This window comes from Marmota flaviventris, chromosome 2, assembly GCF_047511675.1.
Source record: "Marmota flaviventris isolate mMarFla1 chromosome 2, mMarFla1.hap1, whole genome shotgun sequence".
NCBI classification, from domain to species: domain Eukaryota; kingdom Metazoa; phylum Chordata; class Mammalia; order Rodentia; family Sciuridae; genus Marmota; species Marmota flaviventris.
Window position 1 is genome coordinate 11,362,091 of NC_092499.1, and position 143,362 is coordinate 11,505,452.

Genomic DNA, 143,362 nt, shown 5'->3' on the forward strand with positions numbered 1-143,362 from the left:
CTCAATGTGCTCTGTCTTCTTATCACTTAGCCAACCACGAAACTGCCATCAAGACAGAGGCGTCCCTGAGAAAGGGTCTGGCCCTGGCCTGCTCCCTGTCTCTGGTTACTCGGGAGCAAACCAGCTCAGAACTAACCCCCTGAGCTGCACACATTCCTGAGTGACCTGATGAGCTGGTGTCTGAGGAGCCTGGTCACCAGGGATGGGGAGAAATGACTTGGTCTTTATTCTGGAAGTGGGCATAGAGAGGCCATTACACCTGGAGGGCAGGTTCACCTCCTTGAGGGTTACAACTCTCCATAGGGAGCCCACACAGTTGGGGGTACTCAGGTGGCAGGTGACCAGAGACCTGTGCACAGACCTGGGCCAACAGGCAGATTCAGCATCAAACGTGGTCTCAGGAGCGGCCTGGGCTGTGGGCGCACAGACACTTTCAGGCCCTCTTGTGGACACTGGCCATGGTTCCTAGGTCTGTTCTGAGCGGAGAGAGGCCTGGGGTCCCAGAGCAGGAAGCGCTGACTGAGAGCCACCTGGTCTAAGGTGGCTTCTCCCTGCCCCTGGCCCCAGCTTCCTGGGCTTCTCCTCTGTGGGCTCCTCTCTGGACCCACAAAAGGGGCTGGAACCTGCTCATGCCCAAGTACAGGAGGCTGATGTGACATCATGGGGCCCCCCCAAGGCAGGCAGAGGGCCGTCCTAATGACCCTGCACAGAGGCTGATGTGCTCATAACTCTTCCCCACTCACCAGGTCCCTCTCGGCAGGGGAGGCCGGGCAGGCAGTAGCCTTCCTTCATGTGTGGGAACCTGGGGCTCAGAGAGAGACACAGAGGTCAGGGAGCTCAGGGACTGCTGGGGAGGCAGACTGGGGTCAGTTCTGAGGGAGGGCCTGGCCTGGGCCTGAAAGTAGTCATGATGCTGTGGCCTTGCAGGAAAGAGGACAAGTCACTCTCATGATCCTTGCTGCCCTCTCTAGCAACATGAGGAGAGAATCTCCATCTTCACCCTGTGCAGAGCACCCCGTCACCAGGTCATGGCTGGCTTCTCCTGTCCAGCCCCAGTCTCGGAAGACCATTAGGTGTGGCCTCTCGTGGTGCTTGTGCGGCCTGGTGAGACAGGACAGAGTGTGCTGTCGTGTGTCTACGTGTTCCTGTGTGTGTGTCTCCACATGTGTGTGTCTGAGTGTGGTTTACAAGTGTGAACCAAAATCAAGGAAGGCCCTAAGGCTCTCAAGTCTTATTTGACTGATAACTAGAAATATCACAAGATATTTTCCAAAGCACATCTCACTTCATGGGTCAACAGGGACAGGGTCCTGGGCACTGGGGCTCTTCCCTGGCTCTGCGACCACGGCTGCTGACTCTGCCATGACCTTAGACAATCTTCACTGGGTCAGACAGCCCCTGGGTCCTCCTGAAGCTCCCTGGGCCTCAAGGCTCTTGTGGCCCCCAGGGAAGTTGGTTCGCCTTTCCACGGCCCCATGCACTGCAGGACACTCATTGTTTCCTAAGAGTGTCCGTTCGGCCTTTTGGTGGACACTGGGAACAGATGTAAGATTAACGACGAGGCTCAGGATCCCCTAAGAATTCGTGGGACTCTTAAGTTGATCCTTCCCCAGTTGAACCCACGGGCACCTGTGCCACCTGGCCTGGGCTGTCACCTCCCTTCTGTGCTTCAGGAGCCTGAGAGACATGTTTCATGGCGCTATGGCCAAGAGGTGGTCACACTGCAGAGGCTATGCACCCACTAGGCAGCACCGATGGCAGCGTGGGTGGCAGCTGGGGATCTGGCCGATGGACTTAGTCCCTGACTGTTTGCTTCTCCGATAACCAGGGTGACCTTGGCTCATGTCCACTGCAGCCTCCCCCATCGCCCCTCTGTGTCCATTGCTTAAATACAGACAAGGACAGGGCTCTGCCTCCTCAGCCCCCGTCACCACACTGGTCCTGGGACGGTGAGTGGTGATTATGCCTTTCCTTGGGAACAGCCTGTGGGAGCCTCTGGGTCCTGGGAAGGGAGAGGCAGGACCCAGGCAGGGTGGACGGTGCAGGCTATAGCTGGGCCTCCTCTTGTCTTAGCCACAGCGGCCCCAAAGGTCCCCTCCTTCTCTCCCAGCCACCCCAGAGCCAGGCAGTACCTCTGGTGGGTCAGGGTCACCAGCCCTCCTGAGCAGTGGCAGAGGGCATCTAGCTCACAGCCCTGGGGAGCCAAGATGCAGACAGCAGCCGCGGAACAGTGGCTCTGGTGACCTGGCCTTTCCCGCCACTATCTCTCAGCAGCACCTACAGCCCCTTTGCCTGGGTGAGGACCTTCCTCCCCTTTTGCAGAAGGCCAGACAGGGCAGCCAGGAGCCGGCTGGCACCTTCCATCCCCTCCAGATGCGCCCAGGGACAGAACCAGAACAAGCCCCCCCCCGGGCCGTGGTTCTGAGCCCACCTTGTGCACCCAGGGGAATGGGAGCCCTGGGAAGGTCACCTTCATGGGGTTAGAGCTAACCTTCCCCAGTGACCACTCTGAGCCAGCCGCCGCTGAGCTCAGGGCACATAAGAACACATTTCAGCCTCACAGCCCCTCTGAGGTGGTTCTGTGGTCATTCCCATTTACAGATGAGGAAACTGGGAACTCAGAGGTGGAAAACTTGCTCCAGATCACTCAGTGCCCAGTACTCAAACTCAGGCACTGGGCTCCAGAGCCCATGCTGCTGACCTGGGCCTAGTGTTGAATGCTTTTCTCGTGGCTCAGGCCCTAGTTGGAGAATAGGAAGCCTGGTCTGGCCTGGAGGCCTCTCAGCTGCTCTGTGACCTTGGACTGTAGCTCAGCCTCTGGAGCCATGGAGCAAAGCCTAGAAAACTGTTTTCTTCCTCTTACCTCATTGTCACCAGCCTGAGTGTTTGGTTAGGCTTTTCTGCCACTGGATTTTGGAGATGGGGGCTGGGAAGATGACCAGTATCAAGGAGGCCACATTGCCATACAATGCCTGGGAAAGAGCCACACCAAATTAATCAGATTCTGCATTTCTTTAGTTAAGAGGATTGACCCCAAGGCACTCGACCACTGAGCCATATTCCCAGCCTTTTTTCTAAAACAAAATTATTTTGAAACAGGGTCTCACTAGGATGCCTAGGGCCTCACTCTGTAGCTGAAGCTGACTTTGAACTTGTGATCCTCCTGTCCCAGCCTCCTGAGCCACTGGGATTATAGGCATGTGTTACTATACCCAGCCCAATGGGACATCTTAAGTGTAACAGTATTTCTGAACACTCTATGCATGTTTAATTTGTACAAAAGCTCTATGAAGAAGTGCTTCCTTATCATCTGCAGGAGACTGAGTTTCAGAGAAGTGAAGTAACATATCCAAGGTCACGTAGTGAATATACGGTGGAATTCTAGCATCTGGCCTCAGGGCTCTCATTTTAGCCACAGGACCTTCCTGTCTTCATGACCATGCCATCCTGAAGTTTTCTGTTTCTCCTTCTGGTTTCAATTTTATACATAGAGAAAGGGTTAAAATATCTGGTCTGGAGTCAATACATCTAGGAACAAATCCCAGTTCTGTGAGCAACTGATTCTGTGGATTTTGGTATGCTGCCTGACAAGTTTAGGCCTCAAATCTTCCACCTATGAAATGGGAATTCCCCTAACTTCCTCCTGCCAGGGTCAGCTCTGAGGGAGGAGTAGATGGCTCAGAACCTGGGAACACATGCTGCTGGGTGGGACCTGCTCCATGGTAGAGCATGTACCTAGCAAGCAAGGGTCCTGGGTTCTGTCCCCAGCACCAACCCCCCCCCCCCCCACACACACACCAAAAACAAAGCAACAAAAACTATGACATTTAGTAAATGTGACAATGATAGTGATCCTGTCTGATGTCTGCTCTGCCATAGAGTGATGAGCAGGCAGGCGATGTGCAGACAGGTGGGGACAGGTGCAAATGCCCCCTCAGAAGCAGCTCACTGCTGAGCAGAGCCCCTGCCTGCCCTGGGGCAAGTGACCACCAGCAGGCACCCTGCAGGAGTGGGCGCTTCCCCAGGGCCAGTGCCACCTCTGGTCACCTTGTTTGTGCCTCACTTCTTCCTTCAGAGGTTCTCCTCCCCACTGTAAGGACAAAGAGTGGAAGTCATTTACCAAGGCCACTGTCACCAGGGGGCAGGGCTGGCTCATGCTGGGCTTTGGTGCTTTCCATGGGTTGTGACCTGAGGTCAGGGCTCCTTCCTAGACCCAGCCTCCTTGCTCTGGGTCAACAACAAAATGGTGTGAGATGAGCTGGGATGGGGGTCCTCCCTCTCCCTGCCTCACACTGACTGCTCCCACCCACACCCCCTTCGAGAACCATCAGGGTGCCGCCTCCAGTCCTTTCCTGAAGGCTTGGCCTCCGTGTCTGTACCTGAGGGCTCCAGTCCACCCTCTGCAGCTGGCCTGCCCAGCTCAAGGCTTTGGGGGTGCAGGGTGCTGCTTGCAGTAGCAGCCCAGGGGGAGCAGGTCTTGGGCCCTGAGGCTTTCAGGAACAGGCCAGGAAATAGAGGGAACCCAGCAGGAAGCTTGGGGTCACTGTCAGGGCCTGGGTCTGACATCCATGAAGCCTGGAACCCAAGGGCAGGACTGTCTCAGCCCCTGTTCCCAGAGGAGAAAACCAAGGCTTGTTCCACCTTTCCTCAGCTTCTCTGTGCAGCCTTGGCCAGGCCCTGACCCTCTCTGGGCCTCAGACCCTCACTCTAAAAGGAAGAAATCAGAGGAGGTTAGGTGACATGGGAGGTGGACGGAGGTGCTCACCAGGGCTGGAAACCTTCCCCCACGTCCCCCCTGCACCCTCTCACCTCCTGACAGACACCCCTGTAATTTAGAGCCCAAGGTTTGTGCACAGAGGACATCATTCATTTGGGTCTCTCCCAACTCCCCTTCATCCAACTTGAGAGTGAGGTTATGGGCCGGTGCTTGCTCAGACCCTTGCTCAAGGCCAATGGTACAGCACTGGCCCTGCCCAGGCCTGACACCACAGCCTCTGGCCCTGAGGCCATTCATCACATGTCCCTACCCTGCTGAGACCCACCCACCTCCTGACCTCAGGCTCTGAAAGATGTGACTTCCACCACCATGAAGGCTCAGCCAAGCCCAGCCGGGCAGCACAGGGACACGTACAACCCCTTTTAGCACCATCTTTAGTGCTGACATCCAGCTAGTTAACGAAAAAGACAAAGGTGTGTTCCACAGCGTGTGGCTGGCTCTCTCTGGATTATTTAGACATGAAGGCCAGGAAAAGAGGTGGTGGAAAAACAGCTTTCACTTCCCTTTGATGTCTGGGTAGAAAGAAGCATTTTCAAAGGTCACGGCAACGAGTGAAGCTCAGGGTTTCTCATTCCCAACTCCTTCTCCGTAGGTTTTCCTGGCTCAAAGTCAGGGGTGCAGGTCTCTCCACCCTATTAGCTAAAGGGCTGCTCATGGCTTCTCTGCAGCTCAGCCCTCGGGTTCCCCGACTGTATGGAGAGCAGGTTGAACTGAGGGGCTGCAGGAGGGCAGTTCTCCCCACAGAGCTGGAGGGTCATGGCTTGGGCAGAGCTGGAGCCTTGGGAGCTCTGGGGTCAGGGCTCCATGGCTGTCCACGTGTGGCTGAGGGTGACACTGCCCTCCACCACCTCTAGGCAGAGCCTCCTCCTCCTGGTCCAGCCACAGGCCCTGCCCCTTGCTACTGCCTCATCCTCAGCCATGAATCACAGACCCTCACAGCCTGTCACCCAAAGGCTTTGAGGTGGAAACACCTGCCAGCCCCTCCCTCAAGGGGACACTCCCTCGGAGCCCTTCAGTGCACTTTTGGGGTTGAGACTTCTTGAATTGTCCCAAGAACCCCCACTTTATATGTGGGGCAACACAAGGAGCAGAGAGTTCAAATAACCTGTCCTGGCCCACACAGCTGCGGAGGGACAGGGCCCTCTAGCTCCCCCAGTGTCAGCAGGTGAACCACACAGGATGCCCGCCCACCTTGGGGCTGAGGTCACAGAGCAGCCTAGGCGTGCCCCTCTTCACTCAGGGCTGAGGCTTGTCAGGGTCAGGTGGGGACAGCCCCTGGGGGCTCTAATACAGCTCCACATGTCCTCAAGGGGTCCAAGTGCAAGGTGCTTCCTCTGCAGGCAGCATGTTCCCCACAAGACGTGGCCTCAAGTTCATTGCAGCTGCCAAGTGGACGGGACAAGGGGGTGGGCTCAGGACCCTACCGGCCAGTGCCTGAGCTGGTCCCCCAGTCCACTTGCTGGCCAACCCTGGACATGTACCTGAACCCCTCTAGGCTTTGGAGGAGAGCAGTTGTCCCCACAGGACTGTGAAGGAAGCAGAGAATTCACACCCTTTAGGGCTCAGGGCAGCTCTGCGTCTCCCTGGGGGTTTGCAGTGATGCAGGTGGAGGAAGGGCTTGGCACAGGCTGGGCCGTCTTGGAGCTCACTACACCCTGGTGGCTCTGCATGGTGTCCGTCCAAGCCAGAGAGAGTCACTGTGGCCTAACTCAGGCCTCTGATCTCCTCTGCCTTGCAGGACGATGCCGTCCTCTATCTCGTGGGGCCTCCTGCTGCTGGCCGGCCTCAGCTGCCTGGCTGCTGGCTCCCTGGCTGAAGATGCTCAGGAGACAGATGCATCCAAGCCCGACCAGGAGCACCCAGCCTCCCACAGGATTGCCCCAAACCTGGCCGAGTTTGCCTTCAGCCTCTACCGGGTGCTGGCCCATGAGTCCAACACCACCAACATCTTCTTCTCCCCTGTGAGCATCGCCACGGCCTTGGCCTCACTCTCGCTGGGCACCAAGGCTGACACTCACACCCAGATCCTGGAGGGTCTGGGCTTCAACCTCACGGAGACCTCAGAGGCTGACATCCACCAGGGCTTCCAGAATCTTCTCCAAACCCTCAATAGGCCCAACAGCCAGCTCCAGCTGACCACTGGCAGCGGCCTCTTCATTGACCACAATCTGAAGCTGCTGGACAAGTTCTTGGAGGATGTCAAGAACCTGTACCACTCAGAGGCCTTCTCCACCAACTTCACAAACACCGAAGAGGCCAAGAGGCAGATCAACACTTATGTGGAGAAAGGGACCCAAGGGAAAATTGTGGATTTGGTGAAAGATCTGGACAGAGGCTCAGTTCTCGCCCTGGTGAACTACATTTTCTTTAAAGGTAAGATGAGTCAATCAGCCTGAGTGGGTTCCCATGGAAACCCCAAAGCTGTTTTACATCCACCAGTTCTGGAACTTTCCTTGGCAGCACTGTCTGTGCTGTGGCAGGGCCTCTCACAGTGGCTCCTCAATCTTCCATGCCAAAGCCCTGAAATGTCTTCCACCTTCAGTTAAGTTAGGGAAGAGTTGATAAAACCATCAAAATCATTGACTTTTCTACAAGACGCATCAGAGTCCTGACTGTCCTCCTGCTCACTGGGGACCCCAGAAGGGAGGGGCACGTGTAATGTTTCCTAACTAGAGAGCCACTGATGCACATTGTGGCAGGTGGTGGGAGGGAGTGGCCTTTCATGGAAAGTCCTTGGAACAACTCTTGATGTGGAGTGTGGCAGCTGGGGGTGTGCAGGACCTGGGTCCACATCCTGCCTACCCCACTCAATGGCCTTGTCATTGAATGAGCCATCTCACCTCTTTGGGATGTGACTGTCCTATCTTGTCGTGGACAATGTTGTGAGGTCTGAAAGGAGTACCCAAGTCACACATCGGATTGTTTAGGACCGTCTGAGCTGAGCAGCTGCCATGGACCCTCAGCCTGCCCACCTGCTAGGACTCCACAGGACCCAGGTCCTAAGGCAGCTTCCACTGCCCCAGGACAATGGCCTCAGGGATTCCTGAGAAGTCAAGGTGTTTTATTGGGCTTTTCATCACTGTGAATTAAAAACCCAACCAGGATAGTTTTAGAAGAGCAAAAGTTTATATGGGACTCACAGTTGCAGAGGTCTCAGTCCATAGAAGACCGGCTCCATTCCTTCAGGCTCCGGGTGAGGCAGGACATCATGACAGAGGAGTGTGGCAGAGCAAAGAAGCTCACATGGTGATCAGAAAGCAGAGAGAGACTCCATTCTTCAGAGACAACATATACACCCCATAGCCACACCCCCAAGGACCCCCGAACCACCCACCACCTCCTGCCAGAGCCCACCTGCCTCTAGTTACCACTGGGTTAATCTCATCAGGGATTCATTTACTGATTAGGTTAAGGCTGTGGCCCAATCATGGGGGACACCACACCTAAACAATAGCACAAGACCAGGTGACTTCCTACCCACTCTGGCTCCTTTGTTCCTGGGCAGAGTTCTACAATGCAGAGCCCCAGGCCACCATCAGCACAACTGAAGGGCCAGCTCTGCTGGACTTAGGGCAGGTCTCAGTCCTCCCAGCACCATTGAGACATGTGGGCTCAGGGTCCCCTACCCACAGTCTGCTGGCCCAGAGGGTGAGGAGCTGTTACCCAGCAGTGGTGGGTTGTGGCGCTGTCTGGGCTACTCACATGGTCCAGGACACAGATTTAGGGTGCACTGAATGTTTGCCCTGAGTGACAACTGAACTGCCAATCAACAAGGATCCTGAGGTCCAGGAGAAGAGGACCCACTGTAGGACTAGGACCAGAGCTTTCACTTAATCCCAAGCCGCCCTTCAATAAAAATATAACTTTAATCAAATGCTCACTGGGCACAGTCAGGAGGCGTCTCCATGGCAGCCTGCAGGATCTAGAAATCCCGGCTGATCCTCTAGTCCTGAACACCCCTCTCTCTATCCCCATCCTTGAGGGGTTGGAGGCCCTCCTGCCCAGGATGGAGCAGAGGTGGGTGAGGAGCTTCCCCCCGGGCAGGCTGAGGGTGCCTCTGCTCTCCTCTCACACCTAAGCCTCCATCCCACCCGCTGCCGTCCACCTTGCCTCTGTCCAGGCACATGGGAGAAACCCTTCGAGGTAGATCACACCAAGGAAGAAGACTTCCATGTGGACGAGACCACCACCGTGAGGGTGCCCATGATGAACCGCGAGGGCATGTTCGATCTGCATTACTGCCCCACACTGGCCAGCTGGGTGCTGCAGATGGACTACCTGGGCAACGCCACCGCCATCTTCCTCCTGCCCGACGAGGGGAAACTGCAGCACCTGGAGGACACCATCACCAAGGAAATCCTCGCCAAGTTCCTGAAGAACAGGCACAGCAGGTGAGTCCAGGCAGGGACCCGCTGGACAGCACAGGCACAGGCTCAAGGTCCCTCAGGACCAATGCATCAGAAGACAGCATGGGCAGCAGGGGGGACCATCCCTGGGGCCACAGCTACAGTGAATGACCCTGTGCTACAGGAAATGCCAGGGCTCAGCTCAGGTAGCAGCTGAGAAGGGACAGTGGTCAAAGAGCAGGACACAGATCCAGCTGGAGGGGAGACTTTCTTCCCAAGAATGTACATGGTCCCCTCCCAATATCCAGGGCCTCACTGGGGCACTGACACTAGTGTTATGCTTGAATTTGGGATCCCCAAAAGACCACCAGAGACCAAGATCGATGACAGCAACAAGATGTAAGAGGCATTTATTGCGAGCTATCTCAGTGCTCCGCGTGCACACATCAACTGGTGATGCTGAGAGGTCCCAAGCCTAGGGTTTGCAGCAGTTTTATACATTCTTTGGTGAAGGCAGGGACCCCCCCACATACATCACAGCATCTCTTAGCAAATCATCACACACCGCGGGAAAATCAAACAACAACTCTAAAATATGATTAGCACATTCACTGACAGCAACAAGTTGGGTAGGGGTGACTGGCTAGTACAAAAGGAGGATTCGTTTGAAATGATTGGTTTAAGCCAAGAGGGGTGTACGTGCTGAACTACATGGTTTTCCAACACGTTATCAAACACCATAAACTACTAGGAGGGTCATCTGGCATCCCAGGTATTTCCCTGACTCATGCTGATTGGTGGCTGCTAGGGGGTTGCTATGGATCCCCACCTAGCCTGACTGACTTAGGGACACCTGGCTCAGCAGATCTCTCCTGCTATTTGTAGATAAACAACTCAGCAGGGTGGGTATGTGCCTAGGAGAGCTCTGTGGGTCTTTCCAAGGACAAGGGTCACACCCCCTTTCTTGGACAGGCTTTGCTCTGAGGTAGAGGCTGGTTTTTCACTAGCACATGTTGTGGCAGAATCAAGGACAAAGGCCTGGGCCTGCAGGTTAGGGCAGCAAGAGGGAGGACTTCCTGAAGGATCGGCCGAGGTGCACAGGGGAAGCACCTGCATGGAAAGGCCCAGAACAGGAGCAGGCAGCGCTGGGAGCTCAGGGCACGTTCCCACAGGCTCTGTTTCTCTGTTGCATCTCAGGCTCCTCCACTTGTCCCAGGAGCCACACAGCTGGGTATGTGACACAGAGCAGGTGCACTGTCCTGAGCCCAGCCACTGGCGGAGGCGGCACACTGCAGACAGATGTGACACACATGTGCAGGTTAAGCTGCACTTGAATGGTCACCATTGCTGGCCCACCCAGCCTCCTGAGGTCCCTGTACCTGGGATGGGAACAGAGTGCAGTGCATCCTGGGACTGGTCCCTGAATCTCGGTGCCAGTGTGCAGCCTCAGCACAGGCCCCTGGGCTTTGCACAGGTCCCTGGGGACAAGCAGATGAGCCTGCATCCTTGGGTTTTGGAGGTGACAATCCTCTCCCTCATGGAGCCTGTGTCCCTCAGTCCTGCAGCACTGACCCATGATGCCCTGGGCCACAGTCCCCAGGGAGGCTCTGGCTGGGCAGGCTGGTGTGACCATGGGCTACAGGATGACACCTGCTTCTGGGAGGACACTCTGAAACTGTCTGCCTGGAAGGCTCCTTGGTGGAGGGGGTGAGCAGGGGCTACAGGACAAGATGTTCCCACTGACGGGAACATTCTCCATGCCAAGTGTCCAGGAAGCTAAAGGTAAAAGGACTTCTTACTTTAAAGGTAAAAGTCAAAGGACTTCGATGGCTGTGGGTGGGGACAGGGCATTAAGCAAGATAACCAATCAGAATAGAAACACTTTCAGAGCACCATGGGTCCAGCAGAACCCCAGAGACTCTGTGAACCCCTCATTTCCTATCTGCATACTAGCTCCATCAATTTACACTTCCCCAAACTGAGCATCTCTGGAACCATCGATCTGAAGCTTGTCCTGACAAGTCTGGGCATCACCAATGTCTTCAGCTATAAGGCTGACCTGTCTGGGATCACGGAGGACGCTGCCCTGAGGGTCTCCCAGGTGAGGATGGCCATAGTCCAGGGGTCTGCAGGCCAGAGTGGTGGGGGCCTGCTCAGGCCTGAGGCTGAGGGAGGGGCCAAGGGACACAGCAAGGGCCAGGTGGGTCCTCCTGAGGATGCAGAGCTTCACTAGCTCTGACAGGGGAGGAGGACAGAGCCGTGGATGTGGCCTCCTGTGCTTTTAAGGACTTCCTCTGAGGGGCCCAGTCACCCTTGGCCTCTTCCTTTCCCAGGGCCATGGAGTCCTTGTGCTTCTGTTTACCCACATTAACACAGAGGCTTAGGCTCAGTGTCTTCATAGAATGTTCTGGAATCTTCCATCTGTGACATTAGAGCTACTTGTGAACCAGTAATCTGAACCATTCCTGAGTCCAGTGGGCCACTTGCTGGGGAAAACAGGAGGGGACCAAGGGCAACTGCAGGTTCATGTGGGTGGCTTCCTATAGGGGTCTGGGCACTGGGAATATCACCACCAAAGTCCTTGTGCTGTGGAGCTCCTAGCCCTACAGGGGGAGGGGATACATGTGGAGGTGACATGGAGGCTGATGGCCTTCCTCTTGTGCCCTGAGGTCACATTGAATGCCCAGAGAGATGGAGGTCAGGAAAGGAGGGGGAGGGCAGCAGGCTGAGTCAGGCAGAGGCTGAGATGGGGTTGTGGGGACCTGAGTGACCCACAGGGAGGCCTAGGACAGGACAGGCTGGTCCAGCAGGAAGGCCCTGGTGAGGTCCTGTTGGTAGGAGGCTCCCACGTGGGGCCTTGCTGCAGCCTGGGGTGGGGCAGCAGGACCTCAAAGCCCCTCTGCTTCTCTCCCCTCCAGGCCCTGCATAAGGCTGAGCTGACCATTGATGAGAGAGGCACAGAGGCTGCGGGGGCCACCATTATGGAAATAACACCACACTCTATTCCCCCTGAGGTGAAATTCGACAGGCCCTTCCTCATGGTCATCATTGAGCACTCCACCAAGAGCCCCCTCTTTGTGGGGAAGGTGGTGAACCCCACACAACATTAGCCACCTTGGGTGCCAGACCCTGGTCCCTGCCTTGCTGGGCCCCTCCCAGATGACATTAAACAATGGTTGGCCTGGTCAACCCTGACGCTGTTGTCTCTGTGTCTCCCTGTGTGTCCTGAGGTCATGAGAGGACTCCAGGTCACAGCACCTCTCAGTGACACTGTGTCAGGTGTGTGCTGTTCAATGGTGACTGGCTGAAACCATGTCCTTTGGGCCCTGGGCATGTCCATCCTGAGAACTTAAGTCCTGTCTGGGAATTCTGAGGGGGTCTGTGGCCCAACAGCTGCCCGAAGCCTGGGGTCCACTCAGCACCTCATGCCCCCTCCCACCCATCGCTGGCCACACCCACCCAAGAAGCCCCACCTGTTAGTCAGCCTTTGTGCTCCTCTGACTAAGACCTACCAGGACAATTTCAGAGGAGGAAACGTTTACTTGGGGCTCACAGAGGCAGAGGTCATAGTGCACACACAGCCAGGTCCATTCCTCAGGGCCCAAGGTGAGGCTGACCCCCATGGAGGAAGAGTGGGGGGGAGGGAAGAGGCTCAGGTGGTGATCAGGAAGCACAGAGAGACTCCACTGACCAGACACAAACATAACCCCAGAGCCACGTCCCCAGTGCCCTCCCCCTCCAGCCACACCCCATGTCCCCAGTGCCCTCCCCCTCCAGCCACACCCCATGTCCCCAGTGCCCTTCCCCTCCAGCCACACCCACCTGCCTCAGTGACCCCCAGGTAACCCCCTCAGGGAGGACTCACTGATCGGCTTTAGGTCCTCACAACCCTCATTTCTCCTCTGAACCTTCTGCAGTGTCTCCCTCATGAACTTTGGGGACACCTCACATCCAACCATGACCCTCTGTGCCCCCAGACCTGGCCACTCACACCCTGGCTTTGAGTAGCTGTGACTACAGCCACAGCAGGGAGGTGACCATGACCCCTCTCTCCACACTGTCCCTCACCAGACCTGGCCGCTGGCCTCACAGGGCATGTCCTAGGGGGGTTGGAGGAGGTGGTGAGGAGCCTTCCTCAATGGGCTGGGCCAGGACCTGACCTCTGTCCTTGTCTTTCCATAGCTGCCCAGGAGGCTCACATGTCCCCTCTTGGAAGAGCCCCTGTCCCCAGTGAGCAGGAGGGGCTCTGTGTCACTGTCTCTCCCTCAAGCCCACCAGGCCCCCAGGCCCCCAGGCCCCCAGGCCACTTACCCTATGTCCCCTCTCCCTAGTCCTGTGCCATGGCCCCAGGGATGGCTCCTAAAGGTCACGGCAGGCTGCGTTGGCTGTGGCAGGGCAAGCACAGCCCTCCTGGAACCCCAGCCCTCCTGCCCTGCCTGGGCTCTCACTGGGGCACGTGCACCTGGCCCTTCCTCCAGGGTCCCCCCGGGTCCTCAGGACAGCAGGAGGTCTGGTGGGTGGCCCAGGCTGTCCTGGAGCAGCCCTGCCATGGGGCGCCGTGGCCCCTTCCACCCTCAAGGCTGCTGGGCTGAAGTAGCTGGGAGCCCAGGGCTCGGGGTCCCCTTCTCCTGTGGCCACACTGACACCTCAGGGCCATCTCAGCATCACCCCTCACCTCTCATGGGAGGAGGGTGGACATGACGCCCTAGGTGGGGTCCTGACACAGGGTCCTCTTTACAGTCTGAACAGTCACATCTCTGCCATCACATGGCACCACCTGTCAGTGGGTCTGAACTCTCCCTGAAGAAGAAACAGGATCTCTAGGTTTCTACATAGGGACCTCCAACCTGCACATACACTTCCAATGATATGAATGTCATCATTCACCCAGAATGAAGTGACACGTGAGTGTCCTAAGACCTGGATCTTAACACATAGCAACTGTGTGACCTGAGTGAGGTTGTAAGACCTCTCTGAGCCCCTGAACTCATTGCTGCCAGTACAGCCCACATTGGAGCTGGCCTGGGAGTCATCTCACACAAGGCCTTAGGCCTCCCTGAATAGAGCAGGTGGGGACAAGGGCACTCCTTGGGCAGTGCTGTCCCAGTGTCTCTCCCCTGAATCCTAGTGGCAGCACCGTGATGCCCTCAGCAGATATCTGTGCTTTTCCAAGCCCCAAGGAGAAGATCGAGGTTCACGGCTGCTACCCATCTCCTATGTTGTCACTGTCCCATGGCTAGTGGGTGGCAACCTGACCTCATGGCTCACCCTGTTCCTCCAACCCCTCACCCACTCTTCTGTCCCTCTCTGGACTCATGAGCAGTAATTCCTCCTAAACCACGAGAATCGCTGGCACCTGTGGTTGGTGGCACCTGGTGCTTCCCTAGGAAGAGCCTGTGCCCTCATGGAGTGGCCTCCTCCTGCCTCTGCAGCCCACAGCCCTGGGAAGCCACCCACAGATCTCAATGTGGCCTCGCCCTGGCATTGTGTGGGAGGGGACAGGAGAGGACCTAGTCAGCTGCCACCTGAGGGTTCAGGGGAGGGAAGGGGAGGAAGAAGCCAGAGCCTCTGACCTCTGACCCCATCTTTTAAATTCTAAAAACTGTCATTAAAGGGCTTATGACTCTATTTGGGAGAATTAGCCCCAGAGGGGACTTCACCAGCTTGGTGGGAACCAGGAGGGACCTGCTGGGTGTGGGCAGAGCTTCTGGGCGGTCCTGCAGAGGAGCATGATGGCCTCAGTCCTGGGCTCTGGCTCTGCCTGTCACAGACAACAGGGGCCTAAAGCCAGTGCTTGAAGGACTCAGGCTGGGACACTTTCCCAAATTACAGAAGGAACTGGGTCCCGGCTTAACGTGCCAGCCCAGCTGGGCCTAGAGGGCAGGGCTCCTCCCTGGTGGCCTGGCCACTCTGAGGCTGGCACCACCCAGTCCATGCCCTGCAGACTCACATGCCACCCAGGAAGCAGGACCCCTGGGGACCCGGGTTGGGTGGGATCAGGTTACTCAGTCCCCTTTCTTTTTCAGGGTTGAGACAGATGGTCCTTCCTTCTTCAGCTGACTCTGGTGGACTAGGGTCTGTTCTCAGGAAATGCTGCTCTGTGGGTATTTATCTGCTTCTTTAAAGTTCTTCTGATTATGTGGCATCTATTCTGTGGCCTCTTGGGACCTGCTGCAGGAGCTCAGCCCAGAACAACTGTCTCCTTAATTGTTGTCTAATAATCCACCCCTCAAGCTGGGGTTGGTGTGGTTGGGGGGCTGTTGAAACAACGCACACACACACATGCCCCTCTGGGGACAGGGAATGAGGCTGGTCTCACCCTGGATGTGTTGCTCAGTGTTGGTGGACATCGGTAGGTGAGGAGGCTGCCATGGGGACAGTGGGCAACACAGAGCCCTCCAGAGCCCTAGACTCTGTAGTGGCACCCCCTTTCTCCACAGAAAAGTCTTAACTGGGCCTCTCCAGGAATCTCCACCATGGCTGATTTTGGGACTGTCAGCCAAAGAGTCTCTGCAAAAGAGTCCAATGTAGATAAACTTCCTATTTTCGTGTCGCCCTGTTAACTTGGCCACTGGCGGAGAAGATACCAGCACTCCAGGTGCTGGACACCCCTTACTAGTTTTTCACAAATGATCCAGTATAGCAGTTTGTAAATGTGCAAACAAGGCCTCTGGCCTGGAGCTGGGATCACAGAGATGTCCACATTCCTAAGATAAGAGAAGTTTCTAACTGGGCTCCATGGTAACAGCTGGCAGGGGAGGAAAGAAAGGGGAGAAGAAGCTCCCCACTTCTCAGGTGTGGTCCTTGAAGGGTTAATTGCCCAAACCAGTGAAAGAAAAAGCTGCTTTTATGTGAACTTCTGCAGACTGTGAACTCTGAGCCCCTCCCCTTACATGCTGGGGGCATAACACTCTGAAACTACCTGAAAGCTGTGCCCTCTGAACCTGGCTGCAGCCAAATGAAACAGTTGCCTGCTGTCTTCGGTGCCTTGCTTCGTCTGTCCCTACAACATTTTTGGCCACCCAGATGGGACCGAGGAGGTAGGGATGGCTGTTCTTCTGCTCTTGTCTCCAGGGACCACCTTCCCTGGGGTGATGGGGGACAGTGTTCCTCTTGGCATGCCCAGGCTACTCTTGGCCTGAAGGAGGATCCACTCAGCCAGCGCCCTGGGGCTGCCAACATGGAGCACAAGGGAACCCACCAGCAGCAGGAACCAAATTAGGGTCTTGGAGCACCGCCCAGCTAAACAGGTAGGACCTGGGTCCATTTGTCTTGGCAGCCCACCTGACTTCTCCTTAGAGACCTAAGCAGGTGAAAGAGAGGTTTGATCAACCTCTGAAGTGGCTGGAGCTGAAACAGACCCAGGGAGTTACCCAAGTAGTCTCCTTTCAGGGTCATTGAGCACAAGGGAAGCTGGGACTCCCTTTTTGTTTGGTTTGGAATTGTTGGAATTTGGGCGGTACAGAAATTTGGTTCTGGCCATGTCTGTGGGAAAGTGTGTGAAAGTGTGTGACTGACATGGACAAAGGGAAGGGTTCCAACCCAACCCGAGGGCCAGAGCGAGTGCAGAGTCCTGATCCTCGGTTCCCTGGCACCTCAGACAGTCTATGGCGGAATTTCACCAACCAACGTCTAGGGGAAAGCTCTAGGTTGGGGGTTGATACCGACTCGCAAGGCTAAGAGGGCCCTAAGTCCCTTTGAGGGGAGTGGCCAGAGATGGATGAAGCCAGTCTTGTCCTAAATGTGCGACACAGATGCAAGGTGGAACATGGGAGGCACACTAAGGAAACTGAGCCGTCTGAAATGTGTGTTAGAAACCTTTAGGAAGGTTTTCCTGGTAACTGTGGGGTGAGTCTCACGCCACAAAGGTTGCATGCTCTGTGAATTAGAGCGGCTCATCAAGATATGGGCTGGCCACCAAAAGGATCTTTAGATGAGAGAGTCATTGCTGAGGTCCTTTTGATTGTTGTTGGAACGCCTGAACCAATTCTCTTATATTGATTGGTAGCAAGAAACAGCCCCCTTGGTTGAGAGCCTGTCTAGATGGACAGTCCAAGCTGATGTTAGTCAGGAGCATAGTGGTCTCTAAGACCCACCGGAAAGCAGCTAAAAAGAGAACCTGACAGACAAAAGACAGGAAGGGAAACAGTTTTCCCCTTGAGCCAGAAGAAGACCCGCCACCTATGTGCCACTCCACCCAACTTGGCCAAGACCACTGGGACAGCAGACTGTCCCCTCAGACCCCCAGTCCTCAGAGGCAACAAATGATGGCCCCCAGTACTGGCTCTTCCTTCCCCCTTGATGGCCTCAGAGCCAAAGGCTTTCTAGGACCAGACTGTTTACCTCCCAAGATTAAGGTGGGAGATTTGTCTCAAGACCAGAGCCACAACCCAGATGAGAGCCTTCCAGATGCCCCTGCAAGGGACTAAAGGACCTGCCCATGTTGACCAGAGGGAAACACCTGAGGGAGACCAGGCAGTTTTGAGTGCCAGCCTCTATCCACCATTGAGCTCATAAGCTGGAATAATCATACTCCCTCCTACACGGAGAAACCCTGGGCCATGACTGATCTGATGTAGCCCACTATCCAGACCTAGGATGGGCCCCAATGAAGAAGATAATCTAAAGGTAAAAGATATCAAGAAGCCCTCCTCGGAAGTCTAAGAGAAAAAAAAAAAAAACTGTGCCCAAGAGTTAGAAGGAATCAGAGCCAGCCCTGAGCCCTAGCCTAACCAGAGCTCATCTGCAGGCAAACAGAGCCCAGTAAGCCTCCCACTGCTCCAGCACCTCCCTCTCACACCCTGCATAGCCCTGAACATTTCTCTCAGCCCCACATCTGCCTAAGGCCCCTCTGCCCTATGAAACTGGCAGCAATGATCAAAAGAGCTGTGCCCAACTGACTCAGAGCTGAGTGTCTGGGCCACTGCTGCTGCCACCCCTCTCCCTGCCCAGAGGCATCCAGGGGAAGAGGGGCACATACCAGCATAGCAGCCACAATGCAAGTTTGTCAGTGAAGAGAAGCAACAGGTGACCAATGCAGCCTTTATGGGACAGGCTCAGAGTGACATGTGCTAAAAATTACAAACCTAGAAGCTTAACTGAGAAGTGTGTCAAAGAGCTGATTAGGGGGCCATCACGGTTTTCATCAATTGAGACCCAGAGGCTCAAAGACAGGCAGACTCAAAAGGATAAAAAGGAGGATGGGTCTCAAAGGGGGGGTCTCACTAGAACAAAGCCAATGGTCCAAATGTTTATAAGGAAAAAAAAGTGTGGCCAGACAAAAGGGGAAGGCTCCAGTCGTCCTGTTGGGCAAGTATCCACTGCCATGCTCAGAAGCTAGGACTTGCGCAGAGAAGGAGCGAAACCTTTCCCCCCAGCCTTTGGCCCCAGCCCTACTTTTCACCCTCTTTTCAGTTTCTTCCCACTTGCTCAGAAGTTGTTGATTAACAGATATTGTAGGGGTCCCATAGACACACAGCTCTATCTGATGCAGGGGACCCAGGGCCTCAGGAGGACTCAGCTGCTGCAACTCCTCCCCCCAAAAAAATAACCAGAAAAATGTTTATGTTAACAGCCACTAGTGGACCATAGGATGCTCACTCCAAAAGGACATGCCACCCTGGCTCCAAGCCACACGCCATGAGCCACCAACAGGAAGGGCCACAGAGTCCCATGCACCCAGGCATAGTGAACAAAAACACAAGAGGGGCAGCTACTATAGACAATTAGAGCAGGCTCCCACCTGGCAGGAGGAGGAAGCCACACAGACAAAGAGCAACACCTAGGTGGGCACAATGGGGCTGCCTCACCAGGACCTGCAGTGACCACACTGCTGCCCTCCAACCTCAGCAGACAGCCCAGGGTGAGATTCACATAGGTGCCTTTTATACAAATGATGTCCCAGGTCATCAGTCTCTGCTAAGACTTACACTAGATTTAAGAGTTGGAGAATCCCAGCAGCCAAGATCCTGCACCAGGAGATAACAACAACAACAAAAAAATTCCTGCATCTTAAAGGGCCAGAGGCTCTATGTGCACTTCGCTTTCCTAAATGACAGTTCCTCCCAGGGGCTTGAGTCCACCATTCTTGGGACAGCACTGGACTCTGACTTAAAAGCCCACATCTATCAAGGAAAAAGTCAAATACCTTGGTTACCATCTGACTCAGCAACAGAACAGACAACACCAAATGGCCTCAAAAGAAACAGGAGATCTGCTCAATTCCAGTCCCTTCAACCTGCCATCAGACAGAGAATTCTTGGGGGCTACTGGATTCAGCCATATACAGATCCCCAACTTTCAATGGCAAAACCCCTCCGTGAAGCCACAAAGGGGAGTGTAAGGAATGGTGGAAAAGCTCCATAAACTCAACAAGCCAAAACAACCGTTTACCTATCTGAGATTTTATTAGCAAGACTCTAGCAGCCAGTCACAGAAGAGAAAGCGGGGGTGGGGAGGGGGGAGAGAGAGAGGAGAGAGAGAGGGTGAGAGGGAGAGAGTAAGAGAGAGCACATGAACAGGATGTTGATATTTATGGGCTCAATGCAGGATGAGGAGGAGCAAGGCGAGTGGGTTGTTACTTCATCATTGGCCGAGAGTTCGAGCCACTTCAGGTATTGGAGGTGCACCATTCAAAGTTTGTGCCATTCACAGGTGTTGGAGGTGATGGTTCGCGAGCCATTCAGTGCGCATGGACCTGAGCTCCCAGAAGAGAAGCGCTCCAGGCGCCATCTTTTTGTTTTTGTTGGGTGGTGCCATACACAATCTGGCTACTTCCTGCTGAGTAGGGGCGTCATTTAGAGGGAAGAAGGGAGGTCAGTTGGTTGGAGAAGGAGGGCCAGGAGGCCCCATATCCATGCGCTGAAGGCATGGATTTCCTCTGGGGAGAAATCCATGAATGTGCCCTGCAACTATGAAAAGAAACAGCATTAATTTCTGGCATGTTGTCCAGTCTGTAGGGCTGGTAGAAAAAAGGCCTATGCCCAGGAGAAGGCAGGTTAGAACATATAAAGCTGAAAACCAAGGGCTTATTTCTTTGGCAATGGTGGGGTAGAGCTTACTCTCCCTCTCTCTCACTCTCCCCCTTCCTCTCACTCCCCCCTCCCTCTCACTCTCCCCCTCCCTCTCACTCTCCCCCTCTTCTCTCCCTCTCTCCCTTCTCTCTCTCTCTCTCTCTCTCTCTCCCCCCCCCTTCTCTTCTGCGACTGCCCGCTACAGTCCTGCTAATAAAATCTCAGACAGGTAAACAATTGTTTTGGTTTGTTGAGTTTATGGAGCTTTTTCCACCATTCCTTACAGGGAGGGAGAGAATGGGATCCTCTAATATGGGGCCAACTAAGCAAAAGGCCTTTGAAGACATTAAATAAGCACTCCTAGTGCATCTGGACTAGGGCTCCCTGACCTCACAGAACTTTTATTTCTGTACATCCATGAATAGTCTGAAGTGACTGAAGGAGTCTTGACTCAGGTGCTGGGGACATGGACATCTATGCAAACAGCTGGACTCTGCAGCCCAAGATTGGCCACCTTGTTTACAGGTCCTTGCAGCCATAGATCTTCAGGTGTTGGAAGCTGATAAACTGGCTATGGGACAAAAATTGATTTTCAGGGTTCCTCATTTAATTTTGACATTTTTAGAGTACAAAAGAAATATTGGTTGACTAATGAGAGATTGGGTAATACCAAGGCATGTTATGTGAAAACACATGTATCCATGTTGAAGTCATCCGGACTCTGAACTCAGCAACCTTGCTGCCCATAGGACCTGGACAACCTGATCACAACTGCATTGAAATCATGGATGGAATGTTCTCTAGCAGACCAGACCTGGCAGACCAGCCCCTCAGGTGTGGGAGGCCATCCTTGCACGTGATTGAGTTACCTCCCTGGCTGGGTATGAGGTGCTCAGACACTTTTATTAGGTGTTGGAGCTTTCTCCACCCTTCACGGGTCCAAGGGCTTGTCTGTGTCTCACCACTGCCCCTGAAGATCATCACACCTGACCTTGCCACACTGCCCCTCTTGACCTTCATTAGATGGTATTTCCCCCAGAATTCTTTGTTCCCTAATAAAAGCCCTCTCCCTGGTGTGCTTACTCTCTCTATAGCCTCTTCAGTAAACCTCACTATATCCCTGGGTAGCTTGAGGCTGGGGGCTGGAGGAGCCATCCTGGAGCTGGTTTAAAGGTAATTGAAGTCTATGCCTTTATTTTTTATTTATTTTTTTTTCTTTTCTTTTTTTTATTATTTTTTTTAATTTTTTATTGTTGGCTGTTCAAAACTTTACGTAGTTCTTGATATATCATATTTCACAATTTGATTCAAGTGGGTTATGAGCTCCCATTTTTACCCCATATACAGATTGCAGAATCACATCAGTTACACATCCATTGATTTACATATTGCCATACTCGTGTCTGTTGTGTTCTGCTGCCTTTCCTATCCTCTACTATCCCCCCTCCCCTCCCCTCCCCTCCCCTCTTCCTTCTCTGCCCCCTCTACTGACATTCATTTGTCCCCCTTGTATTATTTTTCCCCTTCCCCTCACTTCCTCTTGTATGTACTTTTGTATAACTCTGAGGGTCTCCTTCCATTTCCATGCAATTTCCCTTCTCTCTCCCTTTCCCTCCCACCTCTCATCCCTGTTTAATGTTAGTCTTCTTCTCATGCTCTTCGACCCTACTCTGTTCTTAGTTACTCTCCTTATATCAAAGAAGACATTTGGCATTTGTTTTTTAGGGATTGGCTAGCTTCACTTAGCATAATCTGCTCTAATGCCATCCATTTCCCTGTAAATTCTATGATTTTGTCATTTTTTAATGCAGAGTAATACTCCATTGTGTATAAATGCCACATTTTTTTTATCCATTCATCTATTGAAGGGCATCTAGGTTGGTTCCACAGTCTTGCTATTGTGAATTGTGCTGCTATGAACATCGATGTAGCAGTGTCCCTGTAGCATGCTCTTTTTAGGTCCTTATGGAATAGACCGAGAAGGGGAATAGCTGGGTCAAATGGTGGCTCCATTCCCAGCTTTCCAAGAAATCTCCATACTGCTTTCCAAATTGGCTGCACCAATTTGCAGTCCCACCAGCAATGTACAAGTGTACCCTTTTCCCCACATCCTTGACAGCACTTGTTGTTGTTTGACTTCAGAATGGCTGCCAATCTAACTGGAGTGAGATGGTAACTTAGGGTGGTTTTGATTTGCATTTCTCTGACTTCTAGAGATGGTGAGCATTTTTTCATGTACTTGTTGATTGATTGTATGTCCTCCTCTGAGAAGTGTCTGTTCAGGTCCTTGGCCCATTTGTTGATTGGGTTGTTTGTTCTATTATTGTCTAATTTTTTGAGTTCTTTGTATACTCTGGATATTAGGGCTCTATCTGAAGTGTGAGGAGTAAAGATTTGTTCCCAGGATGTAGGCTTTCTATTTACCTCTCTTATTGTTTCTTTTGCTGAGAAAAAACTTTTTAGTTTAAGTAAGTCCCATTTGTTGATTCTAGTTATTAACTTTTGTGCTATGGGTGTCCTATTGAGGAATTTGGAGCCCGACCCCACAATATGTAGATCGTAGCCAACTTTTTCTTCTATCAGACGGCGTGTCTCTGATTTGATATCAAGCTCCTTGATCCATTTTGAATTAACTTTTGTGCATGGCGAGAGAAAGGGATTCAGTTTCATTTTGTTGCATATGGATTTCCAGTTTTCCCAGCACCATTTGTTGAAGATGCTATCCTTCCTCCATTGCATGCTTTTAGCCCCTTTATCAAATATAAGGTAGTTGTAGTTTTGTGGATTGGTTTCTGTGTCCTCTATTCTGTACCATTGGTCCACCTGCCTGTTTTGGTACCAGTACCATGCTGTTTTTGTTACTATTGCTCTGTAGTATAGTTTGAAGTCTCGTATCGCTATACCGCCTGATTCACACTTCCTGCTTAGCATTGTTTTTGCTATTCTGGGTCGTTTATTTTTCCATATGAATTTCATGATTGCTTTCTCTATTTCTACAAGAAATGCCGTTGGGATTTTGATTGGCATTGCATTAAACCTATAGAGAACTTTTGGTAATATCGCCATTTTGATGATGTTAGTTCTGCCTATCCATGAACAGGGTATATTTTTCCATCTTCTAAGATCTTCTTCTATTTCTCTCTTTAGGGTTCTGTAGTTTTCATTGTATAAGTCTTTCACCTCTTTTGTTAGGTTGATTCCCAAGTATTTTATTTTTTTTTGAAGATATTGTGAATGGAGTGGTTGTCCTCATTTCCATTTCAGAGGATTTGTCACTGATATACAGGAATGCCCTTGATTTATGCATGTTGATTTTATATCCTGCCACTTTGCTGAATTCATTTATTAGCTCTAATAGTTTCTTTGTATACCCTTTTGGGTCTGCTAGGTATAGAATCATGTCATCTGCAAATAGTGATAATTTAAGTTCTTCTTTTCCTATTTTTATGCCTTTAATTTCTTTCATCTGTCTAATTGCTCTGGCCAGTGTTTCGAGAACTATGTTGAACAGAAGTGGTGAGAGAGGGCATCCCTGTCTTGTTCCAGATTTTAGAGGGAATGCCTTCAATTTTTCTCCATTCAGAATGATGCTAGCCTGAGGCTTAGCATAGATTGCTTTTACAATATTGAGGTATGTTCCTGTTATCCCTAGTTTTTCTAGAGTTTTGAACATAAAGGGATGCTGTACTTTGTCGAATGCTTTTTCCGCATCTATCGAGATGATCATATGGTTCTTATTTTTAAGCCTATTGATGTGGTGAATAACATTTATTGATTTCCGTATATTGAACCAGCCTTGCATCCCAGGGATGAATCCTACTTGATCATGGTGCACAGTTTTTTTTGATATGTTTTTGTATCCGATTCGCCAGAATTTTATTGAGGATTTTTGCATCTAGGTTCATTAGAGATATTGGTCTGTAGTTTTCTTTCTTTGAGGTGTCTTTGTCTGGTTTAGGTATCAGGGTGATGGCCTCGTAGAATGAATTTGGAAGTTCTCCCTCTTTTTCTATTTCCTGAAGTAGCTTGAAAAGTATTGGTATTAGTTCCTCTTTAAAGGTTTTGTAAAACTCTGCTGTATACCCATCCGGTCCTGGGCTTTTCTTAGTTGGTAGTCTTTTGATGGTTTCTTCTATTTCCTCAATTGATATTGGTCTGTTTAGGTTGTCTATATCCTCCTGACTCAATCTGGGCAGATCATATGACTTAAGAAATTTATCTATGCCTTCACTATCTTCTAATTTATTGGAGTATAAGGATTCAAAATAATTTTTGATTATCTTCTGTATTTCTGAAGTGTCTGTTGTGATATTGCCTTTTTCATCCCGTATGCTAGTAATTTGAGTTCTCTCTCTTCTTCTCTTCGCTAGCATGGCTAAGGGTCTGTCGATTTTGTTTATTTTTTCAAAGAACCAACTTTTAGTTTTGTCAATTTTTTCAATTGTTTCTTTTGTTTCGGTTTCATTAATTTCAGCTCTGATTTTAATTATTTCTTGCCTTCTACTTCTTTTGCTGTTGTTTTGCTCTTCTTTTTCTAGGATTTTGAGATGAAGTATGAGATCATTTATTTGTTGGTTTTTTCTTTTTTTAAGGAATGAACTCCAAGCAATGAATTTTCCTCTTAGAACTGCTTTCAATGTGTCCCATAGATTCCGATATGTTGTTCTGTGTTTTCATTAATCTCTAAGAATTTTTTAATTTCCTCCTTGATGTCTTCTATAACCCATTGATCATTCAGTAACCTATTGTTCATTCTCCAAGTGATGTATTCTTTTTCCTTCCTTCTTTTATCATTGATTTTCAGTTCCATTCCATTATGATCAGATAGGATGCATGGCATTATCTCTACTCCTTTATCTTGTCTAAGAGTTTCAGTGTGACATAATATATGATCTATTTTTGAGAAGGATCCATGTGCTGCTGAGAAAAAAGTGTAACTGCTTGATGTTGGGTGGTATATTCTATATATGTCAATTAAGTCTAGGTTATTAATTGTGTTATTGAGTTCTATAGTTTCCTTTTTCAACTTTTGTTTGGAAGATCTGTCCAGTGGCGAGAGAGGTGTGTTGAAGTCTCCCATGATTATTGTATGGTGGTCTATTAGACTCTTGAACTTGAGAAGAGTTTGTTTGATGAACATAGCTGCACCATTGTTAGGGGCATATATATTTATGATTGTTATGTCTTGTTGGTGTATGGTTCCCTTGAGCAGTATGTAGTGTCCCTCTTTATCCCTTTTGATTAACTTGGGCTTGAAATCTATTTTATTTGATATGAGTATGGACACTCCTGCTTGTTTCCGAAGTCCATATGAGTGATATGATTTTTCCCAACCTTTCACCTTCAGCCTATGTATGTCTTTTCCTATCAAATGCGTCTCCTGTAGGCAGCATATTGTTGGGTCTTGTTTTGTGATCCATTCTGCTAGCCTGTGTCTCTTGATTGGTGAGTTTAAGCCATTAACATTTAGGGTTATTATTGAGATATGGGTTGTTCTTCCAGCCATATTTGTTTATTTATGTTACTAAAAATGGTTTGTTTTCCTCTTTGATTATTTTCCCCCCTTTACTGTCCTACCTCCCACTGTTGGTTTTCATTGTTATTTTCCATTTCCTCTTCCTGTAATGTTTTGCCGAGGATGTTTTGAAGAGATGGTTTTCTAGCTGCAAATTCTTTTAACTTTTGTTTATCGTGGAAGGTTTTAATTTCATCTTCCATTCTGAAGCTTAATTTCGCTGGAAACACAATTCTTGGTTGGAACCCATTTTCTTTCAGTGTTTGAAATATGTTATTCCAGGATCTTCTAGCTTTCAGAGTCTGTGTTGAAAGATCAGCTGTTATCCTGATTGGCTTACCCCTAAATGTGATCTGCTTCCTTTCTCTTGTAGCTTTTAAAATTCTCTCCTTATTCTGTATGTTGGGCATCTTCATTATAATGTGTCTAGGTGTGGGTCTCTTATGATTTTGCACATTCGGCGTCCTGTAGGCTTCTAGGATTTGGGATTCTGTCTCATTCTTCAAGTCTGGGAAGTTTTCTCGTATTATTTCATTGAATAGATTGCTCATTCCTTTGGTTTGAAACTCTGTCCCTTCCTGTATCCCAATGACTCTTAAATTTGGTCTCTTGATGTTATCCCATATTTCTTGGATGTTCTGCTCATGGTTTCTTAACAGTCTTGCTGAGCTGTCTATGTTCTTTTCAAGTTGAAATACTTTATCTTCATTGTCTGATGTTCTATCTTCTAAGTGTTCTACTCTGCTGGTAGTATTCTCAATTGAATTTTTAAGTTGGTTTATTGCTTCCTGCATTTCTAGGATTTCTGTTTGTTTGTTTTTTATAACCTCTATCTCCCTGTATAGTTGATCTTTTGCTTCTTGAATTTGTTTATGTAATTCATTGTTGAAGTGATCTTTCATTGTCTGATTTTGCTGTCTGATGTCTTCCTTGAGACTCCAGATCAACTGAAGCATGTGTATCCTGAATTCTTTATCTGACATTCCATCTGCTGCAGCTATTACCTCTTCCAACGTTGAGTTGACCTGCATTGCTTGTGGTCCTTTCTTTCCTTGTCTCTTCATACTGTTCGCATTCCTTTCTACTTGGTGAAACTGTTGTGCTATTGAATTTTCCCCCTATATATTTATATTGGTCTTGTATAGTTGCAAAGTCTCCCTCGCAGGCGCGGGCGGCGGCTCTGCCCCTCCTCCAATTGGGGCAATGTGCGTACCACACCAGCAGGCCGCTGGGCCTGCTCTGCCGGTCGGTAGCAGGTCCGCCTACCTTGCAGGCGCGGGCAGCGGCTCTGTCCCTCTGCGGGCCGCTAGGCTTGTTCTGTCAGTGGTCGCAGTTCTGCCTACTTTGCAGGTGCAGGCAGCGGCACTGCCCCTCTGCAGGCCTCTGGGGCTGTTCTGCCAGTGGGTCGCAGGTCCGCCTACCTTGCAGGCACGGGGGGGGGGGGGCAGCTCTACCCTTCCTCAGGCCACTGGGCCTGTTCTGTCTGTCGGTTGCAGGTCTGGCCTGTTCTGATGGTGGTCACAGTTCCGTCACCTTGCAGGCGCGGGGGGAGGGGGCAGCTCTGCCTCTCAGCAGGCCGATGCTCCTCTTCTGCCGGTGGGTCACAGGCCCGCCTACCTTGCAGGAGTGATTGGAAGCTCTGTCCTGCCGCGGGCCACTGGGCCTTTTCTGTCGGTGGTCACAGTTCCACCTACCTGGCAGGCGCGGGGGGTGGGGGGCGGCTGTGCCCCTCAGCAGGCCGCTGGGCCTGCTCTGTGGGTGGTCACAGTTCCCTCTACCTTGCCGGCGCAGGGGGAGGGGGCGGCTCTGCCTCTCAGCAGGCCGATGCTCCTCTTCTGCCGGTGGGTCTCAGGCCCGCCTACCTTGCAGGAGTGATTGGAAGCTCTGTCCCGCCGCAGGCCACTGGGCCTTTTCTGTCGGTGGTCACAGTTCCGCCTACCTGGCAGGCGCGGAGGGTGGGGGGCGGCTCTGCCTCTCAGCAGGCCGCTGCTCCTCTTCTTCTGGTGGGTCGCAGGCCCGCCTACCTTGCAGGAGTGATTGGAAGCTCTGTCCTGCCGCGGGCCACTGGGCCTTTTCTGTCCTATGCCTTTAATTTAAACTCCTTTGGAATTTTCCCACATTGCCAAACTGTTTATACTGTCTGCACTGGCTGTGGACTAAATGTGGCCCCTTTGAAGGAGGGGCACATGGGTAAAATCCTCTAGGTTGAGGATTTATATAAATTTAGTGGATCATGACATATTTGTATATGCACTATATAAATTTAGTGGATCATGACATATTTGTAGGGTCACGGAGGTAGCAGATGATTTGGAGCCAAGGACGTTAAAGATTCATAATGGGAAATTCAACTTCTACAGATAAGGACATATATTTAAATATTTTAGAGACTGTAATTAATCAAAGGGAAAACAGGTCAAAAGGACCAAGCTAGCACAGTTCTTAAAGATGCTGGGCAAGTTTTGTCCAAGGTTTTGTGATCAAGATTTACCAGATTTAAGGATTTATGTTCTTGGGAGAGATTAGGAAGAAAATTACATAAAGCTTGTCTTTCTATGAGTTGCCTAACAGTACTATTGATAATATTCAGAGGGTTTGGACTGCATTAGAAATTTGCCTTTTTGATAACTTGGGTCAGAGTCCTTGGCCCCCAGAAGATCTATTGAAAGGTATTCAGAGAGCCATCAAATCTATACAAATGGAAAAATTGCCTGAGGCTAAAAGAGTCTCTCTTTCATTGCTGAGGTTGACAGCAGAATCAAATTCCATTCAAATTACCCACCAGGCGGGTAACCTTGGAGCCAGACCCAGAACTGAGAGATTAACTCCACCTGAACCCGACTGGATTAGTCAGGAGGAAAACCATGGAGAAGAAGCCTCTAGAGGGGTAGATAATCCCCCTCATAGAGAGGAGAATCCAGAGGAAATTCATGGAGAGGTAGAGAGTCCTCCTCCTCCTAGAGGCTTTGGGAAACCAAGCCAAGATGGAGGCGAGGAAGGACACCTGGATGAGTCTCAGACCGAGGGAGATGACATTGAAATCCAGGAATTACCAGGAAATTTTAACAGATTACGTCTAGCAGGACCTGCTTCAGCCATTCAAATCTGGCCACTTCCAGTTAGGAGGACAAATTTTAACACGTACTCTGAGCTAGCAATGACTTTTCTCACACCATTACAATGCAGATTTAGGAAGGCTCAGGAAGCCAAGGAGGACTTTAGTGGATTTCAGTTTTTCCCATTTTTTGTACAGGTTAACGACCAAGACCAGCATGTCTGCTTCCATGCTGTAATTCCATTTAACACTATTAAGGAGTTAAAAAATGCTTGTGATATATATGGACCTAATTAGCCATTTGTGCAAAGCTTACTCAAAACAATCTGTCATCAGCCACTTCCTACCAGTGACTGGGTGTCTATCACGAGCTCTTGTTTAAGCAGTGGAGATTTTTTGCTTTGGAGGTCATGTTGGTCCAATTATTGTTCAGAGCAAGCAGAAAGAAATCAAAGGCAGGTTATTCAAACCCCCACTGAAGTGGCACCCCCTTTCTCCACAGAAAAGCCCTCTTCACCATGGCTAATTTTAGGTCTGTCAGCAAAAGAGTCCATTGTAGATAAACTTTCTATTTTCATGTCACCCTGTTTACTTGGCCACTGGCAGAGAAGATACCAGCACTCCAGGTGCTGGACACCCCCTCACTAGTTTTTCACAAACGTATCCAGTATAGTACTTTGAAGAAATGTGCAAACAAGGCCTCTAGCCTTGATCTGGGCTTCACAGAGATGTCTACATTTTTAAGATAAGTTACAAATGGGCTCCATGGTAACAGCTGGCAGGGGGAGGATAGAAAGAATCTCCCCCCGCCCCTTCTCAGGTGTTGTCATTGAAGAATTAACATCCAGAACAGTGAAAGAAAAACCTGCTTTTATGCGAACTTCTGCAGACTGTGAACTTCTGAGCCCCTCCCCTTATATGCTGGGTATAAAACTCTGAAACTCCCTGAACTCGGGGTTCAGGGGATTGATTGATTACAGCAAAGGCTGTACCCTCTGAACCTGGCTGCAGCCAAATAAAACTGTTTCCTTCGGTGCCTTGCCTCGTTTGTCCCTACAACACCATAAACATGTTTTTGGGGACAGGTGAATTTGTGGATTTGTAAAGACAGTTGAATTACGAATTTGCAGTCTACAATCAAATAACTGCATGTGCTAAGCGCACATGCCGTCAAATTAACTCCAGGCACTAGTCTAGTTTAGTTATAACTAAGGTTAAAAAGGGTGCAGACGAGTTAAACTCAGACTTTATAGACAGACTATATCAAATGGCTAACAGATCAATCCGAGACCCAGGTGCTTGTGAATTTATCGTTAAACAGTTAGCATTTGAAAATGCAAATAAACTTTGTCAGGATGTTCTGAGATCCCAGAGGAAAAAGGAACAGTTCAGAATTTATTCGCTTGTGTTCAGATATTGGCCCAGCTCAATTACAAGATTTTTCCCTTGGGGCCGCCTTGAAACAAGCATTTCAACTGCAGTAGCCAGTATGCTAATCCTACGGACAGTGTTTTAATTCTGGGAGAAATGGTCATTTTGCACAAGACTACGAAACCCAGCATTATAAGGCCGGGGTTCTTCCTGCTTCACATCATTGCCATTATAGGGCTAGAGACCACGTGGCAGGGGAGGAAATCGACCAAGATGGTGGCCTCGATCCACCTCCATTTTAGCCTTCAATACATGATCAATGCATGGTGAAAGATCAATTTCCCACCAGGACTAATGGACTCTTTCAACCTCTAAGATACTTCTTACACGCTAATGCATGGCCACCCCTTGCTTCTAATATATACACAGTTGTCTGTTTTGTTTTTGCTACTGGTTTGATAACAGTATCTTGTACTGACTGGACTCTGTGTAACAAAATTTTATTTATACTTATTTTTTTATCTTATATAAGTTTTCTAGGATTTGTTGGATGTTATTAGTTTGGATTTGTTGATTTATGCTGTTTAACCTATGCTAACCAAAATGGTAGTCTATTACTCAGTTTGATTTCCTTTGACAACCTTAAGGGGTTCTGCCCTACTCCTATTCCATCCACGGAGATCATGTGACCATGTGTCAAGACAATCTACTGTAACCAAGAGGTGGTAAGACATATATTTAGGACTGTCCTGCCAGAGGAATGCTATAGATGGATGACTATTTGGAAAGAAAAAAGAGGTCCATTGGGAAGGAACATAATTTAGAAGGTCACCAAACTTGAGATGAAGGTAAATGACCACCCCAGAGGAATATTGCCATTTATGATCCTGCTACCTGGGCACAAAATGGCAGTTGGAGCTATGAAACTTCTATTTACATGCTAAACAGAATTATTCACTTACAAGCTGCACTAGAAATTATTAGTAATCAGAATGCCACAGACTTTGACCTCCTAACCACACAACAGACCCAGATATGAGTGGCTGGCTATCAAAATTGCTTGGCATTAGATTACCTACTGGCTGAGATAGATATATATATATATATATATATATACATATATATATATATATATATATATATATATATATATATATAGAGAGAGAGAGAGAGAGAGAGAGAGAGAGAGAGAGAGAGTTCAACAGCACAGATTGTTGCATCCAAATGATGACAATAGACAACAGTTAAGGATATAGCCAACAACACAAGAAAACTAGCAACTAGCACACGTGCTAGTTCATACCTAGAAGGGCATTAAAGTTTGGGTCCCAACCATGCTTTACCAGAGAAGGTTTTCAACTCTTGGTGGATTTAAAAGCTTAACTGGTGTAGTGGGTATTCTGCTGTTAACCTGTTTATTGCTCCCATGTTTGGCTCCACTGTGCATTAAAACTATTGGGTCCACTATAGAAGCTGCTGTTGAAAGGATGACAACAACTAAGGTTTTGGCATTATATAAGGCTGTAAGCCAAGATAATGGTAATAATGCTCTAAATTTGTTGGATAAAATTATGGGGAGCATCATTAAAGGGGGAAATTATAATGACACCCCCTTTCTCCACAGAAAAGACTAACGTGGATTTCTCCAGAAGTCTTCACCATGGCTTATTTGGGGATTCTTAGCAAAAGAGTCTCTGAAAAAGAGTTCAATGTAGATAAACTTCCTATTTTTGTGTTGCCCTGTTTTTCTTGGCCACTGGCCGGGAAGATAACCAGCACTCCGGGTGTTCGACTTCTGCTTACTAGATTTCACAAACATATCCAGTATAATGGTTTGTAGAAATGTGCAAACAAGTCCTCTGGCCTGGGGCTGGGCTTCACAGATATGTCTACATTTTGAAGATAAGTTACAATTGGGCTCCCTGGTAACAGCTGGCAGGGGAAGAAAGAAAGGGGAGAAGAAGTTCCCCCCTTCTCAGGTGTGGTCCTTGAAGGGTTAACTTGCTCAGAACAGTGAGAGAAAAAGCTGCTTTTATGTGAACTTCTGCAGACTGTGAACTTCTGAGCCCCTCCCCTTAATTGCTGGGTGTAAAACTCTGAGACTCCCTGAACTCGGGGTTCGGGGGATTTATTGATTACAGCCAAAGCTGTGCCCTCTGAACCTGACTGCAGCCAAATAAAAGGGTTTCCTGGTGTCTTCGGTGCCTTGCCTCGTTTGTCCCTACAACAAGTCCATCACCAAGAGACCACACCAACCCCAGCACCCAGCTGAGGACTCTTGCTGTCGACCTGGGTCAGTGTCCACGGGCCCCACAGCCCGTCCAGCGCACAGACACGCAGCCAGGGTGGCCTCTGTGTGGACCTGAGTGGCTTCCTGGAGGTCGCTTGGTGGGTCTTTAGTACAGGAGTCAGAGGAAACTGCTCTCCCCATGGCCAGACCACTGCCCAGCAAGGTCACAAGTTGCCAGAGGGCAGGTGACTATTGCAGTGTCACATAGGACAGAAGGTATAGGAGCCTTTCAGTTTGACTTTGATGCCTCTGCCTAAAAGTCCTCTTCAAAAACTGGAAATATCCATTCTGCTTCCTGGACCCCTGCTGTGCTGCAGGCTCAGCTCCATGTCCCCAGGGATGGGGTGAGGCCCAGGGGCCTGTGCTGAGGCCCCACTTGCACCCAGGCTCAGGGACCAGTCCCAGGCTGCCTTGTGCTCTGTTCCTAGCCCGGGTGCAGGGATCTCATGAGGGCTGGGTGGGCCAGGGTGGTGACACAGGTGCAAGGGTGTGTCACATGTGTCTGCAGTGTGCCTCCTGCACCAGCGCCCAGGGCTGGGCTCATTATAGTGCAAGCGTGTCCTACTCTGTGCCACGTGCCCCAGCTGTGTGGCTCCTGGGTCCCAGTGAACCAGCCTGAGATGTGACAGAGAAATGGAGCCTGCGGGAACGTGCCCTGAGCTTCCAGTGCTGGCCCATTCCTATTCTGGGCCTTTCTACCAGAGCTCCCTCAACTCCTCTGTTCATATTCATGAGACCAAGATGAAATCGTTCTCAGGCCCAGAGAAAATTAGGGCTGGCAAGGGATGGAGAGGGAGGGCTCCTGCCTGCTTCAGAAAGACCACAGGATGTTCCTCCTCTCTCCACGGTGCCTGCGGGCCTCCCGTGGATGCACACACGTCGAAACAAAGGTCTTTAGCATTTCTAAGACTATAACAATCAAGACAAGGTGCTCTCCACAGAACACTGTCCCAGCAAGGATGCATCCACCGCCAACACCTGCCTCAGGCCTCCTCCATTTTCTGTGTCCAAGAAGCTTATGTCAGTCAAGGCTGTGACCCTTGAAAACTTGCCCTTTCCTCAACCTCCTTGAAGAAGCCCATAGATGAACATGTCGAGCATCCTGTGGCTGCAGTGTTGTGCTATTCTCGAAGTTACCACTGTTCTTTGGAGAATCTCGGGTTGTTATTTGAGGTGGCTTCATCCATGGACAATCTGTTCTTGAACTCTCATGAAACTTTTTGCCTGAAAGTCCACACCCTCATTCTTGGCTATGCCATAGGAAGTGCTGGTGTGGCTGTCCCTGCCTGGGCACTTATCTATGGAAGAGAATGTGCTGAAGAGGGAAGTCTCCAAGGATGTGATCTCTGCCTCGCTGGGCTGAGCACTGGACCTCACAGGACCTGGACAATAGCAGAGGGACTGAGCAGTGAGCACTCTGTGGATACGCAAGGTCATGCCCAGTAGCTCTGGCCCAAGGGATAGGATCCATCCTCACTAGACATTGGCCAGTCTTGGTGAGGCCTTGGTCCTAATGTGACTCAGAGATCTGGGCAGCTGCTGGGGGGGTCCTGGTCTGGGAATCTCCTTACATCAATGCTCTTCTAGATGCTGTTGGGGTGTTTGTGGGTCAGTTGTTCCTCCAGCTGCTGCCTCTTCTCTGGGTCAGCAGGATGAAGAAGGCGATGATGTCATTCACACAGTGCTCCCCCAGCATCCAGCTGGCAAGCTGCTGTCCCAGTGCACGTGTCCACCCAGGCGAGAGATCTTGGGGACCTCAAGTGCTCGGCCTGGAATTCCTCATTCCATTGGCCTGCAGAGAGGGAAGGGGGCCCATCAGCCAGGGGCAAAGTGAAGGTTCAGGTAAGTGAGCAAGTAAGGCCTGAGTAAGTGTCCCTCGAGGCTCCTCTCTAAGCCTCATCTTCAACGTCTGCAAAATGGGATGAGGCTGAAAGCATCAGGCTGCTAGGGAGCATGAGTGAGAAGCTCCAGAGATTGCAGGAGATGATATCTATGACCTGGCAGGTGGGCAGGCAGAGTACCCACACCCTCTGCTTGGCTGTGATGTGACTTGCCCCCACAGTCCCAAGCTCTGTGTAAGTTGGCTATGCCTTTGAAACCTAGCTATATGGTATTGTTTTCTCCATAATTAGATAAGGGAGTAGCACTTCAAGGAGGTGAGAAGGCAGGTCCAATAGAAGAGCTAAGAAGTGGAGGCAGGATGAACCCAGGCCTTCGATGCTCCGAAGCATGCAAGAGAAATATTTATGCAAGACGTCTGGGGAAAGACACAGCTTCTTGCCTGGTGAATTCCATCTCCTTCCATAATAAGGTGGTTCCACCAACCTGAGCTGGCTCCAGGGAAACTATCCCAACTGGTGCTCAGAGTTGCTTCTTAAACTTTCCTGGACAATTCAGAATGGAACGCTAAACATCCAAATTACTTTTGCATCTATGTTCATCAGGGATATTGGTCTGTAGTTTCCTTTTGTCATGTTTCTTTGTCTGGCTTTGGTGTCAGAGTGAAACTGGCTTCATAGGATGAATCTGGGAGTGTTCCTTCCCTTTCTGTTTCATGGCATATTTTGAAGAAGATTGCCATTAGTTCTTTAAAGATCAGGTAAAATTCAGCTGAGACTCCATCTGGTCCTGGGCTTTCCTTCATTGGAAGACTTTTAATTGCAGCTTCAGTCTTCTTGCTTGATACAGATCTGTTTAGGCTTCTCAGTTCAATTTGGGTAGGTCACGTGTATCTAGAAAGTCATCAATGACTTCTATATTTTCCAATTTATTGCAATATAAAATTTCAAAATACGGCAAAATGTGAAAGAAATGAAAGGAAACACCAGAATATCTGTGGCAAAAGATCAAAGCAGCAGTCAGAAACCATTTGACCAAAATGCTGAAGCAGCCTTTAATGCCCTTTTTGATGGTTCTACCCAGAAATATAGTGAACGGTTAAGCCAAGATCTGGCAGATGCTCTTTTGAACACTAGAAAAAATGCTTTGAAAGAAGAGAAAATCTTTATTAATGGTACTCTGGTCACTGAAAAACTGCCAAGTAATGTAAGGGTAAAAGAAATTGAAGTTAAAGCGTAAAAGTTAAAGGGTAAAAGATCGGGTGTTGTAAAAGTTTCTAAGCTGCAAGGTCTGAGTTAGCTGTTAAGACAATGCTTAGAACTGCCCAGTAAACATTTCCCCCGATTGTCTGGTTGTTTAATAACTGAAGGGGTCTGTGTGGTTGCACGCAGGCATTGCAGGGCCTGGACCAATCAGTTTAAATGTAACCCCCTCCTTAGGAATGACCTATCACTCCAGCCTGACCTGTTCCCGTCAATGAATGAACCAATCATGTTTAGGAGTTGTTGTTCAATTTTCCCGCGCCTAATGATGATTTGTTCTGATGTATACAAAGCCCTCCGCCCTCCCCAAAAAGTGTACTTAAGCAATCCTCAGCCCCTGCTCGGGGCTCTGGGCTGCTTTCCCTTCTTGAGTGGGCACGGAGCCCCAGCATGCTGGTTCAATAAATCCCCCTTCTGCCAATTGCATGAGTGGTCACTTGGTGGTCTCTTTCTCCGACGTTTCGCGGGACCCTTACAGTAAAACCCAAGATTCACTTTATCTACAGGTGGATCCTCCCATAATGACAAAATCATGCGTGACTCCCTATAGTAAAGAGCCAGAAGCTTCTAGTAAGCCCATTGGTACATTTACCACCAGTGATTTTGAGGACGATTGAGAAAAACTACTAAGTAATGAACCTTTTGTTATGCAAAATGTTGAAGCTGAACTTTGCCCTTCTAAAACTGCCCAGGTTACTGATCATAAAGGAATTTATACCTTTACTAGTGAATATGGTGGAAGTACATCAAGAACAAATAAAAGTCTAGATGCCAAGTTAGGAGATTCAGAAGTATTACCAAAACACATAACAGAGAACTAAAAGATGCTGGAAAATACAGATTTTCATCAAATCCAAATGATAAATCAAGCAAATTATCATCCACTAGAAATAAAATGAAATCTTCAAGTAAAATGGTTTTTCAAGACAAAACTCAAGATTGTGCAGTTACATCTAATCTGACAAAAGGAAAAGAAGATATCTGTATCAATTTTACTTCTAATGTAAATACTTCTGAAAAGAAGTCTGCTTTGAACACAAAACATTCTAGTGAACAAAAAATAAGCCCATTTTTGATCAGTCTTTCAAAGCACCTGTTAATATTGATCCCTTTGGCTCTTCAACTTTGGACTGTGAAGCAGTTGTTAATAAACCAGATCAGACTAATGCATCAAAGTCAGGTTCTTTCTTTGATGACTGAAATGATCCATCACTTGCCAATGAAATTTTGGAAACATGTCATTGATTGGAGACTTCTTGGGAAGCAGATAATGTAGATGATGATTTGTTATATCAAGCATGTGATGATATTGAAAGACTAACTCAACAACCGGACATTTTAAAGGACAACAAAACATCAGAAAGTTTACTTGAGATCAATGATAGTTCCAAACATGGAGTGAAAAATATATCTACTACATCTTAAGAAGGAAGTCGGTTGGCACAATCAAATCATTTAAATCTGGGCAGCATTACGGTGCAGACGTCCTCCTTGACAGTTGGCACACAAATAAATAAATCAGTGAAGATGGAGAAAAGGGAAATGAGTGGAAATTCTTCAGAATTTTCGGGTACTACAACAAACTTGACTATGTACTGTAAGAACTCAATTGTCAGATGAATAATCTGCATGTGTATAGGAACAAAAGTGATGTTCCAATGCAAGTGCCCAGTTCCTAATCAATTTTGCAGGAAGTTCAAGTCAGAATGTGAATTCAAATCACGTGAGCCCAGTAATTGCTGGTAATAAGAAACTGAACACTCAGCAACTTTCCCATAGGCCACAAACAGATGAAGCACAAAGTGAGTTTAACAAAGCTGTTAGATTTTCAAAGTATACTTTTGCAAAGACAAAAAATCCTCAGATTACTTGTCAGCTTAATCAGATTTGTATAGAAACAAGTATGTCTACTACCCAAATTACACAGGGTTTGGAGAAAAAGAAAACTGTGAACTCAATACTTGGGGAAGCTGATCAGCAGAAGTCTTTGGTGAAAATTTCTGAATCTTTGAAACAATCTTCAAAAGAGGAAGAAGAAAAAAATAGGAAATATTCCTCTGAAGAAATTCAGAGAAAAAGAAGAAGCAATGGCTCAAAGAATGGCCAAAGCACAGGCATCTCCTGTAAATTCAGCTCCCACTTAATTTCTTCAAAGAGATACTGCTTTGAAGACTTATAGGTTAATGATAACTGTCTGTGATAGGAAATATTTTTTTCTTGATTTCTCTGTGAGAAATTCTTATTTATATAGCATGGATTTCTACTTTATTATTTAATAAATGATTGTTTGCAATGGTAGATGAACCCTATCCTTGAGAATCTATATGAAAGTTTGGAAAAGTTAGCAATTATGGACTAAGATTATACATAGGAAACTGGTTGTATTTTCATGATTTCAGAAGAGCATCAAAAATATGTAATTACAAAAATGTGTCTTCTAATACAAAGCTTCAAATATTTTTGTTAAATAGTCTATGGCATTTTCAGTAACTATTGCTTAAGGTTTTTATACATTTCTAATTTTTAATTAATACTTCCATATTCCTAGGAATATGCTTGGTTTAGAAATAAAAACACTTTGGTTTAAAAAATTTCAAAATACTTCCTAATGATTTTCTGGATTTCAGAAAGGTCTGTGGTGATATCTCCTTTATCACCTCTCTCTCTCTCTCTCTCTCTCTCTCTCTCTCTCTCTCTCTCTTTAAATTTAGTTCTGCTCTTTTGTTTGTTAGTTTGGTTAATTTTTAAAAAATCAAACACATTTATCTTTTCAAAGTACCAGTTCTTTTTGCATGGATCCTTTATATTGTTTTCTCATTTTCAATTTTACTAATTTCAGCTCTGATTTTATTTCCTGTCTTCTAGTGGTTTAGGAAGTCTTTTGTTCTTGCTTTTCTAGGGACTTGAGGTACAACATTAAAGTATTTATTTGGAATTTTTATATTTTCTTAACATAGGCACTTGGTGCTGTAAACATTTTTCTTAGAACTTCTTTCATACTGTTGGAGAGATTTTGACAGATTGTATCTCAGTTTGCATAGTATTGCTTTTTGTGGGTTCTTTAGCCCTATCTTTCCAATGTACCCCTTGAATAAGTACTTTTACCCAAATTAAACCCTCCCAATATTGCTGATAGCAGGCCCGCCCTGGCCCCTGGGGACTCAACCCCCAGTTCTTTGTTATGCATGTCAATGTGGCCAGCTCACAAGGCCATGACACGGGCTTGCGGTTCCCTGTTTATCTGCCTAGAGCATATGTGTCTCTCGGGAACATCTTGACCTGTTCGAGCCTCCTGATAGGGGATGGTGACGTGACGGTAACCCAAGGACGCAGTTATTACTCTCCCCTCCTCACTTTTGAGTAATTTCCCACAGCTGTTAAAAAGATATATAAGGGGAACAAATTTGGCAATAAAGCGCGCGCACACGCTCCCTCCTGGATGAAGAACCTTGGTGTCCTGTGTATTTTTAACCCCGCCGTCCCTCGCCGGACTCGGCTCCGTTAGCCGGACGCGGCATCTGGAGGCTCCCACCGAGATCCGGAAAGTAGGGGTAAGCATACGGGGCTCACCTTCTAAAGGTAGAAGGGGGAGGATTGGTTTAAAGGTAATTTAAAGAGACAGGGTACATACCATGGGTAACTCAACAGCGAAGGTTCGTCTGGCCAACGAACTAAAAGAGCTGTTAAATACACAAGGAACAGGAATAAAAACTAAGACTGCAACCGAATTCGTTGAAGTTATCGCCCAGGCTTGTCCTTGGTTTCTGACAGGAGGCTTTCTCAATAACAATGATTGGGATTTAGTTAAGCAACAGCTTCGCAGGGCTATGTTGTCCGGAGGGGATTTTTTATTGTGGAAAAGTGAAAATCAAGAGAGGTGTCGTGAGCTAGCCCGAGTCAATCAGGACGCCGGCTTCCCACGGCGTAACCTCGAAATGTTAACAGGCTCAGGACAATATGCTGTCATAAATCAGCTAATTAATTATGATCCTGGGGGTCTATGCTCAGATAGCCTCAGCTGCGGTCCATGCCTGGAAGGCCCTGCCTGTTTCTAAGACTGAAGCAAAAATTTCAAAAATTGCTCAAGGACCCTCTGAACCTTATTCGGACTTTATAGCCCGCCTAATGCAGGCGGCTAGAAAAATATTCCCTAATCTGGAACAGGCTATGCCACTTATTAGACAACTGGCATATGAAAACGCTAACACTTACTGCCAAAATGCTATTAAGTCCTCCCGGGCCAAAAGTATAGATGACATGATTTGAGCATGCAAAGATATAGATGGGCCTCATATTACTGGTCAGGTTTTGGCTGCTGCCCTTAAGACTGGAATGCAAAAATCTGATAACAGGGGAACCTGCTCTAAGGGGTGTTTTAAGTGTGGGAAAGAGGGACATATAAGGAGAAACTGCCCAGAAAGGAGCGAGGGTACTGGCAGAGGGATGCTTGGAATTTGTCCTCGATGTCATAAAGGAAATCATTGGAGTAGTGAATGCAAGTCAAAATTTGACATCCAGGGTAACCCAATACCGTCGGGAAATGGGAGCAAAGGCCCGCCCCGGGCTCCAGAAGCCAAAGTGTACGGGGCAATGCAAGGACGAAACAGTGCCCTGGGGAGTGGGCGTCTCCGCCGCCTCCCACTGACCAACCCCTTTCTATCTGGGAACTCCCCAGGGGAACACCACGAAGTGCAGGATTGGACCTCAGTTCCACCTCCTGAGCAGTACTGACTCCGCAGATGGGTCCCCAGACCCTGCCAACTGGAGCCTTTGGCCCTTTGCTGGAGGGAATTGTAGGACTGATACTGGGAAGAAGCAGCACTCTGCATAAAGGGCTCAGAATTCTTACAGGTGTGGTTGATGGTGATTACCACGGGGAGTTAAAAATTGTTGCCGAGGCTACCCAAGGGATCGTTATTATTCCTCCTGGAGAACGCATAGCACAATTATTGCTGCTGCCGGCGGCGTCCCTACACAGCCGCGCCCTACAGGCAGCCCGGGGTAATGGCAGTTTTGGTTCCACCGGCACCCCTCAAACCTTTTGGGTAGCACACTTGGACTCCCGACCACAGTTAACCATTAAAATACAGGATAAAATCTTCAAGGGGATATTAGATTCAAGAGCTGATGTCTCTGTTATCTCTAAGAAACAATGGCCATCTGCTTGGCCTCTCCAAGATCCCTCAGCTGTATTACAGGGGATTGGGCAAACAAGACCAGAAAAAAGTGCCTCCTTTCTAAAATGGAGAGATGAGGAAGGACACAGTGGTTATTTTCAGCCTTACGTAGTGGCTGGACTCCCCACAAACCTTTGGGGAAGGGACCTACTTCAACAAATGGGAGCTATCCTCACCACTCAGACCCTAAAAGGGAGTAATAAATTTGTTAATGACATGATGTTAGATATGGGATGGCTTCCCAGAAAAGGACTGGGGAAAAGACATGAGGAAAAGGCAACGCCTGTGGACCCTACAGAAGAAATTACCAGAAGTGGAGGAGATCAGAGGGGGCTAAGAAATTTATCCTAGGGGCCACTGAAATGCGGCCACGTCCTCTATCTATTACTTGGTTATCAGATGACCCTGTGTGGATAGAACAGTGGCCCCTAACTAAGGACAAATTGCAGGCCACGACCCTTCTGGTTCAGGAACAGCTTAGGGTGGGGCATATAGTGCCTTCCACTTCCCCCTGGAACACTCCTATTTTTGTCATAAGAAAGGGGTCTATAAAATGGAGGCTTCTCCAAGACCTTCGGGCTATTAATAATACCATGCAACCCATGGGACCTTTACAGCCAGGACTACCCTTCCCCACGGCTATCCCTAAAGATTGGCATCTTATTATTTTGGGCCTAAAAGATTGCTTCTTTTCTATTCCCCTGGCCCCCAGGATTGTAAACGTTTTGCTTTCTCTTTACCTTCAATAAATTTTAGGGAACCCTATCAGCGGTTTGAATGGACTGTCTTACCTCAAGGAATGGCCAATAGCCCTACTATGTGTCAGTACTTTATAGCAAAAATTCTGCAACCCTTTAGGCAACAATTCCCAAACTTTTACCTCGTCCATTATATGGATGATATTTTGTTGGCAGGCCCTGATAGGAAAGTACTTTTCCGGTCTTATGAAGTCCTCCAGTCCCTGTTAAAGGGGGTCGGACTGATTATAGCCCCAGAGAAGGTGCAAATTCAGTATCCTTATAACTACCTAGGATATACTATTAACAAGGTAGGGATCACTCCCCAGAGGCCTCAATTTCAGGTGAACCAGCTCAAAACCCTGCACCAATGGCAGACATTTCTGGGGGAAATCCAATGGCTGCGGCCTTCCCTCCATGTCCCTACTGGTGAACTTAAACCCCTGTATGACCTTTTGAGAGGAGACCCCTCACCCACCTCCCCGCGAAAACCTACTCCAGAAGCCTTGAAGGCGCTTAGATTGATAGAGACAGCCTTACAAGAGATGCAGGTGATGCAGGTGGACTACTCCCAGTCCTTGTTATTCATTGTTCTGCCATCAAAACTCACCCCGACTAAAGTCTTTTGGCAGACTGGTCCTATTTATTGGGTTCACTTACCTGCATCCCCCTCCCGGGGATCTGGTAATACAATTAATTTGATCTGGTAATACAATTAATTTGAAAAGCAAAATATCTAGGAGATGCCTTGTTTGGGAAAACCTTTGATGTTCTCATATTACCATATAATTAAGACATTCTTTATAAATTAAGACAGGAACATGATCTCTGGTGTCTTTTCTTCTGTAGTTTCATGGGACAAGTTGACAATCACTACCCTAAAAGCAGGCTCCTTGAAAGTCTAAAGACATGTCCAATAATTTTCCCAAAGATCCTAAAAAAGGATCCTCTTCCGGGGGCACAAACCGTCTTCACTGACGGGGCCAAAAATGGGTTTGCTGTCATTTCAGATGGAACCCAAGTCATCCACAAGAGAGTGGCCAATTGTTCGGCCCAAAAAGCGGAGGTTGCAGCCTTAATATTGGCCTTACAGACCTATAGCTCGGTGCCCCTTAATGTTTTCACAGACAGTCTCTATATCGCCAGGCTCGCCTCTGCGATTGAGACGGCACCTTATATTGGAAAACAATCCACTATCATGGATCAACTACAAACAGTGCAGCTTCTTATATGGGCTAGGGCAGACCCCCTCTTCATAGGTCACATTAGAAGTCATTCCGGACTTCCAGGTCCTCTGGCAGCAGGCAACGCCATGGCAGACGCTGCCACACATGCCACTAATTTTATATATACAATAACTGAATATAATAAGGCCCTACAACTTCATAATAAATTTCACCTAAACGCACAAACTTTGCGTTTCCGCTCAGGATGTTCCCGGGATCAAGCTTTAAAAATTGTCTCCCTATGTCCTACTTGTGCACCTTTTATCCATTCCCCTTCTCTGGGAGTCAACCCAAGGGACCTTCAGCCAAACAACATCTGGCAAACTGATGTAACTCATATTCCTAGTTTTGGAAAGCTGTCTTTTGTGCATGTCAGTATAGACACGTTCTCTGGTTTTATCTCCGCTACTTTACATTCAGGAGAAAAGGCTAAGGACGTGATACAGCACTATGTTAAAACCTTTTCCTTTATGGAAACCCCTCGATGTATAAAAACAGATAATGGCCCAACTTATATTAGTCAAACCTTCCAAAAATTTTGCTCACAGTGGGATATTATACACAAAACAGGAATCCCATATAACCCCCAAGGACAGGCCATTGTTGAACGGGCCCATCAACATCTTAAAACCTATTTGCAAAAAACAAAAGAGGGGGAAATATACCAGAATTGTCAGGGACCACAAGCACTCCTAAGCATAACTCTATTCACTTTAAATTTTTTGCTCACTGACGCCAAAGGCCGTACAGCGGCGCAGCGTCACTTTTCCCCTCCCACCATACAAAAAGCACAGATAAGATGGAAGGATCTGGCTACAGGGAAGTGGCAACCCCCTGCTCCACTCTTGGCTAGAGTGAGAGGAGCTATATGTGTCTTCCCTCCAGGAACGGAAAAACCCATTTGGATCCCAGAGCGCTACACCAGACCGGTGAATGAAAATTCAAGACAAAATGAAGTTCCCAAGATGGCTGATCCTGCCGCTGTTGTTCTCACCCCTTCAAGTGAGTGCCAAGACATACCTCATGAGCTGGACACCGCTTGTGGCATTCCTTCTGGACAGGTTTATTGAAGGAGGGCTTGACCCCCCACCTGGGAATATTCATGAATATCTTTTTGGAGCCCCTTGTGAGTGTAAGGGAGGGCCCCAGCACTCGGCCCCCTCTGGTTATACCCAGAGCATTAATTGTGGGACTAAAGTAGCCTACATGGCGGCTGAACTCAATCAAAACATCGGAGGATTTGAGCAACCAAAATGGGTATGTGTCAATAAGCCCGGACTTAATGTCCCCAGTTTGACCGAGACTCTTGGAAGCTGTTCCGCCACTTGTCATTACACCCCGGCGATGCACATCTCCTGTTATACATCGGCCTCAATTTGTGTTAATAATCAAGGAAAACAGTATTTTGAGGCCGTCCTAACTAACACCTGTGGAGAAGGGGGGACCACTTATAATTTTATTCCTTTTCTTGGTGACCGGGGAGGAAAAGGCATCACGACTCGGTTAACGGAGGCAAGATATGAGGGCGTCATGGGTAAACCCTCCTGCTGGCCCATGCAGGCCCCCATCAGAGTCTCTGATGGAGGGGGACCCATTGATGCTATCAAACACCTTCAGGTGATTAAGCTTTTAAAGCCGGAGATCCCTAAGCCTACATACCACCCCTTGATATTGCCCAAATCCCAGCTTCCTGATTTAGATGCCAATACATTAGATATCCTAGAAACCACCCTTTTCTTACTTAACAGTTCTAATCCTACCCTTGCTAGTGACTGCTGGCTCTACATGACGGCAGGTGCAGTCATGCCATTGGCAGTCCCCATTAATTATACCATTGATGATGACAACACATGTCAATCTGGGCTACCCTTTAAGGTGCAGCCTCTAGGTGGTTTTATGTCTTGCCTTCTGGGCATGATGCAAAATAATACCTATGATGTTGATGTTGGAGTCTCTTCCTTTGGGAACTGCTCATTAGTAAAGAATTATTCTTCACCTACTCCGCCCATTTGTCCCCCTAATGGTACAGTTTTTATGTGTGGTGGAAATTTAGCTTTTCCCAGGCTCCCAGCAAATTGGACTGGTGGTTGCGTTCTGGCATTACTGCTTCCTGATATCACGATTATTTCAGGAGATGAACCCCTACCCATTCCTAGCCTAGACACCCTAGTTAGAAGACACAAGAGAGCTGTTCAGGCCTTACCACTCCTTGTTGGCCTTGGAATAACCGCTGCTATGGGCACAGGCATGGCGGGACTGGGTACGGCTATACATTCTTATCGCAGTCTATCTCAGCAGCTTATAGATGATGTGCAGACCCTATCTGGCACTATTAGGGACCTACAAGACCAAATTGACTCTTTGGCAGAAATGGTCCTCCAAAATAGGTGAGGCCTAGACTTACTGACTGCCAATCACGGGGGAATCTGTTTAGCCTTAGGAGAAAGGTGCTACTTCTATGCCAATAAATCAGGCATAGTTCACACTAAAATCAAGGAGCTTCAAGAAGACCTAAAGAAAAGGAGAAAAAAATTATTTGAGAACCCTCTTTGGACTGGGATGAATGGGTTCCTGCCCTACCTTCTTCCCCTCCTGGGGCCCTTACTGGGTCTTTTGATTGCAACCTTGGGACCTTGTATTGCAAATAGGATAACTCAATTCATTAAGGACCAGATTAATATTTTAACCTCCAAGCCAATACAGGTTCACTACCAACGCCTGGAGATGGACGACTCCGCCCACGAGGTGTACTTACGACCCATCCGGAGATGAGATGTAACTGGACAAGAGCCAATACCCAAGCCCTCCTACGTATGCCTGCTTTTGCCCAGGTCCCTAATTACCCTGCCGACTTGGTGCCGTCATCCCAGACCCTTACGTTCAGAAAGCTCCCTGGTCATAGCTATCCCACTGGCAAAGATGATGACTGGGATCCGCAGTTGTGTCCTGCTGGCCATGACATCCTTACTGAAAAGTGTCCGTTTACGTAGGACAAGAACTGATCTTGTAATACCCAGTGACGGGCAACTTCCACGCTTGCACTGCAACCTAAGCCAGGGGAATAGGGCCTCCCCAGAGACGGGTAAGCAATGCAAGGGCGGTGGACGACCTAAGACAGGGGCTACTTGATTCCCATTGACATGCAAAAAACAAAAAAGGGGGACTTGCTGATAGCAGGCCCGCCCTGGCCCCTGGGGACTCAACCCCCAGTTCTTTGTTATGCATGTCAATGTGGCCAGCTCACAAGGCCATGACGCGGGCTTGCAGTTCCCTGTTTATCTGCCTCACACATATGTGTCTCTCGGGAACATCTTGACCTGTTCGAGCCTCCTGATAGGGGACAGTGACAGGGGACGGTGACGTGACGGTAACCCAAGGACGCAGTTATTACTCTCCCCTCCTCACTTTTGAGTAATTTCCCGCAGCTGTTAAAAAGATATATAAGGGGAACAAATTTGGCAATAAGGCCACACATGCTCCCTCCTGGATGAAGAACCTTGGTGTCCTGTGTATTTTTAACCCCGCCGTCCCTCGCCGGACTCGGCTCCGTTAGCCGGACGCGGCACAATATAGCTGCTGTAACTCTGGGTTTCCTTTGCTAAGGAACAAAGGACAGTCTCACCTATCCTCTGGCCCAAGTCCAGTTCTGTCTGACCCATTCTGACTGGGCCCCCTACAAGATGCAGTCCTGTTTCTGTTGTGACACCACAGGTGGTGTGCTTCATCATGACACAAAAACCTGGGTTCAAAACCTAAAGTAAAAGACTTAAAACACTTACCTGACGTCCTTAGCTGAACCCAATTCAGTTAACTATTGAATTTGATTCATCTATGAAGCCACTTCAGTGCTATTTGACAGAGGCAAGTGCCCAGTCTTCCCTAGCTGAGTCCAATTAATCAAAGTTGAGGGGAGAGGAGAGTCTGCTGAGACACCCAGAGGGCTCAGGACACACCATGAGTGGAATTGGAGGTCTGTGACTTCACACTAGATGCAGTCACTGCAGGGGACAACTGGCTCAAGAGGCCCTGGCTGGTAGGGCTCATCTGATACAGGTGAGCCAGTGTCCTCGTGGTTCTCATCCCTGGAATCATAGGGACACGGGCAGTATCCCTTGTGACCCGAGGAGGAAATGCATTATGCATTGGTGCAGCATGGCCCTCTGGGAGGAAGAGAGGAGTGAGGTGTAGACTCAAACAGGGCCCCTGAAGCCGGATCAGGCCCTTGTTAGTTAGGTGATCTTGAGCAAGACAGCTCCTTCTCTGAACCTGTCTATTTGCAGAACCAGGGTGTGAGAGCATAGTGGCTGCAGGTGGAGCAGCACAGAGCTTCCACGGGGAGGAAGCAGGAGAGTGATTGACAGCATCTCCTGGTGCAGGACCCCGGGGAGAGCTCATGGTGCAGAACTACATCTCCACACAGGCAGCTGCCGAGCCACCATGGAAAAGCTGATTTCACTCTCTGGTTTAACCTCACACCAACTCTAAGTAGTTTTTAGTAACCAAGATGAAGACATGTGGCTCAGAGAACATTGCTCACGTTACCCAGATCACACAGCAGGGACAGGATGAGAGTGGACCTCCAGCCAGGTCTTTAGGACTTCTGAAGTCACCCTCTGTGATCCATGAGATTCATTTAGCCAGTGGCATTTCAAGAGGCTGGAAGTCTTCTTGTGAGCCAATCGGAGACTGAATACTTGTTTGGGGACCAGATGTAATAATTGATTAGAATGATTATGTGAGCTTGATGGTATTTCACCATTTTGAACTAAATATAACAATTAAATATGATTCAACCTTGAGTTTTCTGTCTGCATTTACCCTCTGAGTGGACAGGACATTATTCCAAGATTAGGGTCCACAGGAAAAGAACATCCTGGGAGGGCCCAGGCAACAGGAGCCTTTGGCTAGGGACCTGTGGGCTCCCAGCTACTTCAGCCCAGAGCCTTGAGGGTGGAAGGGGCCAGGGCGCCCCATGGCAGGGCTGCTCCAGGACAGCCTGGGCCACCCACCAGACCTCCTGCTGTCCTGAGGACCCGGGGGGACCCTGGAGGAAGGGCCAGGTGCACTGCCCCAGTGAGAACCCAGGCAGGGAGGAGGGCTGGGGTTCCAGGGGGCTGTCCTTGCCCTGCCACAGCCAACGCAGCCTGCCGTGACCTTTAGGAGCCATCCCTGGGGCCATGGCACAGGACTAGGGAGAGGGGACACAGGGTAAGTGGCCTGGGGGCCTGGTGGGCTTGAGGGGGAGACAGTGACACAGAGCCCCTCCTGCTCACTGGGGACAGGGGCTCTTCCAAGAGGGGACATGTGAGCCTCCTGGGCAGCTATGGAAAGACAAGGACAGAGGTCAGGTCCTGGCCCAGCCCATTGAGGAAGGCTCCTCACCACCCCCTCCAACCCCCCTAGGACATGCCCTGTGAGGCCAGCGGCCAGGTCTGGGGAGGGGACAGTGTGATGAGAGGGGTCATGGTCACCTCCCTGCTGTGGCTGTAGTCACAGCTACTCAAAGCCAGGGTGTGAGTGGCCAGGTCTGGGGCACAGAGGGTCATGGTTGGATGTGAGGTGTCCCCAAAGCTCACGAGGGAGACACTGCAGAAGGTTCAGAGGAGAAGTGAGGGTTGTGAGGACCTAAAGCCGATCAGTGAGTCCTCCCTGAGGGGGTTACCTGGGGGTCACTGAGGGAGGTGGGTGTGGCTGGAGGAGGGCACTGGGGACATGGCTCTGGGGTTATGTTTGTGTCTGGCCAGTGGAGTCTCTCGGTGCTTCCTTGTCACCACCTGAGCTGCTTCCCTCCCCCCCACTCTTCCTCCATGGGGGTCAGCCTCACCTTGGGCCCTGAGGAATGGACCTGGCTGTGTGTGGACTGCGACCTCTGCCACTGTGAGCCCCAAGTAAACGTTTCCTCCTCTGAATTGTCCTGGTCGGGTCTTTAGTCAGAGGAGCACAAAGGCTGACCAACAGGAAGAGGCTTGTTGGGTGAGTGTGGCCACCACATAGTGGGAGGGGGCATGGGGTGCTGGGTGAACCCTGGGCCTTGGACTGCTGTTGAGCCACAGACCCCCTCAGGATTCCCAGACAGGACTGGAAATCTGAGGCATGGACGTTCCCAGGGCTCACAGGTCATGGCCTCAGCCAGTCACACAGCTGGCACAGTGTCACTGAGAGATGCTGTGACATGGAGTCCTCACGGCACCTCAGGACACAGGGATAGACACAGAGACCACAGGTGCAGAATTTGTAGGCCACCTGCAGACATTGCCCAGACCAGCCTGTTTAATGTCACCAAGTAGGTGGCTTGGCCAGGAGGGGAGGGGCCTAAGCCTGAGACCAGCTATTTCTCTATGGGATTCACTATTTTGCCACCAAAGAGGGGAAAGTTGGTGTACTCATCCCTAATGATGGGCAAGAAGGGCCTGTTGAACTGGACAGTGGGGACCTCAAACAATGTGTTTTCTTCCCATTTGGCATCCCCTGTGGCCACTGTCTCTTCCTTGTCGAAGGTCAGCACAGCCTTATGCAGGGCCTGGAGGGGAGAGAAGCAGAGGGGCTCTGAGGTCCTGCTGCCCCACCCCAGGCTGCAGCAAGGCCCCACGTGGGAGCCTCCTACCAACAGGACCTCACCAGGGCCTTCCTGCTGGACCAGCCTGTCCTGTCCTAGGCTCCATGTGGGTCACTCAGGTTCCCCCAACCCCATCTCAGCCTCTGCCTGACTCAGCCTGCTCCCCTCCCCCTCCTTTCCTGACCTCCATCTCTTCTGCCCTTGGATGTGACCTCAGGGGCCCAAGAGGAAGACCATCGGCCTCCATGTCACCTCCACATGTATCCCCTTCCCCCTGTAGGGGTAGGAGCTCCTTGGCACAGGGACACTGGTGGTGACCTTCCCAGTGCACAGATACCCAAGTGGGAGCCACCCACAAGGACCTGCAGTTTCCCTTGGTCCCCTCCTGTTTTCCTGAACAAGTGGCCCATTTGCCTTAACTCAGTAATAATTCAGATTTGCTAGATCACAAGTAGCTATAAATGTCACAAATGGAAGATTCTCTGAAGATACTGAGCCTAAGCCTCTCTGAGTAAATGTGAGTAAACAGAAGCCCAAGGACTCAATGGCCCTGGGAAAGGAAGAGGCCAAGGGTCAAGGGGCCCCTCAGGGGAGGTCCCTGCAAGGCCAGCTCTACCGGAGGCCACCTCCCTGGCCCTGTCCTCGTCCCCTGTCAGAGCTAGTGAATCTCTGCATCCTCAGGAGGACCCACCTGGCCCTTGCTGTGTCCCTTGGCCCCTCCCTCAGCCTCAGGCCTGAGCAGGCCCCCACCACTCTGGCCTGCAGACCCCTGGACCATGGCCATCCTCACCTGGGAGAGCCTCAGGGGAGCGTCCTCCGTGATCCCAGACAGGTCAGCCTCATGGCTGAAGACCTTGGTGATGCCCAGACTTCTCAGGACGGGCTTCAGGTCGATGGTTCCAGAGATGGACAGTTTGGGGAAGTGTAAATTGGCTGTCCTGGTATGAAGGTGGGAAATGAGGGCGTTTCTTAGGGTTTCTGGCTTCTGCTGGGCCCCACCGTGCTGTGAAAGTGTTTCCTCTCCTGATTGGTTCTCCCACTTAGTGCCCTGTCCCCACCCTCAGCAGAACAGGAAGTCACTGGCTTGTGTGCTTTAGCTTCCTGGACCCCTGCTGTGCTGCAGGCTCAGCTCCTGTCCCCAGGGATGGGGTGATGCCCAGGGACTGTGCTGAGGCCACACACTGGCACCTGAGCTCAGGGACCAGTGCCAGGCTGCCTTGTGCTCTGTTCCCAGCCTGGGTGTGGTGGCTTCAGGAGGGCGGGGTGGGCCAGCGGTGGTGACCACCCAGGGGCTGTTAACCTGCAGGTTCGGGTGTCACGTCTGCCTGCAGTGCCTCCTGCATCTGCGCCAGGGCTGGGCTCATTACCGTGCCCCTGTGCCCTGCTCTGTGCCACATGCCCCAGCTCTGTGGCTTCTGGGGCCAATGAAGCAGCCTGAGATGCGACAGAGAAACAGAGCCTGTGGGAACGTGCCCTGAGCTCCCAGCGCTGCCTGTTCCTGTTCTGGGCCTTTCCATGCAGGCACTTCCCCTGTGCATCTCGGCTGGTCCTCGGGGAAGTCCTCTCTCGTGCTGCCCTAGCCTGAAGGCCCAGGCCTTTGTCCTTGGTCCTGACACAATGTGCTGGCATTGCTGTTATGCCCCCAGGTGAAGGGCAGGGAGCTGACCTTGGAGGGCAGTGAAGTCCTCAGGCCAGTCTCTGGGCGCACTCCCCTGTCACTCTCCCTTCCCTGAGCCTGGCTCACACTGATGGGAAGCACAGCTGCTGAGCCTGTAGCACAGGGCCCTGCGCAGGGGACAGGCCCCCCCCTCCAGCCATCACTGGCAGCTCCTGTGTGGGCACCTGGACGGGGCATCACCTGATGTCGATCTTTCTCAGGATATCTTCAAAGTGCTTGGGGGTCAGATTTTCTCCACCTGCAGCATCCTCCCTGGGTCCGGCAGGATGGCGAAGGTGGTGGTGTCACGCAGGTAGTGCTGAACCAGCACCCAGCTGGACAGCTCCTTGTCGCGGTGCAGGAAGAAGTTGCCCAGGCAGTGGATCATGGGCACCTTGATGGTCATCTTCCTGTTCACATGAAAGTTCTCTACGATGTGCCGCTCAGCATTGGGCTCCTCATTCCATTTGCCTGGAGGGAGGGAGGGAGGCAGGGAGGGAGGGGGTGAGATGTAGGTTGGGCACTAGGCAGCCACCGGGGCGCCCTGAGCCCCCTTCCTGTGAAGCTCCTCTCTGAGCCTCAGTTTCAGTGTCTGTCAAATGGGATGAAGATGGAAACAGGCTGCTGCAGGTTTATGTGGAAATAATGGAAAGCCGGAGGGGGTTTTAGGATTTGGATAGAGTCAGGCTTAATGTGAAAACCCGACTCCAAAGAGACATGGCTCTAGGTGGATTTTATGTGGATTTAATAGTACCCGGAGGTGCTAAGAACACTGATGGCAGGATCGCCCCTGGGTGCTTCTTTCCCAACGGTTCCCTGTCCCTCGTGGATACATGGTTTTGTCTGTATTCAGGACACCCCTAAGTCCTCGTCCTGGACCCATGTGAAGCCCAGAGCTCCCCCTGTGCTGGACAACAGTGCCTGACCCTCACAAGCAGCAGATTGGCAGGTGCCACAGGGAAGCCTGAGCCCCGATATCTCATTGGGCAGGAGGAGGTGGTGCTGTCCTCTGGGTTTTCTGCTGCACGTGACTATTGATCTGTTTCTTGGGTTCGTGGGTGTTCCTGAAGTCGACGGGGACGATCTCTGAGTGGTACAGATTCTTGGTGTCTTGGACAAATTGATCCACGAGCTTTAGGCTGCTGTGGATGAAGAGGCTGCTGCCCGTGGTCAGCTGGCGCTGTTGGCTGGACTGCTGGAAGGTCTGGAGGAGATGCTGGAAGCACTCATGGATCTTAGCCTCCGGAGTCTCCCTGAGATTCAGCTTCAGGCCCTCCAGGATCTGGGTGTGAGTGTCACTCTTGGTCCCCAGGGAGAGCATGGCAAAGGCCATCGCGATGCTCACTGGGGAGAATAAGATATTGCTGTGTCTTGACCATGTGGCTGGCTCCCTGTATAAGGTGAAGGCCATGTCAATGACCTTGGAGGAGACATTGTGGCAGGTTGAATGTTCCTCATGCTCGTGGCCATGATCAGATGATTGGGCCTCCTGGGGATCTTGAACCTGGGAGCCTGGGGCCAGGCAGCACAGGCCTACCAGCAAGAGGAGGCCCCATGAGACGGAGGATGGCATCGTCCTGCAAGACAGACAAGGGAGGGCCATGTCCTGAGCACATGCCAAGACGACTCCCCTGACCAGTGATGGACACCAAGCAAAAGAGTCAGCTGACTGCCCGTGTGCCAGGTGCCCAGCCCACACAGGTGCTGCCTACATCTTCATCAGCAGTGATGATGGTGCACCTGAAAGGCACAGCAGGGTCTAACCCCCAAGGTGAGCTATCAAGAGAGTAGAGCCTGGACCAGGCCCTGGGGAGGTGAGCAGGTCTAGATAAGGCCACCAGGGTGCAGCCCCACGATTGAATCTGGGGGTCTAATTAGATGAGACACCAGGGGAGACACACACCTGCTCCCTGAGTCTGACCACATGACCCCCGTGCCGCCCTATGACATCTGGCCGTCAAGATAGCCCTCAGCAGATATGGACCCTTGGCCATGAACCTGAGCCGTGAGTCCCAATAAACCTCTCCTCACCAGGATCGACCCAACACAGAATGCACTCAGTCCTCATCACGGAAAAGAATCAGACAAATATCAAAATGAACATGATGCTGTCCCTCTGGTGACCTCGGCCCAGCTATCACCCGTGTTCACACTTGGCTTTCTTGTCACAGTGCTGAGGGGAGAATTGTGACTACTTTCTGTTACTAAGGAAGCTGAAGCCCAGAGAGGTTAAGGCACATAGATGTCCAAAGTCAGCCAGCAAGTAAAATGGCAGAACCAACTCAGGCAGCAGGCAGGCTGGGTCCTGAGCCCCTGCAGTGACCTTGAGGTGCAGGTGCCCCAGACCCCATTCTACAATGAAAAACCTGAGGCACAGGAAGCCTGAGAGTTACCCAGCAAATGGATTCTATCAGATTAGGGAGGACTTTGAAGCATCCGAAATACTTCTGCAGGTTCCCACTGATCCCATTATACAATAGACAGAGCAGTTGCTGCCCAGAGAGGGCAGGATCTCTTGCCAAGACCCACAGCCAAAACACAGAGCAGCTGTGGTCATCCACAGCTGCCTGATTCCAGCCCATGCTCCCCAGATCCCGAACACTTCAGGCATTTCCCTCTTCTCGCAACTACGACAGCCCTCACTTTGTAAGCCACTTGAATTTGATATTTTTCTGAGTCCCATGACATTCCTAACCTGGGAATTGCCACTGATAAAGAGCCTATGGGATCACCCTGGTCCTTGACACTTACAGACACTGGCTTTGGTCTCAAAGCATGTCTTATTCTACTTTACAGGGTGGGGGAAAGCAAGGCTTAGAGTGGTTCTAGTAACTCACTTAAGACTACATGGTAGTTCAGACTGAGCTGGAGCCAGACAGGTCTGCAGTCTGCTGTGGTGCTCTGTGGGCAGCTGGGGCCGTTCCTATCGTTCTGAGTCCTCTGAGGTTGGGAGTGTGGCTACTGTTCAGGCTGAGCACCCAGGATGGCAGAGTTCCGGGTCCTGGCAGTGTGGACATATTGAGCTGGGGGATGCTTTGCCATGGTGGACTGCTGCAGGATTTGTGGCAGCCGAGAGAACACCAGATGTCTGTCATGACGCTGCGGCCCCCAGGTGTGGCAATAAAATAATCTCCAGACATTGCTGAGTGTCCCCTGCGGAGCACCATTGCTGAAGAGCTTCGAGCACCCCAGCCAGTTTGTCCTCTTTCTGGACTGGACAGAAGCTCTCCTTTGCAATGTGGGTTCAATCTGCCACATTGGAGCCAAAGTGTGCCCAGGACGCAGGCATTTGGGATGTTTCTCCTTCCTGACCTGAGGGCTGTGTGGGGTCCCAGGATTCCTCTGAGGCTGCTGTGCCCACCCTCCAGGACACTATAGCTGGTCTCCCACACATCAAGGTGCACCTCAGAGCCGCAGGGTCCACAGTTCATGAGAGTGCGATGCCCCCGGCTGGGGCAGTATCCTTGGACTAACCTGCTGCTCCTGTCTCCAGGGGTCAGGGCCCTGCATATACATAGCCAAGGTCCTATCAACAGCCCAATGCTCTGTCCTGGCCACCAATGTTGTCGCAGAACTTTTGTGGACATGATGAGGCTTTCTTTCTGGAAGATCAGCATTTGGGGCAGGAAGAGAGTTAAACAGACCCGAGTTCTAATCCAGGTTGCCAAGAGCAGCTGTGCCACCCACATGGCACAGTGGAACCTCTCTGAAACTCATCTTTCAAAAAGGACGGGGACAATTAAATGATATAAAGGTCGATACCAAACTTACATCCAGATAGGACCTGGGAGGGCAGCTCCTGGGGGCAGAGGTGGTGGGCTTTGTGAACCCACAGCCTTCAGAATGGCGAGGGGCTGGAGCATGGGACACAAAGCCATGAACCTAGTGAGAAAGAGCAAGGAGAGGGCTGAAAGGGCAGGCAGGTCACCGAGGAGATAGGTACACACCGCTCCTGGGTCTCCAGCAGGAGATGAAGGGCAGAGGCCACTGGGGCCGGAGGGTGGGTCAGTGAGTGCAGGGGACAGGACCCTGGACCTCCTCGGAGTCTGAGGAGCCAGCTTGATGGGCTGAGCTCCAAGGGCCCCCTTTCTCCATGAAGGGGTTGGGGACATGCAGTGCAGGAGCCACGGTCTGGGTCTCTGGCTCAGGCTGGATTCCCAAAGCAGCAGGGTAAGGGGACGGGGCAGAGGCCCAGCTGGAGAAGAGGGCAGGGGCTGCCCAGGTCGCCTCCTCCACCCTCTGAGGGCAGAGACCAGCAAGGACAGGAGGCTCAGAGCCAGTGCACGTGTGGAGGGGCCACAGGAGAAGTCACCAGGTCAGCTGCAGCCCCAGCGTTCACCCCGAGACCCACTGTGTGCTGGGGCGGCAGAGCCAGGCCCTCACCCTCCCCGAGTCTCCCAGCAGCAGGGCCAAGGCCAGGCACCTGGGCTCAGATGAGACCTGCCCATGGTCCTGAGCTGTGCCTGCCTCGCCTTCTCCTGGGTGGACCCCGGATGCTGGAGCAGGCAGGAGGCCGCGAGCACTTCCCGAGTCAGCTCAGCAGGTGATGGGGGAGGACTTACTGTGCAGGCCTGGAGAGCCACAGGGAGACTTACTGGCTGCCCTGCACCAGGAGCTGTCCCTCACTCACACAAACCCCTCGGGGACTTATAGTCCATCTTAGGAGTGTGGGGACACTGAGTTCCTGTGGGAGCAGGAGCCTTCTGTGCTGGACATCAGCCTGGGGCACCTCCTGAAGCTGACCAGGTGTCTGCCTGCAAGGTGCCCCTGTCACCTGAGGCCTTGCTGTCCTCCCTGACTGAGCAGTGCAGTAGAACCAGCTGGTGCCAGGCCATCAGGAGGGGGAGGTGGGAGGAGCCTAGTGGCCCTCCCTGACCTGGGGGTCCCCTCTGCTGAGACACACCTCAGAGGTGTGGGAAAGCAGCAGATACGTCCTGCTCAGAGTCATGTCCTGCTGGGCCGCTGGCACACGCCTGTAATCCCAGCAGCCGAAGAGGCGGAGGCAGGGGGATTGCAAGTTCAAAATCAGTCTCAGCAACTTAGGAAGACTCTAAGCAACGTAGCAAGACCCAGTGTCTAAATAAAACATACAAAGGCTGGGGTGGGGGTGGGGTGTGGCTCAGTAGTTAAATTGCTCTGGGCTCAATCGCTGGTACAAAAAAAAAGAAAGAAAAAAATCAGTGTTGTCCTGCACCTGATCCGTGTCGACATTCACCTATTTACTCATCTGAAGTTGCAGGGCTCTTTCCTTTCTTATTTTTTAGTACCAGGGTTTGAATCCAGGGATGTTCTCTCACTGATCCACAACCCCAGACCTTTTAACTTTTTATTTTGAGACAGCGTCTCACTAAGATGCTGAGGCTGGCCTTGACCTTGCGGTGCTCCTGCCCCAGCTTCCTGTGTCCTAGGATCTAAAGCCATAGGAGGAGATAACAGCCCAGTGCCAGGTGGCACAGAGGCCCCAGGGTTCAACTGGGGAAGGATCAACTTTACAGTCCCACAAATCCTCAGGAGTTCCTGAGCCCTCCTCCTTAATCTCTACATCTGTTCCCAATGTCTTAGGAAACAATGAGTGTCCTGCAGTGCATGGGGCCTTGGAAAGGGGAACCACCTTCCCTGGGGGCCACAGGAGCCTTGAGGCCCAGGGAGCTTCAGGAGGACCCAGGGGCTGTGTGACCCAGTGAAGGTTGTCTAAGGTCATGGCAGAGTCAGCAGCCGTGGTCGCAGAGCCAGGGAAGAGCTCCAGTGCCCAGGACCCTGTCCCTGTTGACCCATGAAGTGAGATGTGCTTTGGAAAATATCTTGTGAAATTTCCAGTTATCACTCAAATAAGGCTTGAGAGCCTTAGGGCCTTCCTTGATTTTGGTTCACACTTGAAAAACACACTCAGACACACACATGTGGAGACACACACACAGGAACACGTAGACACACGACAGCACACTCTGTCCTGTCTCACCAGGCCGCACAAGCACCACGAGAGGCCACACCAAATGGTCTTCCGAGACTGGGGCTGGACAGGAGAAGCCAGCCATGACCTGGTGACGGGGTGCTCTGCACAGGGTGAAGATGGAGATTCTCTCCTCATGTTGCTAGGGAGGGCAGCAAGGATCATGAGAGTGACTTGTCCTCTTTCCTGCAAGGCCACAGCATCCAGCCTGCTTTCAGGCCCAGGCCAGGCCCTCCCTCAGAACTGACCCCAGTCTGTCTCCCCAGCAGTCCCTGAGCTCCCTGACCTCTGTGTCTCTCTCTGAGCCCCAGGTTCCCACACATGAAGAAAGGATACTGCCTGCCCGGCCTCCCCTGCCGAGAGGGACCTGGTGAGTGGGGAAGAGTTATGAGCACCTCAGCCCCTGTGGCGGGGTCATTAGGACGGCCCTCTGCCTGCCTTGGGGGGGCCCCATGATGTCACATCAGCCTCCTGTACTTGGGCATGAGCAGGGTTCCAGCCCCTTTTGTGTGCCCAGAGAGGAGCCCACAGAGGAGAAGCCCAGGAAGCTGGGGCCAGGGGCAGGGAGAAGCCACCTTAGACCAGGTGGCTCTCAGTCAGTGCTTCCTGCTCTGGGACCCAAGGCCTCTCTCTGCTCGGAACAGACCTAGGAACCATGGCCAGTATCCACAAGAGGGCCTGAAAGTGTCTGTGCGCCCACAGCCCAGGCCACTCCTGAGACCACGTTTGATGCTGAATCTGCCTGTTGGCCCAGATCTGTGCACAGGTCTCTGGTCACTTGCCACCTGAGTACCCCCACCTGTGTGGGCTCCTATGGGGAGTTGTACCCCTTAAGGAGGTGAAGAGGCTTCGTCAGCTCTGTCCCTGCCTGGGACCTCCTCACTGTGGGTCCTCTGGGCATTCCTGATGCCACGGCACCCGTCACTGCTGTGATACCAACAACGGCTGTGGGAGCTCCAGACATCTAGAGTCTGTGTGGGCACCTTTGAGCTCCACTGACAGCCCTGTGCCCTGCCTGGGGACAGCCACTAGAGGGAAAGGACCAACATGGAGCACTTCAGGTTTTATTGCAGTGTGGGCATGTGGTTATGCTCGAGGGCTCTGGGCTTCCAGTGCTGCGCCCCCTCAACACAGGTGGGTGAGCCCCACCCCGCCCAGCTCAGGGCCCCAGGAGGCTGTCTGGGGCGGGCATGGCCAGGACAGGGGCTCTAGATAAAGGGCCCTGTCACTGTGTTTTCATGGAGACACTGCAGAATGGAGATTTCTGTCTTAATTTTTGATGAGGACATCAAGGCAGAGGCTACAAAGTCCGTTACCTTCTGTCCTACTTGACACTATAATAGCCAGAGCTCTGCCCACATCCAGCGGGTCCCTCCTGGTTCCCACCAAGCTGCTAAAGTCCCCTCTGGGGCTAGAATATCTCCCAAGTAGAGTCCTGCCTCCTTTAGTGACAGGCAGGTTTAGAATTTAAAAGATGGGGTCAAAGGTCAGAGGCTCTGGATTCTTCCCCCCTTCCCTCCCCTGAACCCTCAGGTGGCAGCTGGCCAGGTCCTCTCCTGTCCCGTCCCACACAATGCCAGGGCGAGGCCACATTGAGATCTGTGGGCGGCTCCCCAGGGCTGTGGGCTGCTGAGGCAGGGGGAGGCCACTCCATGAGGGCACAGGCTCTTCCTAGGGAAGCACCAGGTGCCACCAAGCACAGGTGACAGCGATTCTCGTGGTTTAGGAGGAATTACTGCTCATGAGTCCAGGGAGGGACAGAAGAGTGGGTGAGGGTTGGAGGAACAGGGTGAGCCATGAGGTCAGGTTGCCACTCACTAGCCATGGGACGGTGACAACATAGGAGATGGATAGCCGCCGTGAACCTTGATTTTCTCCTTGGGGCTTGGAAAAGCACAGATATCTGCTGAGGGCATCACGGTGCTGCCACTAGGATTCAGGGGAGAGACACTGGGACAGCACTGCCCAAGGAGTGCCCTTGTCCCCACCTGCTCTATTCAGAGGTCTGGGAGGCCTGAGGCCATGTCAGAGGTGACTCACAGGCCAGCTCCAATATGGGCTGTACTGGCAGCAATGAGTTTAGGGGCTCAGAGAGGTCTGACAGCCTCAGTCAGGTCACACAGCTGCTATGTGTTAAGATCCAGGTCTTAGGACACTCACGTGTCACTTCATTCTGGGTGACTGATGACGTTCATATCATGAGAAGTGTATGTGCAGGTTGGAGGTCCCTATGTAGAAACCTAGAGATCCTGTTTCTTCTTCAGGGAGAGTTCAGACCCATTGACAGGTGGTGCCATGTGATGGCAGAGATGTGACTGTTCTGACTGTAAAGAGGACCCTGTGTCAGGACTCCACCTAGGGCGTCATGTCCACCCTCCTCCCATGAGAGGTGAGGGGTGATGCTGAGATGGCCCTGAGGTGTCAGTGTGGCCACAGGAGAAGGGGACCCCGAGCCCTGGGCTCCCAGCTACTTCAGCCCAGCAGCCTTGAGGGTGGAAGGGGCCAGGGCGCCCCATGGCAGGGCTGCTCCAGGACAGCCTGGGCCACCCACCAGACCTCCTGCTGTCCTGAGGACCCGGGGGGACCCTGGAGGAAGGGCCAGGTGCACGCGCCCCAGTGAGAGCCCAGGCAGGGGGGAGGGCTGGGGTTCCAGGGGGCTGTCCTTGCCTTGCCACAGCCAACGCAGCCTGCCGTGACCTTTAGGAGCCATCCCTGGGACCATGGCACAGGACTAGGGAGAGGGGACACAGGGTAAGTGGCCTGGGGGCCTGGGGGTCTGGTGGGCTTGAGGGAGGGACAGTGACACAGAGCCCCTCCTGCTCACTGGGGACAGGGGCTCTTCCAAGAGGGGACGTGTGAGCCTCCTGGGCAGCTATGGAAAGACAAGGACAGAGGTCAGGTCCTGGCCCAGCCCATTGAGGAAGGCTCCTTACCACCTCCTCCAACCCCCCTCAGGACATGCCCTGTGAGGCCAGCGGCCAGGTTTGGTGAGGGGACAGTGTGATGAGAGGGGTCATGGTCACCTCCCTGCTGTGGCTGTAGTCACAGCTACTCAAAGCCAGGGTGTGAGTGGCCAGGTCTGGGGGCACAGAGGGTCATGGTTGGATGTGAGGTGTCCCCAAAGCTCAGGAGGGAGACACTGCAGAAGGTTCAGAGGAGAAGTGAGGGTTGTGAGGACCTAAAGCCGATCAGTGAGTCCTCCCTGAGGGGGTTACCTGGGGGTCACTGAGGGAGGTGGGGGTGGCTGGAGGGGGAGGGCACTGGGGACATGGGGTGTGGCTAGAGAAGAGGGCACTGGGGACATGGGGTGTGGCAGGAGGGGGAGGGCACAGGGAACATGGCAACTCCAAACAGGACAGCAGTTCTCAGGATGGACATACCCAGGCCCACAGGACTTGGCCTCAGCCAGTCACCCTTGACCAGCACGTGCCTGCACAGCACAGGAACCTCACACACATGACGCAGTGTCACTAAGAGCTGCTGTGACCAGGAGTCCTCACAGAACTTCAGGACACAGAGGGAGACACAGAGACCACAGGGTCAGGGTGGCCAGGTCAACCATTGTTCAATGTCATCTGGGAGGGGCCCCGCAGGGCAGGGACCAGGGTCTGGCACCCGAGGTGGCTACTGTTGTGTGGGGTTCACCACCTTCCCCACAAAGAGGGGGCTCTTGGTGGAGTGCTCATAGATGACCACGAGGAAAGGACTGTTGAATTTCACCTGAGGGGCAAGAGTCAGGGCCATGGGTCCCTTAACGGTGTCCCCTTCATCCTCTGTGCCTTTCTCATCGATGGTCAGCACAGCCTTATGCAGGGCCTGGAGGGGAGAGAAGCAGAGGGGCTCTGAGGTCCTGCTGCCCCACCCCAGGCTGCAGCAAGGCCCCACGTGGGAGCCTCCTACCAACAGGACCTCACCAGGGCCTTCCTGCTGGACCAGCCTGTCCTGTCCTAGGCCTCCCTGTGGGTCACTCAGGTCCCCCCAACCCCATCTCAGCCTCTGCCTGACTCAGCCTGCTCCCCTCCCCCTCCTTTCCTGACCTCCATCTCTTCTGCCCTGGGATGTGACCTCAGGGGCACAAGAGGAAGACCATCGGCCTCCATGTCACCTCCACGTTTATCCCCTTCCCCCTGTAGGGCTAGGAGCTCCTCATCACAGGGACTCTGGTGGTGACCTTCCCAGTGCCCAGACCCCTATAGGAAGCCACCCACATGGACCTGCAGTTGCCCTTGATCCCCCCCTGTTTTCCCCAGCAAGTGGCCCACTGGACTCAGGAATGATACAGATTTGCTGGTTCACAAATAGCTCTAAATGTCACAAACGGAAGATTCCAGAACATTCTATGAAGATACTGAGACTAAGTCTCTCAGTGTTAATGCGGTTAAACAGAAGCCCAAGGATTCCATGGCCTGGGGAAAGGAAAATGTAAGGGTCAGTGGGCCACTCAGGGGAGGTCCTTGGATGGAACACAGGAGGCCACCTCCCTGGCTCTGTCCTCCTCCCCCATCAGAGCTGGTGAAGCTCTGCATCCTCAGGAGGACTCTCCTGGCCCTTGCTGTGTCCCTTGACCCCTCCCTGAGCCTCAGACCTGAGCAGGCCCCCACCACTCTGTCCTACAGACCCCGGGACCATGGCCATTCTCACCTGGGAGACCCTTAGGGCAGCGTCCTCCGTGATCCCAGACAGGTCAGCCGCGTTGCTGAAGACCTTGGTGATGCCCAGACTTGTCAGGACAGACTTCAGATCGATGGTTCCAGAGATGGACAGTTTGGGGAAGTGTACTGTGGCTTTGCTGATACGAAGATAGGAAATGAGGGGTTCACAGAGTCTCTGGGGTTCTGCTGGGCCCCATGGTGCTCTGAAAGTGTTTTCTCTCCTGATTGAATATCTTGCTTCGAGCCCTGTCCCCACCCACAGCCATCGAAGTCCTTTGACTTTTACCTTTAAAGTAAGAAGTCCTTTTACCTTTAGCTTCCTGGACACTTGGCATGGAGAATGTTCCCATCAGTGGGAACATCTTGTCCTGTGGCCCCTGCTCACCCCCTCCCCCAAGGAGCCTTCCAGGCAGTTTCAGAGTGTCCTCCCGGAAGCAGGTGTCATCCTGTAGCCCGTGGTCACACCAGCCTGCGCAGCCAGAGCCTCCCCAGGGCCTGTGGCCCAGGGCATCATGGGTCAGAGCACCAGGACCGAGGGACACAGGCTCAGTGAGGGAGAGGTTTGTCACCTCCAAAACCCATGGATGCAGGCTCATCTGGTGTCCCCAGGGACCTGTGCGAAGACCAGGGGCCTGTGCTGAGGCTGCACACTGGCACCAAGTCTCAGGGACCAGTCCCAGGATGCATTGCACTCTGTTCCCAGCCCGAGTGCGGGGACCTCAGGAGGCTGGGTGGGCCAGCAATGGTGACCATCCAAGTGCAGCTTAACCTGGACGTGTGTGTCACATCTGTCTGCAGTGTGCCGCCTCCACCAGTGGCCATGGCTGGGCTCAGGACAGTGCACCTGTCTGTGTCACATACCCAGCTGTGTGGTTCCTGGGACAAGTGAACCAGCCTGAGATGCGACAGAGAAACAGAGCCTGTGGGAACGTGCCCTGAGCTCCCAGCGCTGCCTGCTCCTGTTCTGGGCCTTTCCATGCAGGTGCTTCCCCTGTGCACCTCGGCCGGTCCTACAGCAAGTCCTCCCTCTTGCTGCCCTAACCTGCAGGCCCAGGCCTTTGTCCTTGATTCTGCCACAACATGTGCTAGTGTCAGTGCCCCGGCGAGGCCCTGGATATTGGGAGGGGACCATGTACATTCTTGGAGGGAAGTCCCCCTCCAGCTGGATCTGTGTCCTGCTCTTTGACCACTGTCCCTTCTCAGCTGCTACCTGAGCTGAGCCCTGGCATTTCCTGTAGCACAGGGTCATTCACTGTAGCTGTGGCCCCAGGGATGGTCCCCCCTGCTGCCCGTGCTGTCTTCTGATGCATTGATCCTGAGGGACCTTGAGTCTGTGCCTGTGCCGTCCAGGAGGTCTCTGCCTGGACTCACCTGGTGTACTTTTTTTTCAGGAACTTGTCGAGGAATTCCTTCGTGATGGTGTCCTCCACATACTCCATTCTCCCCACCTTGGGCATGATGAAGATGGCAGTGGCATTGCCCAGATAGTCCATCTTTAGCATCATGCTGGACAATGTGGGGCAGTAGTGCAGGTCAAACATGCCCAGGCGGTTCATCATGGGCACCCTCACGGTGGTGGCCTCGTCCACATGGAAGTCTTGTTCCATGGTGTGATCTACCTTGAAGGGTTTCTCCCATGTGCCTGGACAGAGGCAAGGTGGATGGCAGCAGGTGGGATAGAGGCTTGGGTGTGAGAGGAGAGCAGAGGCGCCCTCAGCCTGCCTTGGGGGAAGCTCCTCACCCACCTCTGCTCCATCCTGGGTGATGGGGTGAGTGTCGTTCAAGACTAGAGGATCAGCCGGGATTTCTAGATCCTGACAGCTTTGTCCATGACAAGTTAGGACAGTCACATCCCAAAGAGGTGAGATGGCTAGTCCTATGTCAAGGCCATTGAGTGGGGGAGGCAGGATGTGGACCCAGGTCCTGCACACCCCCAGCTGCCACACTCCACAACAAGAGTTGTTCCAAGGACTTTCCATGAAAGGCCACTCCCTCCCACCACCTGCCACAATGTGCATCATTGGCTCTCTAGTTAGGAAACATTACAGGTGCCCCTCCCTGCTGGGGTCCCCAGTGAGCAGGAGGACAGTCAGGACTCTGATGCGTCCTGCAGAAAAGTCAATGATTTTGATGGTTTTATCAACTCTTCCCTAACTTAACTGATGGTGGAAGACATTTCAGGGCTTGGGCATGAAAGATTGAGGAGCCACTGTGAGAGGCCCTGCCACAGCGCAGACAGTGCTGCCAAGGAAAGTTCCAGAACTGGTGGATGGAAAACAGCTTTGGGGTTTCCATGGGAACCCACTCAGGCTGATTGTCTCATCTTACCTTTAAAGAAAATGTAGTTCACCAGGGCGAGAACTGAGTCTCTGTTCAGATCTTTCACCAAATCCACAATTTTCCCTTGGGTCCCTTTCTCCACATAAGTGTTGATCTGCCTCTTGGCCTCTTCGGTGTTTGTGAAGTTGGTGGAGAAGGCCTCTGAGTGGTACAGGTTCTTGACATCCTCCAAGAACTTGTCCAGCAGCTTCAGATTGTGGTCAATGAAGAGGCCGCTGCCGGTGGTCAGCTGGAGCTGGCTGTTGGGCCTATTGAGGGTTTGGAGAAGATGCTGGAAGCCCTGGTGGATGTCAGCCTCTGCAGTCTCCGTGAGGTTGAAGCCCAGACCCTCCAGGATCTGGGTGTGAGTGTCAGCCTTGGTGCCCAGCGAGAGTGAGGCCAAGGCTGTGGCGATGCTCACAGGGGAGAAGAAGATGTTGGTGGTGTTGGAATGATGGGCCAGCACCCGGTAGAGGCTGAAGGCAAACTCAGCCAGGTTTGGGGCAATCCTGTGGGAGGCGGAGTTCTGGTCGGGCTTGGATGCATCTGACTCCTCAGAATCCTCAATCAGGCAGCCAGTGGCCAGGCAGCTGAGGCCGGCCAGCAGCAGGAGGCCCCACGAGATAGAGGACGGCATCGTCCTGCAAGGCAGAGGAGGTCAGAGGCCTGAGTTCTGCCCACAGTGACTCTCTCTGGCTTGGATGTACACCATGCAGAGCCACCAGGATGTAATAAGCTCTAAGACGGCCCAGCCTGTGCCAAGCCCTTCCTCCACCTGCATCACTGCAAACCCCCAGGGAGACGCAGAGCTGCCCTGAGCCCTAAAGGGTGTGAATTCTCTGCTTCCTTCACAGTCCTGTGGGGACAACTGCTCTCCTCCAAAGCCTAGAGGGGTTCAGGTGCATGTCCAGGGTTGGCCAGCAAGTGTTGTAGGGGACCAGCTCAGGCACTGGCAGGCACTGGCACATGTTGACCCTGGTCATCTTCCCAGCCCGCCTCTCTCTGGCTGTCTCTGTGCTGCCCGGCTGGGCTTGGCTGAGCCCACACCATCTTTCAGAGCCTGAGGTCAGGAGATTGGTGGGTCTCAGCAGGGTAGGGACATGTGGTGAGTGGCCTCAGGGCCAGAGGCTTTGGCTTCATGTCTGTGCAGGGCCACTGCTATACCCTTGGCCTTGAGCAATGATCTGAGAAAGCACTGACCTAGGACTAGACTCTCAATTTGAATGAAGGGCAGTTGGGAGAGACCCAAATGAATGACGTCCTCTGTGCACAAACCTTGGACTGTACATTACAGGGGTGTCTGTCAGGAGGTGAGAGGCTGCAGGGGGAGGTGGGGGAAGGTTTCCAGCCCAGGTGAGCACCTCATTCTACCTCCCATGTCACATCACCTACTTGGATTCTTCCCTTTAGAGTGAGGGTCTGAGGCCCAGAGAGGGTCAGGGCCTGGCCAAGGCTGCACAGAGAAGCTGAGGCAAAGGTGGAACAAGCCTTGGTTTTCTCCTCTGGGAACAGGGGCTGAGACAGTCCTGCCCTTGGGATCCAGGCTTCATGGATGTCAGACCCAGGCCCTGATGGTGACCCCAAGCTTCCTGCTGGGTTCCCTCTATTTCCTGGCCTGTTCTTGAAAGACTCAGGGCCCAAGACCTGCTCCCCCTGGGCTGCTATTGGAGGCAGCACCCTGCAGCCCCAAAGCCTTGAGCTGGGGAGGCCAGCTGCAGAGGGTGGACAGGAGCCCTCAGGTACAGACACGGAGGCCAAGCCTTCAGGAAAGGACTGGAGGTGGCACCCTGATGGTTCTCGAAGGGGTGTGGGTGGGAGCAGTCAGTGTGAGGCAGGGAGGGGGAGGACCCCCAACCCAGCTCATCCCACACCATTTCTGCTCCTCGTTGTTGACCCAGAGCAATGAGGTGGGGTCCAGGAAGGAGCCCTGACCTCAGGTCGCAACCCATGGAAAGCACCAAAGCCCAGCAGGAGCCAGCCCTGCCCCCTGGTGACAGTGGCCTTGGTAAATGACTTCCCCTCTTTGAGTGTCACTTCCTGTCCTTAAAGTGGAGAGGAGAACCTGTGAAGGAAGAAGTGAATCACAAACAAGGTGACCACCAGGTGGCACTGGCCCTGGGGAAGCACCCACACCTGCAGGGTGCCTGCTGGTGGCCACTTGCCCCAGGCCAAACAGCGGCTCTGCTCAGCAGTGAGCTCCTTCTGAGGGGGCATTTCCACCTGTCCCCACCTGTCTGCACATCGCCTGCCTGCTCCTCACTCTGTGGCAGAGCAGACATCAGCCCAGGGTCACCAACATTGTCACATTTACTAAATGTCATATTAATTGTTGCTTTTGTTTTGCTTCTTTTCTTTTCTTTTCTTTTTTTTTTTTTTTTTTTTTTTTGGTGCTGGGGACAGAACCCATTACTAAAAAAAAAAAAAAAAAAGCATCAGTTGATTGATTTGGTGTGGCTCTTTCCCAGCATTGTATGGCAATGTGGCCTCCTTGACCCTGGTCATCTTCCCAGCCCCCATCTCCAAATCCAGTGGCAGAAAAATCTAACCCAACACTCAGGCTGGTGACAATGAGGTAAGAGGAAGAAAACCAAGAATTTTCTAGGCCTTGCTCAATGGTCCAGAGGCTGAGCTACAGACCAAGGTCACAGAGCAGCTGAGAGGCCTCCAGGCCAGACCAGGCTTCCTATTCTCCAACTAGGGCCCGAGCCCCGAGAGAAGCATTCAACAGTAGGCCCAGGTCAGCAGCATGGGCTCTGGAGCCCAGTGCCCGAGTTTGAGTACTGGGCACTGAGTGATTTGGAGCAAGTTTTCCACCTCTGAGTTCCCAGTTTCCTCATCTGTAAATGGGAATGACCATAGAACCACCTCAGAGGGGCTGTGAGGCTGAAATGTGTTCTCATGTGCCCTGAGCTCAGCGGCGGCTGCCTCAGAGTGGTCAATGGGGAAGGTCAGCTTGAACCCCATGAAGGTGGCCTTCCCAGGGCTCCCCTTCCCCTGGGTGCACAAGGTGGGCTCAGAACCACAGCCCGTGGGGGGCGGGTCGGGTGGGGATGGAAGGTGCCAGCCGGCTCCTGGCTGCCCTCTGTGGCCTTCTGTCCTCATCTGCAGAAGGGGAGGAAGGTCCTCACCCAGGCAAAGCGGCTCCAGAGGCTGCCAAGAGACAGTGGCGGGAAAGGCCAGGCCACCAGAGCCAATGTCCCCGCAACTGCTGTGTCCACACATCAGCTCCCCAGGACTATGAGCTAGATGCCCTCTGCCACTGCTCAGGAGGGCTAGTGACCCAGCAGAGGTACTGCCAGGCTCTGGGTTAACTGGGGGAGAAGGAGGGGACCTCTGTGGCTACTGTGGCTAAGACAACAGGAGGCCCAGCTGCAGCCTGCCCGGTCCAAGCTGCCTGCGTCCTGCCTGTACCTGCCCGGGACCCAGAGGCTCCCAGAGGCTGTCCCCAGGGAAAGGCATACTCACCACTCACTGTTCCAGGACTGGTATGGTGAAGGGGGCTCATGAGGCAGTGCCCTGTCCTTGTCTGTATTTAAGCAGTGGACACACAGGGGCGATGGGGGAGGCTGTAGTGGGCATTAGCCAAGGTCACCCTGGTTATCAGAGAAGCAAACAGACAGGGACTAAGTCCATCGGCCAGATCCCCAGCTGCCACCCACGCTGCCATTGGTGCTGCCTAGGGGGTGCACAGCCTCTGCAGTGTGACCACTTCTTGGCCACAGCGCCATGAAACATGTCTCTCAGGCTCCTGAAGCATAAAAGGGAAGTGACAGCCCAGGCCAGGTGGAACAGGGGCCCGTGGGGTCTACTGGGGAAGGATCAACTTTAGATTCCCACAAATCCTCAGGAGATCCTGAGCCTCGTCGTTAATCTTACATCTGTTCCCAATGTCCACCTAAAGGCCGAACGGACGCTCTTAGGAAACAATGAGTGTCCTGCAGTGCACAGGGCCTTGGAAAGGGGAACCGCCTTCCCTGGGGGCCACAGGAGCCTTGAGGCCCAGGGAGCTTCAGGAGGACACAGAGGCTGTGTGACTCAGTGAAGGTTGTCTAAGGTCATGGCAGCCGTGGTCGCAGAGCCAGGGAAGAGCTCCAGTGCCCAGGACCCTGTCCCTATTGACCCATGAAGTGAGATGTGCTTTGGAAAATATCGTGATATTTCCAGTTATCACTCAAATAAGTCTTGAGAGCCTTAGGGCCTTCCTTGATTTTGGTTCACACTTGTAAAACACACCTAGACACACACATGTGGAGACACACACACAGGAACACGTAGACACATGACCCCAAACTCTGTCCTGTCTCATGAGGCCGCGCAAGGACCACAAGAGGCCACACCTAATGGACTTCCGAGGCAGGGGCTGGACAGGTGAAGCCAGCCATGACCTGGTGACGGGGTGCTCTGCACAGGGTGAAGATGGAGATTCTCTCCTCATGTTGCTAGAGAGGGCAGCAAGGATCATGAGAGTGACTTGTCCTCTTTCCTGCAAGGCCACAGCATCATGACTGCTTTCAGGCCCAGGTCAGGCCCTCCCTCAGAACTGACCCCAGTCTGCCCCCCCAGCAGTCCCTGAGCTCCCTGACCTCTGTGTCTCTCTCTGAGCCCCAGGTTCCCACACATGAAGGAAGGCTACTGCCTGCCCGGCCTCCCCTGCTGAGGGGGACCTGGTGAGTGGGGAAGAGTGATGAGCCCGTCAGCCCCTGTGGCGGGGTCATTAGGACGGCCCTCTGCCTGCCTTGGGAGGGGCCCCATGATGTCACATCAGCCTCCTGTACTTGGGCATGAGCAGGTTCCAGCCCCTTTTGTGGGTCCAGAGAGGAGCCCACAGAGGAGAAGCCCAGGAAGCTGGGGCCAGGGGCAGGGAGAAGCCACCTTAGACCAGGTGGCTCTCAGTCAGCGCTTCCTGCTCTGGGACCCCAGGCCTCTCTCTGCTTGGAACAGACCTAGGAACCATGGCCAGTGTCCACAAGAGGGCCTGAAAGTGTCTGTGCGCCCACAGCCCAGGCCACTCCTGAGACCACGTTTGATGCTGAATCTGCCTGTTGGCCCAGGTCTGTGCACAGGTCTCTGGTCACCTGCCACCTGAGTACCCCCACCTGTGTGGGCTCCTATGGAGAGTTGTAACCCTCAAGGAGGTGAACCTGCCCTCCAGGTCTAATGGCCCCTCTATGCCGACTTCCAGAATAAAGACCAAGTCATTTCTCCCCATCCCTGGTGACCAGGCTCCTCAGACACCAGCTCATCAGGTCACTCAGGAATGTGTGCAGCTCAGGGGGTTATTTCTGAGCTGGTTTGCTCCCGAGTAACCAGAGACAGGGAGCAGGCCAGGGCCAGACCCTTTCTCAGGGACGCCTCTGTCTGGATGGCAGTTTCGTGGTTGGCTAAGTGATAAGAAGACAGAGCACATTGAGGACACCTGACAGGTGGGTCTCCTGCTTCCATCCTGCCATTGGGAGGCTGGGCAGGGGAGGCCTTGGGCTCCTCAGTGTCCTGGTCAGTGGGAGGCAGAGTTGGGGCTCTGGGGTCCCAGCCCTGTCACACCTCACTTAGTGACTTCCTCCTGAAAAATAATGCTCAAGGTCACCTTGGAAATTCAGGCAATTACATTAATAACTCTTGGTGTTTATTTTGAGAGGATGGCTGTGGACTCAGCAAGACGTTTTTACTTAATATGTGCCTCTAACTCCTGTTCCCTGGGATCTTTGTTCCAGTAGAACAAGGAAATTTCTTAAAAAAAAAAAAAACTTTGTTATCTCTGATCATTATGTTGATTCACAGTGTTCCCAGATGACATTGAGTAAGTAGCAGCCCTGGAGCTATTGGTCAAGGACAGGAGGGTGAGGACGGCCCCTGCTGGTCTTTCCTTCTCTGTACCTGTGTCCCCCACATCTTCCTGGTGAAGATTGAGTGACGTTCATGAACTCTGGCTGCACTGGTCAGAATGAGAGAGTCATGCTTCAGCCACCAAGAAGCCCACAGCATAATGGCTTGACCCATCCAAGGTGGACTCCTCCTCTCTCTGCCGCTCCTGTGGGAGGAAAAGGACCAACATGGAGCACTTCAGGTTTTATTGCAGCGTGGGCATGTGGTTATGCTGGAGGGGCTCTGGGCTTCCAGTGCTGCGCCCCCTCAACACAGGTGGGAGAACCCCACCCCGCCCAGCTCAGGGCCCCAGGAGGCTGTCTGGGCTGGGCATGGCCAGAGAAAGGGCCCCGTCACTGTGTTTTCATGGAGACACTGCAGAATGGATATTTCCAGTGACCTGCCCTCTTGGCAACTTGTGACCTGGCTGGGCAGGGAGCTGCCCATGGGGAGAGCAGTTTCCTCTGACTCCTGTGCTGAAGACCCACCAAGCAGCCTCCAGGAAGCCACTCAGGTCCCCACAGAGGCCGCCCTGGCTGCGTGTCTGACTGTGCACTGGTCAGGCAGTGGGGACCCTGGACGCTGACCCAGGACGACAGCAAGAGTCCTCAGGTGGGTGCTGGGTAGGTGTGGTCTCTTGGTGATGGAGTCTCAGGACTCTGGAGGGTTCTGTGATGCCCACTGATCCCGTTCCCGCCTCCTCACCTACCGATGTCCACCATCACTGAGCAACACTCCCATGGTGACATTGCCCTCATGATCTGTCCCCAGATGGGCATGTGTGTGTTTGATGTTTAAAAAGGCCCCCCTAACCCTGGGCTCCAGGGGTGGACTATTGAACAACAAGTAAGGAGGCAGTTGTTCTAGGCTGAGCTCCTGCACCGGGTCCCAGGAGGCCACAACATGGTGTCACTCATAAGGGGGTTACCTGAGGGTCATTGAGGGAGGTTGGTGTGGCTGGAGGGGGATGGCACTGGGGACTGTAAAGTTGATCCTTCCCCAGTCGAACCCATGGACCCCTGTGCCACCTGGCCTGAGCTGTCACCTCCCTTCTGTGCTTCAGGAGCCTGAGAGACATGTTTCTTGTCACTGTGGCTGAGAGGTGGTCACACTGCAGAGGCTGTGCACCCCCTAGGCAGCACCCATGGCAGTGTGGGTGGCAGCTGGGGATCTGGCCGATGGATTTAGTCCCTGTCTGTTTTCTTCTCTGATAACCAGGGTGACCTTGACTCATGTCCACTGCAGCCTCCTCCATCGCCCCTCTGTGTCCACTGTTTAAATATGGACAAGGACAGGGCTCTGTTTCGTCAGCCCCCTTCACCACACTGTTCCTGGGACAGTGAGTGGTGATCATGCTTTTCCCTGGGGACAGCCTCTGGAGACTTGTGTGTCCCAGGCAGGCAGAGCAGGACGCAGGCCGGGAGGACAGGGCAGGCTCTAGCTGGACCTCCTGTCATCTTAGCCACAGTAACCTCAAATGTCCCCCTCCTTCTCCCCCAGCCACGCCAGAGCCTGGTAGTACAGTACCTCTGGTGGGTCACCAGCCCTCCTGAGCAGTGGCAGAGGGCACCTAGCTCACAGCCCTGGGGAGCCGAGGTGCGGCCACAGCAGTTCGGGAACATTGGCTCTGGTGGCCTGGCCTTTCCCGCCACTGTCTCTTGGCAGCCACTGAAGCCCCTTTGCCTGGGTGAGGACCTTCCTCCCCTTCTGCAGATGAGGACAGAAGGCCACAGAGGGCAGTCAGGAGCCTGCTGGTACCTTCCATCCCCTCCAGATGCGCCCAGGGACAGAACTTGAACAACCCCCCCACGGGCCGTGGTTCTGAGCCCACCTTGTGCACTCAAAGGAAGGGGAGCCCTGGGAAAGCCACCTTCATGGGGTTAGAGCTGACCTTCCCCAGTGACCACTCTGAGGCAGCCGCTGCTGAGCTCAGGGCACATAAGAACACATTTCATCCTCACAGCCCCTCTGAGGTGGTTCTGTGGTCATTCCCATTTACAGATGAGGAAACTGGGAACCCAGAGGTGGAAAACTTGCTCCAGATCACTCAGTGCCCAGTATTCAAACTCAGGCACTGGGCTCCAGAGCCCATGCTGCTGACCTGGGCCTACTGTTGAATGCTTCTCTCGGGGCTCGGGCCCTAGTTGGAGAATAGGAAGCCTGGTCTGGCCTGGAGGCCTCTCAGCTGCTCTGTGACCTTGGACTGTAGCTCAGCCTCTGGACCATTGAGCAAGGCCTAGAAAACTGTTTTCATTCTCTTACCTCATTGTCACCAGCCTGGATTCTGGAGTGTTGGGTTACATTTTTAAGCCACTGGATTTTGCAGATGAGGGATTGTAAAATGACCTGGGCCAAAGAGGCCAGATTCCCATACAATGCCTGGGAAGGAGCCTCACTGTATCAGTTGGCTGCTCCTTTTTTTTTTATTCCGCGGGAATGAACCCAGGGCCCTGGAACACTGAGCCATATCTCCAGCCTTTTTCCTAAAAGAAATTTATTTTAACACTGGGTCTCACTAGGATGCTTAAGTTGATGAATCTGTCTTTGAACTTGTGATCCTCCTGTCCCAGCCTCCTGAGCCACTGGGATTATAGGAATGTGTCACTACACCCTGCCAAATGGGACTCCTTGAGAGCTCACTGTGCAACAGTATTTCTTAGCATTTTATGCATGTTTAATTTGCACAATAGCACTATAAAGAAGTGCATCCTTATGACCTGTAGGAAACTGAGATTCAGAAAGGTGAGTAACTTGTCCAAGGTCACATAGTGAATACAGAATAGAATTCTAGCATCTGGCCTCAGAGGCTCTCATTTTAGCCACAGGAGCTTCCTGTCTTCATGACCATGCCATCCAGAGGTTTTCTGTTTCGTCTTCTGGTTCAATTTTATACATAGAGAAAGGGTTAAAATACCAGGTCTGGGGTCAATACATCTAGGAACAAATCCCAGTTCTGTGAGCAACTGATTCTGTGGTTTTCGGTATGCTGCCTGACAAGTTTGGGCCTCAATCTTCTCTGCCATAGAGTGAGGAGCAGGCAGGCGATGTGCAGACACGTTGGGACAGGAGGAAATGCCCCCTCAGAAGCAGCTCACTGCTGAGCAGAGCCCCTGTCTGGCCTGGGGCATATGGCCACCAGCAGGCACCCTATAGGAGTGGGCGCTTCCCCAGGGCCAGTGCCACCTCTGGTCACCTTGTTTGTGCCTCACTTCTTCCTTCAGAGGTTCTCCTCTCCACTTTAAGGACAGGAAGTGACACTCAAAGAGGGGAAGTCATTTACCAAGGCCACTGTCACCAGGGGGCAGGGCTGGCTCATGCTGGGCTTTGGTGCTTTCCATGGGTTGTGACCTCAGGTCAGGGTTATTCCTGGACCCCGCCTCGTTGCTCTGGGTCAACAACGAGGAGCAGAAATGGTGTGAGATGAGCTGGGTTGGGGGGTCCTCCCTCTCCCTGCCTCACACTGACTGCTCCCACCCAAACCCCCTTCGAGAACCATCAGGGTGCCGCCTCCAGTCCTTTCCTGAAGGCTTGGCCTCCGTGTCTGTACCTGAGGGCTCCAGTCCACCCTCTGCAGCTGGCCTGCCCAGCTCAAGGCTTTGGGGGTGCAGGGTGCTGCTTGCAGTAGCAGCCCAGGGGGAGCAGGTCTTGGGCACCTGAGGCTTTCAGGAACAGGCCAGGAAATAGAGGGAACCCATAAGGAAGCTTGGGGTCACCGTCAGGGCCTGGGTTTGCATTCATGAAGCCTGGATCCCATGCGCAGGACTGTCTCAGCCCCTGGTCCCAGAGGAGAAAACCAAGGTTTGTTTACCTTTGCCTCAGCTTCTCTGTGCAGCCTTGGCCAGGCCCTGACCCTCTCTGGGCCTCAGACCCTCTCTCTAAAGGGAAGAAATCTGAGCAAGTGATGTGACGCGGGAGGTGGATGGAGGCGCTCACTTGGGCTGGAAACCTTCCCCCATGTCCCCCTGCAGCCTCTCACCTCCTGACAGACACCCCTGTAATTTACAGTTCAACGTTTGTGCACAGAGGACATCATTCATTTGGGTCTCTCCCAACACCCCTTCATCCAACTTGAGAGTGGGGTCCAAGGTCAGTGTTTGCTCAGACTCTTGCTCAAGGACAAGGGTACAGTAGTGGCGCTGCCCAGGACAGAAGCCACAGCCTCTGGCCCTGAGGCCACTGGCCATATGTCCCTACCCTGCTGAGACCCACCCATCTCCTGACCTCAGGCTCTGATAGATGGTGACTTCCACCACCATGAAGGCTCAGCCAAGCCCAGCCGGGCAGCACAGGGACAGCCAGGGACACATACAAACCCCTTTTAGCACCATCTTTAGTGCTGACACGCAGCTAGTTAAAGAAAAAGACAAAGGTGTGTTCCACAGCGTGTGGCTGGCTCTCTCTGGATTATTTAGACATGAAGGCCAGGAAAAGAGGTAGTAGCAAGAAACAGTTTTTCACTTCATTTTGATGTCTGGTTGGAAAGAAGCATTTTCAAAGGTCATGGCAATGAGTGAAGCTCAGGGTTTCTTATTCCCAACTCCTTCCCACCAGGTTTTCCTGCCTCAAAGTCAGGGACACATGTTTCTCTCAACCCTGTTCAGATGGCGACTTTAGCTAAGGGCTGCCCTTGGCTTCTCTGCAACTTAGCCCTCGGGGTCCCCAACTGTATGGAGAGCAGGTTGAACTGAGGGGCTGCAGGAGGGTAGTTGTCCCCACAGAGCTGGAGGGTCATGGCTTGGGCAGAGCTGGAGCCTAGGGTGCTCTGGGGTCAGGGCTCCATGGCTGTCCACGTGTGGCTGAGGGTGACACTGCCCTCCACCACCTCTAGGCAGAGCCTCCTCTCCCTGGTCCAGCCACAGGCCCTGCCCCTTGCTACTGCCTCATCCTTAGCCATAAAACACAGACCCAGAGGTTGCTCAAAGACTTAGAGTTGGCAACACACGCCAGTGCTTCCCTCAAGGGGACACTCCCTGGGAGCCCTTCAGTGCACTTTTGGGGTTGAGACTTCTTTAATTGTCCCAAGAACCCCCACTTTGTATGTGGGCAACACAAGGAGCAGAGAGTTCAAATAACCTGTCCTGGCCCACACAGCTGGGGAGGGACAGGGCCCTCTAGCTCCCCTAGTGTCAGGACATGAGTGGCAGCAGGATGGTAGGTGTCAGATCAGGCAAGGGCGGGCAGAGACCAAAGGAGGCAGATTTTAAAAGGCCACTGAATGAGGCTTTATTGAGATATCACTCCCGGGTGGAACTCGATCAGACCACAGAGTTACACAGGTAAAGGTTTGAGGAGAAACCGAGTGGGAGCTTGAAAAGTCTGGACTTTCATGGGGCTTACAGAAAAAAGAAATGCTTGGGACAGGAAAAGGTGTTTTTAGAACCCTTGTCCTATTGGAGTTGGTCAGGGGAGCTGGCTGAACTCCAGGATTGGTCAGGGAGTCCTGCTGATTGACAGGTGTTAGTCAGGAGATCCCGCTGATTGACAGGCGTTTCTGTCAGCACCTGATTGATGTTCCTTTCCCGTGCTGGCTGCTTATTCTAAGTCACCACCACCAACATGACAGCGGGTGAACCACACAGGATGCCCGCCCACCTTGGGGCTGAGGTCACAGAGCAGCCTAGAGTGCCCCTCTTCACTCAGGGCTCAGGCTCCGTCAGGGCCAGGTGGGGACAGACCCTGGGGGCTCTAGCACAGCTCCACCATGTCCTCAAGGGGTCCAAGTGCAAGGTGTTTCCTCTGCAGGCAGAACATTCCCTACAGGACACAGCTTCAAGGTGATTGCAGCTGCCAAGTGGAAGGGCCCAGGGTGGGGGGCTCAGGACCCCGCAGGCGAGTGCCTGAGCTGGTCCCATACTCCATTTGGAGGCCGACGCTGGAAGAGCACCTGAACCCCTCTAGGCTTTGGAGGAGAGCAGTTGTCCCCACAGGACTGTGAAGGAAGCAGAGAATTCACACCCTTTAGGGCTCAGGGCAGCTCTGCGTCTCCCTGGGGGTTTGCAGTGATGCAGGTGGAGGAAGGGCTTGGCACAGGCTGGGCCGTCTTGGAGCTCACTACATCCTGGTGGCTCTGTATGGTGTCCGTCCAAGCCAGAGAGAGTCACTGTGGGCCTAACTCAAGCCTCTGACCTCCTCTGCCTTGCAGGACGATGCCGTCCTCTATCTTGTGGGGCCTCCTGCTGCTGGCCGGCCTCAGTTGCCTGGCTGCTGGCTGCCTGATTGAGGATTCTGAGGAGTCAGATGCATCCAAGCCCGACTAGGAGCACTCAGCCTCTCATAGGATCGCCCCAAACCTGGCCAAGTTTGCCTTCAGCCTCTACCGGGTGCTGGCCCATGAGTCCAACACCACCAACATCTTCTTCTCCCCTGTGAGCATCACCACGGCCTTGGCCTCACTTTCGCAGGGCACCAAGGCTGACACTCACACCCAGATCCTGGAGGGTCTGGGCTTCAACAACACGGATATCCCGGAGGCTGAAATCCACCAGGGCTTCCAGCATCTTCTCCAAACCCTCAACAGGCCCAACAGCCAGCTCCAGCTGACCACCGGCAGCGGCCTCTTCATTGACCACAATCTGAAGCCTCTGGACAAGTTCTTGGAGGATGTCAAGAACCTGTACCACTCAGAGGCCTTCTCCACCAACTTCACAAACACCGAAGAGGCCAAGAGGCAGATCAACACTTATGTGGAGAAAGGGACCCAAGGGAAAATTGTGGATTTGGTGAAAGATCTGGACAGAGGCTCAGTTCTCGCCCTGGTGAACTACATTTTCTTTAAAGGTAAGATGAGTCAATCAGCCTGAGTGGGTTCCCATGGAAACCCCAAAGTTGTTTTCCTTCCACCAGTTCTGGAACTTTCCTTGGCAGCACTATCTGCACTGTAGCATGACCTCTCAAAGTGGTCCCTCAGTCTTCCATGTCTAGGCCCTGAAATGTCTTCCACCATCAGTTAAGTTAGGGAAGTGTTGAGAGCCACAGCCGAAGGGGGCCCAGCAAACTTCCAGCTGCCAACTGATTGGCTCCTCTGCGGTGATGCTCATTGGGCTGTTTCCCCGCCCTTTCAGACCACGGAGCTGCTCATTGGGGGACTTTTTTGGCTCCGCCCACGCGGCCCAGCCAATCGGCCTCAAGAGCAGGAGGAGTGGGGGAGGTTGAGAGGCTTGTGGGAGGCCTGTGGTGGCAGTTGGGCTCTGAGGGAATTCCTGAAGTGTGGTGCTGCGTGTGTTCTAAAAATAAAGTTTGTTTCTTTTGACAAGTGGCTCCTGAATTGTGCCCAGCCAGACTGCGGCAGGAAGAGTTGATAAAGCCATCAAAATCATTGACTTTTCTGCAGGACGCATCAGAGTCCTGACTGTCCTCCTGCTCACTGGGGACCCCAGCAGGGAGGGGCACCTGTAATGTTTCCTAACCAGAGAGCCACTGATGCACATTGTGGCAGGTGGTGGGAGGGAGTGGCCTTTCATGGAAAGTCCTTGGAACAACTCTTGATGTGGAGTGTGGCAGCTGGGGGTGTGCAGGACCTGGGTCCACATCCTGCCTCCCCCACTCAATGGCCTTGACATAGGACTAGCCATCTCACCTCTTTGGGATGTGACTGTCCTAACTTGTCATGGACAAAGCTGTCAGGATCTAGAAATCCCGGCTGATCCTCTAGTCTTGAACGACACTCACCCCATCACCCAGGATGGAGCAGAGGTGGGTGAGGAGCTTCCCCCAAGGCAGGCTGAGGGCGCCTCTGCTCTCCTCTCACACCTAAGCCTCTATCCCACCTGCTGCCATCCACCTTCCCTCTGTACAGGCACATGGGAGAAACCCTTCAAGGTAGATCGCACCATGGAACAAGACTTCCATGTGGACGAGGCCACCACCGTGAGGGTGCCCATGATGAACCACCTGGGCATGTTTGACCTGCACTACTGCCCCACACTGTCCAGCATGATGCTAAAGATGAACTACCTGGGTGATGTCACCGCCATCTTCATCATGCCCAAGGTGGGGAGAATGGAGTATGTGGAGGACACCATCACGAAGGAATTCCTCGACAAGTTCCTGAAAAAAGATTATACCAGGTGAGTCCAGGCAGAGACCCACTGGACAGCACAGGCACAGACTCAAGGTCCCTCAGGATCAATGCATCAGAAGACAGCACGGGCAGCAGGGGGGACCATCCCTGGGGCCACAGCTACAGTGAATGACCCTGTGCTACAGGAAATGCCAGGGCTCAGCTCAGGTAGCAGCTGAGAAGGGAAGTGTGGTCAAAGAGCAGGACACAGATCCAGCTTGAGGGGGACTTCCCTCCAACAATGTACATGGTCCCCTCCCAATATCCAGGGCCTCGCCGGGGCACTGACACTAGCACATGTTGTGGCAGAATCAAGGACAAAGGTCTGGGCCTGCAGGTTAGGGCAGCCAGAGGGAGGACTTCCTGTAGGACCGGCCGAGGTGCACAGGGGAAGCACCTGCATGGAAAGGCCCAGAACAGGAACAGGCAGCACCGGGAGCTCAGGGCACGTTCCCACAGGCTCTGTTTCTCTGTCGCAACTCAGGCTGGTTCACTTGTCCCAGGAACCACACAGCTGGGTATGTGACACAGAGCAGGTGCACTGTCCTGAGCCCAGCCATGGCCACTGGTGGAGGCGGCACACTGCAGACAGATGTGACACACATGTGCAGGTTAAGCTGCACTTGAATGGTCACCATTGCTGGCCCACCCAGCCTCCTGAGGTCCCCGCACTCGGGCTGGGAACAGAGTGCAATGCATCCTGGGACTGATCCCTGAGGCTCGGTGCCAGTGTGCAGCCTCAGCACAGGCCCCTGGGATTCGCACAGGTCCCTGGGGACACCAGATGAGCCTGCATCCATGGGTTTTAGAGGTGACAATCCTCTCCCTCACTGAGCCTGTGTCCCTGGGTCCTGCTGCACTGACCCATGATGCCCTGGGCCAGAGGCCCTGAGGAGGCTCTGGCTGCGCAGGCTGGTGTGACCACAGGCTACAGGATGACACCTGCTTCCGGGAGGACACTCTGAAACTACCTGGAAGACTCCTTGGGGGAGGGGGTGAGCAGGGGCCACAGGACAAGATGTTCCCACTGACGGGAACATTCTCCATGCCAAGTGTCCAGGAAGCTAAAGGTAAAAGTACTTCTTACTTTAAAGGTAAAAGTCAAAGGACTTCGATGGCCGTGGGTGGGGACAGGGCATTAAGCAAGATAACCAATCAGGAGAGAAAACACTTTCAGAGCACCATGGGGCCCAGCAGAACCCCAGAGACTCTGTGAACCCCTCATTTCCTATCTTCATACTAGCTCCGTCAATTTTCACTTCCCCAAACTGAGCATCTCTGGAACCATCGATCTGAAGTCTGTCCTGACAAGTCTGGGCATCACCAAGGTCTTCAGCAATGAGGCTGACCTGTCTGGGATCAAAGAGGACGCTCCCCTAAGGGTCTCCCAGGTGAGGATGGCCATGGTCCAGGAGTCTGCAGGACAGAGTGGTGGGGGCCTGCTCAGGCCTGATGCTGATGGAGGGTTAAGGGACACAGCAAGGGCCAGGTGAGTCCTCCTGAGGATGAAGAGCTTCACCAGCTCTGATGGGGGAGGAGGACAGAGCCAGGGAGGTGGCCTCCTGTGTTCCATCGAAGGACCTCCCCTGAGTGGCCCACTGACCCTTACATTTTCCTTTCCCCAGGCCATGGAATCCTTGGGCTTCTGTTTAAGCACATTAACACTGAGAGGCTTAGGCTCAGTATCTTCATAGAATGTTCTGGAATCTTCCATCTGTGACATTTAGAGCTATTTGTGAACCAGCAAATCTGAATCATTCCTGAGTCCAGTGGGCCACTTGCTAGGGAAAGCAGGAGGGGAACAAGGGCAACTGCAGGTCCATGTGGGTGGCTTCTTATAGGAGTGTGGGCACTGGAAAGGTCACCACCAGAGTCCCTGTGCTGAGGAGCTCCTAGCCCTACAGGGGGAAGGGGATATATGTGGAGGTGACATGGAGGCTGATGGTCTTCCTCTTGTGCCCTGAGGTCACATCCGAGGACAGGAGAGATGGAGGTCAGGAAAGGAGGGGGAGGGGAGTAGGCTGAGTCAGGCAGAGGCTGAGATGGGGTTGGGGGGACCTGAGTGACCCACAGGGAGGCCTAGGACAGGACAGGCTGGTCCAGCAGGAAGGCCCTGGTGAGGTCCTGTTGGTAGGAGGCTCCCACGTGGGGCCTTGCTGCAGCCTGGGGTGGGGCAGCAGGACCTCAGAGCCCCTCTGCTTCTCTCCCCTCCAGGCCCTGCATAAGGCTGAGCTGAGCTTCAATGAGAAAGGCACAGAGGATGAAGGGGACACCGTTAAGGGACCCATTGCCCTGACTCTTGACCCTGAGGTGAAATTCGACAGTCCCTTCCTCGTGGTCATCTATGAGCACTCCACCAAGAGCCCCCTCTTTGTAGGGAAGGTGGTGAACCCCACACAACAGTAGCCACCTCGGGTGCCAGACCCTGGTCCGTGCCCTGCTGGGCCCCTCCCAGATGACATTAAACAATGGTTGGCCTGGTCAACCCTAACGTTGTGGTCTGTGTGTCTCCCTGTGTGTCCTGAAGTTCTGTGAGGACTCCTGGTCAGAGAACCTCTCAGTGACACTGCGTCATGTGTGCGAGGTTCAGGTGTTTTTCAAGGATGACTGGCTGAGGCCAAGTCCTGTGGGCCTGGGCATGTCCATGCCTGAGAACTGCTGTACTGTTCGGGAGTTGCCATGTCCCCAGTGCCCTCCCCTCCAGCCACACCCACCTCCCTCAGTGACCCCCAGGTAACCCCCTCAGGGAGGACTCAATGATCGCCTTTAGGTCCTCACAACCCTCACTTCTCCTCTGAACCTTCTGCAGTGTCTCCCTCCTGAGCTTTGGGGACACCTCACATCCAACCATGACCCTCTGTGCCCCCAGACCTGGCCACTCACACCCTGGCTTTGAGTAGCTGTGACTACAGCCACAGCAGGGAGGTGACCATGACCCCTCTCACCACACTGTCCCCTCACCAGACCTGGCCGCTGGCCTCACAGGGCATGTCCTAGGGGGGTTGGAGGAGGTGGTGAGGAGCCTTCCTCAATGGGCTGGGCCAGGACCTGACCTCTGTCCTTGTCTTTCCATAGCTGCCCAGGAGGCTCACACGTCCCCTCTTGGAAGAGCCCCCTGTCCCCAGTGAGCAGGAGGGGCTCTGTGTCACTGTCTCCCCCTCAAGCCCACCAGGCCCCCAGGCCCCCAGGCCACTTACCCTATGTCCCTTCTCCCTAGTCCTGTGCCATGACCCCAGGGATGGCTCCTAAAGGTCACGGCAGGCTGCGTTGGCTGTGACAGGGCAAGGACATCCCCCCGGAACCCCAGCCCTCCTCCCTGCCTGGGCTCTCACTGGGGCACGTGCACCTGGCCCCTCCTCCAGGGTCCCCCCGAGTCCTCAGGACAGCAGGAGGTCTGGTGGGTGGCCCAGGCTGTCCTGGAGCAGCCCTGCCATGCGGCGCCCTGGCCCCTTCCACCCTCAAGGCTGCTGGGCTGAAGTAGCTGGGAGCCCAGGGCTCGGGGTCCCCTTCTCCTGTGGCCACACTGACTCCTCAGGGCCATCTCAGCATCACCCCTCACCTCTCATGGGAGGAGGGTGGACATGACGCCCTAGGTGGGGTCCTGACACAGGGTCCTCTTTACAGTCTGAACACTCACATCTCTGCCATCACATGGCACCACCTATCAGTGGGTCTGAACTCTCCCTGAAGAAGAAACAGGATCTCTAGGTTTGTACATAGGGACATTCAACCTGCACATACACTTCTCATGATATGAACGTCATCAGTCACCCAGAATGAAGTGACACGTGAGTGTCCCAAACCTGGATCTTAACACATAGCAGCTGTGTGACCTAGTGAGGTTGTCAGACCTCTCTGAGCCCCTATCCTCATTGCTGATGGTACAGCCCACATTAGAGGTGGCCTGAGAGTCACCTCAGACATGGCCTCAGACCTCCCAGACCTCTGAATAGAGCAGGTGGGGACAAGGGCGCTCCTTGGGCAGTGCTGTCCCAGTGTCTCTCCCCTGAATCCTAGTGGCAGCACCGTGATGCCCTCAGCAGATATCTGTGCTTTTCCAAGCCCCAAGGAGAAAATCAAGGTTCACGGCGGCTATCCATCTCCTATGTTGTCACCGTCCCATGGCTAGTGAGTGGCAACCTGACCTCATGGCTCACCCTGTTCCTCCAACCCTCACCCACTCTTCTGTCCCTCCCTGGACTCATGAGCAGTAATTCCTCCTAAACCACGAGAATCGCTGTCACCTGTGCTTGGTGGCACCTGGTGCTTCCCTAGGAAGAGCCTGTGCCCTCATGGAGTGGCCTCCCCCTGCCTCAGCAGCCCACAGCCCTGGGGAGCCGCCCACAGATCTCAATGTGGCCTCGCCCTGGCATTGTGTGGGAGGGGACAGGAGAGGACCTGGCCAGCTGCCACCTGAGGGTTCAGGGGAGGGAAGGGGGAAGAAGCCAGAGCCTCTGACCTTTGACCCCATCTTTTAAATTCTAAACCTGCCTGTCACTAAAGGAGGCAGGACTCTACTTGGGAGATATTCTAGCCCCAGAGGGGACTTCACCAGCTTGGTGGGAACCAGGAGGGACCCGCTGGGTGTGGGCAGAGCTTCTGGGCGGTCCTTCTGTGGAGCATAGTGGCCTCAGACCTGGGCTCTGGCTCTGCCTGTCACAGACAACAGGGGCCTAAAACCAGCGCTTGAAGGACTCAGGCTGGGACACTTTCCCAAATTGGGTGGATTTTGGAGATGGGAAATTGGGGACACGAAGGAAATTTAGTTTGAGGTCCAACTGGATACGAACTGGCTTGTGGTAGGAGGCTATGACTGGCTTGGAGATGTCCCAGACCTCGGGATCGAGTAGGTCGGGGACAATGGCATGGTAGGTACTGTTGGGTTATTAGAGAGGGTAAAGATGAGAGGCAGAAGAAGATGGGTGGTGGTATTCTTGGGGGCTAGTTGGAGGGTGGCTCAGTCCTCCAGCGCATCCTGGCTCCTCGTCCACCTGTCCTGCACCACAGCAGAGCCGAGGCTCCGCCCAGGGCTCTCCCAGTCACGTGCTGTCTGTGCCAGGGAGGCAGAGGTTGCTGTGCCCAGTTTCCTGCCAAGACTCCCGAGTAGCTGCACACTGGTTACCACGGACTTTGGCGGGTTCTTTGTCCCTGTGTCTTAGACACTATGTCCTCCAGGCGGTCGGCAGCCCTTAGTGAGTTGCGTGGGGCCTCTGGCATGACCTCCAGTCCCTCTGGCACCCCACTTGGCCTTTGTCTTCCTCTTCGATCGTCCTTACAGTCCTTCGCCTTCCTTGGACTGAGATGTGGTTATAGGACCCATGATCCCACAGGAGAAGACACACGCAGGAGGCCAGGTGAAGGTGACCGGGTGTGATCTAAGTCTTGTCCAGCTCTGAGTCACCAAACCTCAGACACTGACAGAACCTGCACCCCCTACCCAGGACAGACAGGGATGGTAAAGGGACACTGTTGCTCGAGGTGCCCATACATTCATTTTGAAATACTTATGGTGTGTGCCTCCTGCACCATGGAGATCATGGGACAATCAGAGCCACTCCTGCTTGCAGACTGCTTGGTGCAGAGTGTTGGCGTTTTCAAAATTCTTCCACCCTGATTATCCACCCACTCAGCAGCCTCTACAAAAACCCCTCACCAAACAGACTGTATCTCAGAGATCTGGGCTCTGCCTAGTAATTGGAGATTGCCGCAGTCTGGCTGGGCACAAAATAACCAAGCCGCCACAAGGCATTTGTAGGTTCAAATAGGAACTACTTTATTCCCCGAACTCCACCAGCACTCCACGCGCACACTTCCCGGGAACTCTCTCACCCTCCACCGGGCTCCGCGCAAACTCCACAAGAACCCTGCGAGAACTCAACGGGAACTCCAAAGTAGCGGGCGCCCAGGGCAGCAGGAGCCGCCCTATGCCCAGAACTGCGCTATTGCTGGAGCCGCCCTACTGCTGGACAGCAGGGTCCATATACAACTCAATACACAGCCTGTTTCAATCCAGCATCATCCAATCACAGCAATTATAATTTAATTATCATCATCTTAATGGCTCAGTGGCATCACCTCTTAACCACTCCTTCTGGCGCCATCCCGACTCGGCTGTGGCTCTCAGCATCTCCCCCCTTCTGTTTAATTAAACAACAAGCATCTGGCTTACGGACTGTGCCTGTCTTAGGTTGTCCGATACTACATATGGCTCTTACCCGTCATCGGATGAGCTGACCTCAAGGCGCCAGCCTCCTGTCTTAGGTTGGTACCATTGCAATTGGATCTTACCTGTCATTGACTACCGGTCCAGCATACAGCCACACCTGTGGATAGGCCTTTGCATCAGTGAGGTTCTTTGCCTCACCTCTGTTGGCCCCCAAATTTTAGAGCATACAGCCATACTTGTGGATAGGCCTTTGCACCAGTGTGGGGGTGGGGTTCTATGCCTCACCTCTGTTGGCCCCCAAATTTTAAAGCATCACAAGCAGAAAGGAGGAGGATGCAAAATGCCACGACACCAAGCCAAATGATGGCTCCTTTTGGAAAAATTGTACCACCGATGACACCATCAGCAAGGATACCCTGGCACTACCACAAGTCGCTGTACCAACAGATAGTTCACAATGTATACAAGTGATACATAGTCCAGGCAAGTTCTGCAAGCAGTTCAAAGCAAAGGAGTCCATTAATGTGTCCATTTCCTCCCAAAGTAAATTGACTCCTTGATTGAGCATCACTTGTTGAGTTACATTATTCATTGATGCATCAGTTTATACAGTTTGTTGTGATGGCTATTGCAGAAGCTGTAGTTTGGTTTTATCTTTGTCTTCACCAGCACTGGGATGAATATAGGAATTCTGGCAATGATGGCTAAAAAAATTATGTAACATTCCAGCAGGCACTAAAAAAAAGCAATTTTCTAAACAACTTAGTATCCTGAATAGAATTAGATATAATGAAAATGAAAAGTGAAAGTAAACAAATAGATCTGTTAACCTCCTTTTTTCTTCACATTTTAAAACAATCCTCAACAGCTGTTTACCCAATTTAAATTAAACCATTTAATTCACTTGAATAATAAAAAAATATTTTTGGATCCATTTTTTTATGAGCGCTCCTCATATATGATATATGGACATATGCACATACAGACATACAACACAAAACACAAGTGTGCACACATAATACAATAATACAACACATAACATAATAGTAAAGGCCTTGTAGCTTTTCACAGGTGAAATCTCCATTGCAATGTTTAAAAACTCCACAGTCAAAAAATAGAACTGATCAGAAAAACATTAACCTAGGTCTGTAAGAGCTCAAAAAACAAAATAGAACTTCATGATGTGGGAAAGGGCAATAATAAAATAGATATTGAAAAAAGCATCCTGGTTTCATAAGCCTCCAGGTGTGGAAGAACCACTGTCGCAGATGTAAGGATAGCTAAACTGGAGTTCTGGATATCAGCTGTTATGGATTTGAGCCAAATCATCTTCTTTTTGGTCTGTAGAAATTAGTTTATTTAATCTCTCTGGAATCCAAATCGGCTACTGTTCTCCCTGTGGAAACACACAAACAGATCCCCCGACTCCAGAAAATCACTGGATCAGTACCTTTCCATTGTCCTGTTAGAATATCCTTCCAAAGTACCTTGGGCTTATGTACATTTTTTGGACACATATGCCTTTCTGCAGCACTAAGCCCTGATCAATCCAAATTTTAAAAGTTTAGAGTAAAAAGGGTTATTTTAAGTTTATCTTTGGGGGATATATACCCCTTCCCAATTCCCTCTTTTTGCTTTAATAAGTACATTTTAATAGTTTGATGAGCTCTTTCAACTATGCCTTGTCCCTGTGGATTGTATGGGATTTCTGTTATATGAGTAATGCTAAATGATGAGCAAAATTCTTTAAAAGAGGTAGAAGTATAGCCAGGACCATTATCTGTTTTTAACTGTTTTGGAACGCCCACAGTGGCAAAATTTTGTAAGCAATGAGCTGTAATATCTTTAGTTTTTTCTGCAGCATGAAGGGAGCCCAACAAAAATCTGGAAGAAGTATCAACTGTAACATGCAACTATTTTAATTTTCCAAATTCTGGCAAGTGTTTTAATTTTCCAAATTCTGGCAAGTGTGTGATGTCCATCTGCCAAATATGGTTAGGTATCAGTCCTCTAGGATTGACTCCAAGATTAACTTGTGGTAAAAAGTTTACACAATTTTGAAATTGTTTTATTATTTGTCTAGCTTGTTCCTTAGTTATTTTAAAACGCCTTTTTAAAGTATTTGCGTTGATGTGGAACCTTTTATGAAAATTTGTAGCTTCTTCTAGTGTAGAGAAAATATGTATGTCATGTGTCCCATAATAATCACCTCATTATTAATGGTTCTTAAATCTTGCAATAATCTCCATTTACCAGATTTCTTTTTGATAACAAAAATGGGAGTATTATGGGGAGATATGGAAGGTTGTATATGTCCCTCCGCTAATTGTTGTTTGACCAGGTCATGGACTGCTTGTATCTTTTCTTTAGTCAGGGGCCACTGAGGAACCCATACTGGTCTTTCTGATTTCCAAGTAATTTTTATTGTCTCAGTGACCCCTCCTGAAAACCCAATCCTTGTCTATCTATTTCTTGATCTATTTGTATTGGTGCCACTATACTTTGTCCTTTTTCTCCTAATCCTTTTCCTTTCCTAAAACCTTGTCTAGCCATAGTAGTGGGCACATTTGGATTGATGTTACCTGTTAATGTTAGTGCTAATTGATCTAGGACATCTCGTCCCCATAAATATATAGGAAGATGATCCAATACATATGACTATATAGTTCCTTCACATCCTTCAGGATCCTTCCAATCTAATACCATTGCACTTCTATGGGGATTAGTTGCCACTCCTAGGCCTCGAAACTTTTGAGTGGCATGTTGTAAGAGCCAATGTTTTGGCCATTCTTGATGAGAGATGATGCTAAGGTCTGCACCTGTATCCAGTAGTCCATTAAATTCGTGTCGTTGAATATTTAGTTTTAGCATGGGATGCGAATCTAAATTTAAAGAAAGCATAGCCCAATCTACACCTGTGGAGCCTAATCCCCTTGAACCTCTTTCTATTGTACAGCTGGAAAATTTATCATGCAGGCTGGGTATAATTAATAACTGTGCTATTCTATCTCCTGGTGAAATTACTGATATACCCTTTGGAGAACTGGCTATTATTTTTATTTCACCTTCATAAACTGGATCAATTACCCCAGGACTTATCATAAGTCCTTTTAGAGTAGAAGAACTGCATCCCAATAATAAGCCTACTGTTCCTTGGGGAAGAGACCCTTTTACCCCTGTGGGAATGATTTGAACTCCCATCTCTGGAGTTAGTACTGCTCTGGTGGAGGCACATATGTCCAACCCTGTGCTCCCTCTGGTTTGTCTAATGAGGGATCTAATGGATAATATGTCCTGGGCACTACCCTGATGGTGTTGCTGGGTTCCTCCATGGTGTTTCTGGGTTCCTCCAATGCCCCATATATTTGTGGTCGTGGGCCCCGGAGCATTGGGCCCCCCTGTCCGTTTTTTGGCAATGGAGCCCGATGCTTTTCTCCATGATATCGTGGGTAAACACCTGGTCCTTGTTAGTTTTTTGATAATGGAGCACCCTCTATGGTGGTTTGAGAATGGCATTCATTAGCCCAATGTCTCCCTCTATGGCATCGTGGGCAAATACCCAGTATTCTACCCCTTTGATACCTAGTTTTGTTAAACCTCCTCCTATGGGGCAACTCCTTTTAAAATGTCCTGTTTGTTCACAATTGTAGCATGTTTTCGGCCTGGCATCTAAAGCCTGTTGTACTGCAGCTGCCAAGACTTGCTCCTGTTCATTAATGTCTCTACATGATTTAATATATGTGTTTAAATCTTCATGTTTCCATGGTCTAATGTCCTCCTTGCACCATCGATTTGCTTGTTCAAAGGCTAGCTGTTTAATTAATGGCATTGCTTGTTCTGTATCCCCAAAAACTCTGGTAGCTGTTTGAATAAGCCTATCTACAAATTCAGCGTAAATTTCATTAGCTCCTTGTATTACCTTAGATAATTGACCTTGTAAATCTCCATGTCCTTGTAAAGTCTTCCATGCCCTAACCGCATCTGCAGCAATTTGTGAGTATATGGCAGGATCATATACAATTTGTTGCAGCTGACCCTCATAAGGTCCCTTTCCTAACAACATATCTAGATTTCTCTGAGGATAACCGGCTGCTGCATTTCGCCTAGCCGTCTCCGTGCAAAATTCCTGATTGGCCAACCTTCCATAACAGGTATTGTCCTCCATTTAGCACAGATTTACACATGCTAGCCCAATCTGCTGGCGTCATGTCCAAGTTGGCAATGGATTCGACCATGCTTACAGTGAAGGGTGCTTGAGGGCCATAGATTGTTACAGCCTCTTTTAGCTGCTTCACTGTTTTGAAATCTAGAGCATGGTGAATTTGCTGCCGTCCTGCTTGCTCAAATACAGGGCATGCTAATCTTTGAGGTCCTGTCTCAGGATCCCATCTATCAACTATGGGGGTTGGGGGCCCCCCAGCATATGTTGTCTCCATAGGTGGAGCTGTTGGTTGGACACTTACGCCCTCTGGTGATAGAAAGGTGTTAGTAGCAGCCTCCTGTTGAAACTTTTCCCCTGATAGCCCTTCTTCCTTTAAATTTTCTTCCTCTGTCTGACTAGCTCGAGAGACCTTCTCTTTTACTTGATCTAAAATGTCTTCTTCTTGACTAAGCAAACAAGATTGTAGCAACGTCCATAACAGTAATGTGCCAACTGGCAGAGTTCCTGGGCTTTCCTTTTCTATTCTTTTTAAATCTTCACCATGATGGTTCCATTGCGATATATTTAACAACCCCTCTTTAATTAATCATGGGCTACATTTTTGTATTGTATCAACGAATGCCCTAACTGTTCTTGATTTTACTGGGGCACCTCCTTCCTCTAACAATTTACTTAACACTCTTTCAGTTTGTTTTTTACTAATTTTTAATTCCATATTTCTGCTATAAAAATAACGCAACCCAACAAGATAACACAAAACAAACCCGAAGCAAAACAAAACAAAAAATTGTTGTATCAGTTTTTCTATTTTCTTAACATGTGCATTTGTGGTCTATCTCTATCTCTTCCTCAGGGGTGAACAACTTCAAACCTTGAGCCAACCATTTTCCTTAGTTTGCCTGAGAAAGTTCTACGGACAGGCAGCTTGAAACAAACAAACAAAAAAAAACAAATCAAAACAAGAATACATTGTTTTTTGAAATGGTCACCCATTCTTTTGCCCTCCATCAGGGGCGAGCAATTTCACTTACCCCAAGCTTCGGGGTCCCCCACACGGGCCAACAAATGCCGCAGTCTGGCTGGGCACTAAATAACCAAGCCGCCACGAGGCACTTGTAGGTTCAAACAGAAACTACTTTATTCCCCAAACTCCACCAACACTCCACACACACACTTCCCGGAAACTCTCTCACCCTCCACGGGGCTCCACGCAAACTCCACAGGAACGCCGTGAGAACTCATCGGGAACTCCAAAGTATTGGGTGCCCAGGGCAGCAGGAGCCGCCCTATTGATGGAGCTGTCCTATTGCAGGGTCCATATACAACCCAATACATAGCCTGTTTCAATCCAGCATCATCCAGTCACAGCAATTATAATTTAATTATCATCATCTTAATGGCTTGGTGGCGTCACCTCTTAACCACTCCTTCTGGCGCCATCCCAACTGGTTGTGGCTCTCAGCAGGAGAACATCTCTGCCTAGCACTGGAAACAGACAGGATGACCAGAAAAGAGTGTGTGAAAGGATGTCCCTCCAGGGAACAGGCCAGCTTAGCAGTTATGTTTGGGAAGGAGGTTTGCCATCAATCCCCATAACCAAGACCTGGGAAGGAGACAGAGACCCAGAGTGGGCAGGCAAGACAGAATAGGTAATCCCCCATGTCCACAAGGAAGGTTATGGACTTACCCACTACCTAGAGCCTTATCCTAGGCTCGGCAAGGGTTAAGGGGGTCCTCGAGTCTGGGCATCTTCAGTCTTCTGCAAACCCCAATAGTTCAAGAGAAGGAACCTTCTGCTGGTCATGCCCCATGTGGAGACGCCAAGGACGGGCCAGCCATGGGGCAGTCCTCTTCTAATGTCCTGTCTGCTTACAGGTGGGGCTCAGCCTGGAGGGGGCGTGGCTTTGGGCATTGGCGAGCCCAGTGACTTCTCATCCACATTTGAAGCAAGCCCCTGGTGGAGAGGGATGCTGGCTTCCCCCGTGAAGCTCTTGCTGGAGCCGTGGGCCTCAGGGCCACAGCCAAGGCCTGGGTTTGCCGTGTTACCTTTGTCTACAATGGAGCCTGCCTGGCTGGTTTGGCTGATTCCTCCCGGGCATTACAGACTTTAGAGGCCATTTTCACCAGATCTTGGATAGGAGTTTGAGGGCCCTCCTCAGCTTGATTGAGCTTTGGGTTAGCTGGTAAGATGACCTGGTGGGACCAGGTGTGGGCACTGATAGGAGAAGAGAGGATTGAGTGGGGGGAGGGATCCATTGAGGGGGAGGGGGAAGGCTTGTATCAGTAGAAGAGGTGGGTGGAGGAGTCATGACTGCAGGAGAGGAGGAGGGAGAGCAGGGGGAGAGGGATGGAGGAGGGTTCTGCAGCAGGGGAGAAGGAGCTGTGGTAGCAGGAGGAGAGGGAGGGGAGGGTGCAGGTGTGGGATGGGAGAAGGTTTATTTCCTAAGAGTGTCCATTCAGCCTTTAGGTGGTCACTGGGACAGATGTAGAGATTAGGGACGAGGGCTCCGGAACTCCTGAGGATTCGTGGGACTGTAAAGTTGATCCTTCCCCAGTTGAACCCAGGGGCCTCTGTGCCACCTGGCACTGGGCTGTTATCTCCTCCTATGGCTTTAGAGCCTAGGACACAGGAAGCTGGGGCAGGAGCACTGCAAGGTCAAGGCCAGCCTCAGCATCTTAGTGAGACTCTGTCTCAAAAAATTAAAAGGTCTGGGGTTGTGGATCAGTGATAGAACATCCTGGGTTCAAACCCTGGTACTGAGAAATAAGAAAGGAAAGAGCCCTGTAACTTCAGGTGAGTAAATAGGTGAATGTCTACATAGATCAGGTGCAGGACAACACTAATTTTTTTTCTTTTCTTTTTTTTTTTTTTACCAGGGATTGAGCCCAGAAGCATTTAACTACTGAGCCACACCCCACCCCCATCTCAGCCTTTGTGTATTTTATTTAGACACTGGGTCTTGCTTAGTTGCTTACGGCCTTCCTAAGTTGCTCAGACTGACTTTGAACTTGCAATCCTCATGCCTCTTCGGCTGCTGGGATTACAGGCCTGTGCCAGCAGCCCAGCAGGGCATGACTCTGAGCAGGACATATCTGCTGCTTTCCCACACCTCTGAGGTGTGTCTCAGCAGAGAGGACCCCCAGGTCAGGGAGGGCCACTAGGCTCCTCCCACCTCCCCCTCCTGATGGCCTGGCACCAGCTGGTTCCACTGCACTGCCCAGTCAGGGAGGACAGCAAGGCCTCAGGTGACAGGGGCACCTTGCAGGCAGACACCTGGTCAGCTTCAGGAGGTGCCCCAGGCTGATGTCCAGCACAGAAGGCTCCTGCTCCCACAGGAACTCAGTGTCCCCACACTCCTAAGGTGGACTATAAGTCCCCGAGGGGTGTGTGTGAGTGAGGGACAGCTCCTGGTGCAGGGCATCCAGCTAGTCTCCCTGTGGCTCCCCGGGCTGCACCGTAAGTCCTCCCCCATCACCTCCTGAACTGACTCATGAGGTGCTCACAGCCTCCTGCCTGCTCCAGCATCCGGGGTCCACCCAGGAGAAGCCGAGGTGGGCACAGCTCAGGACCATGGGCAGGTCTCATCTGAGCCCAGGTGCCTGGCCTTGGCCCTGCTGCTGGGAGACTCGGGGAGGGTGAGGGCCTGGCTCTGCCGCCCCAGCACACAGTGGGTCTCGGGGTGAACGCTGGGGCTGCAGCTGACCTGGTGACTTCTCCTGTGGCTCCTCCACACGTGCACTGGCTCTGAGCCTCCTGTCCTTGTTGGTCTCTGCCCTCAGAGGGTGGAGGAGGCGACCTGGGCAGCCCTGCCCTCTTCTCCAGCTGGGCCTCTGCCCCGTCCCCTTACCCTGCTGCTTTGGGAATCCAGCCTGAGCCAGAGACCCAGACCGTGGCTCCTGCACTGCATGTCCCAACCCCCTCATGGAGAAAGGGGGCCCTTGGAGCTCAGCCCATCAAGCTGGATCCTCAGACTCCGAGGAGGTCCAGGGTCCTGTCCCCTGCACTCACTGACCCACCCTCCGGCCCCAGTGGCCTCTGCCCTTCATCTCCTGCTGGACATCCCAGGAGAGGTGTGTACCTATCTCCTCGCTGACCTGGCTGCCCTTTCAGCCCTCTCCTTGCTCTTTCTCACTAGGTTCATGGCTTTGTGTCCCATGCTCCAGCCCCTCGCCATTCTGAAGGCTGTGGGTTCACAAAGCCCACCACCTCTGCCCCCAGGAGCTGCCCTCCCAGGTCCTATCTGGATGTAAGTTTGGTATCGACCTTTATTTCATTTAATTGTCCCCGTCCTTTTTGAAAGATAAGGTTCACAGAGGTTCCACTGTGCCGTGTGGGTGGCACAGCTGCTCTTGGCAATCTGGATTAGAACTCGGGTCTGTTTAACTCTCTTCCTGCCCCAAACGCTGATCTTCCAGAAAGAAAGCCTCATCATGTCCTCAAAGGGTCTGGGACAATATTGGTGGCCAGGACAGAGCATTGGGCTGTTGATAGGACCTGAGCTATGTATATGCAGGGCCCTGACCCCTGGAGGCAGGTGCAGAACTGTGACAAGAAAGCCAAGTGTGAACACGGGTGATAGCTGGGCCGAGGTCACCAGAGGGACAGCATCATGTTCATTTTGATATTTGTCTGATTCTTTTCCGTGATGAGGACTGAGTGCATTCTGTGTTGGGTCGATCCTGGTGAGGAGAGGTTTATTGGGACTCACGGCTCAGGTTCATGGCCAAGGGTCCATATCTGCTGAGGACTCTCTTGATGGCCAGATGAGTCTAATTAGACCCCCAGATTCAATCGTGGGGCTGCACCCTGGTGGCCTTATCTAGACCTGCTCACCTCCCCAGGGCCTGGTCCAGGCTCTACTCTCTTGATAGCTCACCGTGGGGGTTAGACCCTGCTGTGCCTTTCAGGTGCACCATCATCACTGCTGATGAAGAGGTAGGCAGCACCTGTGTGGGCTGGGCACCTGGCACACGGGCAGTCAGCTGACTCTTTTGCTTGGTGTCCATCACTGGGCAGGGGAGTCGACTTGGCATGTGCTCAGGACATGGCCCTCCCTTCTCTGTCTTGCAGGACAATGCCATCCTCCGTCTCATGGGGCCTCCTCTTGCTGGTAGGCCTGTGCTGCCTGGCCCCAGGCTCCCAGGTTCAAGATCCCCAGGAGGCCCAATCATCTGCTCATGGCCACGAGCATGAGGAATATTCAACCTGCCACAATGTCTCCTCCAAGGTCATTGACATGGCCTTCACCTTATACAGGGAGCCAGCCACATGATCAAGACACAGCAATATCTTATTCTCCCCAGTGAGCGTCGCGATGGCCTTTGCCATGCTCTCCCTGGGGACCAAGGGTGACACTCACACCCAGATCCTGGAGGGCCTGAAGCTGAATCTCAGGGAGACTCCGGAGGCTAAGATCCATGAGTGCTTCCAGCATCTCCTCCAGAACTTCCAGCAGTCCAGCCAACAGCGCCAGCTGACCACGGGCAGCAGCCTCTTCATCCATAGCAGCCTAAAGCTCGTGGATCAGTTTGTCCAAGACGCCAAGAATCTGTGCCACTCAGCGATCGTCCCCGTGGACTTCAGGAACACCCACGAAGCCAAGAAACAGATCAACAGTCACGTGCAGCAGAAAACCCAGAGGACAGTAATGGGTCTGGTCAACCATCTGGAGAACGACACGGCTCTTGCCCTGCTGAACTACATTTCCTTCCATGGTGAGGTGCCTCCAGCCTGAGCTGGTTCCAGTGAAATAATCCAAAGTGTCCTTCAGGCTCCCTCTTGTTAAACTCTCCTTCACGATGATGCGGAAAGGAATAGGGCAGGGCCTCTCCACTTGGCCTCCTCGGGTTTCCACTAGGACACGATTCAATCCATTCTGTGAACCAAGGAGGCTCGGGAGGGACGAGCTCAATCTGCTCATGGGTCATCTTCTCTGTAGGACCTGTCAGAGCCCTGTCTGTCCTCCTGCTCACTGGGGATCCCCAAGAGGGAGGGACACATGTGATGGCTCCTAACTAGAATGCCACAAATGCAAATTGTAGCACGTGGTGGGAGGGAGTGGCCTTTCATTGAAAGTCCTTGGAACAACTCTTGTTGTGGAGTTTGGCAGCTGCGGGTGTGCAAGACCTGGGTTCAAATCCTGCCTGCACCACTCATTGACTTTGACTATAGAGGAGCCATGTCGCCTCTATGGGATGTGACTGTCTTATCATGTCATGAGTAAGACAATATTCTGTTTTTAAGTCACACAAAGCATGACACTGTGGGGACTCAAAACAGATAAGTAGCTGGCATGGACCCTCAGCCTGCCCACCTGCCAGGACACCAGGGCCCCAGGTCCTAAGGCAGCTTCCACTGCCCCAAGGCAATGGTCAGGGGAGGCCAGCAGAGTCAAGGCCAGGGTCGGCTTCCTCCCACCCTGGCTCCCTTGTTCCTAGGTGGAATCCCGTGCTGAGCCCCAGGACCTGGCAGCACAACTGAGGGGCCAGCTCTGAGGGGACTTAGGGCAGCTCTTGTCCCGCCCAGCACCACCTTCTCCTGCCCAATGAGATATCGGGGCTCAGGCTTCCCTGTGGCACCTGCCAATCTGCTGCTTGTGAGGGTCAGGCACTGTTGTCCAGCACAGGGGGAGCTCTGGGCTTCACATGGGTCCAGGACGAGGACTTAGGGGTGTCCTGAATACAGACAAAACCATGTATCCACGAGGGACAGGGAACCGTTGGGAAAGAAGCACCCAGGGGCGATCCTGCCATCAGTGTTCTTAGCACCTCCAGGTACTATTAAATCCACATAAAATCCACCTAGAGCCATGTCTCTTTGGAGTCGGGTTTTCACATTAAGCCTGACTCTATCCAAATCCTAAAACCCCCTCCGGCTTTCCATTATTTCCACATAAACCTGCAGCAGCCTGTTTCCATCTTCATCCCATTTGACAGACACTGAAACTGAGGCTCAGAGAGGAGCTTCACAGGAAGGGGGCTCAGGGCGCCCCGGTGGCTGCCTAGTGCCCAACCTACATCTCACCCCCTCCCTCCCTGCCTCCCTCCCTCCCTCCAGGCAAATGGAATGAGGAGCCCAATGCTGAGCGGCACATCATAGAGAACTTTCCCGTGAACAGGAAGATGACCATCAAGGTGCCCATGATCCACTGCCTGGGCAACTTCTTCCTGCACCGGGACAAGGAGCTGTCCAGCTGGGTGCTGGTTCAGCACTACCTGCGTGACACCATCACCTTCGCCATCCTGCCGGACCCAGGGAGGATGCTGCAGGTAGAGAAAAAACTGACCCCCAAGCACTTTGAAGATATCCTGAGAAACATCGACATCAGGTGATGCCCCGTCCAGGTGCCCACACAGGAGCTGCCATGATGGCTGGGGGGGCCTGTCCCCTGCGCAGGGCCCTGTGCTACAGGCTCAGCAGCTGTGCTTCCCATCAGTGTGAGCCAGGCTCAGTGAAGGGTGAGTGACAGGGGAGTGCGCCCAGAGACTGGCCTGAGGACTTCACTGCCCTCCAAGGTCAGCTCCCTGCCCTTCACCTGGGGGCATGAACAGCAATGCCAGCACATTGTGTCAGGACCAAGGACAAAGGCCTGGGCCTGCAGGCTAGGGCAGCACGAGAGAGGACTTCCCCGAGGACCAGCCGAGATGCACAGGGGAAGTGCCTGCATGGAAAGGCCCAGAACAGGAACAGGCAGCGCTGGGAGCTCAGGGCACGTTCCCACAGGCTCTGTTTCTCTGTCGCATCTCAGGCTGCTTCATCGGCCCCAGAAGCCACAGAGCTGGGGCGTGAGGCACAGAGCAGGGCACAGGGGCACGGTAATGAGCCCAGCCCTGGCGCTGATGCAGGAGGCACTGCAGGCAGACGTGACACCCGAACCTGCAGGTTAACAGCCCCTGGGTGGTCACCACCGCTGGCCCACCCGCCCTCCTGAAGCCACCACACCCAGGCTGGGAACAGAGCACAAGGCAGCCTGGCACTGGTCCCTGAGCTCAGGTGCCAGTGTGTGGCCTCAGCACAGTCCCTGGGCCTCACCCCATCCCTGGGGACAGGAGCTGAGCCTGCAGCACAGCAGGGGTCCAGGAAGCTAAAGCACACAAGCCAGTGACTTCCTGTTCTGCTGAGGGTGGGGACAGGGCACTAAGTGGGAGAACCAATCAGGAGAGGAAACACTTTCACAGCACGGTGGGGCCCAGCAGAAGCCAGAAACCCTGTGAATCGCCCCCATTTCCCACCTTCATACCAGGACAGCCAATTTACACTTCCCCAAACTGTCCATCTCTGGAACCATCGATCTGAAGCCCGTCCTGAGAAGTCTGGGCATCACCAAGGTCTTCAGCCATGAGGCTGACCTGTCTGGGATCACGGAGGACGCTCCCCTGAGGCTCTTCCAGGTGAGGATGGCCATGGTCCAGGGGTCTGCAGGCCAGAGTGGTGGGGGTCTGCTCAGGCCTGAGGCTGAAGGAGGGGCCAAGGGACACAGTAAGGGCCAGGTGAGCTCCTCCTGAGGATGCAGAGATTCACTAGCTCTGACAGGGGAGGAGGACAGGGCCAGGGAGGTGGCCTCCGGTAGAGCTGGCCTTGCAGCGACCTCCCCTGAGGGGCCCCTTGACCCTTGGCCTCTTCCTTTCCCAGGGCCATTGAGTCCTTGGGCTTCTGTTTACTCACATTTACTCAGAGAGGCTTAGGCTCAGTATCTTCAGAGAATCTTCCATTTGTGACATTTATAGCTACTTGTGATCTAGCAAATCTGAATTATTACTGAGTTAAGGCAAATGGGCCACTTGTTCAGGAAAACAGGAGGGGACCAAGGGAAACTGCAGGTCCTTGTGGGTGGCTCCCTCTTGGGTATCTGTGCACTGGGAAGGTCACCACCAGTGTCCCTGTGCCAAGGAGCTCCTACACCTACAGGGGGAAGGGGATAAATGTGGAGGTGACATGGAGGCCGATGGTCTTCCTCTTGGGCCCCTGAGGTCACATCCAAGGGCAGAAGAGATGGAGGTCAGGAAAGGAGGGGGAGGGGAGCAGGCTGAATCAGGAAGAGGCTGAGATGGGGTTGGGGGAACCTGAGTGACCCACATGGAGCCTAGGACAGGACAGGCTGGTCCAGCAGGAAGGCCCTGGTGAGGTCCTGTTGGTAGGAGGCTCCCACGTGGGGCCTTGCTGCAGCCTGGGGTGGGGCAGCAGGACCTCAGAGCCCCTCTGCTTCTCTCCCCTCCAGGCCCTGCATAAGGCTGAGCTGACCTTCGACAAGGAAGAGACAGTGGCCACAGGGGATGCCAAATGGGAAGAAAACACATTGTTTGAGGTCCCCACTGTCCAGTTCAACAGGCCCTTCTTGCCCATCATTAGGGATGAGTACACCAACTTTCCCCTCTTTGGTGGCAAAATAGTGAATCCTATAGAGAAATAGCTGGTCTCAGGCTTAGGCCCCTCCCCTCCTGGCCAAGCCACCTACTTGGTGACATTAAACAGGCTGGTCTGGGCAATGTCTGCAGGTGGCCTGCAAATTCTGCACCTGTGGTCTCTGTGTCTATCCCTGTGTCCTGAGGTCCCGTGAGGACTCCATGTCACAGCATCTCTCAGTGACACTGTGCCAGCTGTGTGACTGGCTGAGGCCATGACCTGTGAGCCCTGGGAACGTCCATGCCTCAGATTTCCAGTCCTGTCTGGGAATCCTGAGTGGGTCTGTGGCTCAACAGCAGTCCAAGGCCCAGGGTTCACCCAGCACCCCATGCCCCCTCCCACTATGTGGTGGCCACACTCACCCAACAAGCCTCTTCCTGTTGGTCAGCCTTTGTGCTCCTCTGACTAAAGACCCGACCAGGACAATTCAGAGGAGGAAACGTTTACTTGGGGCTCACAGTGGCAGAGGTCGCAGTCCACACACAGCCAGGTCCATTCCTCAGGGCCCAAGGTGAGGCTGACCCCCATGGAGGAAGAGTGGGGGGGAGGGAAGCAGCTCAGGTGGTGACAAGGAAGCACAGAGAGACTCCACTGGCCAGACACAAACATAACCCCAGAGCCATGTCCCCAGTGCCCTTCCCCTCCAGCCACACCCACCTCCCTCAGTGACCCCCAGGTAACCCCCTCAGGGAGGACTCACTGATCGGCTTTAGGTCCTCACAACCCTCACTTCTCCTCTGAACCTTCTGCAGTGTCTCCCTCCTGAGCTTTGGGGACACCTCACATCCAACCATGACCCTCTGTGCCCCCAGACCTGGCCACTCACACCCTGGCTTTGAGTAGCTGTGACTACAGCCACAGCAGGGAGGTGACCATGACCCCTCTCATCACACTGTCCCCTCACCAGACCTGGCCGCTGGCCTCACAGGGCATGTCCTAGGGGGATTGGAGGAGGTGGTGAGGAGCCTTCCTCAATGGGCTGGGCCAGGACACTGACCTCTGTCCTTGTCTTTCCAGAGCTGCCCAGGAGGCTCACACGTCCCCTCTTGGAAGAGCCCCTGTCCCCAGTGAGCAGGAGGGGCTCTGTGTCACTGTCTCCCCCTCAAGCCCACCAGGCCCCAGGCCCCCAGGACCCCAGGCCACTTACCCTGTGTCCCCTCTCCCTAGTCCTGTGCCATGTCCCCAGGGATGGCTCCTAAAGGTCACGGCAGGCTGCGTTGGCTGTGGCAGGGCAAGGACATCCCCCCTGGAACCCCAGCCCTCCTCCCTGCCTGGGTTCTCACTGGGGCAGTGCACCTGGCCCCTCCTCCAGGTTCCCCCCAGGTCCTCAGGACAGAAGGAGGTCTGGTGGGTGGCCCAGGCTGTCCTGGAGCAGCCCTGCCATGCGGCGCCCTGGCCCCTTCCACCCTCAAGGCTCTGGGCTGAAGTAGCTGGGAGCCCACAGGTCCCTAGCCAAAGGCTCCTGTTGCCTGGGCTCTCCCAGGATGTTCTTTTCCTGTGGACCCTCATCTTGGAATAATGTCCTGTCCACTCAGAGGGTAAATGCAGACAGAAAACTCAAGGTTGAATCATATTTAATTCAAAATGGTGAAATACCATCAAGCTCACATAATCATTCTAATCAATTATTACATCTGGTCCCCAAACAAGTATTCAGTCTCCGATTGGCTCACAAGAAGACTTCCAGCCTCTTGAAATGCCACTGGCTAAATGAATCTCATGGATCACAGAGGGTGACTTCAGAAGTCCTAAAGACCTGGCTGGAGGTCCACTCTCATCCTGTCCCTGCTGTGTGATCTGGGTAACATGAGCAATGTTCTCTGAGCCACATGTCTTCATCTTGGTTACTAAAAACTACTTAGAGTTGGTGTGAGGTTAAACCAGAGAGTGAAATCAGCTTTTCCATGGTGGCTCGGCAGCTGCCCGTGTGGAGATGTTGTTCTGCACCATGAGCTCTCCCCGGGGTCCTGCACCAGGAGATGCTGTCAATCACTCTCCCGCTTCCTCCCCGTGGAAGCTCTGTGCTGCTCCACCTGCAGCCACTCTGCTCTCACACCCTCGTTCTGCAAATAGACAGGTTCAGAGAAGGAGCTGTCTTGCTCAAGATCACCTAACTAACAAGGGCCTGATCCAGCTTCAGGGGCCCTGTTTGAGTCCACACCTCACTCCTCTCCTCCTCCCAGAGGGCCATGCTGCACCAATGCATAATGCATTTCCTCCTCGGGTCACAAGGGATACTGCCCGTGTCCCTATGATTCCAGGGATGAGAACCACGAGGACACTGGCTCACCTGTATCAGAGGAGCCCTACCAGCCAGGGCCTCTTGAGCCAGTTGTCCCCTGCAGTGACTGCATCTAGTGTGAAGTCACAGACCTCCAACTCCACTCATGATGTGTCCTGAGCCCTCTGGGTGTCTCAGCAGACTCTCCTCTCCCCTCAACTTTGATTAATTGGACTCAGCTAGGGAAGACTGGGCACTTGCCTCTGTCAAACAGTACTGAAGTGGCTTCATAGATGAATCAAATTCAATAGTTAACTGAATTGGGTTCAGCTAAGGACGTCGGGTAAGTGTTTTTAGTCTTTTACTTTAGGTTTTGAACCCAGGTTTTTGTGTCATGATGAAGCACACCACCTGTGGTGTCACAACAGAAACAGGACTGCATCTTGTAGGGGGCCCAGTCAGAATGGGTCAGACAGAACTGGACTTGGGCCAGAGGATAGGTGAGACTGTCCCTTGTTCCTTAGCAAAGGAAACCCAGAGTTACAGCAGCTATATTGGGAGGGTTTAATTTGGGTAAAAGTGCTTATTCAAGGGGTACATTGGAAAGATAGGGCTAAAGAGCCCACAAAAAGCAATACTATGCAAACTGAGATACAATCTGTCAAAATCTCTCCAACAGTATGAAAGAAGTTCTAAGAAAAATGTTTACAGCACCAAATGCCTATATTAAAAACATAAAAATTCCAAATAAATACTTTAATGTTGTACCTCAAGTCCCTAGAAAAGCAAGAACAAAAGATTTCCTAAACCATTAGAAGACAGGAAATAAAATCAGAACTGAAATTAATAAAATTGAAAATGAGAAAACAATATAAAGGATCAATGCAAAAAGAACTGGTACTTTAAAAGATAAATGAGATTGATTTTTTAAAATTAGCCAAACTAACAAACAAAAGAGCAGAACTAAATTAAAAGAGAGAGAGAGAGAGAGGGAGAGATGATAAAGGAGATATCTCCACAGACCTTTCTGAAATCCAGAAAATCATTAGGAAGTATTTTTAAAATTTTATATTGCAATAAATTGGAAAATATAGAAGTCATTGATGAATTTCTAGATACACGTGACCTACCCAAATTGAACTGAGAAGTCATAGAAAGCCTAAACAGATCGATATCAAGCAAGAAGATTGAAGCTGCAATTAAAAGTCTTCCAATGAAGGAAAGCCCAGGACCAGATGGAGTCTCAGCTGAATTTTACCTGAGTCTTTAAAGAAGAACTAATGTCAATCTTCTTCAAATTATCCCTTGAAACAGAAAGGGAAGGAACACTCCCAGATTTATCCTATGAAGCCAGTTTCACTCTGACACCAAAGCCAGACAAAGAAACATGACAAAAGGAAACTACAGACCAATATCCCTGATGAACATAGATGGAAAAGTAATTTGGAGGTTTAGCGTTCCGTTCTGAATTGTCCAGGAAAGTTGAAGAAGGAACTCTGAGCACCAGTTGGGATAGTTTCCCTGGAGCCAGCTCAGGTTGATGGAACCACCTTATTATGGAAGGAGATGGAATTCACCAGGGCAAGAAGCTGTGTCTTTCCCCAGACGTCTTGCATAAAGATTTCTCTTGCATGCTTCGGAGCATCGAAGGCCTGGGTTCATCCTGCCTCCACTTCTTAGCGCTTGTATTGGACCTGCCTTCTCACCTCCTTGAAGTGCTACTCCCTTTTCTAATTATGGAGAAAACAATACCATATAGCCAGGTTTGAAAGGCATAGCCAACTTACACAGAGCTTGGGACTGTGGGGGCAAGTCACATCACAGCCAAGCAGAGGGTGTGGGTACTCTGCCTGCCCACCTGCCAGGACTCTGCAGGTCCCAGGTCCTAAGGCAGCTTCCACTGCCCCAGGGCAATGGCCTGAGGGAGGGGAAGGGGAGTCAAGATCAGGACCTGCTTCCTCCCCACCTTGGCTTTTTCCTGGGCAGAGTCCTGCAGTGCTGAGCTCCAGGTCACGGTCAGAACACTTGAGGGGCCAGCTCTGTGGGGACTTAGGGTGGGTCTCATCCCTCCCTGCACCATTGAGAAATGTGTGCTCAGGGTTCCCTATGGCACCTGCCCATTCTTCTGGCCAAGAGAGTAAGGAGCTGCTGTCCAGTGGAGCGGGGCTGCCCAGGCATCTGCTCTTCACATACAGGTCCAGGACAAGGATTTAGGGGTGCCCAGAAGGTGTGTACAGTCTGAACTGCCACCTGCCAAGGACAGGCCACCTTCAGTAAACAGATGCTTAGTTATGGCTTAGCAGCTTCCAATTTTCCGTAAGAATCACCAGGAAAGGGCTAGACATATGCCCCAGTGATGAAGCACGTTCTTATCGTGTGCGAGGCCCGGGGTTCAATCCCTAGCACCAAAAAGTAAATAAATAAATCACACAACCACTGAATCAGCCTGGTAGACAAATCCAAGTACTTCCATGTTTCCACTAATATTCCTGAAACATAGATATTGCCTCCTGCAATTTCTGGGGCTCCTCACTCTTGCTCCCTAGCAGCCTGATGCTCTCAGCCTCATCCCATTTTGCAGACACTGAAGCTGAGACTCAGAAGGAGCCTTGAGGGACAGTTACTCAGGCCTTACTTGCTCACTTACCTGAACCTTCACTTTGCCCCTGGCTGATGGGCCCCCTTCCCTCTCTGCAGGCCAATGGAATGAGGAATTCCAGGCCGAGCACTTGTTGGAGGACCCCTTCGAAGTGCGTGTGGAGACCCTTGAGGTCCCCGTGATCCTTGCCTGGGTGGACACGTGCACTGGGACAGCAGCTTTCCAGCTGGATGCTGGGGGAGCACTATGTGAATGACATCATCGCCTTCTTCATCCTGCTGACCCAGAGAAAGGCAGCAGCTGGAGGAACAACTGACCCACAAACACCCCAACAGCATCTAGAAGAGCATTGATGTAAGGAGATTCCCAGACCAGGACCCCCCCCCCACCCCAGCAGCTGCCCAGATCTCTGAGCCAAATTAGGACTGAAGCTCTTCAGCACTGACCAATGTCTGGTGACGGTGGACCCTATCCCTTGGGCCAGAGCTTCTGGGCATGACCTTGCATATCCACAGAGTGCTCACTGCTCAGTCCCTCTGGTATTGTCCAGGTCTGTGAGGTCCAGTGCTCAGCCCAGCGAGGCAGACACCACTCCCTTGGAGACTTCCTTCTTCAGCACATTCTCTTCCATTGATAAGTGCCCAGGCAGGGACAGTCACACCAGCACTTCCTACTGCATAGGTAAGAATGAGGGCGTGGACTTTCAGGCAAAAAGTTTCATGAGAGTTCAAGAATAGATTGTCCATGGATGAAGCCAGCTCAAATAACAACCCGAGATTCTCCAAAGAACAGTGGTAACTTCGGGAACAGCACAACACTGCAGCCACAGGATGCTCGACATGTTCATCTATGGGCTTCTTCAAGGAGGTTGAGGAAAGGGCAAGTTTTCAAGAGTCAGAGCCTCCACTGACATAAGCTCCTCGGACACAGAAAATGGGGGAGGCCTGAGGCAGGTGTTGGCAGTGGATGCGTCCTTGCTGGGACAGTGTTCTGTGGAGAGCACCTTGTCTTGATTGTTACAGTCTTAGGAATGCTAAAGACCTTTGTTTCCACCTGTGTGCATCCACGCGTGTGCATCCACGGGAGGCCCGCAGGCACCGTGGAGAGAGGAGGAACATCCTGTGGTCTTTCTGAAGCAGGCAGGAGCCCTCCCTCTCCATCCCTTGCCAGCCCCAATTTTCTCTGGGCCTGAGAAGAATGATTTCATCTTGGTCTCAAGAACTTGAACAGCGGAGTTGAGGGAGCTCTGGTGGAAAGGCCCAGAATAGGAATGGGAGGCTCAGGGCACATTCCCGCAGGCTCCTTTTCTCTGTCACATCTCAGGCTGGTTCTCTGAGACCCAGGAGCCACACAGCTGGGGCGTGTGGCACAGAGCAGGGCACGCGTGCACTGTAATGAGCCCAGCCCTGGGCGCTGGTGCAGGAGGCACACTGCAGACACATGTGACACTCACTTGCAGGTTAAACTGCACCTGTGTCACCACCCCTGGCCCACCCAGCCCTCATGAGATCCCTGCACCCGGGCTGGGAACAGAGCACAAGGCAGCCTGGGACTGGTCCCCAAGCATGGGTGCAAGTATGGCCTCAGCAGAGGCCCCTGGGCCTCACCCCATCCCTGGGGACATGGAGCTGAGCCTGCAGCACAATAGGGGTCCAGGAAGCTAAAGTACACAAGCCAGTGACTTCCTGTTCTGCTGAGGGTGGGCCAGGGCACTACGTGGGAGAACCAATCAGGAGAGGAAACACTTTCACAGCACGGTGGGGCCCAGCAGAAACCCTGTGAAATGCCCTCATTTTCCACCTTCATACCAGGCCAGCTAATTTACACTTCCCCAAACTGTCCATCTCTGGAAACTTTGGTTTGAAGACTGTCCTGAGAAGTCTGGGCATCACCAAGGTCTTCAGCAATGTGGCCGACCTGTCGGGGGTCATGAAGAAGGCTCCCCTGAGACTCTCCAAGGTGACAGCACCTGAGAATGGCTTGGTCCAGGGATCTGCAGGCCACAGTCGTCAGGACCTGCTCAGTCCTGAGGCTGAGGGAGGGGCCAAGGACACAGCAAGGGCCAGATGAGTCCTCCTGAGGATGCAGAGATTCATTAGCAGTGACAGGGGAGGAGGACAGAGCCTGGGAGGTGGCCTCCTGTGCTGGTGACATTGGTGCCACCAGCATCAAAGCCAGGGAAACTACCTGGTTCCAGCTGGCTGGATCTGATTGCCCACCTGCATATAAAATGAACAAAGAGTGTAAAGAGGAAAAATGAATTTAATGTAGTTTGGCCAAGATGGGAGAAATAGCTAGCCTCTCTCCACCTGTCCTGTGGAAGCTGTGACAAGGTACAGAAACAAAGGTGGAAATATGCATATGAAGATTTAGGAAATATGCATATGTAGATTTAGCTGCACTGTTGCTAGTAGAAGTTTCAGTTCCCTTAGGCCCAGTCCAGGGATAACCTCTCTTTCAGATCTCAGATGAGGAAACTCAGGAGCCAAATTTATAGCTTTTAATTTCAAGGAAGTTCTTAAAGTCATTTCCTGTTCAGCTCATCTCTTCCTCTGGAGGGAATGGTGGACTGTCAGGCACTCACAGTTGACACAGAGCAGGTACAGATCCCCTCTGTGAACTCCCAAGCATATGGAGCCCGACATGGGTATCTGAAGGAGGTCAAGCCTGGCTGTTGACTGTGGTGGGGTTGACCAGTGACTCCAAAGTCCCCAATCTTCTATCACTAACCAATTTCCTCTAAAGATATTGCCTCCCCACAAAGTGGGAGTTTCACCCCATTTTTTGATCTGACTGTTTCCATGTTGGAGGGAATGTGACAGTTCATGAGTCAGTGTCAAAACACCCTGTTGCAGCCAAATTTAAGCAGCAAGAGGTTTAGTAAGAGTAGTCCTTAGGCTGAGCTTAACTAGAAATTCAATGTTAAAAATCCTGACATCAATAAAGGCGAAGTATATCTAGATTACGTAGTAAATTTGAACTAAAAATCACAATTTCTTTAGTGGTATCATTTGTATCTAATGTAGAAAATCAATCTACCTATAAAAGTAGCTACATCAGAGACTCATCAAAGATTGTCCAAAGTCAACCAAGGTTAATTGCCATTTGAGTAGTAAACTCATCATCACATTTTACAACATTTTTAGAATAGTTTACGTATATTCCATAGAACTATAAAAGTAGTGAATACAACAATAAGAATTAATGCTTATTTACCAATTAAGAACATATATATACACATTATTAGATATGTGCTTCACCAACTAAGTCATAATGTAAACTGTATAACTGAGAAAACTTTTAAAAATGGTCTTATCTCTTATATTATGGAAAATACACACAGTCTGCCTCTTTCTAACTCTGGAAGTGTGGCTCAAATTATCAACAATGACGACAAACAAAATATAAGGGGTTAGTACTGTATAGAGAGTTCAGAAACTCAGCTAAACAATCTATTTGCCTTTAATAAGTTAAAATAACAGTTATGATTTATAGCATGATATCAGCATTATCTGATTTTCAAGTCTTTATAAAATATTAGAATACCTGTATCAATCAAACATATGGTTATTAAAATAGTTGTTCTTATAGCTAGAGTTGGACACCCAAAAGACACTTTAAAACAAAGAGAGATTAGAATCAACCCTAACTTTTGTAGGACTTGGTTTCTCTTTCAAATAATCAAAAACCCAACAAATAAGCAGAAAACAGGAAATTACAAATTTGTTGTAATCAAATTATCTTAATTACAACATAAAACATTGTTCTTTAAGTGAGTTCTTTATAAACTTTGCTAAAAGCAGATGAGTATTTTAAGGAAATATGCATATGTAGATTTAGCTGCACTGTTGCTAGTAGAAGTTTCAGTTTGCTTTTTAAATACAAAGAACTAGATTCTAGTTTCATTACATTTTGGTTTTAGAAAGCCTTATAAATAATATTTTATTTATAGTCAACTTACTTATAAATCTCATCTAGAATTCTTTTCATCTAAAATATTTTTCCTTAAGTCGACTGGCCCTAACCAGAACATACTTAAATGTTTTCCATCAAAGACACACATATGAATGTCATGCTGTTTTACTAGTTCAGGATTCATCTTGCAGCAATATCAATTTCCTGCAATTATCCTAACCATAGATATAGACAAACTGCTGGATCCTACCTAGAAATGCATTTTAAACATTACTTTTAAGTTTCTCTGCAATTTAAACATCAGTCAAGCAAATCAGAAAAGTGAACAATATTTTCTATATCTCAATGAATATATATTCTTTATTCTCTCAATTTTTCTGTCAGAAATTTCCAAATCAAATATGTTCATTTGCAACAAAGTAGGCACATTCTGACCTCAGGGGCTACCCAATGGCATACAGCAGCTCTCATCTACTTTACCTTGCTTTGAAAAAAAAAAAAACAGCAATCACTTAAACCCAATACGCATTATTTTTTAAGGCTCATTATTGCTAGGAGAGACATATATCAATCCTTAAAAATCTTTTTTTTTTTTTTTGTATTTAACACAGGGGTACTTTACCACTGAGTCATATCCCCAGCTCTTTTTATTTTTTTTCTTTTGAGACAGGGTCTCACTAAATTGCTTAGGGCCTCACTAAGTTGCTAAGGCTGGCCTTCTTTGAATTTGAGATCATATCAGTCACTGGGATTACAGGCATGCACCACCACACCTGGCCTTAAAAATCTTTCAGGGTAAAATTCTAATTTATAAAGTCAAATCTCCTTTTTATCCTATATCTTTAGGTTATTTAAAATGGAGAAAATAAAAATACATTTTAAATAATATGAATCATGACCCCACAAAAAGGCACAATGATGCATTAGAAAGACATGTCTACAATTACTGCCAAAAGAAAGAATCCTTTTTCTAGTGAAATGGGTTCTACAACATTTAACTGAAGCAAACTGGACTATTGACACCAGACATAGCACAAAACCCATCTAATAGCTTTGAGGGACATTTAAAGGAGACAGAATAGCAACTTGCTCATTAGAAAAATAAAGCCCCAGCCTTTGTACAGAAAACAAAACCAGAAGTGGAAAACGCCTATGAGCAGCATCATATGAATTATTTTTATTTTTTTAAGATGTGTATTTATTTATTTATTGTTGTAGTTGCACACAATAACTTTTTTTATATGTGGTGCTGAGGATCGAACCCAGGGCCTCGCATGTGCTAGGCACTCTACCACTGAGCCACAGCCCAAGCCCCTGAATTCGTTTTAACTCCAGGTTAGCACACAAACTGATGTCTGTTTGCAGGGAATTCTTTAGAAGAAACACCGGGATCAAATGAAAACAGGCTCTTGAATCTGTTCTTACTGAAAGCTTATTAACATTGATTTCATTTTTAACAATCACATATTTAGGGCCCAAATATCAACATGAATCTTTTCTGTCAAGGAGGTGGTGAAAGTAAATGTGAAGAGGCAAACTTATCTCAAAAGCTGATGTCTAAGCACTTATCAAGCATCAGATTTCTCTTCTATCTGACATGAAGAATATAACAACTGGAATCCTGGAAATGTATGTAACATTTAGGCTGCTCAGTAAAGACACAGATGGGCTGACAGTTGATTTTTGAAAGCACTACTAGGATTTATGATCAATGCACAACAACAACAAAAGTTAGCTCATTATACAATGATGTCATTCCAGGAACCAGAAACAGAAACCATACATAGGTCATTAACATTTTAAAAGCATTCCATATTTCCTTTGGCCCACCTCAGCTTGGAACTAGGAAAGACATACCAAATTAAATTTCTTGAGTTTAAGAATTTTAATGACATTTTAAAATAAGAATTATAATTGTTTTAGAACTGAGTCTTACCTACCTTTAGTGTACAGTTTCATTTGTGAATTTCCAAATACTGTCAGACAATTAATATCCCAGATAACCCTGAATGTGGTATGTAGATATAAACATTACACATTTATTATCAAAAAAATCTTTGTGTGTGGGACTAGGGATGGATCCTAGGGGCATTTTACCACTGAGCTACGTGCCAGTTCTTTCCTATTTTTCATTTTGAGTCTTTCATTTTGGGTCTTTCTGAAATGCCCAGGATGGCCTCAAACTTGCAATCCTCCTGCCTCAGCCTCTCAAGTCTCTGGAATTAGGTGTGCACAATAAATAAATAAATAACACAACATAATTGAGGTGTGAAAAGCCTAAACTTTCAGCCTTTGAATTAAGGTTCCTTGTTAAAAAGAAAACAATTTCAAAAGCTTCATTTAAAAAAATGGAGCAAAGAATAGATAGGAAAACAGCAGTAGTTTACTTATTGAAAAGAATCAGGTCATCCCTGCCAGTTTTCTATATAAAATAGCTTTAATTAATGGGCTATTACAATAAAACAAAAGATGGGGTTTTTTTTAACTTTTTGGACATTTATAAATCCCCACCTTATATATTTAACTTATTTTAACAGTTATTTTTAGATATAAAGAATATATCAATTGGAAATCTGAAATAAAAATCAAGCATAATTAACATCTTAAGTTTTTCTTTTTTTGGAAAAAAATTCTTAAAAGTTGCTATATGTTAGAAGCATTGAACATCATATCACAAATATCTAGAGACAAGTATTAATCCAATCGGTTAGCCAGTCAAAAAAATATGCATTATCAAATTTCAAAGACATTCTTATAACCAAAAAGTTCGAATTAACTTATTTGTCAAAGATTTACTTAAGTCATGTGAATCCATAGGAATTAAGGCTAACTTAACAGTTTATAAGTCAGTTTTAGTGCCAGGCAAACAAACAATACATAAACATAATCATATAGGTGCCCATAAGAAGAGTTTTAAAAATAATAAGAAGTCCTAAATCTGCGTTTTTTGGAGTTTTTTTGTTTTGTTTGGTACCTGAGATTGAACTCAGTGGCACTGCACCACTGAGCCACCTCCCCAGCCCTATTTTGTGTTTCATAGACTATGTCCACCAGTCCAAACGAAGTGGTTACACATGATGGAAATGAAAGCCAGGAGATAGACACCTGCAGATTCTGTGAGACAGAAGAAGATGTGAGGATGTCAGTCTCCTCGGTGTCTGCCTGGGCCAGAGGGTAACTTCTTGGCTTTCATTCTCAATATGCAGAAGTTAAGGAGCAAAAATAGCTTGTTGCTTTTAATTTTAAAAGGACTCCATTGTATAGGGACCTCTCCTGAGATGCCCACCAACCCTCAGTCTCCTCTTTTCCCAGGATCTTTAAATCTTTGGGTCTCAGTTTACCCATATTTACACAGAGAGAGACTTAGGCTCAGGGACTTCAGAGAATGTTCTGGAATCTTCCATTGAGAGCCACTGATGAACTGCCACTTGTGAATTACGAGTGAGCTCAGCCAAAGAGAGCACTTGGATGGGAAATTAAAGAGGACCGAGGACAACTACAGGTCAGAATGGGTGGCTCCCTCCTGGGGCCTGGGCATGGTGAAGGTCACCACCAGAGTCCTTGTGCCGAGGTGCTCATAGCCCTACACTGGGAAAAGGAGCTGTGGAAGTACCCGGAGGCCCATGTTCTTGCCCTTCTGCAGCTGAAGGGTGTCCAAGGACAGGACAGATGGAGGTCAGGAAAGGAGAGGGGAGGGGAGCAGGCTGAGGCTGAGAGGGCAGGGGGACCTGAGTGGCCAACAGGAGGTCCATGAGAAGCCCTAGTGCTGCCCTCACAGGATGAGGCTCCCTCCCGGGTCCTTGCTGCAGCCTGCGGGGGCAGGGGGGGTGGGCAGCAGGACCTCAGAGTCCCTCTACTTCTCTCCCCTCCAGGCCCTGAGTAAGGCTGGGCTGACCTTTGCTGAGAAAGGGACAGAATCCAGTGACATCACCGATGTACATAACAGCTGGACTGCGGACCTGACTCCCGAGTGCAGTGGGTCTTTCTCAGTCATTGTCAAGAACAAGTTCGCCAGCTTTGCCCTGTCACTAGGGAGGGTGGTACATCCCACAAAAGGACAACTTCCCCTCCCCTCCTGTCCTGCCCAGGCCCCCAAACCCCAGTGACATTAGACAGGCTGATCTGCCAGTGCCTGAGTGTGACCTGCCAATCCCTCACCCTGTGGCCTCTGTGTCCTGAGGTCATGAGAGAACTCCAGGTCACAGCACCTCTCAGTGACGCTGTGTCAGGTGTGTGCTGGTCAATGGTGACTGGCTGAGGCCATGTCCTTTGGGCCCTGGTCACGTCCATCCTGAGATCTCCAGTCCTGTGTGGGAATCCTGAGGGGGTCTGTGGCTCAACAGCAGCCCAAGGCCCAGGGTCCACCCAGCAGCCCACTTCTGGGGAATCGTCCCCTCGGTGCCAGCTGTCCCATGCTGGAGTCCCTTCTGTCCTGCAGGGCTGGCCACACCCACTCTTATCTGACCTTACTAAGTCTCAAGACCTGGCCCTCACCTCTCAGAGGGGACATCCTGAAAACAGCCTAGAGAGACGGTCCCTGGGCCTCTTTCTCTGTGGGCTGCAGTAGGACACTGAGCTCTTTGTCATTCTGTTGCTGCCAAAGAGACTCACACCTCTCTTAGAAGAAGCCCCCTACTCCCCATTTAGCAGTAGGGTCTGTCTCGGTCTCTGTCTCCTCCTCAAACCCACCAGAAAGGTCAGGTCCCAAGCCTCTTTCCTGTGTCCTCTTCTCACTAACATGTGACCATGGTGCTGTGGATGTCTCCAGAAAATCTTGACCAGGATTCCCCTGCTCTGGGACAGAGAGGGCATCTCCTATGGAACCCACCCTTGGCTAAGTTCTTGCTGGGGCCTCATATACCTGGCTTTTCCTCCCAGTTTCATCCCCATGGTCTTCCAGAGATAGCCCCAGGTCTGGTGTTCTTGATCTCTCCTGTGACTTGGATTCATGCTCAGGCTCTGCCATGCACCAGCTGTGTGACCTGAGTGAAGTTGTCCAACCTCTCTGAGCCTCAATATCCTCATTGTGCACAACAAAAGCTGTGGCTTTGCACCATAGTTGAGCATGTACCAACATAAGAAACGATGCTCGTTCTGGTTCTGAGCTTCTGTGAGCCAGGCATGGCGGGCAGTGGTGTGCAGACATTTCCTCACTGAGTACCAAGAGTGGCACTTTATGCACCTGGTATACAACTAGACAGCCATCAATGCACATGAGGGGACTGAGACTCTAGGTGGTGGGTGTTTTTCTCATGGCCGCATAGCTAGCTGGCAGCTGAGCTGGTTTCATGGGCCCTACTCATTTCTCCAAAGCTCACCACCTTACCCTACCCTTCCTCCTAAAGGGCCACTTGGAATCAGGCAGAATACAATTCCTCCCTGAGCCATGAAGAAACTTGGTGGTCCATGATGATGTTCAGAATGTTTCCACAAGAAAAATACCCCCACCACTCGGCGGAGATGGAGGAGGTGGATCTGCCAGGCCTCCTCCTGCTCCGTATTTTAAACAGGCTACACCCAGGGCACAACCACGTTCCCCAGGTTGTCATTCCGTGGGAGGAGGGGAGAGAAGCTGAGGCTGGGAACAATCCAGGGAGTCAGGGAATGGAAATGGACCCAAGGAGCAGAGGGCACCACTGTGGTTTGAAGGCCCTGCTCAAACTCCTGTTGTGAGGAATTTACAGGTGGGACGAGGTAACGACGTGATGAGGTCATAATTCATTCATGAGGGTCTGCCTTCATGAGTGAATTAATCCACTCCTGGATTAAAGTGATAACGGCCATCTCTGAGGTGTCTGTCATAGGAGCCAGTGGGTTCCGTCCCTTGTGTGGGCCCCTCTTGCCCTGTGATGACTTGAGTCTCTGCAGAGAGTCCCCACGAGTAAGAAGGCTCTCAACAGAAGTAGCCCCTTGACCCTGGACCTTCCAGCCTCCAGAACTATAAGCTGAACAAACCTCTATAAATTGCTAAAATCTCTAAATTAAGTTACAGAAATAGAAAGATAACTATGACAGACATATACCTCAGAAATTGTCATTTTTCTTATAAGGTTAATGTGTAATAAAATTAGTCAGGAGTCTGGTTGGGACACACCCAGTCTAAACTACCTGTAAATCCCTAGGGTAGGAGGAGGGGAAAAATGACAGATGAGAGGAAACCACCACATTGTAGCTGCTGCACAAAACAGGACATGGACTTTCTGTGGTGGCACAGTGAGGTAGGAAGGTGGTGGGGAAGCACCATTAGGCAGCTCACAGGCTGGACCCCTGAAGACTAGGAAATCGGCTTCTGGAATAGAAGGAGAGTTAATATAAGAACAGACCAGCAGTCCCAGGGCGTGAGATACTAAGCACAGCAGGCAGGAGACGCTCCTTCCAGCATGCAGAAGAAAGGCTCCCAGAGGGATTAAATAAAAAGGTGCTGCTGTCCAGCAAAGGTCGACCTGAGCAGAACACACACTCAGGTACTGTGAAGTGAGCCTGCAGGGGAGACCGCCCCGGGCCTGGAGGCTAGTGATGGGGGGGGGGGGGCAGGAACAGTTTAGAGACTGTGGGCTTCCCAAGGGGAGACTAGAAATTCCTGCCATTTGCCTTTGGTTTTCATTTTTTTGCTTCAATTTTTTAAATCTTCTTGGTACACTTCCTTGTGAGCACCCCAATACCTAGTCCCCGCTTAGGCTTTACTTCTTACTGGATCCGTGGTTTCCCAAGTCACAAGCCCATCTGCGTGCATGAATGAAACTGGAACTTGAGAGACGGTAACTTGATGAGACTTGGGGAAGCTCTGGGCAGCAGTGGGAGCCATGGCTTCTGGTTAAAATCTGCAGAGCAGAGCAGAGAGAAGGGGGCTTTCATGGGAGACTGGCCGTCTGAACTCAGTGATAAGGATGGTGGCTGACGGAGGTGGAACTGGGACGGATTAGGGTCAGGTGGAAAGTGGGGTGACCTTTAAAAATCCTATAATAGGACCAGTGCCACTTACCCCATGCCTAGCAGGGCTTGGAGGATAGGCTGCTGCAACCCGCACACCAAGGATCTCAGGAAGAGGGTGCAGGGCAACCCGATGGTCCATGGCTGTGGGGGTGAGAGGACTGCTCAGCAGCCCCACCAAAGCCACGCTTCTATCCTAGTCACAATCAACAAAACCATTTTTGAGGGTGATTTCTACTTTTAAATGAATGACATTTCTCAAATAATTGCTGCCAGGAAAGAAGGGAGGGGCAGAGCTCAGGGTGTGGACTCCCTATCACATTAAGCTGGATTGGACCAGAGCTGAGAACAAACAAACAGCATGATATTTGTATTGTGTGAACATCTTCCTGCTGTGAGATTCTAAAATTGAAACCCTCAAAAGAAATATATTTATCTTTAAAACCTCAGAAGGAAGAACATCAGATCTTTTTATGACTGCTATTGCATTAGCTGCTTAGTGTGAACTGACTTGTGATGTCTTCCTACGTTCTGTGTTTTTTCAGAGGGCCAGTTTTGCATATTTTACCAAGCACTTGGTTTCTCTCCATACTTCTCTTCCTTCTCGTCCCATCCCTTTCCCTTTCTTTCATCCTACTTTCTCTCCTGGTGGCTCCTCTTCCACTGTCACTGGTGGTTATTCTCTCTTCTCAAAGTGGTACTGGTTGTTAAACTTAGAACTTTGATTACACTAATCGATGTGTTTGAGCTAAGATAGACCCCAGCCCAAAGCTGCTCGCTGAAAGACCCTCACATAAAAAGGAAGAGGAATCCATCACAACAGAGGTGAAAATATGGGACCTCAAGAATCACAAGGAGAGAGGCCAACAAGATACCACCAAAAGTTCCTAACTCCCCAACAACTAAATCCACAGACATTGAAGTCGATGAAATCCCACCCAAAGAATTCAAAGAGTTGATTGTTAAAATGATAAATACATATAAACAAATACATAATCAGTGTAGGAATGAACTACAGGAGAAAATACAAGATGTAAAAGATCGTTTTAATAAAGAGATGGAGATTCTGGAAAAGAACTAAACAGAAATCTTGGAAATGAAAGATTCACTAAATCAAATAAAAAAATTTGTCAAATGTCTCTTAATAGATTAGATCGAGTAGAACACAGAATCTAGGAGGTGGAAAACAAGAATAATAATAATAATATTCCTTGAATAATCAGGAAGTGTTTTTTACAAAAGAAGAAATTACGATTGGAATATACTAGAACATTGGGACAACATTAAGAGACCAAACATGAGACTTGTTGGCATCAAAGAAGGAGCAGAGACACAAGCATTTGGTGTTGATATATTCAGAGAAATAATAGCAGGAAAACTTCCCAACCTTGGGAATGAGATGGATATTCACATACAGAAGGCATTTGTAACTTCAAATAGGCAAGACTAAAAAAGAACCCACTCATGACATATTATAATTAGAATGCCAAGTCTAAAGAATAAGGATAGAGTTTAAAAGAATCAAGATAGAAACACTAGGTCACACTTCAATGTAAATCAATCAGAATAACCACTGCTGTCTCAGAAGAAACCCTAAAATCAAGGAGGGCTTCAACAGATGTCTTTCAAACCCTGGAAGAAAATATCTTTTAACCAAGATTGCTATACCCACCAAAGCTATCCTTCAGAATAGAAGAAATGAAAATCTTCCAAGGTGAGCATAAAACAAAAGGATTCATGACTACTAAGCAGAACACATTTTTTAAAAATCCTACATACAGAAGATAAAAATTAGACAACAGAGTTTAGGAAAGAATAAATCTCATTAGAAGAGTAGTTAATCAAAGGAAAGTTAAGATCAAATTAAGCATTAGAAGTAAATCAAAATGTAGGAAATTATATATGCCTCTCTATAGTAACGCTGAATGTAAATGGTCTCAACTCTCCAATTAAAACATAGACTGACAGATTCAATTTAAAAACAAGACTGGACTACATGCTGCCTTAAAGAGATACACCTCACAGGCAAATATATCCACAGGCTGAGAGAGAAATAATGGAAAATGATGTTCCATGCAAATGGATCCTAAAAGCAAGTAGGAGTTGCTACTCTCATATCCAACAAAGCAGACTCCAAGCCAAAATTAATCACAAGAAAAAAAAAAAAAGATCACTACATACTGGTAAAGGGAATAATCCAACAGAGAAGATATAGTAATTTTAAGTATTTACACCCCCAACATTAGTGTACCTAAGTACATAAAACTAACACAACCTGACATAAAGATAGATACTAATACAATAAATATTAACTAATTTCAACATACCTTACTCACCAATAGATAGGCTAACCAGATATAAAATAAGCAAATACACTTTAGACCTAAAAAAAATACTATTAATCAAAAGGACTTAACAGACATTAGAATATTTTATCCAATGGCAGCTGAATATACTTTTTTTTTTAAGATTCTCATGGAAATTTCTCTCAAATAGATTATATTTGAGCCACAAAGCAAATCAGAGCAATTATGATCAGATGTGTTTTAAGTTCAATGTAATCCCTTGCATCTTATTAGATCACAATGGAATGAAATTAGAAGTCAACAAGAAGAAGTACTACAGAAATGAAATAAAGGCATGGAGGTTAACAATAACTTTAAATTTTAATGGGTCATAAAAGAAATTAGGGGAGAAATTTAAAAATTCTTAGATTCAAATAAGAACAGAGATACCATATAGTATAATCTCTGGGAACACTACGAAGGCAGTCCTAAGAGGAAATTTTTTAGCTATGAGTCCCTGGTACAATGATATTGACTGATTTCAACACACCTTACCACTAGATAGGCTAACCAGACATAAAATAAGCAAATAAGCTACACACATTAAAAATACTATTAATCAAAAGGACTTAGCAGACAGTTCTAATTAAATAATTAGATTCCAAATACCAAGCTAATGATATATCTCAAACCCTAGAAAAACAAGAATAAACAAATTTCAAAACCAATGGAAGTAAGGAAATAATTAAGATCAGAGCCAAAATTCATGAGAGATCAAAAGGATCAATATAACAAAAAGTTTGTTCTTTGAAAGATAAACATGACTGATAAACTCTTAGCCAATCTAACCAAACTAAAGAGAAGACCCAAATTACTACAATTGGAGTTGAGAAAGGAGATATCACCACAGACATCTCTGAAATCCAGAGGATCATCAGGGGCTATTTTGAAATCCTATATTATCCAATAAATTGGAAAATGTAGCCAAAAGAAATAAAATTTCTAGACACATATAACCTACTAAAATTGAACTAAAAGGACAGAAATCCTAAACAGATCAATCACAAGCAATGAGATTGAAACAGTAATAAAAAGCCTTCCAGTGCCGCAGTCCAGCTGCAGCAAAATAACCAGGGGGGTGACGAATAACTTGTGTAGATTGATACAGCAGGAGTAGGAGCCATTTATTGCAGGACAGGAGCAGTATTTATACATTCCACACAGCTTATCTAATTAGCATAAACTAGATACAGCAGTCAACCAATCAGGAATCTCCACACTTAATGGCTTGCTTTTGTTACTTCTCAATCCACTCCCTCTGGCATTTTGCCAGGCACCATCCAGACTTGTTTATGAACTTTAACATTCCCCTGGCAAAATGCCAGGTGTTATTTTGACTTGTTTACAGACTCTAACATTTCCCCCTTTTGTTTAATTTAAATAACGACCATAGTGGTTTTTACAGAAACACCATAAATAACCTGCTACAAACAGAAAGGGAGGATACAAAATGCCATAATACCAAGCCAATCGATGGCTCCATGCAAGAAGCCCTTGGAAAAATTATACCAGCAATGACACCATTTGCAAAGATACCGAGTTACATTTTGTTGTAGATTACAGTTTGTTGTCTCAGTCCAGGTAAAGCAGTGTCTCAATAGATTAACTCACAGTCCAGGTAAATTCTGCAGGCAGCTAGCTTAAATCACAGTCCAGGTAAGTTCTGCAAGCAGCTAGCTTAAATCACAGTCCAGGTAAGTTCTGCAGGCAGCTAGCTTGATCTGAAGTTTCATCCGTTTCTCAGCCGAAGTCTCCTCCAGTTTTCAGCAACACTGGAAATTCTTCCACCTTGGTCTTTACCGGCACTGGGACAAAGGCAGGAACACCGGATGGCTAAAGAAAATCCTGTAGCATTCTACTAAGAAAACAACCTTCTGAACAATTTAGTACATTATCTCAAGGTTTTTTTGCATTTGAAATAAGCCTTAATAGTGCTCATTACTCATTAGCTTCCAGGTGTGGGAGAAACATTGTAGTTTAGTTATTGGCATTGAAAATGACCAAACATCAGGGACACCAGTAGTATCTTCTGCCAGCTGTAGCACCTGGGCAGCCCCAGATGGCCCTGGGGAGTGTCCCGGACTCAAACTGCTACTGGGCACAGGGAGCAAGAGCCTGCGAGACTGTGCCTCCAGGTCAGGTCTAGATTTGGGCTCCCGGCAGTGGAAGAGCCAGCTCCCTGGCCAGGAGGTGGGGAAGGGCCAGTCGCCGCCATCTCTTGGAAAATCCTTGCTGCGCTGTGACCGGCTTGCACACTCGGCAGCCGCCTCTCTGCTTCACGCACCCTCCAGTAACAAAAAGTATTTAGTAATAGCCTTTTGCTGCAACTTTTTTCCTGATAATCCTTCCTCCTCTGATAATCTTTCTTCTTCTGAACTTTCTGTTTCTTTCTCACTAGAGTTCCTGGGCTTCTATCAACACACGCCCTAACTATTCTTGGTTCCACTGGGGTGCCTTCTTCCCTTAGTAATTTACTTCTCACCCCTTCCATATTTTCATCACAAAGACAATATAATTCACTGAGACAAAACAAGACACAAACATACTGCATCAATCTTCTCCATTTTCTCAAAATGGCCATTTTTCCTCTCGTCCTATCTGCCTAGGGACGAGCAGATTTGCTCCCGTCCTATCTATGGACGGGCAGCTTTTTTTCGTCACTTACCCCCGAGTGTCCCGGGGCTCCCCGTAACGGGCCACCATCTGCTGCAGTCCAGCTGCGGCAAAATAACCGGGGGGTGACTAGCAACTTGTGTAGATTGATACAGCAGGAGTAGGAGCCATTTATTGCAGGACAGGAGCAGTATTTATACATTCCACACAGCTTATCTAATTAGCATAAACTAGATACAGCAGTCAACCAATCAGGAATCTCCACACTTAATGGCTTGCTTTTGTTACTTCTCAAACCACTCCCTCTGGCATTTTGCCAGGCACCATCCAGACTTGTTTATGAACTTTAACATTCCCCTGGCAAAATGCCAGGTGTTATTTTGACTTGTTTACAGACTCCAACATTCCAGCAAAGAAAGACCCAGGACCATATAGATTCCCAGCTGAATTCTATCAGATCTTTGAAGAAATAATGCCGATGCTTCTTGTGGGGAGCCACTCCAAATGCACACACCTTTAAGTCCTGATGCGCCGTGGGGATCTGTAAGATCACTGTAGTCTGGCGAGGAAGTGCTGGACTCCTGACTCTGTCTTTTCCATTGCTCCATAACAAGGCTAACAAGGCGTGGCCCTAGATGTAGGCAACACCCAGAGGAGTTGAGCTACCTGTTCCCTTGTATCCTACCCCTTGCCTCATTGGAATGGCTTCTTCCAAATAAAAGGGTTCAGCACGTGCTCCTCACTCTCTCTCTTTCCACAGACCTCTAAGGTCAGAGGAGCCATCACAGGACTCAAAGAAAAAGTTATTTTTTCTGTCTCTCTGTGGTTATTTTGAGCAGCCCAGTTCACCTGGAGTGACCTTGAGTGTTAGTCGTGGAACGCCAAATTTGCGGTTCATACGGGGACTCCAGCGGGAATTTTAGACATTAAGTGGGTTTAGAATTTCTCTTAGAAGTTAAGCATGCTTAGGATTTCAGAGATTGTAGAAAGTAAGTGAGTTAGAAGAAAAATCTGTGATGTTAAAATTTTTTAATATCTGAGACTATTTCATCTTTAGATAGATGAAAAAAATTATTTTTGCAATCCTAGAGACCCTAAATAAATGTAAAGAATTAGTAAGATGATTAATAGGATATACTTACTGTTCAGTTCAGTCCTCTCCCATGGGAAAAGCACTTTTGTGAACTTTTTTTTTGGATTGTTTTTGTGAACCTTTATATTTTGAAACATTAGGTAAAGATTTGAGGGTGGTTATGTACTAGAAGTCTGTGCTTGGAGAGTGAGGAAAGGAAAGGATTTTGTGATGAGGCTTGATACAAGGATTCTTTACCTGTAGAGAGGTGGATTTTATTTTTCTTTTGTTTTTGTGAAAACTCAGATTATACTGAACCTCTTTGCTACATTCTTGTCCTACAGATCAGAATGGCTGTAACTCAGCCGCTGCAGACAAGACTTGTTCCCTGTGGGGTCTGTAAATAGACCCACTGACAGCAGTGCTTTTAACCCTTAAGCAACCTGGCCTGGGTGCCAAGCGCAGACCTCCTTAAGATCTGATAGTAACATTGGCATGGGCCATTAAAACTCACTTTTAAAGTGCCATGTGCTGCAAGGGAAAATACAAAGGACAGTGCTAACACCGGGGCAGTTCTCAGAGACAAGGCAAGCCACTGCCGGCTGTAGGGTCCTGCCCAGGTGGGAGAATGCAGACAAATCAAATGGAAGCAACCAACTCTGGGAGCCTTTGCCCTGGACATTGGGCAGCCAGCTCCAGGCTGTTTCCATCACCATGGTAACCGCCCAAAGCCTAGCCAACCAAGCAGGCTTCCTGGTCCCGCCTCCTGCAGTTTCATGGGCTTCCCATGGGTCCTTCCACTGTCACTCAGACAGGAATTCTGATCCTGCCTTCCAGCCACTAACCTGCACTTCCTGTTTCAGACCTGCTACCGGCAGCCACACAGAGCCTGCATTTTTAAGAATGCCCACCTGTAAATGCTAATGAAAGATATTTTTCAGACAAAATCTAATTCCACAGGTTCCTATGTTGCAGCCCTGAGCTGAACTTGTTTTCAAAGCTAAATAACCTAATGTTTTCTTTAGAGCTGCATAATTAAGAAAAATTGCAGAGGTAACGTAACAGTTATAAGAAATACATATGCTTCTTTATATTTTGCTTTTAATTTTGAAGGTTATGAGGACACATTTGCTTGTTGTAGGAACAAAAGCCAGCAATGTTCCTGTGATAATCAAAAAAATCCTTATTCTCATTCCTGACTATATAATTACAAGAAAAAAATAAATGTATACACAAGGATCTTATTACATGGCATCACAAATATTTAAAAAAAATGAAAATTGAAATGGATTGAAATATCTTAAAAACCACATGGTTACATAAAGTTTATACAACTATAAGTTATGTCCTTATTCTTAATACATATTTTTCTAGGTATTTAGATAACCTATAATTGTTAAACCATAAAATAATTAGCATATGTGTCTAATTGTTTGGTTAATATATATTTATCTAATTTTTTTCTTTAACAGAAAACACACAATTTATATATTATACATTATATATTATACATGGATTTATCTAATGCTCTGCCTTTTAGTTACAGGTATTTGAGATAAATGTATTTTACTATAAATTTTCTTTCAAGAGATAATCAAGTAATCTCTAACTCTATTGTACAAACTTTATAAGATGATAAACAAATATAATTCTGTCTACAGAAATATCCAAAGGCTTTAACTATATTTTCATTGAGACATTTCTTCTTATCTTATTTATATTCTAAGGTTTTCAGAAATTGTTCCAAAGTATAACCAGAAAGAATTCTAAAGGAAAAGAAGATACTTCCACAGAGACAAAACACACTTTGGAGGTCCTAAGAAGAAGAAAAAAATCATCTTTGGGTAAAACAAGGTCTTTATATTCTAGATTTTAATGATAAAAGTATTTTCCTAAATAGGGAGATCTTTATGTCATTATCTAGACAGATGATATAGAAAGTTAAAACAATTGGAAAAGAGATTTATATGTACTGGACTGACTAAAAATTTTAACTGATTAACTCAAGGATATTTCAGGTTATTTCCCTGATTTTACTATGTCCATATTTTGACATAATAAAGACCTATTAGAATGTTAAGCTTTTTTCCTTTAAGAAAGGTTTTTATTGCCTAGTGATTCTTACTGTTTAAGACAAGGATTAATTTTGGTGAATAAATTCACATCCTTAATTAAACACTAAATATATTAAACTGCTGACTTAGATTCCAATTTTGACACTTCCTTGGAAACTAAATTTGATTAATTCAAAGACACTTATGATTCTTACATTTTACTTTTGTTTGTTGGATAATTGTGAGATTTAGGAGAACATTTTATTAGGATTGATGCTCTCCAAATTAAAGTCGTACATTGGTTTTGAACAATAAAGGTTGCAAACCTTGTTGGAAATTCATTGGCATTATATAAGTTCTTCGACTGTACCTATTACCCATAAAAAATATGGTAAGATTTATATACTAGTTCCTACACTGGGAAATAACCTTAATCATATTTTTTTAAAAAGACAATTAAGAGACACCTATTCAAAGGATAATACCCTAAGATATAGAGATATTTTGAGACCTTCTCTCAGTAAGAGATGGAGGGTTCTATTAAATTGTCCACTTACATATAATATCAAATGAATCAACTAATCTATATACTAAGAAAATCACAATGAGTAATACAAGATGTCTCATTTTCATGTCTAGCCTCAATTACTACTAATAAAAGGCCTTAGAAAATTGCCTGCTAGAAACTAAGATCAAAAGGGAACTTCTTAAACTTAATATAGACCAGAAAAAATTTAGGGAGATTTTCAAGAGATACAAATTCATGTATTATATTTTTTAAATTTTGTGCCAGGATAATCTGTGAAGATGGCGGCGAATAGAGTGCATCACCCCCGTGTACTGCGTCACTGCGCAGGTGAATAATGAGTTAGAATGGCCAAAAGCTATCTAGTTAGGAATTTCCAGCAAAATTGGGGTGCACCGAAACCTAGAGGAAGGATTTCCATCACCCGAAGATCAGTTACTGGGGCTCAATCGAGAGTGAACCGTGCGCCCGCAGATTCAGGCTGATTGATCTGCAGCCTGCCCCGCTGCTAGAGACTGCGGTGTGCCGGGAAATGGCGTGCCAGCAACGCAGAGGAACGGTGCTGCAGATTCTGTGGGGTCCTGCCAGCTGTGCCCTCACTGTGCTCCGGGCTGAGTTCTGGGTTTGAGACGGGGGAAGGAAGCGGTCCAGTTCTGTCCTCCACACCAGACAGCCCACCGAGGAAGCCAGCGGCCACCATCTTGGAGAGCTGACGTCACCACCAGTTTCCGACAGATCGCAGCACATTCAGTGATAGAACAGGTGTGTGTCATTTAGCCCATCTCCCATACTGCGGGGAAATTGCATAAAATCTCTCCCCGGCTTTTGGGGGGGGGGATTAACAGAGTGAGCGTGAATAGAGGCGTGGGGAAAGGTAAAAGCACCCGACCTCACCTCCAACTCCCCCTTCCCACCAGCGGGGAAAACCAAACCTGTCTCACCAGCTCTCGGAGGAGGGGCTAGCAGAGGGAATCAAAACAATAGGGGCCAGTTCCCAATAGCCGCGCTCCACATCCAGGAAACTGCAGGCCCAGAGTGTAGCTTGAACTGCCTAGAGGTATCACACTGGGGAAGGCCTGGCTAGCAGGAGAAGCGAGGAGACTGGAGACCAGGAATAAACCTAAATGAACAGGATTGGAGAGACACCAGGTGGGGGAGGAGGGAGCGGCCTCACACGGATTGTTTCCTACAGCCAGAGGGCAAAATCTTGGCCCGGAAGGCACAGCACCACCTACTGGAAGCGAAGAAAATAGAAGCCTAACAGTGCCTTTTTCTTTCTTTCTTTTTTTATTTTTTTTAATTTTTTAATTTTAATTTTTTTTAATTGTAATTTTTATTTTACTGCATTTTATTATTTTTTATCATTTCTTTTTCTTTTCTATTCTTTTCTCTTTCTTTCTTCTCTCCCTCTCTCTTTCTTGGTTTGCTTCCTTACCTTTTCCCCATCTTTCCTCTTAAGCATGACCACCCAGATTACGTATAACTTACTAAATGCAAATAGATGAATACTACAAATCGGTCTATAGTCCGCCTAAGCCCTTAACTACCCCCAAGTACTCCTGTCTATTCTCTTGTTAATATCCGCCTGCATTTGAGCAACCCCCCAAAGAAGCTAAGATATACTAACCTCCATACCATCAAATCGCCCGACCTCAACATAAAATCCTAAGTTCAAACCTCAGTTCTCTATATGCCATCAAAATCTGTAGGCCTTTAATGAAACTAATGAATTTACCTTAAATCACAATTAAATCCAACATCTCTAAACATTGTCTCCCAACACAAAGGAGAGATATTGGAACTATAAAAACCAAAACAAATTTAAAGGAGAAAACAGAAACACAGCAGTCAAAGAGAGTTGGAAAGTAACGTGAGCACCATGAAAAAACAAGGGAAAAAAGGATTACAAACAATGCAGGACAACTTAAATTCACAGGAGAACCTAGAGGCATCAGAAAAATGGACAGAGAAAGAACTCAAGGCATACCTAACTCAGATGGAACAGAATCTTAGAGAAGACATTAGACAGCAAGTCCAAACAATGAAAGAATACTTTGAAAATGAATTACATAAGCAAATTCAAATGGCAAAGAATGAGCTCTACCAGGAGATAGAGATTTTTTTTAAAAAAATCAAACAGTAATCCTAGAAATGCAGGAAACCATAAACGAAATTAAAAACTCAAACAAGAATATTACAAATAGACTAGATCTAATAGAAGTCAGAACATCAGATAATGAAGACAAAGTTTATCAACTTGAAAAGAATATAGTCAACACAGAAAGGATGCTAAGAAATCATGAGCAATCCATCCAAGAGATATGGGATGTCATAAAAAAAATAAACTTGAGAGTCATTGGGATAGAAGAAGGTATAGAGGTACAAACCAAAGGAATGAACAATTTATTGAATGAAATAATCTCAGAAAACTTCCAGATATCAAAGATGGAATGGATTGCCAAATCCTGGAAGCCTACAGGACCCCAAACATACAAAACCATAATAGACCAACTCCAAGACACATAATTATGAAGATATCCAACATACAGAACAAGGAGAGAATATTAAAAGCTATGAGAGAAAGGAGGCAGATTACATTCAGGGGTAAACCAATTAGGTTAATGGCTGATTTTTCATCACAGACATTGAAAGTGAGAAGATCCTGGAACAACGTATTTCAAATGCTGAAAAATAATGGATTCCAACCAAGAATACTGTATCCAGCAAAATTAAGCTTCAGACTTGACAATGAAATTAAAATATTTCATGATAAACAAAAGTTAAAAGAATTCTCAGCCAGAAAATCAGCACTGCAAGGCATTTTGAGCAAAACACTACAAGAAGAGGAATTGAAAAACAGCACCCCAAACTAACAGTGGGAGGTATCTCAGTAAAGGGAAGAAAAAAATAACCAAAAAGGAAAAACTAGCCATATTAAAATAAATAAATAAGTAAGCATGACTGGAAGTACAAACCATATATCAATAGTAACCTTAAACGTTAATGGCTTAAATTCACCAATCAAGAGACATAGGCTAGTAACCTGGATTAAAAAAACAAATCCAACAATATGCTGCCTTCAGGAGACTCATATGATAGGAAAAGACATACACAGGCTGAAGGTGAAAGGTTGGGAAAAATCATACCACTCACATGGTCCTCGGAAGCAAGCAGGAGTGGCCATACTCATATCGAATAAAATCAAGTTCAAACCTAAGCTAATCAAAAGGGATAAAGAACGACACTATATACTGTTAAAAGGAACCATACACCAACAAGACATAACAATTATCAATATGTATGCACCAAACAATGGCGCTGCAATGTTCATAAAACAAACTCTCCTCAAGTTCAAGAGTCAAATAGATCACAACACAATAATTATGGGTGACTTCAACACACCGCTCTCTCCATTGGACAGATCATCCAGACAAAAGCTGAATAAAGAAACTATAGAACTCAATAACACAATCAAAAACCTAGACTTAACCAACATATATAGAATATATCAACCATCATCAAGTGGATACACGTTCTTCTCAGCGGCACATGGATCCTTCTCAAAGATAGACCATATATTATAACATAGGGCAACTCTTAGTAAATATAAAGGTGTTGAGATAATACCATGCATCTTATCTGATCATAATGGAATGAAACTGGAAATCAATGATAAAAGAAGGAAGGAAAAACCCTGCATCACATGGAAAATGAACAATATGATACTGAATGATCAATGGGTTACAGAAGACATAAAGGAGGAAATCAAAAAATTCTTACAGATAAATGAAAATACAGATACAACATATTGGAATCTATGGGATACAATGAAAGCAGTTTTAAGAGGGAAATTCATTGCCTGGAGTTCATTCCTCAAAAAAAGAAAAAAACAACAACAACAAATAAATGAACTCACACTTCATCTCAAAACCCTAAAAAAGGAAGAGCAAAACAACAGCAAAGGTAGTAGAAGGCAAGGAATAATTAGAATCAGAGTGGAAATCAAAGAAATTGAAACAAAAAAAAAAACACTGAAAAAATTGATACAACTAAAAGCTGGTTCTTCGAAAAAAATAAATAAGATCGACAGACCCTTAGCCATGCTAATGAAGAGAAGAAGAAAGAGAACTCAAATTACTAATATACGGGATGAAAAAGGCAATATCACAACAGACACTACAGAAATACAGAAGATAATTAGAAATTATTTTGAAACCCTATATTCCAATAAAATAGAAGACAGTGAAGATATCGATAAATTTCTTAAGTCATATGATTTGCCCAGATTGAGTCAGGAAGATACACACAATTTAAACAGACCAATAACAAAGGAGGAAGTAGAAGAAGTCATCAAAAGACTACCAACCAAGAAAAGCCCTGGACCGGATGGATATACAGCGGATTTTTACAAAACCTTCAAAGAATTAATACCAATACTTTTCAAGTTATTTCAAGAAATAGAAAAAGAAGGAGCTCTTCTAAATTCATTCTATGAGGCCAACATCACCCTGATCCTGAAACCAGACAAAGACACTTCAAAGAAAGAAAACTACAGACCAATATCTCTAATGAACTTAGACGCAAAAATCCTCAATAAAATCCTGGCGAATCGAATACAAAAGCATATCAAAAAAATTGTGCACTTATGATCAAGTAGGATTCATCCCTGGGATGCAAGGCTGGTTCAATATACGGAAATCAATAAATGTTATTCACCACATCAATAGACATAATGATAAGAACCATATGATCATCTCGATAGATGCAGAAAAAGCATTCAACAAAGTACAGCATCCCTTTATTGTTCAAAACACTAGAAAAACTAGGGATAACAGGAACTTACCTCAACATTGTAAAAGCTATCTATGCTAAGCCTCAGGCTAGCATCATTCTGAATGGAGAAAAACTGAAGGCATTCCCTCTAAAATCTGGAACAAGACAGGGATGCCCTCTCTCACCACTTCTATTCAATTTAGTTCTCAAAATACTAGCCAGAGCAATTAGACAGACAAAAGAAATTAAAGGCATAAAAATAGGAAAAGAAGAACTTAAATTATCACTATTTGCGGATGATATGATACTGTATCTAACAGACCCAAAAGGGTCTACAAAAAAACTACTAGAACTAATAAATGAATTCAGCAAAGTGGCAGGATATAAAATCAACACGCATAAATCAAAGGCATTTCTGTATATCAGTGACAAATCTTCTGAAATGGAAAAGAGGACAACCACCCCATTCACAATATCCTCAAAAAAATAAAATACTTGGGAATCAACCTAACAAAAGAGGTGAAAGATTTATACAATGAAAACTACAGAACCCTAAAGAGATAAATAGAAGAAGACCTTAGAAGATGGAAAAATATACCCTGTTCATGGATAGGAAGAACTAACATCATCAAAATGGCGATATTACCCAAAGTTCTCTATAGGTTTAATGCAATGCCAATCAAAATCCCAATGGCATTTCTTGTAGAAATAGATAAAGCAATCATAAAATTCATATGAAAAAACAAAAGACCCAGAATAGCAAAAGCAATTCTAAGCAGGAAGTGTGAATCAGGCGGTATAGCGATACCAGATTTCAAACTATACTACAGAGCAATAGTAACAAAAACAGCATGGTACTGGTACCAAAACAGGCAGGTGGACCAATGGTACAGAATAGAGGACACAGAGACCAATCCACAAAACTACAACTTTCTTATATTTGATAAAGGGGATAAAAGCATGCAATGGAGGAAGGATAGCATCTTCAACAAATGGTGCTGGGAAAACTGGAAATCCATATGCAACAAAATGAAACTGAATCCCTTTCTCTCGCCACGCACAAAAGTTAACTCAAAATGGATCAAAGAGCTTGATATCAAATCAGAGACTCTGCACCTGATAGAAGAAAAAGTTGGCTCCGATCTACATATTGTGGGGTAGGGCTCCAAATTCCTTAATAGGATGCCCATAGCACAAGAGTTAATAACTAGAATCAACAAATGGGACTTACTCAAACTAAAAAGTTTTTTTCTCAGCAAGAGAAACCATAAGAGAGGTAAATAGGGAGCCTACATCCTGGGAACAAATTTTTACTCCTCACACTTCAGATAGAGCCCTAATATCCAGAGTATACAAAGAACTCAAAAAATTAAACAATAAGATAACAAATAACCCAATCAACAAATGGGCCAAAGACCTGAACAGACGCTTCTCAGAGGAGGACATACAATCAATCAACAAGTACATGAAAAAATGCTCACCATCTCTAGCAGTCAGAGAAATGCAAATCAAAACCACCCTAAGATATCGTCTCACTCCAGTAAGATTGGCAGCCATTATGAAGTCAAACAACAACAAGTGCTGGTGAGGATGTGGGGAAAAGGGTACTCTTGTACATTGCTGGTGGGACTGCAAATTGGTGCGGCCAATTTGGAAAGCAGTATGGAGATTCCTGGGAAAGCTGGGAATGGAACCACCATTTGATCCAGCTATTGCCCTTCTCGGACTATTCCCTGAGGACCTTAAAAGAGCGTACTACAGGGATACTGCCACATCCATGTTCATAGCAGCACAATTCACAATAGCTAGACTGTGGAACCAACCCAGATGCCCTTCAATAGATGAATGGATTTAAAAAAAAGTGGCATTTATACACAATGGGGTATTACCCAGCACTAAAAAATGACAAAATCTTGGAATTTGCGGGGAAATGGATGGCATTAGAGCAGATTATGCTCAGTGAAGCTAGCCAATCCCTAAAAAACAAATACCAAATGTCTTCTTTGATATAATGAGAGCAACTAAGAACAGAGCAGGGAGGAAGAGGAAAAGATTAACATTAAACAGAGACATGAGGTGGGAGGGAAAGGGAGAGAAAAGGGAAATTGCATGGAAATGGAAGGAGACCCTCATTGTTATACAAAATTACATATAAGAGGTTGTGAGGGAAAGGGGAAAAAAACAAGGGAGAGAATTAAATTACAGCAGATGGGATAGAGAGAGAAGATGGGAGGGGAGGGGAGGGGGGATAGTAGAGGATAGGAAAGGTAGCAGAATACAACAGTTACTAATATGGCATTATGTAAAAATGTGGATGTGTAACTGATGTGATTCTGCAATCTGTATTTGGGGTAAAAATGGGAGTTCATAACCCACTTGAATCTAAAGTATGAAATATGATATGTCAAGAGCTTTGTAATGTTTTGCACAACCAATAAAAAAAAATTGTGCCAGATGTCTAACCTTATCTAGAGAGATATTATGCTACTATTTAGCTAAACTTTAAAATAGAGGGCCATCTTAAAAACAATTTTTAAAGGAAATCTATCTTGGCCACATCCCCATAACACAAATAGGAATGGACCTAATGGTTTGTCAGGGACACAAACAATTCCCTAGGACACATAGAATCCTACAGGTAAACAGAATGCCTAAAAAATAATTTTAGTAAGCCTTTAGAAAGATCCTACTATTTTCATAGAGAGATTCAAAAAGACAATATAGCACCCTAAATTTATAGGAAACCACACATTTTGAAAAGATGAGTTTATCATCCAGTTAACTCCAGTCATTCCAAGAGATTTACACAGGTTAATATAGTTCTAGCCAAGTTTAGATGTTACACCATAGTTAAATGGAGCCCAAAGAAAAAGAAAGTCAAGCGTACAGAGAAAAATTAAAATGCTAATCTTAGCCCAAGAAAAGTAAACTACCTAGTTAAAAAATTTTACTCCTCTTCTAAGTTATAAACAGATTTTAGAGACCTCTAACATTAAAACAGGGCTTCACTTTGAGCCCCTGTCAACAGTTTATCACTAAAAAAATGATTCTAGAAATAATTATCCCCAAAATATTAGACAGACAGCCATAAATAGCCAGCTCAACAGCCAATAGCTAATTTTAATAAGAAATTTAAGATGGTAGACCTTTTCTCAACTTTAATATATGAGGTAATGCCCTACATACAAGATGATATTTTTGAAATTAATAAAATCATAAATTATATATAGTGATTATAGCTAATTTTACTACATTAAATAAAGTATTAAGGATGCTCATATAACTATTTCATTATACATAAAGATTGTTTTGACTATAATCCCTCAAGGTATCATTACTAGTTCAGTATCATTTAAATTCTAAATTATATCATTGTCTTAAACAATACTGTTACTTGTTTTTAAAATACTAACTCCCCCTACACTAAGTTTGATAACAATAATGATAGTTTTTCATAGATTCATAGATGAAAGACTATTCATTTCTCTATTTCATTTTTATTAGTGGTAAAAAGCAAAATATCTTCTCTAGGCTTATTTAGCATATGTGCTTCCTATTTTAGATAGATGTCTATCTATTTCTCATGCCCCTAGTAAGGGACACCATTCCCACTGTCTCTTGCTTCATTCCAAATTAAAATAATTGTTTAAGTTAAGCTAATTTCAAAATATAAATTTTATATACAACTTATTGTATTCTTCATTTTTGGTAATTCTATTAAAGTCAAAATCAAGTCATACATTTAGTAAAGGCTAAATTTTTATTTACCATGATCCCTTTAAATGACTTTTGTCAAGTCTCATGACCAGTTAGAGATAATAAACCTTTTCTTATTATTTAAATGCTTGTACTATTATCTATAACTTAAACTGATGATACTATGGCTGATGCCAGGCCTTTCCTCTATTTTATTAAATAAAGAAAAGGGCGGGGGGGGGGGACAGAACCCCATAGGCACACACTAGATCTTATAAATATTTTTAAAAATTTCTTAACTATGATACTGAGAGTCTTACTGCTACTGAACAATTCAGTAAATTAAATCAGATTTCAAAGGAGAGTTTAAACCTGTCATCATGATAATGACTGAAAAACCTGTCACAGGAAGGTAAATCTCCCAACATATAGCCATGAAGCTTCACGGGCTTGTCAGGTAAGTAAAAATCATGAACAAAGTTCTATGGACCCATTTCTCGGGTCCATCTTTAATATGCCTTCAGTGTGGACTGGGAAGTCCACCAATGAAACTAGATTAATTGTACTGACTATAATGGTCAGCTGTATCTTGACCCTATGGTAAATAGGCTGTCTGGGAGTATCTTTTGAGAAAAAGACAGTATATGAGAAACCTAAACCGGCCAATCATGCTGGTCCTTAGAGATTAAGACTATATTTACCTATCTGAACAATTGTCAGAAAGATAATTAAAACAGATTTTTCCTATATGGGCCAGTTATTTATTAAAATATCCACCAACGTATTATTGCCTTAATCATTCTACAATAGAAATTGGCACCTGTCCTAAGTGGATTGATTGTGCAAATGTCTTACCAGTGCAACATAAGTTGTCTGGAAATAATGGGTATATTTTAGACTGGTCTCCCAGAATTGACAAAGGTAATCACGCAAGGATACCATTACACCTGGAGGTTTATTGGTAATACCTTAACTCTTAGTGATATGGCACCCAAAGGGATGTTTTGATGTTTGACTTCTACCTTCAGAATATTTACATTACTGACAGACTTAATAGACTCCTTAAAAGTGAGAATTAAGAGACAGGATGATGAATACCTATAGCCTGTAAGAATACAAATTATCTTTTTGTATCACTAGTTATTGCCAGCTAGTATTTCAGAGCTATGACATGCTGAAGTTAATGTTCAGGCTTTGAAACAGGTGCATGCCAAGTAACCAGACCCAGGCAAGCTCCTGGTCTCATGATCCTTGAAGTGACTACCTTAAATATATTTCTTGCTTCTGCAATTATAGCCTTTATGGCTATGTTTTAAACTTAATATTTGACTTGAATTACTTCCAAGATCCTTCATAGTCAGACAAGTGCTGATGGAAGGATTGGAAGTAAGTTAAAATGCTCTAGAAGACAACACAATAAATAATGCGAATGAGCCCTCTGCTCTGTGGTTTGTGGAAAGGCTTAAGTGTCATGCTAAATGCATCAGCCCTTAAAGGCACGTTCATACAGGGCATCTCCCGACAAAAGACCTCCCAAGTTCATGGATAGGCAGAATTAATAGCATTAAAATGGTCATATTACCAAAAGCAATCCAAAATTAATTCAATCCTCATTAAAATACCAATGACATTCTTCACAGAACTGGAAAAAATAGTCCTAAAATTTATATGGAAGAATAAGACTCAGAATAGCCAGAGCGATGCTAAGCAAAAAGAGCAATCCTGGCAGCACCACGGTAATCAATTCCAGATTATCCACAAAGCCATAGTAACAAAACAGTATGGTGTTGTCATATATGAATACCAATGGGATAGAGAGGGCCCAGAGACAAACCCATACATCTACAGTCATCTGATCCTTCAGGCGCTCAAAACACACAGGAGAAAGGAAAACCTTTTTAATACTAGGAAAACTGTACTCCATGTGTAGAAGAATGAAACCAGATCCCTATCACCTGCACAAAAGTCAACTGAAAATGCATCGAAAAATCTAAGAATTAGGCCAGAAACTCTGTAACTGCTAGAAGAAAACATAGGGGAAGTACTCCAAAATATAGGCAAGGCAACTACTTTCTGAATAGGACTCCTGAAGCTCAGGAAATAATGCCAAGAATCAGTAAATGGGATGGCATCAAATTAAAAAGTTTCTGCACAGCACAAGAAGCAGTCAAGAGTGTAAAGAGAGAGCTAACAGAATGGAAGAAAGTCTTTGCCATTTACTCTTCTGGCAGAGGATTAATATCCAGAATAAATAAAGAACTCAGACAACTAAATACCTACACACACAAACAAAACCAATCATTAAATGGCAAAGAAGCTATTAGACATTTTTTCCAAAGAAAAAATACAAGTAGCAACAAATAAATGAAAAAAAAAATGTTCAGCATCTTTAGCAATCATGCAAATGCAAATCAAAACTACACTGAGGGGCTGAGATGTGGCTCAGTGGCAGAGCACTCGCCTGGCATGTGTGAGGCCCTGAGTTCCATCCTCAGCACCACATATAAGTGGATAAATAAAAGATCCACTTACAACTAAAAAACCTTTTTAAAAAAACTACACTGAGATTTCATCTCACTCCAGTGAGAATGGCAATCATCAAGAATACAAATGATAATAAATGCTGGAGAGGTTGTGGGTGGGAAGAGACTCGTGTACCGTTGGTGGGATTGTAAATCAGTACAGCCACTATGGAGGTTCCTAAAAAGACTAGCCATGGAACCACCGTGTGAGCCAGCTATTTATACACTCCTCAGTATTCATCCTAAACACTTAAACTCAGAGTGCTGTAGTGTGCATACATGTCCATGTGTATAGCAGCACAATTCATAATAGCCAAATTATGAAACCTGCCCATATGTTCATGAGCAGGACTGGATAGAGAAAATATAGCAGAAATAGAGTGGCGTTTTCTTCTGTCAGAAGAATGAAATGATGTCATTTGCAGGAAAATGGGTGGAACTGAAGGTCACTGGGTTGAGGGAAATAAGCCAGACTCGGAAAGCTAAGGGTCATGTTTTCTTCTCATATGTGAAGACTAGAGAGGAAAAAAGGATGGAATGAAAATAGAAGAAAGACAAGTGAAACAGAGGAAGGGAATCAGGGCAGGGGAGGAGAGGGCAAGCGGAGCTGGTAAGGAATGAAACTGATGGAACTGTGTTTTGGCGTGTACAAATATGTCACGATGGATGCCACAGTTACATGTAGTTACAATGCCCCTATAAAAAATCTTAAATACCAGAGGGGAGTTATTAGCTCCACGAGAACCAATAGGGACCTGTGGGAGCGGGCAGAGGGTCAGGGCAGCTTGGTTATGTGAAGGGTGACCACACCTCCCGGGACAGCAGCCACAGGCTTCAGCTTTTCTCAGTTCTAAATATTTTCAGGAGAAGAAGAAATCTGGAGGAGTCACACTTCCTCGTTTCAAAACCTAACTGCAAATCTACAGCGATCAGAGCAGCGTGCTGCCAGCAGAAACAGACTCACGGGACAACGGGAGAGGACAGAGAGCCCCGGACAAACCCTCACCTACATGGTCGGTGACTTCTGTCAAGAGGGCCAAGACTGTCCAACCGAAAAAGGACGACTCTCTCATCCAATTCCACTGGGAAACTGGATGTTCACAAAAAAGCAAAGAATGAAGCTGGACTCTTCCACCCACAGAGAGCAAGGAGCTCAGGATGGATCGGAGGCCTGAATATGAGAATTCTGACTGTGAAACTCGGACTGTGAAAGCTTCCTGGCATTGAATTTGGCCATGATTTCCTGGATCTGGACACTGAAGACATAGACAACCAACCCCAAAATAGGCAAAGGGGACTTCATGCAGAAAGTCACACACATCAGAAGTCACTGTCAACAGAGTAAAGAGACACCTCTCAGAATGTGAGAAAATGTAATCAAATCAGATACTGGATCAAGGACCAACATCCAAAAAATATAGAGAACACCTAAACCTCAACAACCACACAACAAACAGAGCCGTTAAAAAATGGACTCGTGACTCAAATAGACATTTCCCAAAAGAGAGGCACAGTGTCCTCTAAGAAAGTGAAAAGATGCTCAATAGCATTAATTATTAGGGAAATGAAAATTTAAATTAAAATGATACCACTTCACACACATTAGGATGATAATTGTAAATACACACACACACACACACACACACACACACACAATAGTAGCCAGGCACAGTGGTGCACACCTATAATTTCAGTTACTCAGGAGGCAGCTGCAGGAGGATCTCAAATTCAAGGCCAGTCTGGACAAGTTAGTGACCATGTCTAAAGTATAATGAAATTGGGGCTGAGGTTATAGCTCAGAGGCAGAGCGCTTGTGTCACACATGTGAGGCACTGGGTTTGATCCTCAGCACCACATAAAAATAAATAAAGATATTGTGTCCATATTTTTAAAAATCTTTAAAAAATAAATATAATATAAAGAAATAAAATGAAGGCTGACGATGTAGCTCAGTGGTACAGAACTTGCGTAGCATGTTCCAGGCCCTGAGTTCAACCCCAGTAAGGCAAAAGAGAAAAGCGTATGTGTTGTTGGGGATGTGGAGAAACTGAAACCCATGTCACTGTCAGTGGGAACATCAAATGGGGCAGACACTGTGAAAAACAGCATAGCTATTCCTCAAAAAAATCAAAAACAGAATCATTATTCAAGAAATTCCATTTCTTGAATAGACCTAAAAAAATGTTTAAAAGACCTTAAGGAGAATAAGGAGATATTTGTAAACTCGTGTCCTGTGTTAGTCAGCTTTGGCTCACTGTAACCAAAACACTGACAAGAACACTAGAGGAGGAAAGGTGTATTGGGGGTGCATGGTTTCGGAGGTTCAGTCCACGATATGCCTACTCCATTGCCCTGGGACTGAGATAAAGCAGGACATTGTGACAGAAGGGCATGGTGGAGGGACACTGCTCCCCTCCGGACACCAGGAGCAGGTGTTGTGGGTATTGGACAAGCTGTGTGATCCCCAGGGACATGCCCCACCTGCCTACAGTCACCCCCAGTTTCCTCTTCAGATTATTAACCCATTATACTGATTAATCATTAGGCTACAGCTTTCATAATCTGATTATTTCACCTCTCAACACTCCTACTTGGTCCTATGAGCACCTCATATCCAAACCTCACATTGAAAACCCGCAAATTTCCAAGCATCCACTGACGCACAAACCAATAGGCAAAAGGCTTGACACATAGAAGGGAAAAATTTTCATCCATTAAAAACAATGGAAATTTTGACGCACACGAGAGTGTAAATAAATGAACCATGAGGACATTACGCCAAATGCAAAGGTCCAGTGGTAAAAGCACAAAACCACCCGACTCACTTACATAGTGGAGCACTCAAGTGCAGACAGAGAAAGCCAGGTGACGGCCAGTGTCTGGGGAAGAGGGTGCAGGAGACGATATGGGCTAGCAAGACGGATGGCTGTGAACGCGGCACATAATGAACACACTCCATCCCCCGACTGCTCCAGAGCAAAGGTCAAGGTGATATGATGTGTTCACTACCACAGTGAAAAATGCTAAATATGTTCTCTGTCCAACCAGCTCTTCAATCACATCCTACGGAATAAAGACGAGAAGTCCATATCTTGAGGGGAAATCGAGCCCCCCAACTCAACGGGCCTGCCCAGCTGGACCTAGAGGGCCGGGCTTCTCCAGCGTGGCCTGACCACCCCAAGGCTCACATGACCCAGTCCACGCAGCACCTCCCCACACTGCCACCTGTGACTGCGCTGCACCAATTCCCCGTCCTGGCACAGCTGCTGGGTTCTGGGGGCTCCAGGGCAGGTTCCCTCTGCAGGTGGGGAGCCGGCTTTGCTCTGGCACAGATCAGAGGGAGACACACAAAGCAGGTCCCCAGCTTGGCCAGGACATCAGAGCAGTGAGCTTCACGTGCCCTTGCACTTTGCAGGGTGAGAGGTGGACCTGAGTAAGGGCAAGGCAGACCCCTCCAGAGCCCTGAGACTCCATCACCAACAGCACCCCCGCCCTGCAGGGCGGAGGACTCTTGCTGTCGTCCCGGGTCAACGTCCACAGGCCCCACAGCCCAGCCAAGCACACAGCCGGACACACGGCGAGAACGGCCTCTGTGGGGACCTGAGCAGCTTCCTGGAGGCCACTTGGTGGCTCCTGAGTACAGGAGTCAGAGGAAACTGCCCTCCTCATGGCCAGTTCCATGCCCAGAAAGGTCACAAGAGGGCAGGTGACTATTGCAGGTGGAGAGGGCGCAGGCTGTGTGGCCTGGGTCAGTGTCCCCAACTCCTCTGTGTCCTATTGTCCCCTTCTGTTAAATATGGGTATTAATGTCTACTCTCCAGTTCTCCGTGAGGATTCAGTAAAGTGGTTCCTTCCTCTGCAGCCTCCTGTCCTGGCCATGCCCAGCCCAGACAGCCTCCTGGGGCCTGCGCAGGAGGAGCGTGAGCTGGCTCAGGGGCCCAGAGGCAGGAGACCAGGCTCCACAGACACTGGCCGCACACTCCCACCATGCTTATCAGAGACAAGTCCATGCATTTGTCCTTTCCCTCTAGTGGCTGTCCCCAGGCAGGGCACAGGGCTGGTCAGTGGAGCTCAAAGGTGCCCACACAGGCCCTAGATGTCTGGAGCTCCCACAGCCGTTGTTGGCATCACAGCAGTGATGGGTGCTGTGGCATCAGGAATGCCCAGAGGACCCACAGTGAGGAGGTCCCAGGCAGGGACGGAGCTGACGAAGGCTCTCTCAGCCTGGTCTGTAGGTCACCAGGACAGCACAGGCCACTGTCCCTCCACAGGAGCAGGCAGAGAGAGGAGGAGTCCACCTTGGATGGGTCAAGCCTTCAGCTGTGGGCTTCTTGGTGGCTGCAGCATGTCCCTCCCATTCTGACCAGTGCAGCCAGAGTTTGTGAACGTCACTCAATCTGTGTTCACCTCGCACACTGCTGGGACTGAGGCCTGGGACCTGGGAGGCACAGGAGGCGGGAGGGAATGCACCCGAGGGAACCCCATTAGAGAGCCTCGACAAGATGCTCAGCACAGATGCCCAGGGCAGGGGCCAGAGAAACAGGATGCAGGAGTCACCGGGGATGGATAAGAGCAGGACAGGGCGACAGGCCTCCCTGTGGCTGCCCAGGCTTGCGCAGTAAGTCCTCCCCCATCTCACAGACTCCTGCCTGGCCCAGCATCTGGGGTCCACCCAGGAGAAGCCGAGGCGGGCAAAGCTCAGGACCACGGGCAGGTCTCATCTGAGCCCAGGTGCCTGGCCTTGGCCCTGCTGCTGGGAGACTCGGGGAGGGTGAGGGCCTGGCTCTGCCGCCCCAGCACACAGTGGGCCTCGGGGTGAACGCTGGGGCGGGAGCTGACCTGGTGACTTCTCCTGTGGCCCCTCCACATGTGCACTGGCTCTGAGCCTCCTGTCCTTGCTGGTCTCTGCCCTACAGAGGGTGGAGGAGGCGACCTGGGCAGCCCCTGCCCTCTTCTCCAACTGGGCCTCTGCCCCTGTCCCCTTACCCTGCTGCTTTGGGAATCCAGCCCGAGCCAGAGGCCCAGACCAAGGCTCCTGCACTGCATGTCCCCAACTCCCTGAGGGGGAAAGGGGGCCCTTAGAGCTCAGCACAAGCTGGCTCCTCAGACCCCGAGGAGGTCCAGGGTCCTGTCCCCTGCACTCACTGACCCCACCCTCCTGCCCCAGTGGCCTCTGCCCTTCATCTCCTGATGGAGATCCCCAGGGAGAGGTGTGTTCATTAACTCCTCGGTGACCTGGCTGCCCTTTCAGCCCTCTCCTTGCGCTTTCTTATCTGGGTTCATGGCCCCATCATTCCCCCATTGGTACCTCACTGCCCCCCTGACCTGTGTCCCTAGCTCCGCAGCTCACCTGATGTGAGAAGTCTTTACTCTCCAGTCGGAGACATGGTGTGTACAGGAACCAGCAATGACAGGAAAGAGAACTCGCTGGGGGTAAGCTGGGCTTCCCCATGGAGTGTTTGAAGATGTGTGAGAGGGAGATGATCAGGGCAGACGCTAGCAAGGCAAGGATGAGCCGAGAGGGCCAAACAACAGGCGGACGCTCAGGAGTCAGCATTGACAAGGACCACCGTGTGCTCAGGGCGTCAAAGGCTGAAGGTCAAGACCAATAGACATTTTTCCTGTCTCTGGGTGGACCAAACACTAAAACATAAAAACAAATATTCTAAAAGAAAGCATGTGTTCCCAGGTGCAGGGTGCACGCCTGTAATCCCAGCAGCTCGGGAGGCTAAGGCAGGAGAATTGCAAGTTCAAAGCCACTCTCAGAAGGGAAATTGCATGGTAATGGAAGGAGACCCTCAGGGTTATACAGTGGAGGAGGTAGAGAGAGAGGAGGGGAGGGGAGGGGAGAGGTGGGGAGGGGGGAGGGTGGAGGATGGGAAAAGCAGTGGAGCACAACAGACACTAGTATGGCAATTTGTAAATCAATGGATGTGTAACTGATGTGATTCTGCAATCTGTGTATGGGGTGAAGGTGGGAGTTCATAACCCACTTGAATCAAAGTGTGGAATATGATATGTCAAGAAATTTGTAATGTTTTGAACAATCCACAATAAAAAATTAAAAAAAAAAAAAAAAGCCACTCTCAGCAACTTAGCAAGACACTTAGCAATTTAGCGAGACCCTCTCTCTAAATACAGTATAAAAATGAGCTGGGGATGCACATGCAACATCAGAGGTCCTGAATGTAAGAAGCCAACAAACTGAATGGAATGCACAAACAATGAAGCAATGGTAGGAGGAGACCATTACTCCCACTTTCAATAATTGATAGATCAACCAGACAGAAGATCAATAAGGCTTCACCTCACTGTAGAGAAAGTGGACCCCGAGATACATGCAGATCACTCCACCCAGCAACAGTGTCTCACATGGTATTCTTCAGTGCATGTGGACCCTGTGTTAGTCCATGCATCAAGTCTTCACGAGTTTAAACAGACTGAAGCATACAAAGTCTCTTCAGATCACAATGGAATAAAACTAAAACTGGGTGGCACAAAAAAACTGGAAAATCAACAAAGACTTAGAAATGAAACAATATTCTCTTAAACAGCCAATGGTCTAAGGAAACACCACAAGGAGAATTAGAAAATGTCTTGAGACAAATGAAAATTAAAATACAACATAGCCAAATTAATTGGATGTAAGCAAAAACAGTGCTAAGAGGGAAAATTCTCTAAACACTTGTTCTCAAAGCAGCAACCTTTCTACTTTTTAAAACTAGAAAAAAAAGGAGAACAGGGGAATAAAATTCAAGATCAGAACAGAGATCTACAAAATAGATAATTTTTTAATAAATGGAGAACATCATTAATACGAGATAACAGAAGAACAATAAAGAATAGAGAAAATTGACAAAACCAAGAGTGAATCGTTACAAAGAAAATCAACAAACTTTTGCTAAATTGAGTCAGAAGAAAAGATTTATACCAATCCTCTTCAAAGTCTTCCAAAAATTTGAAGAGTTGGGAACGCTAACTTATTCTGTGGAGCCATAACCACCCTGATGGCAAAGACAAAGACAAAAGAAAATTGAAAGTAATGTCACCTAGGAACAGTAACACAAAATACTATCAAGCGGAATTCAGCAGCACCTTAAAAGGAGTCACATCATGACTGTGTTATGGTTTGGATGTGAGGTGTCCCCCAAAAATTCATGTGTGAGGCAATGCAAGAAAGCTTAGAGGTGACGCGATCGGGTTATGAGAGCCTTAACCTGCTCAGTGCATTAATCCCCTGGTAGGGATCAACTGGGTGGTAACTGTAGCCAGGCACGGGGTAGCTGAGGAGGTGGGTCCCTGAGGTGGTGCCTTTGGAGTACATATTTTTCCCCTGGAGAGTGGAGTTTTCTCTCTCTCCCCAACTTTCTTGTGGTGCCATGTCAACAAAGAAGTCAGATATCTATGAACGGAGACCTCTGAAACCATGAGCCCCCAAAATAAACCTTACCTCCTCTAATTGTTCTTATCAGGTCTTTTGGTCACAGCAGCAAAAATCTGACTAAAACATGAAGTAAGATTTATAACTAGAACATAAGCTTTGCTTAACAAGTAAAAATCAACCAATGCAGCAGACCGCATTAACAGACTGAAGGAAAAACCCGCCAATGATGAGCCAGGTGTGGTGACACGGGCCTGGAGTCCCACTTTCTTAGGAGGCTGAGGTAGGAGGATTGCAAGTTTGAGGCCAGTCTGTGTAGCCTAATGAAACCCTGTATCAAAACAAAATATTAAGAGCTGGGGATGTAGCTCTGTGATTGAATGTTTTCCTGGCATTCACAAGGCCCTGGGTTAGATCCTCGGTGCCAAAATAATAATTAATTAATTAGTTAAAATGTGTTTTTAAAAGGGCTGTAGGCCCAGTAGTAGAGTGTTTGCTCAGCATGAGGCCCTGGGCTAGATCCCTCGTGCAGCAAAAACACAACAACAATAACAGCAACACACCACACACGATCATCTCAGTTGATGCAGAAAAATCCTTTGACAAAATTCAACACCGTTATCATGATTAAAAAAAAAAAAAAAAAAAAAAACCTCAATCAAACGGGAATAGGGAAACTGTCTCAAGGCCATGTGTGAAAAATCTACAGCTAACAGCGTATTCAACGGTGAAGGCCTGAAAGCTCTTCTAAGACCAGGAACATAGAAAAGGAAGTTTACTTTCATCACCCTGTTTAACAGAGATGGAAACTCCAGCCAGAGCTGGAGGAGAGGAGGTAAAACATTAGAAAGAAAGAAACAGCAGCATGCCTTCTACATATAAAATGCTGAAGATCACACACACACACACACACACACACACACACACTCACACACATGCACACACACACGCACACACAGTTAGACTCAATAGATAAATTCAACAAATTTGCAGGATTTAAAATCAATACACAAAATCAACAATAGGCAATTCTAAACAGAAATTGGAAGAAAACCCCAGAAATTTACAACTGCCTCAAAACAGAATAAAATACTTGGAAATATTGTGAAAGTCATGTACACTGAAAATCAGAAATCACATGGTTGGTGGGAATGGAAAGTGGTGGGTGCAGCCACTTTGAAAAACAGTGTGGGTGATCCTCAAAAAGTGGGAAAATTCTTCTCCATGGCTGAGTGAATTTCACCTCTATGCATTACTCTAAGTACCAACTTTAAAACGCTATAAGTAAATAGAAGACCAGTAAAGTAGAGGGAAGGGAAGGGAAGGAGGGTGGAGTGGGGAGAAGTAGGAAGTACTGGAGACTGAAGTGGAAGAAATTATGTTCCATGCGTGGATAGTCAAGTCGAAATGAACCCTAGTACGTGTAACTATAATGCACTAATAAAAATATTAAAGATGAAAAATTGAATGACTTACAATCTAGCCTTTTCACTCCCAATCCATAAGAACTGAAAAAATAATCTAAAGAGATATTTGTACACTCAGGTTTATATCAGCATTATTCATAATAAATAAAAGGTGGAAGGATGGTCATCATTATACAAAATATATGTATGAAGATTTGAATTTGGTGTCAATATACCTTATATACAAACAGAGGTATGAAAAACTGTGGTATTAAGAATTGTATATGTGTATTAAGAATTGTAATAATACAAAAAAAAGAGTACATGTATAATGGCATATACATGTTTTGGTGTGAACATACTTTATATACAGAGTTACAAAAAATTGTGTTGTAAATGGGTAATAATGAGTGTAAGGCATTCCACCATTGTCATGTACGCAAAAAAAAAAAAAAAAAAAAAAAGGTGGAAGGAATCCAATGTTTCATCAACAGATAAATGAATAAACCAAATATAGTATGGACCTACCATGAAATATTATTTGGGCTAAAAAAAGGAATCACATTCTGTCACATACCATAATATGGATGAAACTTGAGGAAAGCATACCAGTAAAATAAACCAAATACATACAAAAAACCAAATACTGTATGGTTCCACTTTCATACGATACCTAGAGAAGTCAAATTCATAAAAACAGAAGGCAAATCAATGGTAGCCAGGTACCAGAGGTGGGGAGGGGGTGTGGGTCGAAGAATTGCTTAATGGGTATGAGTTTGAGATTTGCAAAATAAAAAGAGTTCTGGAGATCGATTCAACAACAACATGCGTGGCCTGAACCCAATTGACCTGTATGCTTAAAAATGGTCGAGATGATAAACTTTGAATAAGTATCAAGGGGCAGGATAGCTGGTCACATGGTGATTCCAAAAACTAAAATCTGCATTCCACAGTATACAGGCACATCAATGTTGATAGCAGCACAATTCAAAATGTCAAGTTATGGAAACAGCCTGGGTTTTGTTGGTTTGTTTGTTTGTTTAAAATGTATATTCAGTTGCATAAAGATGTCATACAAATCGAAAGGACAAACTGAAAAGTTTTGTAACAGATAAGACAAAGGTAATTATTTTAATTTCAAAGAATTCTTTTAAATCTATAAAGAAAAAGTAAGAATGGTAAGAATGTTTTTTTAAAAAAAGAAAAAAGAAAAAAAAACAGTAAATAATCCAACAGAAAAATTAGCAAAGAATGCAGGCAGACTAAAAAAAAAAGAAAAAAAAAAAAAAAACAGAAATGGCCAGTGGAAATTTGCAGTAACTCTAAGTGTCATTCATAATTTTAAAAACACAAATGTATTTAAGAGGGTGCCATTTTCCACCCATTAGATTGGCACAAACATACAAGGTTGGTGATACACAGCTTGTGAGCATGTAAGATGACAGACATTATCATATATTATATGAAGGAGGGGAAACTTGTGCAATCTCATCAGAAGATAATTTGGTAACATATATTGAAGTTAAACAAAAAACAACCCCACTTTTTAACTTAGGAAGCCAATTACTGAAAATTTATTCCATGGGAATATTAATATTTATAAATAATACAAATGTCAAAAAATATTCTCTTTTTCATTTTGCAGCATTGTTTGAAGAGGGACAAAATCTATAGGAAATCAGTTTTATAAATATAAGTACAGCCTTACAATGAAAAGTCATGCAGCTTTTAAAAAGCATAAGGCTAGCTCTCTGTGAGCTAATAGAAAATCAACAATTTTCTATTAGCTGAGATCAAACAATATGCAAAAAAGCAAAGGACAGAACATAGCATAACTTCTTCCCTGAACGTACATGTACACTATTAACAGCACACACACTGCAGACTCGAGGATGTAAACATGAAAACTCATTTGG

The 143,362-nt window shown here is 48.8% G+C and overlaps 5 protein-coding genes and 1 pseudogene across 5 annotated transcripts; 4 read left to right on the plus strand and 2 right to left on the minus strand.

Moving 5' to 3' along the window:
• The first annotated feature begins 6,519 nt into the window (after positions 1-6,519).
• LOC139703282 (alpha-1-antitrypsin-like protein GS55-MS) lies at positions 6,520-12,233 on the plus strand. Its single transcript, XM_071606496.1, has 4 exons — positions 6,520-7,150; positions 8,898-9,168; positions 11,077-11,224; positions 12,042-12,233. The coding sequence occupies exons 1-4, from the start codon at positions 6,520-6,522 to the stop codon at positions 12,231-12,233; spliced, it is 1,242 nt and encodes a 413-aa protein (XP_071462597.1).
• Positions 12,234-34,319: 22,086 nt separating this feature from the next.
• LOC139703232 (ewing's tumor-associated antigen 1 pseudogene) lies at positions 34,320-37,611 on the plus strand (annotated as a pseudogene).
• Positions 37,612-48,935: 11,324 nt separating this feature from the next.
• Positions 48,936-52,393, minus strand: LOC139703233 (alpha-1-antitrypsin-related protein-like). Its single transcript, XM_071606245.1, is given in 5 exon segments — positions 48,936-49,127; positions 49,954-50,101; positions 51,022-51,070; positions 51,073-51,343; positions 51,824-52,393. Coding segments are annotated over 5 exon segments (1,230 nt in total).
• An 8,001-nt stretch (positions 52,394-60,394) lies between these two features.
• LOC139703283 (alpha-1-antitrypsin-like protein GS55-LT) lies at positions 60,395-64,378 on the minus strand. The gene is made up of 4 exons (XM_071606503.1): positions 63,751-64,378; positions 62,794-63,064; positions 61,412-61,559; positions 60,395-60,586 (listed from the first exon to the last, which is right to left on the minus strand). The coding sequence occupies exons 1-4, from the start codon at positions 64,376-64,378 to the stop codon at positions 60,395-60,397; spliced, it is 1,239 nt and encodes a 412-aa protein (XP_071462604.1).
• An 11,371-nt stretch (positions 64,379-75,749) lies between these two features.
• Positions 75,750-80,068, plus strand: LOC139703285 (alpha-1-antitrypsin-like protein GS55-LT). The gene is given in 4 exon segments (XM_071606510.1): positions 75,750-76,380; positions 77,399-77,669; positions 78,906-79,053; positions 79,877-80,068. Coding segments are annotated over 4 exon segments (1,242 nt in total).
• A 12,997-nt stretch (positions 80,069-93,065) lies between these two features.
• On the plus strand, positions 93,066-97,400 carry LOC139703287 (alpha-1-antitrypsin-related protein-like). Its single transcript, XM_071606522.1, is given in 4 exon segments — positions 93,066-93,705; positions 95,048-95,318; positions 96,234-96,381; positions 97,209-97,400. Coding segments are annotated over 4 exon segments (1,251 nt in total).
• The last annotated feature ends 45,962 nt before the right edge of the window (positions 97,401-143,362 follow it).

Bases quoted from the DNA above. Each gene is read 5' to 3' on its own strand.
- LOC139703282 (XM_071606496.1), top strand. From the start codon at position 6,520: ATGCCGTCCTCTATCTCGTGGGGCCTCCTGCTGCTGGCCGGCCTCAGC. The intron at 7,151-8,897 runs GTAAGATGAGTC...GCCTCTGTCCAG, and splicing joins GAACTACATTTTCTTTAAAG to GCACATGGGAGAAACCCTTC. The intron at 9,169-11,076 runs GTGAGTCCAGGC...TCTGCATACTAG, and splicing joins CTGAAGAACAGGCACAGCAG to CTCCATCAATTTACACTTCC.
- LOC139703283 (XM_071606503.1), bottom strand. From the start codon at position 64,378: ATGCCGTCCTCTATCTCGTGGGGCCTCCTGCTGCTGGCCGGCCTCAGC. The intron at 63,065-63,750 runs GTAAGATGAGAC...GCCTCTGTCCAG, and splicing joins GAACTACATTTTCTTTAAAG to GCACATGGGAGAAACCCTTC. The intron at 61,560-62,793 runs GTGAGTCCAGGC...TCTTCGTATCAG, and splicing joins CTGAAAAAAAAGTACACCAG to CAAAGCCACAGTACACTTCC.